Source organism: Benincasa hispida, chromosome 2, assembly GCF_009727055.1.
Source record: "Benincasa hispida cultivar B227 chromosome 2, ASM972705v1, whole genome shotgun sequence".
In the NCBI taxonomy this organism is placed as follows: domain Eukaryota; kingdom Viridiplantae; phylum Streptophyta; class Magnoliopsida; order Cucurbitales; family Cucurbitaceae; genus Benincasa; species Benincasa hispida.
In genome coordinates, this window is record NC_052350.1 from 10,307,654 (window position 1) to 10,451,832 (window position 144,179).

At 35.5% G+C, this 144,179-nt stretch overlaps 4 protein-coding genes across 22 annotated transcripts; 1 reads left to right on the forward strand and 3 right to left on the reverse strand.

The window, feature by feature from the left end:
* Window positions 1-4,281: 4,281 nt before the first annotated feature.
* Window positions 4,282-11,269, forward strand: LOC120071921 (transcription factor GTE10). Of its 5 annotated transcripts, none has more exons than XM_039024347.1 (11): window positions 4,282-5,005; window positions 5,207-6,538; window positions 6,638-6,686; window positions 6,768-6,926; window positions 7,082-7,155; window positions 9,597-9,666; window positions 9,783-9,869; window positions 9,952-10,067; window positions 10,209-10,275; window positions 10,390-10,520; window positions 10,589-10,867. In XM_039024347.1, exons 2-11 carry the CDS (start codon window positions 5,225-5,227, stop codon window positions 10,865-10,867), a joined length of 2,346 nt encoding a protein of 781 aa, XP_038880275.1. In that variant the 5' UTR covers window positions 4,282-5,005; window positions 5,207-5,224. The 5 variants fall into 5 exon arrangements, with proteins under 5 accessions (XP_038880275.1, XP_038880278.1, XP_038880276.1 ...); XM_039024348.1 differs by having other exon boundaries at window positions 4,287-4,432; XM_039024350.1 differs by having other exon boundaries at window positions 4,282-6,538; window positions 6,768-6,911; window positions 10,589-11,269.
* Window positions 11,270-12,156: 887 nt separating this feature from the next.
* On the reverse strand, window positions 12,157-18,206 carry LOC120071315 (protein PLASTID TRANSCRIPTIONALLY ACTIVE 10). Its single transcript, XM_039023510.1, has 12 exons — window positions 17,401-18,206; window positions 17,196-17,255; window positions 17,069-17,098; window positions 16,404-16,477; window positions 15,710-15,791; window positions 15,313-15,386; window positions 15,053-15,119; window positions 14,483-14,575; window positions 13,927-14,103; window positions 13,789-13,839; window positions 13,512-13,663; window positions 12,157-12,843 (listed from the first exon to the last, which is right to left on the reverse strand). The coding sequence occupies exons 1-12, from the start codon at window positions 18,139-18,141 to the stop codon at window positions 12,414-12,416; spliced, it is 2,031 nt and encodes a 676-aa protein (XP_038879438.1). The 5' UTR covers window positions 18,142-18,206; the 3' UTR covers window positions 12,157-12,413.
* An 831-nt stretch (window positions 18,207-19,037) lies between these two features.
* LOC120070965 (FBD-associated F-box protein At5g60610-like) lies at window positions 19,038-22,625 on the reverse strand. Of its 14 annotated transcripts, none has more exons than XM_039022928.1 (7): window positions 22,460-22,622; window positions 22,342-22,378; window positions 22,153-22,225; window positions 21,979-22,044; window positions 20,859-21,731; window positions 20,621-20,764; window positions 19,038-19,473 (listed from the first exon to the last, which is right to left on the reverse strand). In XM_039022928.1, the coding sequence occupies exons 3-7, from the start codon at window positions 22,195-22,197 to the stop codon at window positions 19,174-19,176; spliced, it is 1,428 nt and encodes a 475-aa protein (XP_038878856.1). In that variant the 5' UTR covers window positions 22,198-22,225; window positions 22,342-22,378; window positions 22,460-22,622; the 3' UTR covers window positions 19,038-19,173. The 14 variants fall into 14 exon arrangements, with proteins under 14 accessions (XP_038878856.1, XP_038878852.1, XP_038878860.1 ...); XM_039022924.1 differs by having other exon boundaries at window positions 21,979-22,047; window positions 22,460-22,621; XM_039022932.1 differs by lacking the exon at window positions 22,342-22,378 and having other exon boundaries at window positions 20,859-21,728; window positions 22,460-22,625.
* Window positions 22,626-23,631: 1,006 nt separating this feature from the next.
* On the reverse strand, window positions 23,632-98,871 carry LOC120070964 (callose synthase 10). 2 transcript variants are annotated; one of them, XM_039022921.1, is made up of 51 exons: window positions 98,501-98,871; window positions 97,610-97,707; window positions 97,255-97,418; window positions 92,018-92,141; window positions 91,812-91,922; window positions 87,169-87,294; window positions 78,380-78,469; window positions 74,161-74,258; window positions 73,948-74,065; window positions 72,858-72,986; window positions 71,883-71,959; window positions 71,712-71,790; window positions 68,228-68,320; window positions 68,038-68,140; window positions 67,827-67,950; window positions 67,471-67,660; window positions 67,325-67,377; window positions 66,941-67,001; window positions 66,755-66,836; window positions 65,647-65,696; window positions 65,423-65,509; window positions 65,093-65,178; window positions 64,496-64,523; window positions 62,147-62,235; window positions 61,906-61,987; window positions 61,654-61,814; window positions 61,398-61,518; window positions 61,145-61,242; window positions 60,977-61,067; window positions 60,663-60,823; window positions 60,472-60,581; window positions 54,316-54,450; window positions 54,113-54,181; window positions 53,860-54,028; window positions 43,978-44,095; window positions 32,916-33,035; window positions 32,461-32,576; window positions 32,287-32,370; window positions 31,584-31,696; window positions 31,402-31,454; window positions 31,146-31,322; window positions 30,986-31,033; window positions 30,363-30,521; window positions 29,073-29,186; window positions 28,883-28,971; window positions 28,335-28,493; window positions 28,083-28,185; window positions 25,025-25,144; window positions 24,549-24,599; window positions 24,269-24,451; window positions 23,632-24,182 (listed from the first exon to the last, which is right to left on the reverse strand). In XM_039022921.1, the coding sequence occupies exons 1-51, from the start codon at window positions 98,706-98,708 to the stop codon at window positions 23,943-23,945; spliced, it is 5,712 nt and encodes a 1,903-aa protein (XP_038878849.1). In that variant the 5' UTR covers window positions 98,709-98,871; the 3' UTR covers window positions 23,632-23,942. The 2 variants fall into 2 exon arrangements, with proteins under 2 accessions (XP_038878849.1, XP_038878847.1); XM_039022919.1 differs by having other exon boundaries at window positions 62,147-62,244; window positions 98,501-98,870.
* Window positions 98,872-144,179: the final 45,308 nt, after the last annotated feature.

The window sequence follows — 144,179 nt, forward strand, 5'->3', positions numbered from 1 at the left end:
ATTGTTTTTTTTTTTTTTTTGAATTTCCTATTTGATTACAAACATGTCTAGGGAACGGTTAAAACCATAATCATGAGCCATGTAACTAAGCAAATTTTACAATGTATGATTGATTGCATTTTCTGCCTTGCTCAGGACGATCAAGAATTAAGTTGGGGGTGGTTTGATTGGTCTCTAAAAGAGTTATCTTTCTCGGCTTAATTCATGCTCATTCCTTGATTTTATTGGGTTAATTATTAGTTTTTGTCAGCCTTGAGCATCTAGAAGGTAGACCAGACTGTTGGAGTTGAATTGAGGCTAAAATACATTAAAGCAAAGCTTCGAAAGCATAAACCAAATGAAGAGACAAGGATTCACAAAGTGCCCTGAGAGCACAGTTGCCCTGTACTCGACACCCTTGGTGCTCAAAGGTTGTAGTTGGTATTCAGTAGAGCATCTTCGTGCTCTGCCCTACACCTTGCTTGGCGCTCAAAGGTAGAATGTGCCATTTCATGGAGCGCCGCTGCGCTGCAGGAGAGAGTCATGCTCTAAAATTTGATGGAAGGACAACCTTGTGCGCGCGCACGTTTGCAATGAGGAGAGCGCATCGATGGGGACCACGACGCTCGAGGTTAGAACTACGATAAGAGCACTGTTGCATTCAGCTAATCCTTATAAATGTGGCACAATTTTTTAGGGCAGAAGTCCATTTCAAAATCAAAACTCTTTCAGCCTCCACAGAGTTCTTCTGCCACCTTTCACCTTCTAATCTCTCTTCCACTCATCCCCTTTATTTCTTTGCATCTTTTCACATTGTATTGAAGGATTGTTCATGAATATGAGTGGCTAAGGTAACTAGTAAACTAATTCATGCCTATCCCTGGGTAGATTTTGTCAAAACGGATTTTTTTTCCCGAAAGATATTGTAATTAAAGTGTGGGGTGGAGGAATCGAACCTCAAACCACGAGGTTTTAAGTATGAATATTATGCCAGTTGAGTTACACTCTTGTTGGCCAAAAAACGGAATTTTCACAAGCAATCTTGTTCTATTTAAATGCCTTGCAATTTAATTTGTTTAAATTTACAATTCAACTTTATCATCAACCCTTGTTACTTGAATTTACAAATTGGTCTAAGTTTGTCTTTGATTTCCTATAGAGACGACCTATTCCTACTTGCTACAAGCTTGTGAGAGTGGTTTAATATTATTTGTTCCGGGCCCCTGTAGGCTTTCAAACAGATATACGTATGCAAAAGAATAACATCATATTTGGGAATACTAACATATTTTACCGGTGCCAAATATCCATGGTGCGATGTTGATGGTTTTCATTGATTCTTAACTTTAAAATCACAGTGAGTATGTGTATGTCCATCATATATTCCTTGGAGTATCATACAACATTTATTCCTTTTAGTTAATTTTGAGCAACAAAATGGATAATTAGGAGGTACTACGAATCTATGGACGATATCAAAGCTTTCAGCTCTAACCAATGAGATGCTCTATTTGAATAACACTAAACAACATTACACTAAAAGCACAAATCGTAATGTTTGAATGTCTACATCAAGATTAATGTATTACTTTTACAAAAATAAGCTATGTATTACAAAAAAAAAAAAAAGAAAAAAGAAAAAAAAGACACAAACAAACAAAAACTTAGATTCCATTATATAGTATAAGTCAACATGAATATAATTTAATTGACATAAAATTTGTACTAATACTTTCAAGGGTATAACTTCATTCCTCAATAATAACAAGTAGAATGATCTGAATATCAACTAATTGATTATCCATTTCTTTATGGTTAAATTGTACCCAGTTGTTCTAAACTTTTGAGATGATTTTAAATTGACCTCATACCTTGAAAAGTTTTATTTAATAGAATGTTTTGAAATATTGTTGGGAGTTTTTCTTTCTAATAAAATGGTGATGAAAATTGATGGGTAACTAATATATAAAATTATATAGTATGATTCATTTCATATCACTATTCATGTGAATTAAGGGCTATTTAGATTGACTTTATAAATGTTTATAAGCACCTTTTTTTTTTGTACTTATAAATACTCATTTTAACACTTAGGCAAAGAGTTGGTTATTATAGTTGAGTTTTAATAGTTTGTGTTTTGGGTGTAGATTATTTTAGTTTGGATTATAATAATATGTATTTGAAGTGTAAATTATTTTAATTTGAGAAGAAAATAGTAAACATTGTAGGAAAGAGTAAAAAATGATTAATGTAAAATAGTAAAAACTGTAGCAAATAGTAAATACGGTAGCAAATGAGGGTTTTGAAATAGTGTTTGCGGTTTTGAAATAGTGTTTTACTGTAGCAAGATGTGGTTATTAGAATCTTATGATATTCTTTGCCCCTAATATCCCCTTAAAAATTTAATCCAAACACACCTTAACACTATAAATGTAAAAGATATCAAAAATGTTGTCAATTATGAAATTTGAGTTAAAATGAATTATTAGAGATTATTTTGGGTGAGGATATAAATTGATATGCATTACTCAATCAATGTTTGGGGAGCCAATTTTGTATGTCACCAACATTTTATACCCATATCCACCAATAGGGGCATTATCACTGATGCTCCTACTGCCACTTTGGCCATCACTTCCGACAACTAACTCTGACCACAACTGTCCACCACCGTCGACACCCATCTCTAGCGACCTCCATGAACTCCAACGACCATTAATTCTAATTATCGTTACTGCAAATTTGAGTTTTGTTGATGCACAAGTTTTTATTTATTATTATTTTTTTGTGGTGTTGTTGATGCTCAAGACACGATTATTTTCATTTCAAACAGTTTTTATCAAAAGTGTTTAAATGAAAATGACTTTTTTTTTAAAAAAAAAAAACTTTTTTTCGAAGTTAGTTCAAAAAGAAGCTTGTATCATGACAAAAAGATAAGTGTGAACTAAAGCTTAGAGGGCAAAAAGAAGTTGTCGAATATGTAGAGGATTTGGATGGATGTTTATGGTATCATTAATAAGATCATTATAGTATACTTACATGTTCAAATATTTCACTTACAATATAAATCCAAATTTGTTTTGTTACAATGAATCCACTATAATTTTGACAAACCTGACTAGAAACGTTGAATGTACCCATATGTAAAATGATTGCTTAAATAGAAAAAAAGTGAAATGCATGATCCAAAAATAAACTCTAAACTCTATTTTCCAAAACTACTAACAATACATGTGTATTTAAATAAAACAATAAAACAAAATGCAATCCATAGGTTATTAAAAAAATATAATCCCTTAGTGTCTTGAATACGCATTTGAGTTTTATGGGCTCTGATTCCATATCTGACAATGTGAGGCTCTATCTCGAAACCAATTGACAATAAAGAGGAGTACCTCATATATCTTCTAAGAAGTGAGATCCCTTGGTTTTTCTAATGTAGAATTCTCAACACAACACTGATTATTATAAACTACAAATTATAATAATCAATTCAATACCTCGAACAGTCGAAAAGTTTAGGTCTCGTTTAGTAATCATTTTGTTTATGGTTTTGTTTTTAAAAATTAAGTCTATATCATTCACATTTCTTACTATGATTTTGCATATTTATTGAGTAAAATGGTTGAATTCTTAGCCAAATTCTAAAAATAAAAACAAATTTTTGAAAGTTATATTTTTAATTCTCAAAATTTGGTTTGATTTTTTAAATCATTGGTGATAATAAGATGACAAATGAAGAAATTTAAAGGTAAAAGTAATGTTTATTAACTTAATTTTAAAAAACGAATACAAAAAATAAAATAGTTACTAAACGAGACTTTAACCGTTAAACTTTATCATGGTGTCATAATCAAAGAGAATGTAGATACTAGAAACTTAAAAAGAAGAAGGAGAAAAAAGAAAATAATAATAAAAGGAGAGTGATGCCAAGTTCTGTTAAGCACATAGCTTTTTGCTGCGGTAAGAAGTCAAATAGACACGTGGTCCACGTCCCCATCAAACTATCCTCACTCGCGGGTAAAACAAAACATGGAGCCAATGTCACACGTTGCCGCATTCCAGCGCGAGTTGCAACAGTTTCGTACTCGCGAGAGTTTTTTCCAGGATTTAGATTAGGTTTAATTTATTGAAAATAATTTGTTAAAGATACAAACCATCAGATCTGAATCGGACGTGTCTGAGTGGGTTTGGATAGTATGCCTAAGATGTTTGGAAGGGGTGAGAATGGACGGTTGAGATTCGTTTGCTAGCGGCGGGTATCAAGGCCTGCGGGCCTTTAAATAAGACAGCGAACTAGCCCAACAATCTGAGTCTCAGGTCTCAACTGTCTATTTTCCTTTGTGGTTTCTCATTCCTCTCTCTCTCTCTCTGTAAAGGACGTTATCGAAGGGTTTTCGTCTTTACGGGGGTTGGTTCGCATTGCGAGCGACGGGCTCTGCTCGAGATCCAGGTTTCTAATGGGATTTCTACCAGCGCCTTCATAGGGTTTTTGCCTCTATTGTGTTTCATTTTCTGAATTTTGGTGTGATTTCGTTTACTCCTGCTCGATCTAGGGTTTCGTTTCGAGGGGTTTATCTTGTTCTTGGATTAGATTCTGCCTTTGCTATATTTCGATCTTTCTTTCTTTTTCTTTTTCTTTTTGCTTCTTCCAAAGGTGGAAGCGGAAGTATTTCATTTGAGGAGTGAGGTTGTTGTTTGCGACAGCAGGAAGATTGATGGGCTGAAGAAGCAATTTCATTTTTTAGGAAATATATGGTCATGTGGTCGAAGCTTTTAAGTTTGCGAGGGTTTCAATTGCTTGAACTGGGCCAGTGGAATTTTTTGAGGATTGGGTTGTTTAGTCATTGTCTATTGTTTTAGTGACTTCTGGGAAGTTATCTGAACCTGTTCTTTGTCGACCTGTTGATGTTGGAATTCACCCAGGGATGAAATAGTGAATTCGTTCCATGAGCTTGAGATTCCCACAAATGGCAACCCTTGTGTACACTGGTAGACGACAGAAGGACTCCGTTGTCCGGATAAAGTATTAATTTCTGTAGATTTTTTTGCCAATATAAAAAGGGCAAACTTAAAATTAATTCATTGGTTGCTAAAAACTAATAACTGGGATATATTTCTTCATACCGGGACCTTTGTAGTATTGGGCTGGGCTTTTATTTTGAAATTCTGGATTCTGAGATTACAGTTTGGGGACAAAATTTATGGTTGCGTTTGACATGTGCAGTTGCTGGGAATTAATCCTATGGCTCCGACTGTTCCTATAGAGTTTGCTGGACAGAAGGAATCTCGAAAGTATTCACTTTCACAGGCAATGGGGAAATCGAGGAAATATTCCAAAGGGCTTTCTTTTGGTTTTGTTCCAGATTACCGACATGCTGTGGAAACAGTTGGCGAATCAGAAGGGTTTGGGAGCTCTGGACGATTGGATACTGGAATCTCTGCTCTTGATGATTCACGGGCCATTAAGAAGAAACGTATTAGTATGAATGCAGATGGTTACGATTGCTTTGGTGCTCCTCTTCAAGTTTTTTCTCTATCAACATTGTCTCGATCTGAAAGGAAGGATTTAGAGTTAAGGTTAAAGTTAGAACTTGAGCAGGTCCGACTGCTGCAAAAAAGAGCTTCTAATGTTAGTTCAATTTTTGCTGTCTCATCATCTAGTAATATCCAGAGTTCTAGTGATCAGCACAGGGGAGCTCCTCCAGAGACTTTTAATAGGTTGACTGAGGTATCAGTTCCTCCTGCTAAAAAGCCACTGCCCTCTGGGCGCAATGGGCCTTCTGCTAAAAGAAGCTCCTCTGGGCGGTTTGAATCTGCTAAACCAGCTGCTGTATCTGCTTCCTCGACAGCATCATTGAAACAATGTGAACAGCTGCTGCAACGCTTGATGTCACATACATTTGGTTGGGTTTTTAACACTCCAGTGGATGTGGTCAAGTTGAATATTCCAGATTACTTTACTGTTATAAAGCATCCAATGGATTTGGGCACGGTGAAGTCTAAGATTACTGCAGGAGAATACACACATCCGTTGGATTTTGCTGCGGATGTTAGACTTACTTTTTCGAATGCGATGACTTACAACCCTCCTGGGAATGACGTCCATACCATGGCTAAGACACTAAGTAAATTTTTTGAAGTTCGATGGAAGACTATAGAGAAGAAGCTCCCTGTGACAACTGAAGAACAACGACAAGTACCTTCAGCCACAATTGTTCCTAAAGAAACTGAAAGTACTCTGCCAGTGCCACCTTCAAAAAAGACAAAAATGCCTACGAATGACCCTGATATTCAGCCAAACAGTGTGGTAAAAATCATGACCGACCAGGAGAAGCATAAACTAAGTGTAGAGTTGGAGAGTTTGCTGGGAGAGTTGCCTGAAAGCATCATTGATTTCCTAAAGGAGCACAGTTCTAATTCTCAAGCTGGCGAGGATGAGATTGAAATTGACATTGATGCTCTTAGTGATGATACATTGTTTGCATTGAGGAAGCTATTAGATGATTATATGATGGAAAAGCAGAAACACACAAAGGCTGAACCATGTGTAGTGGAGGTATATTTCCATTCTCATTTTTCACACATTTACCATTCAAATTGCACTGATTATAATGTGTTATTCAATGGTTTCTGATTGCTGCCATGTTTTTCTCAGCTTCGTAACGAATCAGGATTTAGCAATTCATCAATGCCACCCAGTAAAGGTAGTGCACGGGTTGATTTATGCTCGAAATGAAGGCTGTTTCCCTGTATCTGTTTTAATTGTCATTTTTTTTTCTTGTTAGGAAATGATCCCATTGATGAGGATGTTGACATTGTTGGTGGAAATGACCCCCCTGTTTCAATTTATCCTCCAATAGAGATAGAAAAAGATGCAGTCCGTAGAGATAGTAAATGCAGTAATTCCAGTAGCTCGAGTAGTGAATCAGGTTCTTCATCTAGTGGTTGGTGGTGTTACTTGCTCATAATTCCTATTTACAAATTTCTGGCATTATTATTTAGCTCTGGCTTAAAACTATGAACCTTGTCACATTCTTCTCATTCATTCTTAATCAATTTTTTACGAAGATTATTAACTTGCTGGTGCATGATCATGCAGATTCTGGCTCAGAAAGCTTATCGGGAAGTGAATCTAATGCTGTTAAAGCTCTAGATTTTAATGTGGCTACAAAGGTATTGAAAAACCAAAAAACATTCATTGCTTAGGACTAAATTATATGGACAGTGTTTTCCCCTCTCGCTTTTCACACGACCCTTTTTCTTTACCAAATATTTACCCATCTCAAGGGGAAAATCAGTGGTGAGGCAGGGGTACTGGATGTGTGGTTCTTTGGTTCTTTGGTGTTATTAGAAATGACCTATAGATGTCAACTTAAAAGATTTAATGTAATGCATGACGAAAAGTAATACTCACAGAATTATTTTGTCACGTAATATTTAGATTCTTCTAATATGATTTTTTTAATAAGTATCTTTTTATTAAAGTAAAGAGTTAGCTTTAAGGTTGCTTTTGTCTGTTTGATATACTCTTCACAAAAAATGCAACTTTATTTACTAGACCAACTTTTATTTGGTAAATAATTTTAATTTATTATAGCGAATTCTGTGTTAAAGTAATCTTTATTACATATAATACGGTTGTTTACACAGGACTTGAAGAATGTTATATTTCCTTATTTTTATGTGCATGGTAGATCACTCATTGGTGCACGGTGATTTTTCTGTGCTATCAAGTGTTCTCTTAGTTATGTGATCATAGTCAGATCTTGGGAGGAGATGCAAGTGGGTTGGGGGCTTGCTTTTCTTCCAAGTTCTCATTTTTTTCCTCCTTATTTTCATAATCTCATTTGGGTTGTCTGATTCTAGTGGGAGGTTAATAAAAATCCATTTGAGTTTAGTGCATAGTTTGAAGATTAATCAGTTGATCATCCTTGTTTTGACAAAATAATTCGTTGCTTAGTGAAAATCTACAGAGAGAAGTTAATCTACCAAGTAGTGCTCAGTAAGTAAACAAATGGAGCTCACGATAACTCCCTGTAACCCGGGATGTATGAATACTAAACTCTATATCTATCGAAACTCAAAACATGACATGAGATTTTTGTTGTTTCAATTATTTCTGCACAATCCTTCGAATTTTTATTTTAAAATTCTATTCTTTCTCATCGTACTCTTCGGAGTACAATTTAATAGCTTTATATTAAAGCGCCGTAGCCTTCCTTTTGAAGGGTTGTCACTTAGCAGTTAAAACAAATTTCTTCCTACGGAGTTATGCCGGAACCCACTACTGTCTAAAAATATGTAATTAGAGAGCACAAAACACAAAATTTTCCTATTATAAAAGAATGAAGGAAAAAGAGATGGTCTATTCTATCAATGAAATGGCCAAAATGAGCTTTCTACAGATGTGCAATAAACCATGGTTTGAATCCCTACCCTCCATTGTACTCAGAAAAGATTTTGTCAATGAAATTGTTTTGTTACCTATGTTAGAAAAAGAGATGCTTTACTTTATTTGCTTGCAGACAAAGAGAACACTGAGAACATGAAAGCTAACTGTTGAAGGAGGGAATCCAACTGAAAAGACTTGTTGCCTTCAAGTCCAAAGCTAATATTCTTGTTTATTTTATGATAGAGAAGTTAGCTAGCATTTTTGATAATGATTCTCACTCTTCAATTTCATCATCCAGTTTTTGGAAGTTAAAACCCCAATTTTGGGTCATTGGACAAAGTGTATTGAAGTTGTTATCAACCAGAATCGTGCAATAGAAAAGTGACAATTTCCTACTTCTAGAAAGACTGAAAATTTTCCATTTTTCTAGTTTGTACAGAATTTTCCTCCATCGGCTCCCATAACTCTGTCAGCCGATAACTCATGGCTGGAACATAGACATTATAAGTATGAGTGTTTGCAATTTATCCACGGGCCTGAGGGTCTAAGATTTTGATGACGTTAAATGGGTTGCTCTAAATTTTGAGTACCTTGGATGAGTTCTAACGAACCGTTTGGCATAATGGGAGGAAACGGGTTTTAGCCAAGTTGGTCTCTTACCTTGTATTTAATAGGTTGGTCTCTTACCTTGTATTTAATAGGTTGGTCTCTTACCTCGTATTTAATAGGTGATAGAATCCTAATCCTAATTAATCTCAATCTTATAAATTGAGGAAACTAACCCTAATCTTAATTAATTATCTTAATTAATTAAGAATTAGATCAAGATACCTTAATTTATCCTAATCCCACCGTAGAGCTAGGTTTACCTTGATCTTACCACATCAATAGGGCTAGGTGTTTCTCGTTCAACCTTTCTCAACTTTAGTTTCTGGGATGATAGCAGTGGTGTTCTTTCTTTAAAAATTAACAGTCACTGTGAAAACTTGAATATTCAGAGTTGCAACTTAATTTTCTAGTTGGCACTAGTGTTTTATTTTTTTATTGCTCATTGTTGTGATGCTTTGTGAAATATCCACGTGCAGGATTTTCTATCCTTGGAGATCTCCTCGTGCATTTAGTTCATTGTGCATGCCGTTGTACTTTTTACCTTTCTTTCTAATAAAAGAGCTGCGTAGAATGAGTTGCACAAAATTTACTCGGGCTTCTTTTATCTTGGCAGGAAATTTTGTGTTCTGAAACAAATATGGATCAGAAGCAATGTGAACTTGGTGATTTAGAAATTGGAAATTGTGAGTATGATGTGCTAAATCTTGTATCTTCAGTCCGCTGATGGGTTTTGCCTCCAGCGATTTGCTTACCATCAGTTCTTTTAAGGAAGTAAGCTGTTTTATCCGTAACTGTACAGATGAAGAAAATGAGATTGGTCTAGTAGTTGAGCAAACCGGCCAGGCCAATACAAACACTAATGAGTCAGATAGCTACCAAGAGGAGGGTAAGAATGAAAACATCGTGATAAAAGTTATCTGCCTTAGGGTTTCAGGGCTTCATCTTATCTTCGATGCTTAACATTATAGGGGAGAGTGCTCCATCTAAGAGGCAAGTCTCCCCCGACAGGCTTTACCGTGCAGCTTTATTAAGGAACCGTTTTGCTGACACTATACTGAAAGCTCGAGAAAAGGCACTTGAAAAGGTTTGTTAAACCTGAGATTCTACTTATGATTGGTCCAGTATTAGGCCGACCAGTGATATATATACTATAATTATATAATAGCTATTATATATATATATCATATATTTCTGCTTGGAAAGTCACTGACTGACATGGCTACAGGGTGACAAACGGGATCCTGAAAAAGTGCGAATGGAAAGGGAAGAACTCGAAAGACAGCAAAGAGAAGGTTGGAGTTTGTACTTTTGTGTTTGACGACAGGACTGGACATAATCACACTAGAGAAAGTAGAGTGATCAAAACTTCTTCAGAAGGTCGATAATAATTTTTTTTCTCAATACAGAAAAAGCCCGGTTGCAAGCAGAGGCAAAAGCTGCAGAGGATGCTCGCAGGAAGGCTGAAGCTGAAGCTGCAGCCGAAGCTAGGAAGAAAAGGGAGTTGGATAGAGAAGCTGCACGTCAGGCCTTACTTAAGGTATATAGTGGATATAAATATAATCATAAACTTGTGCTAGCCATCACATCTTTATTACCATTACGCAGATGGAGAAGACTGTTGATATTAATGAAAACAGTCAATTCATGGAGGACCTAGAAATGCTTAGGGCTTCCAACGATGAACATCTACCAAACTTCATAGAGGAGTCGAGCCCAGAACATTCTCAGAATGGATTCGGCAGTTTCAAACTTCAAGGCAGTAACCCCCTAGAACAACTTGGTTTGTACATGAAGGTGGATGAGGAAGACGAAGAAGAAGAGAGTGAACCACCCCAAAGTGTTAGTAAGCCAGCAAATGATGTTGAAGAAGGGGAAATTGATTAGATGCGAAGTTTTGTTCTTCGTTTTCTCTATAGATGTCTGAGCATGGTAAATGGATATCCAGACGATCTCTTTAAAGATCCGTTAATGGCCTTCTGTGCTCCATGATTTTTCCTTGGCTTCAAAACGTTCAAATCGAAGCAGGTTTGGCAGGAAAAGGAAGAGCGCAGCTGAAGTTGCCGTTGGGGATAATTGCTCGGACGTGTATTTGGTATTTGCTGAATTGATTTGATTTTTTGGGTTAGGACGAGAGTTGGAAGCGATGGATTGGCAATGTATGAACACATAAGGGGATCTTAATGAAAAGAAAGAAAAAGAATAGATACTGTGGCTAGAATATTCAGTTTTGTCTGTATAAAAAATTCATTTATATATTGGCAAAGGTGCCCCTTACTCGTACAAAAATCATCAAACAGAACTAGTCCTTACCAAACTAGATATAGCTAACAAGGATCAAGGCACCTGACTTGGGGACTAGATATAGTTAAGAGTCTAACTCCACCCGACTTCAATTACCATATCGATTTTAGTGTATTGCTATTTTGTGTCCTTTTACGCAGATTTAGTTCTTGTATTTACTTTAATCTTATAGCTTTTCCTATCGGTAATGATCCATCCATGACCCAGAGTATGCAAAGGGTCAAATCAACTTCCCTTTTTTTCTTTGAAGGGGCTTTTTGGTAGAATTAAATATGTTTGTGAACAAAAGTCTGGAAATAAGATTACTAAGATCACTTATCAAAATCTTAGGATACTAAATTAGTTTTGTATTGTATTTTATTTATAAGATTAATGGATACGTCTATAAAATTTAATACAATTGATAAACAGTTTAAAATTAATTATTTAATTATTAAATAATAATTATTTTAATTAAAATTAATCGACAATTTGGATAAATTTATATAAATATGAGTATAAATCAATAAAACATCAAGATCATGTTTAAAAAATAAATATAATATTTTATAATTAAAAAAAAATAATAAATTATAATTAATCAATGATAAATTAATTTAATCATAATGATAATTAATCAATTACTTATATAATTTATTAATGAATTAATAGCAGCTATTCTTTTATGATTTATTATACAATTAGTTAATTAATTTGAGTATGGAGTAGTTAAATTCAAATATTACAATTTTTTAAATTATAAATTTAATGTTTATATATTAATTACTTTTAAGAATATAAATAAAAGAATAAATTTATGTATTAAAATGAGAGAGAGAGAGTGGACTTTAAGAAAACGCCCCTAAAAGAATCAAAGAAAAGAAGAAAAGAAAGAAGACAAACATTGGTTTTCATCACAAGCTTCTGTATGGAAGCTTTGGTTCAGTTTTCATAGGTCCGACGGGTGCGTTATATCTCTAGTACACAATGAGTAGAAGTAACAAAATTTGTGAGTGGAAGAACAGGAATATTTTCTATTTTCTATCTTTTTTAATCCTAAACTAAGGAATTCAGAGAACATTTTACCATTCTCCAAATCTCTTATCAGAGATTCTTCTGTTCAATCATATGTCCCCGATTACTTAAAACACTAATCCTCGAACATACCCTCATCTGAAATTCTAGATGATTCAGTCCCATTCACGTGAGGCTGCGATGAAAATTCATCTACTGAGTCATGTAAAATACTGAAATCAAAGTCGTCGTCATCATCGTCATCCTCCTCGTCTTCATCTTGGTCTATATCATCTTCTTTTGCAACGTTCGAACGAGCTTCTCTTTCCATCCTCTCCTTAATTGCATCCTCGTATGAGATTTCATACCAAACAACGCCTTTGCCTACTATAGATTTGTTGTGGGCATCTGTCATCCGTTCTTGTTTGCTCTTCTCTGAATTCTTGGGTTCACCCCAGTAGTCATACCGATAGAGAGGGTTTGATGGGTCATACTGATCCTTCCCGAAGTAACTAGCATCTACATATCTTCCAGGTTCTTCCAGTGGGAGACCAAGAGCTTGTCGGCTACAGAAAAGCAAAATCTCTTTAGAAAGATGAGAAGTGGACAGGTGGCTCGAAGTTGACACATCATAGAACTAGTAAATAAGTTCAAACATGTTGAGAAAGCGATGATCAAAATAAACAGAAACACACACAATAGGAATCGACACAAACAACCATTTATTTGGTTTATTAACAGTGTGTTGCGTCCACAAATAGAGAGAACATTTTATTACGGATTCAGAAACGCTAATAGAGCTAGATAGTTTATATAGCAGTATAAAACAATGAGTGTTACTCCGGGCTATAAGTTTAATATGACGTGTCTCAGATAAACGGAGCCATTGAGAAATTTAGGAACTACGGATCTTTCAGTTAACAAAATAAAGGAATCTCGTGGCAAGGTGGGAACCTAATGCAAGAACAGGGGGGAAAGGTAGTACTCTCTAATATAGTGAACTGTATAGTTTATCTTGACTGGCATCATTATCCAAGAAAATGTCCAATATTTTTGCTGTTAAGTTGGAGTTAGACAGGCGTGCCGTGTGCCTGCCAATCTATGGTTGAAAATTGGACATAATAGAATCCAAACAATGTAAATACATTCAGCCTTCGTTGACAATAACAACTCAAAAGATAGCCTGAATGAAAAAATTGCCATGAGGAAACAAAATGCGACGTAAATAACTTACCAACTAATATCTCTGATTAATGCTTCTCTTTCCTCGAAAGATCTACGCCAATGCATGAGGTCATATTCATCCATTTCAATATTCCGTCTCAATTTAGCAATTTTGTACTCTTCTCCTCTACCCTGTGCTTCTTGTCTTAGTTTATTGTGAACCTAAACCCGAGGAGAAATTAAAATTAAAGTGAGATAAGAATCATAATATTTTATATATAGCAAATAGGATCAAGTTATAGTCGAAATATGAGAGGCTTAATAACTTAAATTCACCAAACACTTACTTGACGCTCAGAAAAGGCTGCCTCCAAATCAAGTTCTTTGACACTTGTTTTCTAATAATCAAAGATGACTACAAGGTTAGTAAACGTTTCAATTGCCAGTGATACTTAATGTCAATGCATTTAAAAGAGACTGCTCACCAGAATCTTCTTTGGTAATAAGCTGTTCTTATAACGTACTTTGGTATATTCAATATCGTTTTCTTCATCAAAATCTTCTTCATCAGATAACTCTGAAAGTTTTTTGTTCCTATACTTATCAGGATTCATCTCCATATCATCCAAAATCATTTGTTCCGCAACATGTATCTGCCACAGCTGCATTGTGCAACGAGGATTGAAACAATTAGTGATTTAGAGAATTAAAGAAATACGAAAGACCTAAGTATCCTAAAAGGAGACGCATTATGTTGATTCTACCATGCAGTAGTTTGGATATGGAAGGAACACAATCGATTAACATAAGAACTTTAGAAGCAAGTGAACTGGAAAACAGGGATACTAATTAAATGATCTAAGATAAAGAATTATTCACACCACTAGATTTAGTCCATCAAGAAATTCTTTTATTCTTTTTCACTTTTCTAAGTGGAATATACAGTTGGACTACAAATAGTCAAAACACTCTTGTTTCAAAATTCAGCTAGAAAATGGCATGACTTCATACACTAAGAGTTAGTTAACCACTAAGAATTACCTTATCAACGTATGGATGATTTGACAATAAGGCTTCATCTTCTGGTTTAATTCCCGGATCTTTTCTAGGAATAGGAGGTCTTCCACAATCACGCTAAAGAGAGATCATTGGATTAGCACAGTGGGATAACAAACAAAAAGATCAATCTTCTTCTAGGACTATTATTAGAACTGCTTGTGAGACTCCTGTATACGAGCACACTTCTTCATGCTTGAATAATATTATACAGCATAAAAGATTCATATAAATTGCTCTCTCTCTCGGAGAGACTATAATATCACAAAAATCAGATTTGAACACAATGGATGAGTTAAAATAAAGAAAAATATCATTCTACTTCAATTCATAATATATCTTCTTCGGGGACTCCTGTAAACAATGGAACTTCTCCATGCTCGAATAACTACAGCATACAATACTCTGCCTTTGACAATATTATATAACATCAAACATTTCCGCGGGTTTCTCTCTCTGACAGAGCCCAAAATAAAAATAGTACAGGAAAGCTCTGAACATAAATGCAGGGTAAATGGAAAGAGTGAAACATTTTCAGGATTGAAAGGCACACACCCGCACTTCATCTGGATTACTGTCCTCATCGCGGTGGAATATTGGTGGGTAGTCAAATCTATTAAAGCTAGAGAAGAGGACACAAAGAAACAGTACATTATCAACGTAATCAAATGTTTGCATAAGAAATTTACATTAAAGGATTAACATATTGAGGGAAAATTATCAACATTTCAATTGTAACAGAATGAATAAGAAATAGCATATAAAGATGTCCTACTGATCATTATTAAGAATAGTCTGGTGTCAAAATTACATACATTAGGTGATCTATATTAGGATGAACAAAACGCATTTCAATAGGAAATCGAAACCGGTAGGGATCTCGCTTTGCCTGAAAAGAAAACAACAATGATCAGAAGAAAATTATGCTGACACAGATATGTATTGTTAAATCAACGAGCAAGGTCTTTTTTTTTTCTCCCAAATAAACGGTCAACCTACTATCTGACTTTGGGGAATGTCAAGTTACAAAAATTGCGGAGGTTCTTATCCTATAAATAAGGTACAATATTGAATGAGTTTATTATGAGCTTCTTTACCCTTGCGGATTCATATTATGATATTAATCTGTTCTCCCACATGGTGCAATTTTTAAATAATGAATGTACTAAAATGTAAATAAAATTTATAAAATGCTATTGACAAAACACTCACCAGAATCTCTACGATCACAGGCATACCGACTTTTATGTGATGGCGAATCCAATACCAATCATTACCTTTTATGGGAACCCACCTGCAATTATTGTAGGCATGAGTCTGAAGGAAAGCATTTACACATTCACGCAAAATACAAGTTGAACTCCTAGAGATCTCCTTTTATTCAAGCTGGATGAATCCAAGAGAATGATAGAGGATCAAGGAAATGACACACTTTTTTTCATTAACAGAAATAATTCCATCAATAATGATACATTAAGATCATATGAAGGAAGGGATGAAAGAAGAAAGAAGAAAGAAGAAAGAAAATGTAGTGAGTGGGAAAAAGAGTAAATATAGATAAAAATATCTAAACAAAGTGGGTAAGAATTGGAAAACTATCAATAAATGTTCCTGTGATGAGTGAAAATCTTTCAATGAGACAACGAAGTTGAGATTGCTCGACTTTTGTGCTCTTAACTATTAGGAACTAGAACTTCATTAGACATCAAAGGATATACTTTTTTTTTTTTTTTTTTTTTAAAAAAAAGAAACCAAGCTTTCATTGAGAAAAATGGAATAAAGTATTAGGACAAGCAAAAAACCAACTCGCAAAAAGGAGTCCTAACACTAACTACAAGAACGGACTCCAATTCAAAAGAATGAGACCATCGACGTTAAAGAAGATCAACATAAAAGCCATACTTACCCATCATACACGCCTCCTATATCAATAAAAGCTCCTTGATAAAGGTGTAAAGTAGTTACTTTCCCTTCACAAATCTGCATGGTGAGTGTCATTACATCTTCTCGTTTCATGTACATTTAACAACATATATTCCTTATGTCAGGGGATTGTTAGAGTCAATTGAGGAGTTCTTCCATCAGCCTTTTGGTGAAAAAGCTTGGTTTTTATGGAGTGATGGGGTGTATGATTTGTTACGAGATCTTTAGGGTGAGAAAAATAACAAAGTGTTTAGAGGTGTGGAGAGGAATCCTTGTGAGGTTTGGTCTTTTGTGAGGTTCCATGTCTCTTTGGGCTTCGACTTCGAAGAGCTTTTGTAATTATTCTTCAGGTAACATCTTACTTAGTTGGTACCCCTTTCTTTACTGGGTTTTTTGTGGGTTTGATTTTTTGTATGCCCAAGTATTCTTTCATTTTTTTTTATCAATGAAAAAAATTCTTACTATAAAAAGAAAATCAACAGATAGGTCATTTTATTTTTCTTTTTAAAATTGACTAGCAAAATAAAAGAGTTCTTCGACTTAAAGTTAAATGTGTTGCTAACAATAGTATAGAGAGCATCTTTGCGCTAACATAAAAAGGACAGACACAGTCATACTGTTGTCGAAGGAATCGGGCACGGAACTTACTTGTCCTGGATAATAAAACGGAAGTTCATACTGCAAAATACAATATATAAAAGAACGATCAAGATCCTAAAGGTTTAAATAAATTTCATCAAACTATAGAACTATATAGGCAATTCAAAAGTCTCACCATGCCTTCTTTATAGTCCTTCCCTCTTTTCCTCCTACCAGGATGATAATCTTGGTCGTACTGTAAAAAAGTATCAGTTGGGTATGATAAGATGGATGGAACAGTCAACACAAAATGCTCAAAAATTTGAACTATCTATTAACATCTTTATTTTTCAACACCACTCTACAATTCACCTCCTAAAAACAGGGGGGAGGTGACAAACCTTGTAGGACTCTTCCTCCAATCTATCTTTATTCGCAGCAACCCACTCCTTGTACTGTTTCAAAAACACTTTGTATCTGTCCAAACACAAATCTTTAGTATCCGTCCTCACATCTTTCTCAAGCCGATCCAAATCCACCCTCACAGATTGCAATTTGTGCGCTCCCCTGATAAATTCCATCTCTTCTCTATCAACATCCCATCCCCTCGGAGGCCAGTCCCGTGGAGGAACGACTTGAAGGACCAGCGGCCTAGTCCACGTCGTCTCAAGAGGCTCCGGTATCTCGCCTTTAATTTCGCATTGGCTGCGGTAATAGTCATCCTCCGTCAATCCCATTTCCTCCATCTTCTGCTTCCGATACTTTGGGCTCAACATTTTGAAAGCTTCAATCGCCTCAGGCGTCTGGAGCGGCACTTCCTCACCTTCATTCAAACTCTTCCGCGCAAAATCAGCTTCTGGAGTGAAGACTTCTTCCCAGGGGGCCCAACCACGCTCAACCCAGTTACGCTTGCGAGCTTCGTCCTCTGTTTCCTTGTCTTTCGGACCAAAATTCTCGAGGAAGGACTCGTCCACAGGGAACTCGTCTGAGCTGAAGCACTTTAAACTGAACTTGCCGGAGAAGGTAAGCGGTGGACAAAGGAGAGGACGCCATTGAAAGCAAGAATGAAGAGAATTGGAGTTTCGAGAGGCTGGGAGGTTGGGGAATGTGAAGAAATGAGAAGGGTTTAAGAGGGTTTGCATTTGGTTTGTAACAGAAGAGATTGTAGTGAGCTTCCAGCGGGAACGAGATAATTTTCCATGATAGGAAATGGATGAAGTTTTGTATTAAAAAATTGGGAGTTATTCGATGTTACAATAATATTACATGAGCTCGGTTGTGGACCTGGATCCTCACCGTCCATTTTATTTGTAAACTTCTTTCCCTTGCATCATATTTTATTACTTTCTTTTTAATATTTTTTTTTTTATCGTTTTTCTTCTTTTTGTTCTTTTTTTTTTAAAACAAGACAAAAAAATCTCTATTTGTACCAAAAATTGTAAGCTAGTTACACATTAAGTTGATTGAGATATGTATACTCAAGTAAGTGTTTGAATCTTTCAATTTTAATTCCCATGTTCAACTGCTAAAAAGAAATATTTTCTAAGAGATGAGTTGTGTTCCTTTACAAATAAATTATTCATCTATTAGAGGATTTTACAAGATTACATGTATATAATTTAGTTTACTTTTATTTGAAATAAATTAAAATTTATGTTCGAATTACGAGAGCTATATAGTCAACATGAACCTAACTTAATAAAAGCATAATATAATCGATTTGAATATGAATCAAATAAACACTTTGACACTCCAAGCATAACTGAAAATAGGAAAATATTTATTTACATTTGAGGAAGTACTTCTTTATACATCTACTAAATTATCCAACCATAATTTATAGAATTCGTACTCATGGGTACATCCATATATTATCCAAGTATATTTCAACCAGCTTATCGGCAGAATGCGAAAAAAACAACAAACATAGCCTTTTAAGCTGTCTTTGATGGTTTGATTTAAAGGAGACCATTTCATAAACCACAGAAGCAAGACGATAGCTAAAGAGTCTTTCTATCCATTGCCAACTTCTTGGATGTACACAACAAAAATGGACTGCAGGCTGAACTTTCCATACGGTTTAATATACTAAATTCCTCCAAAAAAACCTCAGCTATACAAAAAGGATAGTTCTATATGTACACAGATACTAGCCAAGAATTTTGATCCCATATCTAAATGATTGTTACCTTCACTCCCGAAAAAAGATCCGATCGAAGACTGTTTGCGCACTCTCTACCTGCTAGAGTCTCCGCATTTTGCTTCTTTTCAAATATAGTTCCCATATATTTTGGCTTGCGCGTATCAAAGACGATCTCCTCAAGTGCAACAGCATTCTTGTAGAAATACTGGACAAGCTCCAAATCAATTGGTTTCCCAACAAAGCCAACCAATTCTACCACTTTGATGTGTTGATGAGGGAATTTTCTCACCTTGCGTAGTGCTCGCTGTTCAAACATATCAAGATAGTCTAACTGCAACATAATTTAGAAGCAATTCAGGTTGAAGAAAAAAAGAAAACTATAACCTAACAAGTACATATACTTCTAATTGTGCAGAGAATCGGTATCAGATACAGATACGATACGTATACGTGACAGATACGTGGATTTTTTTATTTTTATTTTTAATTTTCAGATACGCATATTTGCTTCAGATAATACGTGGGTCAATTTTTTTGTTTCAAATTTAAGCCCAACCTACAGCCCATTTTATTTTAATGTATGTTTAGGAGTGATTTTAAAATCATCAAAAATCACTTTTTCATTTTTTAAATCACTCAAAAACACAATTTTAATTACTCAAAATTAATTTAATTTTCAATTTTACACTTTTAAATGCAATTTTTATATCATCAAAATTAGTTTTGAAGAATTAAACATGTCTCACGGTGATTTTGAAAATGACAAAAATGATTTCAACCATTTTAAAATTACTTCTAAACATAAAAGTCGAGCGATCCAAAACAAAATAAATTAAAAATGATAAAGCATAAATTTTTTTTTAAAAAACCTAAAACATAATTAAATTTTCATTCTTCTCTTCTCTCTCACTATTTAAATCATGATTCACACCTCTTTCATCCTCAACTTCATTATTCGATTTTCATCTTCTACTTCTTTTCTATCGTCTACTCTAGTCACTCAACAATCACTCGACGTTACTGAATTTTTTTTTTCAAGTTTTCACTCTCTTCTTGAACTTATTATAATCTAACTTAAAATATGTATTATAACAATTAATTAAACATTATATATATATATATATATATATATAATACGTATCTTCAACGTATCCGNATCTAACTTAAAATATGTATTATAACAATTAATTAAACATTATATATATATATATATATATATATAATACGTATCTTCAACGTATCCGTATCATAGTTTTTTAGAAATTAATGAATCGCCATATCATATCGTATTATATCATGTATCCGTATCCATGTCTGTACTTCTTAGACTATAACACCAGCAATAGCAAGTGTTTCACATAAAAACTATCTTCCCCTTTCAAAGTTTGGCCAAAAGAAAAGGGAAAAAAAAAAAAAAAAAAATCAACGTTCAGACATCAACAATTTAGATAGGCCAAAATGCAAAAAAAATCATTCACCTTCAGTGTGAACTTCAGCAAGCTAGGAGATGCTTTTATAAGGGATGTGAAGCCAATAAGGGAAGAATGACCTTCAGCTATCACAATTAACTTCAGTTCCTTTAGATTTGCTAGAATAGGCCATTTGCGAAATCCTTGGTTTTCCTATTGACCAAACAAAAGAATGTGTACATAAAAAAATGTATTCTTCCTTGCACTTCAAGAATCAAGATGGAATGAACAAACATACAATACGAACCACGAAGTCAAACTCAAGGTCCAGAACAAGTTTCTGCAGTTGTGAAGGGTACCTCGAGAGCAGGAAAAAGTTGTCGATTATCTCTACACCAAACTCGCTTCCAAAATATGTCTCCAGGAGCTTGGGTGTGTTCTTGAGTGGCATGCTTAACCAGGGTCCAACATATTTAAAAGATTCAAGATTTGGTGCAGAAATTTCTAAACTCTCCAGGTAGTTGCACATGCATACTTCCAACTGCCTTAATTTAAGTGATGCACCAACAACTCTGAGACTCACAAGACAATGAGAATACTCGACACACAATACTTCGAGGAGAGGGCAGTTCGTCAGAAAGCATTCCAGAACTTCTCCACCCACATTAACAGCTATCAACTTCAGGGTTGTAAGAGCACTTGAATTAGAAAACATAGCTCTTGGTAAATGCTCCTTTGGTCCACCAGATAATTGTGGAAAAGAACAAGGACTATACTTTCCAGAATCGTAACTATCAGATAAGTTCAACTCAAACATTTTGAGGTTCCACTGGATTGCAAATTGGACCCATCTATCAACATCACATTGAAACTTTGAATCCAAACTAAACCGAATTCTTAATGTTTCTAAACTAGAACCCTTGTACGAGTCAATGACTCGATTCACCCATTTTACATACTGTCGTCCCTCACTCTCCAAGTTCTCGTCTGTAAGTTGTAGATCAATTAACTTCTTCCGAGCATCAAAATTCAGACAAGGGATATAGGACCACAAGCATCTCCACCTATGTGACAAAGTACTGGTCCTCGTTGCTTCTTTCAGTGGTAGAAGAGAAAGGATGAAAACTAGAATATCATGCGGCAGCTGGCTTATAGAGTCCACTGAACGATCAAACCTCTTCTATCATTATAAACAATGAAATAGAAAACCATGAATTTAGAAGCGGGATAATCAAGAAGTAAATGAAACATGTGAAAGAAGAAATGTAGAAATGTCATTTCGATATAGAAAAAAATTGAACTAAACAATCTAACAGCCAAATGACAAATCATTCTCGCAAGTTATCAAGTCTCAAAACACATCTCTAATCCTGCGTGCAAACATTGGCACTCAAATAAAATACAAAATCACAGAGAATATGCTTAACCTTGTTTTCTGGTTCTTCAGATGGTAAACATAACTCTCTCGTAGAAATTGAGGAAACTTCCTTTGCCTTCTAGACGAACAAAATAAAAATCGTTCAACTGAATATTGAGTCCCACTGGTGTTTGTTCCCCCACTCCAATCAATTAGAAAACAATAAAACAAGGGAAAACCTAACCTTCGCTTCTGAGCTTCCAGCGGTAGCGCCATCGTTTCGCTTCATCCTATCTTAATCTGGTCGACCTCTCTGACTGCAAATAAGAGAGAACATGAAATCATTTGAAAGAAACTACTAATGTTACGATAATACAAAATCCAATACATCAAAATCATGGAGGAAAATGACGGGCTGTGAGAAGCAACATACGTCAGGTGCAGAGGAAGTGAGGTGACAAGTTTATATGCTGCAATTATGGAGCAAAAGCCAAATATCAAATGGAAGGAGGAGGAATCGTTCTCAAGAATCCATACCCGATTTTACTTACCAAATTCTTCTCCGTCAAAATCTTTCCCGCCAAAACATCAATGGCTAGCTTTACGAACCAGACAACGGAGACACCTCCGTTGTCTTCACATTTTGTTGAGGTTTTTGTCCGACCTTTTCACAAATCTATAAAATCTAACCATGACCCATCATCCCTTACACAACTATAAAATCTAAATTTTTGCTTATTTTTTTTTATCACTTAGTCTAGTTTATTAGAATATCCCAACGTGATAAGTTGTGGATAAGCAAGGATTTAACATAATCAAAAGATTAGATTTAATACTTTTACAAAGGGTCATCCATGCAAATTTTTCCATTTTGTTAGGATGTTTTCATACGGATCACCCCAACTCTAAACTTTGAATGATATTAATTAAAAGTCTAAACCAATAATTGTATTGATTTAAACTCTAACTCAATTTAGAGTATTCGATTATAAGAAAAAGAAAAAAATATAGGTAATTTTTGTAAAATAAAGTAAAAAAATTGAATGTAAATGAGATGAGATTTGCTATTATTTCTTAGTTTTTTTCCTCTATAACTACTATTTTTTCTTCTTTTTTTTTAGATTTTAACCTCTCTTTATAATAAATGTTAATCATTTCCGTAGGAAGAAGTCTTATACCTATGTAAAATTTATGTATTAATGGTTTGAAAATAGAATTATAATGAAAGGTCTAAATTGATTCAATCATTTAGGTTTATGATTTTATTTTATACAATTGTTAATTTTTTGGAATTTTAAATGAAACAACTTCAAAACTTAAAAATATTTATTCCACTTAAATAAAATTGATTCAGTTATAAAACTCTAGAAATACCGATATGGAGTTGAGTGACACAAACATCATTGAAAAATTGATATTTTTCTAGTCAGTGATATTTAATATCAAACCACCATCTTGTTCATAACTCAATAAATTATACCTACTCCTATTTTGGAGTTGAAAGTTTAAATTTCATGTTAAATGTCAAATTGATTTATGGTCAGTGTTTCATCCACTCAATCATTTTCTTTTCATAAGTGCTTAAAAATAGAAGTTTAAATTCAAATATCCATTTGATTCGGTTATTTTGGGCCTCTATGTTTAATTTTAATTTATGTATTTTCAATAGTAAAGCTTGTTAAATCTTGTTGTATTGTTGGTTTTCCAAAAAAAAAAAAATCAATTTGAGAGACTAAATTAAATATATAGACAAAATTGATGTATGAAAGTAACAAACTAAAATAGGACTAAAACTTAATTTTAACCCCAAGCCCCCGTAATTTAATAAATACCCTTACACATCAAACAAATTACTGAGTCTTGACTTCACACTCCAACCTATTGAAACAAACACCAATACATGATCACCCTCTAAAAATCTAAGTGCTTTTCTAAGAATCAAAACCCCGAAATGAATATATGATGCAGAAAATTTGAGTAAAGTGTACAACACTATATCTATCTACATTACTGGCAATGAGCCCTCTAGTTAAATCAGTACGTCTCGACGTTAGCTTTGTTTCCAGCAAGGATGAGGGAGATCTCGAGCCCACGGCTGAAAGCTTGGTTGAAGAGCAGACGAGACTGGAACGTGGAAATGAATGGAAACCAAGACAAGAATGCGATCGGCACGAATATTATTAAACCCATCCCAGCATCATACATCCTGGCAAATTCACGCACCGAGTCCCACAAGCCTAGACTTCTCACCACTTTCTTCCAAGTAACTGCTAACTGTTCCAAACAACCAGGAGACAAACAATCAGAAACAAAGTTGCCAGCAGTTCGCTATCTACTCGATTTATTGGTATTTAACTTACACATAATATGGCCCATCCAGTAGGAATAAATGCCAGAACACTTGCAAATAAATCGGTTATTGACAGGTTAGTAAAGCCAACAATTAGACCAAGAGCTGTAACCAGAACAATGGCTGTGACACCCTGAATAAATCTCATCAATAGCTGGAAGTTCGTTGATTTTTTAGGACTGAAGGTGAAGATCTACAGAGAAAGATGGATTAGAATGAGCTGTATAAAAAACTTTGAGCAAAGTAAATCATTGGGTGAGGTAAAGAGTTAGCGAGGAACTTGTACAAACCTTGAATATCAAAACAATCCCAACGAGCACAACCCACGAGAAACCATATAACTAAACATGAAGACAATTGTTAGAACAGAGAGGTAATTGATCTCAATTTGAGCTAAGATTGCACGCTATAAAGAGTCGAAGCAATTCCCATAATCTACAGTTATATTTTCAAGGTACAAGCTAAAGATATTTCAAGCCGAAATGTTATGATCCACAACACAAGTAACCTACTTCAATTAATTTAATACAACCAAGTACTTATGGTAATTCTCCACAATTAGAAACCAACAAACTTGTAAGTCTGCGAATACGAAATCTAAATTAAATTGGATCATGCTCATTATACCAGCAGCCAAAACCAACGAAGAATACAATTACGTCAACCGTGTTCAGCAAACAGGTCTAAATTCAATATTTGACTAAACACAGATTTTTTCATTTTCTTATCAATAAAAAGAAAAGGCCAGCCATGGATGCGAAGTTACCGCAAGTGATGTGTCCTTTCCTGTGAGATGGAGCTTGTACACGATTCCAAATTGGAATATGAAAAACCTCACCGTCAAAATTGTCTCCAGTATTTGACCTCGGAATGTTTGAATATGCGCCTAAGAGGAAAAATCAGAAGATAGAAAATAGTTAAGGAAAACAGAGGCACGTTACACTATGATGAAGTTTTGATTTAGATATAGCATCACCGGTATAATATTCAAAATTTATAATTAGGAAAACACCATCCACATTGGTCAAAGAACTGATATTTTTCCTTAAAAGAAAATGATTAATTGTAAGATACAAACATATCTGGAAAAAATTAAAAATTGACTTATCCTGAACAGATGCATTTTATTTTGTAAATCGACTAAAAAGGAGTATACTTTATGTTGGTAAATATATTTAATTATTGTTAGTTGAACTAAATTCAAATAAAAATCATCAATAAATATTAATGAAATTTGAATTTTCAAAATAGCAATGATTCACATGGTTGATTAAAGTAACATAAAATTTTCTAAGTGACTATATGAAACCAATTTTTAACATTTGAAAATTAATGTATGAAATTCTGAACATTTAACACTGTTGTTCCAACTAACGAGAGGAAAATGAGAAAAATGGGAAGTGTGTGAATTTCATTCTAGAAAACTCCATATAAATACATATCTTGAATCTAAAAAAAGATTCCACAATGTTAGCAACTAATCTCACTAACTCCACAAGAATAGGAACTTAAACTTGACTACAACTAAAAATAACTTCAACTATTTCCTAGAAACTAGGAATTGACTGGACCAACTCAAAAACTAATTTGCAGTTTTGAGTTACTAACATTCTCCTCCTAACTCAAATACTGCAAACACCTAACTTGCTCCTAAGAGCTTGAAAACAACTCACACAAAACCCAAGTTCAGCAAGTGATCATCCATCTTGCTGTACCATGCCCTAGGAGCTTGCTTCAACCCATAGAGAGCCTTCTTCAACAAATAAACCTTCTACTCTTGTCCTAGTATGATGAATCCGTCTGGTTGCTCAACATAGATCTCTTCTTCTAACACTCTATTTAGGAATGTTGACTTCACATCTAGCTGATACACCTTCCATCCATGTTGGGCTGACACAGCCAGTAGCAACCTAATTGTGTCCATTCTTGCAACTGGTGCAAAAGTTTCAGAAAAATCAATTCTCCAAACTTGTGAATACCCTATTTGATGAAAATGCCCCAACCCCTTGTGCCATAACTCAATGTCATTTACTTGACATTTGAAAGTTATCTGCTCCTTCTCGAGTGGATCCAACGAGAAGCTCTTGTGTTGCATCTTTATTTTGAACAACTCATTCCCATTGGGATCAGAATTTAGGCACTTTCCTTCTTCAAACAACACTTTGAATCCCTTCTCTACTAATTGACCAACGCTTAATAAGTTTTGATCAATTTCAGGGACAAACAACACTTCAGTAATCAACTTGATTCCAGCACAGCTCTCTATTGACACTATGCCCTTCCCCTTTACTTTTAGATACTCACCGTTTCCTATCTTCACCCTTGACTTGAATGACTTGTCAAGGTCCTTGAACAACTCTTTGTCACTTGTCATGTGATTGGTACACCCACTATCAACCAACCAACCATCACATTGAATGACCGATGAGAAACAAGTAGCCACAAAGAGTTCATCTTCTTTTTGCTGTACTACAACATGTGCTCCTCCTTGCTGTTGAGTTTTTGCTTCCTTACAGAATCGTCCAATGTGCCCCAATAAATGACATCTTTTACACTTCACATCTGGCCTTCTCCAGCATTTGAAATGTGGACGATTCTGCTTCTCACAGTGCTTGCATGTACTACTAGCATCCTTTGCAGCAGACCCTGAGCTACTGCTACCACTTCCCTTCTTCTTTCTTCCACCTTCTCCTTGCTGCACTCTAGCTTTCAATGCCCCCTCAATGTTTCCTTCTTGTCTTATCAACCTCCTCTGCTCTTGTGCTTGCAAAGCACTAACCACTTCTATCACCTTGAGTTTTGAGAGGTCTTTAGTATTTTCTAAGGAAGCAATGGTTGCTTCATATCTCTCAGGTACTGAAACTAGAATCTTCTGAACCAATCTATTGTCAGATAAATTGGTTCCTAATGCTCTTGCCGTGTTAGCAATCTCAATCAACTTATCTGAGTACTCTTTAATGGACTCAGAATCCTTCATTTACATTCTCTCGAATTCTTACACCAAGTTCAACACTTTCATGCCTTTAATCCTCTCATCACCTTCATACTCACCTGTGAGGAACTCTCAGATCTCCTTTGCCGATTTCAAGGCCATAATTCTGTTAAATATGGTGAGAGACGCTACATATAGGCAAGCTCGAGCTTTTGTCTTCTTGGTGACCCTCTCCTTGTGAGTCTTGATCTGATGTATTGTTGGGTTATCAGGAAGTGGAGCAATCTCATAGTCTTGCTCAATTGCTTCCCAATAATCACAACCTTCCATGTAGGCTTGCATTCTGATAGCCCATGCCTAGTAGTTTTCACCATCAAACACAGATGGAGCCAATGAAGAAAGACTGTTTGATCCTAATTCCATTTCTAACAACTCTCACCGGTGTATCACTCAGTTTCTCTCGGAGATATTTCACTGATTCTCACTCACAGTCCCTTAAGAATTGAGAGCTCTGATACCACTGTTGTTCTAACTAATGAGAGGAAAATGAGAAAAATGGGAAGTGAGTGAATTTCATTCTAGAAAACTCCATATAAATACATATCTTGAATCTAAAAATAGATTCCACAATGTTAGCAACTAATCACACTAACTCCACAAGAATAGGAACTTAGACTTGACTACAACTAAAAATAACTTAACTATTTCTTAGAAACTAGGAATTGACTAGACCAACTCAAAAACTAATTTGCAATTTTGAGTTACTAACAAACACAAATGAAAACTTAACTAATATATTGATAAATTTTACTTTAGATAAAAAAATGATGCTTCGAAAGTACACGAAATACAATATGAGCTCTTTAATAATATTCTATCAAAGCTCATTCACCTGTTCTTCATCCCACCATGACTCCCAGCTGTTTTCTCCCTTAACCCCTACTCCCCCTTTGTAGAATAGCCAGCTCGTCCAATCGTCAAAATCCTCTACAGTCCTGATAATTAAGTAAAATCAGAGTATCGATTTGTAAGAACCAGAACATTCTGATTAAATATAACTTGAAAAGGAACTTTCTTTTCTTTTCTTTTCTTTTTTTTTTTTTTTAAAAAAAAGAAAAATTAGAACAACTATAGTCAGACGTACTTTTGCCACTCAAAACCAGATGGATTGAAGATATAAGGAGCAAAGAGCCACGAAATTACGAGGAACCAACTGCTGAGAGTAAGTAAAACAAAAGAACTTGCACCTCCTTCTGAATACCCATACGCAATGTAGACAATAAGAAGCAATGCCACCTCAAGCCTGAGAAAAGCTCTTATCATAATTTACACATTCACAGTGACAAGCAATAACAAATCCAAAACAAAAAGTTAGGGGCTAATAATGACTTTTTTGTTTGATATTTTTGAAATTTATGCTTATTTCTACCCAATTTCATTCTTAGTCAATCAAAAACAAAAACAAGATATTTTTTTTTATAAATTTTTTAATTTTTAGTTTTAAAAAATTAGCTCGGATTTTGAAAACATGGGTAAAAAGTGGATAACAAATCCATGAAACTTGATGGAAGAAATAGTGTTTATAAGCTTCATTTTCAAAAACCACAAACCAAAAACCAAAACTAAGTGGTTATCAAACAAGCCAACACAATAAAATCCTAAGAACTAAAAAAAAAACTCTGAATCACTCACGCCTTGATGAAATGACTTCTTGAGTAGAGCCGATAATTTTCAGCAAATTTGATGTGCTGGACCACAAAACCTCTACCAGTTGCTCGATACTGGAGAATTGTACAAACACAAATGTTTGAAGTTTGTAATGAGAAAAATGTCAATAACTTGTTGTTTTTTGTTTAGATTAGACAAATGGAACAAGACATGCCTTGGCACCACCATGGAGAATAGTTCTTCCAAAATAATGTGTTCTGGTCCCCAATGAGAATGTGAAGAAGACAGAACATAACTGAAGCTGCATAGTTATGAAGCTAAAAACAGCCTGCAAATATAAAATAATACAAACAAAAATATTGTATGAATATTACCAGAAAGCTCTTAATGAATCTGGAGTAATAATTTAGCAGTGCGTCAAAAGAGTCCGATTTGATATGGTCCGACCCATTGGTTACCCTATGTCCCAAAGATCACCTTAGAACCTATATAATGTGCACATTGTCCTACACGCCTAAAAAATTTGACCTAATTTTACCGAGTGATGGAAGTCCATGACATTAGAAAATTTGAGTCTAATTCTACTGAGTTAAAACTCCTGATGAAATTTGGCGGGACAATGAGATTTTGGGAAGAATTATATATATTTTTTCTCCCCATATAATTGAGACCACTAAATCATCAGATAACATGTTGCCTAAAGGTATGGTGGATTCAATAAGGAGACCTCTGGCTCATAAAACAGTTCCTCAGGACTAGGTTGGTGGATTCAGATAACATGTTGGCTAAAGGTATGGTGGATTCAATAAGGAGATCTATGGCTCATAAAACAGTTCCTCAAGACTAGGTTGTTATTACCCAGTGAAGAATTGATTTCCAGAATTAATAGCAAACACATCCTCAAATAAATCTGAATCCCCCATTTACGGTTTATTGTGAAGATTGGAATATTTTCACCAGTTGCTCCTGGGATTATCTTCTCTCTCTAGAATGTGGTGCAAGTAGCTGAGAACCTAAGATCTTGCTTAAATCTTTCCTAGAAAAAGGATAAGGCTAATCCAAATTATATGGAGGCATAAATATTAAAGGCCTAGTCAGAGTTATCCACATTATATCAACAATGTAATTGAAGAAAAATGGTGAAGGATAGTAGCTGAAGAAATTTTAGGATAAACAAGATAAAATGAAATATAATTGAGAGAATGACTTTTGTAACTAAAAGGCTAGAAGTCCAGCTTTGTAAGTCTCCAGTAGTAATAGCAATAAAAAAAATATCTCCAGTAGTAATAGAATCTTGTTCCTTTTTCATGTCTGGAAGAGAGTATTTTTGCCTCTACAGAAATTTTTACTTTTTAAGCAACCTTTCATCCATTTTTTGCAGTCTCCTTAGTCTTGCGTATAGTTTTGATTTTTCTTGTGAGCAAGAATAAAAACTGTTCCTTATTTTTATCAAAATAAATCATTTTTAACGAAAACAACCTGTTAAAACAAATTGATAGATTACCTTCAGCAGTCCAAGTTCAAGTATAAAACCCATTATCATAGGGACTGCTGTAAAAACTCCAATCTGGAACAAAAACTGAGCATTCAGTGCAGTATCCAATGCTGTGTTTCCCAGCATTTTTGCTCTTGTTGAGATTGCTTCGTCAAGTCCAGCAAAGGCCTGAAATTTTTTAAGACAAATTGATATGTCTCTCTTTCACAACTAATCAATCTTTGAATATACCATTGTAGGAGGAAACTAAATAGGCAGTATTGAGCACGAAGAAACTTAACTAATCAAACTTTGAACATAATTAACAGTATTTGATCAATAATATATAGTGATAAACAGATTGTTAACACATAGATATAGACGCATTAATCAATGGTATGGACATCTTCACTAAATAACTAAGAAAATCACAAGCACAAATAACTTTTCTTAATACTTAATGGCATTAAGTAAAATCATACTACGTACATTACAATTGAAATATTACATAAAAACAGAGCACCCAAAATATAATCATAGAAGGAAGCATTTGCAAAAACACGAAACAAAACTTTTCCTGTCCAAATGGTCATGAATATTACTAGTTTTGTAACAAAATTATGACATGCATGGATGTGAAAAATGTCAATTACCAAGTAAACCCGTCCATACAAGAAAATGTAAACCACAAGAACTGTCATCTGCGTTAAACAAAAAGAACTTAGTAAGGAGAAAACTTCGGACACTAGCAAAATCATTTGCACTGACTAACAATAATATAATGGAAGGGAAAAGAAATGGTAGTGAACCAACCATTGTACATGCGTAGTAACCAACAGTTGTGAAATAAAACGAAAGCATTCTGAAGAAATCAAAAAGTTGCCCAAGCCTGTAAACATCCCTGCTGAGAACTTGCTCTCCATTCCCACCAGCTACTTTCCCTTCAAACAGGGCTATTTGATTTAACCCAACATCCCTTCCTTTTCCAACCTTAACGGAGTAGTTGATCATTAAAAATCCGAAGTCAAAGGAGGTTCAACTGAAATAGACGAACATAATGACATCAAACCTGAATGTACTCGTGGTGTGTAATGTTACCCTGTCTCAAAGTGGAGTTGAAACCTGTTACCACCGAGTACACAAATAAATGCAGATTATTAAAAAAAAAAAAAAAAAAAAGACTTGAGATGGTTTGCAAATTAATAAATAAATGCTGTAAAAACTTAAACAAAATTCCACAATATAAATAACCTGCATATATATCCTCACTAATGTTGATCACACGTGATGCCTTGCTAATGCCACCTCGAGTTATATGAAATATACGGTCAAACACATCAGGATGCCCATAATGCATTCGAACTCTGAAAAATTTTCACGAAAATTGTGGATTTAACATGAGTGCAAAAATTGAGGATGGCTAGTTGAGGAAGACATTTCACCTCTCAGCAATTAAAGCAGCACCTCCGTGTTATACACTAAATAATAACAATATAGACATCAAGCATCAAATCAATGATTTAAAATACCTTCCATACAGATCACAAAACCTTTGTTGAAGTATTGATATACTTAAATTTATCATAACCCATCCGCTTAAGCTTTTAGATTTGGTGATTTAACATCTGAAAAAACTTTGGAATGAATTTTGGAATGCAATTAATATTGGAAGAAACCCTGTCAAATAGAGATTTTTTTGTCAAACAGAGATTTTTTTTTTCTTTCGACAATCTTTCCTTTGGTAATACTATATCAACTCTATCATATCGTATAACATTTTATAAATCAATCACGAATAGATTTTTTTCTTTTTTTTTTTTGAAAAGGAAATATCTGTTCCTTAATGAAGAAAAGAAAATAAATACATCAATATTAACAGACTACAAAATGTAGACCTATAAGACAGAAGACACAAAAAACAAGACACAATCAAGAACAGATTGAGACAACTCACTTGAGTGGACTTGCCAAAACACGTTGTCCCAAGGTTACAAAGCTAGTTTCCTGATTGGACATGAACCATGCTAACGAAGAGACACTGCATGAACACATCCAACAGAATATGCTTAAAGAACATTAATACAGAGCAAAGCCCCTATCACCAAAGCCACAAAATAATTAAACAAACCTTCCAGTGAATACATGCTCTCTCACGCCTAAGATGGTAGGAGGGCGAAGCCCATGCTTTCCATGAAATTCCTCCAGAAGATTTCTCATTTTCATTGCCTCTTCAAGATAGTTGTCCTACTTAAGCCAAGAGTATTTTACAGAATTATGATTGTATATTCATACAAACAACTCGAACAATGCATTACAGTGAAGTAGTTATGTACTAAGTTAACAATGCAAATAACAAGAATAAAGCATCCCAGAAAGTCAAAGGAAGGACAACTTCTCCTATAAGAATGTGCCACAATGCACTAGCATCTTATTGACCTTTCTGCATCGTCGATGAATGCACATTGAATATTGAATTGTTAACTTATCCTTTGAACCCAGTTGCTGATAAACACTCCCAATTAGGGACTACTATTATAATAGAAGTAGCTGCTTGTGAGTGCACCAGAGAGGAACTGTACGCACCTGGTTCATGTCAATAGTTTGAACAGCATCTCCACGAGTGAAAACTATAGCATGGTTTTGGTTTTCAGGTTTTCCTTCTCCTAGCTTTGGTTCTCCAGGAAGTTTGATCGAATATACCTCCTATGCATTTAGAAAAGACGTAATAAGAAATTAAAATCCCATGCTAACTGAATAAAAAAATTCTGACGACCAAAACCCACGCACTTTAACTTCTGTGCGTGAGACAAAATCAAATGTTCCTTCAGTAATATATAGAAAATGTGAAGACCACAAAGAACAAAGTTGAAAAAATTATGGGAAAAAGGTGTGAAAGAGAAGAACACAAGCATATTAGATAGAGATCAATGCAATATACAATTACTTCAACCTCATTTTTAGTATAATTATACAAATTAGCCATTAATCTAGCCATTCACTACTCAAAGCGAATGCCAATACTTTTTGACAAGTAGATGACAGATGTCAAGACATTTACAATTTATTACAGTAGTATAGAAGGAAAGAAAGAATGACAATCATTACAGAGATGTGTCCCTTTCTGCTTGCTTCTAAAAATATTGATGTGAAAAGAGACAAACATTCAAGAAGTTCAGGACCAAACTTGTAATTCAACTACTGATGTAGTAGGAAGCTTATCTTCGTCTAATCCTTAATTGATTAAAATTAGGATTAGTTTCCTTGGTTTATTAGGATTAAGATTAGTTTCTTTGATTAATTAGTGCTTAAAATATTACTTTTCACTTATTATTATTTGAGAATGAAAGGGTTTCTTAAATAAAAGAAACCCTCGATAAAATAAAGAAAAAATATAAAAACATCAAAACTGATTACAATAAATACAAAAAATATATTTAACAAACAAATGAAATAATCAACATTCCCCCTCAAACTGGTGTAAAAATATCATTCATTGCTAGCTTGTCAATTAAATTATTGAATTGCCACTTTAGGAGATCTTTAGTTAACACATCAACAATTTGTTCTGCTATGGGAAGGTATGACATGCAAATTACTCTAGCATCAATCTTCTCTTTTATGAAGTGTCGATCAACTTAAATATGTTTTGTCCTATAATGGAGGACTAGATTGTGGGGCAATGGAAATTGTTGCCTTGTTCTCACAATAAGTACGTATGGGCATCATACGAGAGAATTTCAGTTCTTCCAACTTCTTATCCATATACGTTCACAAATACCATGGGCTAACGCCCTAAATTCTGCTTCTCTGCTACTTTTAGCCACCACACTTTATTTTTTGCTTCTCCATGTAACTAGATTCCCTCCAACAAAGGAGCAGTAACCATAAGTAGATCTTCTATCCAAGGTGCCACCTGCCCAATCAGCATCAGTGTAAACTTCAACATGTAGGTGACCATATTTCTTAAACAATATGCCATTTCCTGTAGTACCTTTCCAATATCTGATGATTCTATAAACTGCTTCAAAGTGAGTTGATCCAGGAATTTGCATGAACTGACTTACCATACTAACTGTAAAAGCAATTTCTGGGCGTATGTGAGAGAGAGATATAAGTCTTCCTACAAGCCTTCGATATTGTACTTTGTTTTTTATCTCCTTCTCTGTTACAATTTGCAATTTTAAATTATGCTCAATGGAATGCTGTTCTGCACCCAAGTAATCTGGTCACTTCTAGTAGATCCATAATATAATTCCTTATTCCTTTGGTTGACCAGGATGCCATTTTTGGACCTAGAAAATTCCAACCCTAGAAAATACTTTAAACTTCTCAATTTGGAAATCATTAGCTAGGTTTTTTTTTCTCTGTAGTCAATCCTATGTCATCATTTTCTATAAGAATAATATCATCAACATACACTATCATAACAACCACTTTGACATTTCCAGACTTCTAGTATGTCTATAAAACATAGTGTGATCAGCCTAACTTCGAATGAATCCATGGCTCATAACTACTATTCCAAATCGTTCAAACCAGGAATTAGGTGACTGAGGCCATATAATGATTTCTTTAACTTGCAAACTTGATTAATTCCAAGATCCACCTCAAAGCCAAGTGGCAAGTCCATATACTTCTTCAAGATCTCCATTGAGAAAGACATTCTTAACATCGAGTTGATAGAGTGGCCAATCAAAATTAATTGCAATAGATAAAAGGATTCTAATGGTGTTTGTTATAGTTCTATTGTTAAGGTTTTCCTTTATTGTAAATATCTTTGTTATATTTTTCTTTTCTATGCTTTCCTTCTTTGGGAGTACACTTGTATATATTCATATTTTTAGTGAATGGAATTATGTATTCTGATTCTCTCAAACCTAAGAGTTTTACATGGTACCAGAGCTCTAGAAAATTAGGGTTTGAGAATTTAGAACCTGTTTGTGTTACATCTAGGGTTTTGTGGAGGGGTGAGTTTATATTTTTGCTCATCGCCGCCGTTAGCTGCCACCCCTGTTCGTCTTCAGCCGTCAGCCACCTCCATTGGAAAAAAAAGGAAGGGTCGTTTTTCTTCGCTATTTTTCGACACCGCCCAATCCACCGAGGAGCTCAACCGCCAATCTACATAACCCCAAAGTCCAACATCCATATAATCAGCACATGAAGCTCAAGCGTTACTTCTTCCTTCTATCGTGGATCCACGCACCGGCACGTGCACCACCTATTTTTGCTCGTCTTCTGGAGGTGCCATCGGAGTTGCTTCCTTTCCTTGATGGTGTATTTGTTTGGACTATATACTCACTGTTTGTTGTTCATTTCAAAAAAAGAAAAACATCTCTTTGATAAATTAGGGTTAGCTTCTCTTCTATCCAATGTTTCTTTTTTAAGTTAATGGCTGACAAGAAACTAGTAATCATGTCTGAGATGGTTCCTACGGTATCAAAAGTAATTGAACATAAGTTGAATGAATCTAATTACTATTCATGGAGATCAAATGTTCGCCATTTATTAGGAGTGATATAGTTCTATTGTTAAGGTTTTCCATTATTGTAAATATTTTGTTATATTTCTTTCCTTTTCTATGCTTTGTACACTTGTATTCATATCTTTGGTGAATGAATAGAGTATTCTGATTCTCTCTCAAACCTAAGAGTTTTACATGGTATTAGAGCCCTCTAAACAAATTTAGGGTTTTGTGAACCTTAGGGTTTGAAAATTTACGTCTAGGATTTTGTGGAGGGGTGAGTTTAAACTTTTGCTCACAGTCATCGTCTTCGGTTTGTTCACCACCATTAGCCATCAGCCGCTGCCGCCGCCACTAGAAAAAAAAAAAAAAGTATTTTTTTTGACACCGCCCAGTTTGTCAAGGAGCCCAACCATCGATGTACAGAACCCCAAAATCCGGACTCCATCTGACCAGCACGTGAGGTTCACACGCCACCTTTTCCGTTCTGTCGTTGATCTAGATGCCGTGCGTGTAGGCACGTGCGCCACCTGTTTTGGGTCGTCTTCTGTGGGTTTCCTCGGTTTTGTTAACTCTTCTCGGTGGTGTATTCGTTTGGGCTATATACTCATTGCTTTTAAAGACATCTCTTTGGTAAATTACGGTTTGATTCTCTTCTGTTCAGTGTCTATTGTTTGAGGTAATGGCTGATAAGAAACTAGTAGTCATGTCTGAGATGGTTCCTATGGTGTCAGAAGTAACTGAACATAAGTTGAATGGATCCAACTACTATTCATGGAGATCAAATGTTCGCCACTTTATTAGGAGCATAGAGATGGATGATCACACCACGGAAGAGCCACCGATTGATGCTAATAAAATAATTTGGTGGCAGGACGATTCAAGAATGCTTCTACAAATCAAGAATTCTATTGACCGTGAAATTGTTGAACTAGTAAATTACTGAGAATCAATCAAGGAACTATTGGAAATATTTGGATTTCCTTTATTCTGGAAAAAAGAATATTAATAATGTTTGATGTTTGTAAGACTCTATATCAACTTGATCAAGGAGAAAAATCTCTTACAAGCTACTTCATAGAGGTTAAAAATACATGTGCGGAATTCAATGCCTTGATGCCAATTAGCACAGATCCAAAGTTCTAATGGCTCAACGTGAAAAGTTGTTTAACATGAGTTTTTTAGTAGGTCTTGCACATAAATATGAGATGGCCAAAGATCAAGGGTTGTCGAGCTCAAATATATCATCGTTAGAAGAAGCTTACACTCAAATACTTCGTACAAAGAAGACACAAGCAGTTATGTCATCCGATTCTAGTAGTGCTTTGATTGGTCGCACAAATGATTATAGAGGTAATAAGGGGATTGAATCAAATAGCTCCAAAGGTCATCCCAATAATCAAAGATCAAATCCAGGAGGTGTTGTTTGCTATTACTGTCATAAACCTGACCATACAAAACGTGAATGCAGAAGAGTGATGAATAATGGTCAGAGGGTGTCATCACCCTCTGCACATATCGCTTCTACTCCTGATAATCTTGACAAGTCAATTACGATTTCTGCAGAGGAGTTTGCTAAATTTCAATAGTATCAAGAGTCATTGAAGGCATCATCTTATACTCCCATTATGGCCATCGTAGAGACAGGTAACATTTCTAAATGCCTTCTTTCCTCCACGTCAAAATAGGTCATTGACTCTGGCACTACAGACCATATGACAGGTAACCCTAGTTTATTCTCTAACCTTTGTACATCTATCTCTTCACCTAATGTCACTATAGCTGATGGAAGCTCCACTCCCGTTTTAGGATTAGGAACCGTCCATCTTACTGAATCAATTTCTTTGTCATTAGTTTTAAATTTACCACATTTCTTGTTTAATTTGATTTCGGTCAGTAAACTCACTCGTGATCTTCATTGTTGTCTCCTTTTTTTCCTGGTTATTGCTTATTTCAGGATCTTACGATGAAGCAGACTATTGGTAAAGGGCGTGAAATTGGAGGTCTTTACATCTTTGAACCACAAACACCTACGGCCATCACATGCTTAAGCGTGTCGTCTGCCTTTGAAGAGCATTGTCGTTTGGGTCATCCGTCTATCTCTGTGTTGAAGAGTCTTCATCCACAACTTCAACATTTGTCTTCTTTAGATTGTGAGTCGTGTCAATTTGCTAAATTTCATCGTTTGAGTTTGTATCCTCGAGTCAATAAACGAGCGAGTGCTCCTTTTGAATTAGTCCATTCTGATGTTTGGGGTCCATGTTCTATTGAGTCCAAAGGAGGGTTTAGGTATTTTGTTACATTTGTCGATGACTATTCTGGTGTTACGTGGTTATATTTAGTGAAAAGTCGTTATGAGTTACCTTCTCATTTTCGTAACTTCCATGCTAAAATTCGAACTCATATTAGTGGTGCTCTTAAAATCCTACGGACCGATAATGCTAAGGAATATTTCTCTCATGCACTCAAGTCTTATTTAGATGCCCATGGCATTCTTCATAAATCTTCTTGTGTCGATACTCCATCTCAAAATGGGATTGCAGAACGAAAGAATCGTCATCTCCTTGAGATAGCCAGACCTTGATGTTTCAGATGCATGTTTCCACAGCTTGTTTCATAATAAATCGCATGCCCTCTTCCATTCCTAAGGGTGAGATACCTTTTCGTACTTTATGCCCCAAGCAACATTTGTTTCCCATTCCACCCAAAATATTTGGTTGTACCTGCTTCGTTCGAGATGTTCAACCTCAGCATACCACCAATCTGGATTCAAAGTCCTTAAAATGTATTTTCCTTGGTTATTCTCGTGTTCAAAAGGGGTATCAGTGTTATTGTCCTAGTCTAAATAAATATTTCGTCTCTCCTGATGTCACGTTTTTTGAACATACCTCATTCATCACCGTCTTTCTCTTCGAATAAGAGTCAAGGGGAGCATAAGGAATTAGAGGATGATTTCCTTGTCTACACAGTTATTTGTCCTTCCGATCCTCTTCCTGATTCATCTCTACCTGTGGCTACCTCTACTCTTTCACCCATCGTTAAGGTCTATACTCGACGACAACCTCCTTCAGTTCCATGCCCTGTACCAGAGACTTCTTCGTCTCCTTCGGTTCCATGCCCTATACCAGAGTCTTCTTCGTCATTGGATCCAGAAACAAGTGATGATCTTCCTATTGCTCTTTGTAAAGGTAAACGTACATGTGCTCATGCTATTTCCTCTTTTGTTTCATATAACCATTTGTCGCCTTCCACATGTTCATTCATTGCATCCTTAAGAGTCTGTATCCATCCCTAAAACTGTTCATGACAATTGTACTTGGGATTTAGTTTCTCTCCCTGCATGAAAGAAGGCTATCGGTTGCAAATGGGTGTTTGCAATTAAAGTCAATCCCGATGGTTCTGTTGCTCGGTTAAAAGCGAGCCTTGTAGCGAAAGGCTACGCACAAACTTATGGTGTTGACTATGCTGATACTTTTTCTCATGTAGCAAAAATGGCATATGTGAGGTTGTTTATTTCATTAGTTCCAATCAATCATTGGCCTTTACATCGGCTTAATATTAAAAATGCATTTCTTCATGATGATCTTCAAGAAGAGGTGTATATGGAGCAACCACTAGGGTTTGTTGCTCAAGGGGAGAATGGAACGATGTGTCGCCTTCGTAAATCTTTGTATGGATTAAAGCAGAGTCTATGGGCTTGGTTTGGTAAATTTAGTCAGGTGATTGAAAGCTTTGGAATACGGAAGAGGACGTCAGATCATTCGGTCTTTTTTAAGAGATCTGAGGGTAGTGTCATCTTGTTAGTCATTTATGTGGATGATATTGTGATTACTGGTGATGATGTTTTAGGTATCCAGTCCCTAAAGACCTTTCTTCATAGTCGATTCTATACAAAAGATTTGGGCATGTTGAAATAATTCTTAGGAATTGAGGTAATAAGAAGCAAGAAAGGAATACTATTATCACAGAGAAAATATGTACTTGACTTGTTGACTGAAATAGGGAAGCTAAAGGCTAAGCCATGTAGTACCCCAATGATGCCCAACTTACAACTCACAAAAGATGGAGAATTGCTAAAAGATCCTGAAAGATATAGGAGGTTAGTGGGAAAACTTAATTACCTTGCAGTGACTCAACCCGACACAGTCTATTCAGTAAGTATTGTGAGTCAGTACATGTCATGCCCTATAGTTGATCCTTGGGTTGCATTGGAACAGATTCTATGTTATCTGAAGGGTGCTCTCAGGCGTAGTTTATTATATAAGGATTATGGTCATACTAATATTGAATGTTTCTCAGGCGCCGATTGGGCAAGATCTAAAGAAAACAGAAGATCAACCTTAGGGTATTGTGTTTCTGTTGGTGGTAATTTAATTTCTTGGAAGAGTAAGAAGCAAAATGTGGTGTCACGTTCAACTGTGGAATCAGAGTATACATCAATGGCACAGTCTGTGTGTGAATTGATTTAGACATATCAACTTCTTGTTGAGCTGGGATTTGAAATCACCACTGACAAAGTTGTGGTGTGATAGTCAAGCAGCACTTCATATTGCGTCTAATCCAGTATTTCATGAAAGGACTAAACATATTGAAGTTCATTGCCAATTTGTACATGAGAAAATTCAACAAGGGTTGGTATCTACAGGATATGTGAAGACTGGAGAACAATTAGGAAATATCTTCACGAAAGCATTGGATGGAACACATATAGATTATCTATGTAATAAGTTGGGTATGATTAATATATATGCTCCAACTTGAGGGGTAGTGTTATAGTTCTATTGTTAGAATTTTCCATTATGGTAAATATCTTTGTTATATTATTTTCCTTTTCTATGCTTTCCTTCTTTGGTCACTCTTGTACACTTGTACATATTCATAACTTTAGTGAATGGAATTATGTATTCTAATTCTTTCAAACCTAAGAGTTTTACAATGTTAATTTTATTAACAAAAGCAAAAGTTTCTCGATAATCAATTCCATAGGTTTGAATGAACCCCTTGACAACAAGTCTGGCTTTATACCATTCAATGCTACCGTGAAGATATCTCCTAATTGGCCCAACTCAAAGTGCATTCATTGAGGGGAGACAAATTCTTGACCCCATCCTCATCGCCAATGAAGCCATGGAAAACTATAGATCCAAAAAGAAAAAAGGGTGAAACCTACCGCTTTGACTTAAAAAAGCATTTGATAGAGTGGATTGAGAATTCCTTGAGAAGATGCTTCACGGAAAAAATTTCAATCACAAATGAATCTCTTGGATAATGGGATGCAACTCCAATCCAAAGTTCTCCATTTTCATAAATGGAAGACCAAGAGAAAGAATTTTAGCAACTAGAAGAATTAGGCAAGGGGATCCTCTTTCTCCTTTCTTATTCCATTTTAGTAAGTGAAGTGCTTAGTGTTTAATTACAAGACTGCATGAAAAGACGAAATATGAAGGCTTTATGGTGGGAAAAGAAAAAATCCATGTCTCAATCTTACAATTTGCAAATGACACTTTAATTTTTTGCAAATATGAAGACGAAATGATAGATGATCTTCGGAAAACTCCGGATCTTTTTGAATGGTGCTCCGGCCAAAAAATCAATTAGGAGAAATAAGCCCTATGTGGCATAAATATTGAAAATGACAAGCTGTTTTCAGTGGCTGCTAGATTAAATTGTATACTTGAAGATCTTCCTTTTATGTACCTTGGCCTACCCTTGGGAGGGTACCCAAAGAAGACGGATTTTTGGCAGCCGAATATTGATAAAATACAAGGCAAGCTGGACAAAAGGAGAAGATACAACCTTTCTTGTGGAGGAAGAGCAACCCTTTTGTAAGTTAATACTTTCAAATCTTCCTGCTTGCTATATGGCTTCCCTTTTTATGCCAGGAAAGGTGCTATCTAAGTTGGAGAAAATGATGATGAACTTCTGGAAAGGTCATAAAGGAGGAAAGATTAATCACTTAGCTATGGAAGCTGGTTTCTAAGGTCCAAGAGGATGGAGGGCTTGGTTTGGGAGGCTTAAAAGAAAGGAATCTGTCCTTTCTAGCCAAATGGGGCTGGCGCTTTATGAATGAGGATTCCTCTCTTTGGTGTAAAGTTGTCAAGAGTATCCATGATAAGAGTATGGTTGGCGCACTTCAGGCAAGGTAAGTTGTAGTCTTCGAAGCCTATGGATCAATATCTCAAGGTCATGGCTGAAAGCAGAGGCTTTGGTAGTGTTCAAACTCGGTAATGGCAGCCGAATAGCTTTTTGGTTGGATTCTTGGGCTAACAACATCCCTCTAAAAACCAGATTCCCAAACTTATTTCAAATAGCAGATCCCCAATGGTTCAGTCTTGGACCATTGGGATAATACAACTTCCTCTTAGTCCATTTCCTTTAGAAGACTCTTGAAAGATGAGGAGATTTTAGAATTTCAAGGCTTGTTAAGCATCATAGCCACAAAACAAGTGAAGGACTGCATTGACAAATGATCATGGTCCTTGGAAGAAAATGGCACTTTCACCGTCAAATCACAAGCCACCCATTTTTCCACAGCTTTTCCAATCGATTAACCTTTAAGAAAGGCATTATGGGAATCTAAAAGCCCCCATGAGTCAACATTGTCATATGGATAATGTTATTTGGATCTCTCAACTGTTCAAATGTTTTAAAAAAAAGGCTGCCCTCCCATTATTTATCTCCAAATAGATGTGCACTATATAAAGGAAATTGGGAAGACCTTTAGCACCTTCTTTTTTACTGCTGCTATGCTCAAAATTGCTGGTTTTCGTTACTCAAATTGTTCAATATCAGCTGGGTCTTTGGGAAAATTTTCAGAGACAACGTCTTGCAGATTTTGGTGGGACCAAAACTCAAGAAAGAACAGAAAATCCTGTGGAATAATGCAATAAAGGCAATGCTGACAGATTTATGTTTTGAAAGAAACCAAAGAGTTTTCCATGGCAAGGAAACTCCTTGGTTTTCCAGATTTGAGGCAGCCCGTTTAAATGCATCCATGTGGAGCTCACTCTCCAAGGCTTTTGCAGACTATTCCAGCCAAGAAATTAGCTTGAACTGGCGCACCTTCCTCTCCCTGGAGTTCTAAAGTTGTTGTCTCAGTTGGTTGCTCTTGGAATAAAAGCTGGCTGCTCCTTTCTCAGAGGACAGTAGCTTCTTCCTTTAGTACTGTATTTTGGAATACCCTGTGTAAGTTTCTTGTATTAGTTTTGTGACTTGTTTAAGATCTTACTTGTCTGGGTTGTATTGTACTGAATTAAACTGATCAAGTCTACAGTCTTTTGTTCTTGGAGATGAAGACGGTGCTAAGGGGGTGTCAATCTAGTTGAAATGCCTGGGTGCACCTACTGATCCTAAGTTTTAGTTTTAGTCCTTTTTGTCGTATCCCTTGTACATTGAGCATTAGTCTCTTTCATTATCTTAATGAATAAAGAGGCTCATTTCCTTTTCCAAAAAATATATATATAATATATATACTATCAATGCTACCGTCGGCTTTACACTTTCTAGTGAACACTCATTTGCATCCCACTATTTTCTTATCCTTCGGCAATTCAACTACGTCCCACGTACAATTTTGTTTCAAAGCATTTATCTCTTCTTTCACTACTAATTCCCAATTCCCATCATTTAGGGCCTCCGATAGGAAAGGTAATTTGCAATAGGATATTTGATGCACTTATGGGTACCTTTCCTATGGGCAATTGGGATATCAAACTCTTTGGAGCTTCCACTCCTTGCCCCGAACACCTCCAAATTGATTAGGATTATGATTAGTTTCCTTGGACTATTAATATTAGGATTAGTTTCCTTGATTAATTAGGATTAGGATTAGGATTAGTTTGCTTTCTAATTCCCTATAAACAGAGGAATTGTCTTCTTGTGTCGATAACTTTTGATTCATAATAGATTTTATTACTAGAGATTTCTCTCATTTTTATCTCTTAGGCTACATCAACTATTAGTTGTTGAATCTTTCTGTAATGCTGGTATTACATATATGGATTTCCTTCCATAATTAGTTCCAAGATTGTAGTCAGAATATTTCTCCTTTTTGTATAGCTGCATATATATTCAGCATATTATACCATATCAGTTGCAACAAGAAATTGTAAATCAAAAGCTTTTTCTATGGAAACAAAATATTCCAAGTACAATGAAACAATTCAAAATTGAGGCAACAATCACCTGATCTTTTCCATGTATATCAGCTTTCACAAGCTTCGAATAAAATTCCTTTACAGCCCTACCGTCAGATGCAACACTATCTTCCACGTGAATGAAAGCAACACGAAGTCCCTCATTCCTTGCAACAAGAAAGAGAAGAATATTCATAAACTAGTTCAGGCAATCAAGAATCTTCTATTTGTCTAGGGCTACAAGATAAATGCCATCGAGCTAATACTTCCTCCATGTATAAAAGAAAAACAAAGGGTAACACTGTTAAAATCCAAGAAAAATGAAACGTAATTCATAAGCATTGTGCATACTTCTAAATCTAAGGCCTATTTGGAAACTATTTTCAAAACAATTTTATGTTATTTAGGACAAAATATTTTGGGCAAATTACACTCAAGGTTCTTGAGGTTAAGGTTAGATTTCTATTTGTTTTCCAAAGTTTTAAAAGAAAAACTTTAGTCTCTAAAATCCAAAAAATAGTTCTAAATGGTCCTAGAGAAGAATTGACCATCGGTTTAGTGCTAACTAGATTCTTGTTGATGTGTACAATTTTAAATGGCATTCAAAAGTTAAATAATTTTATACTTAAAATTACTCATTACTTTTTCCCTCTCCTGTGCACCTTACCCTCTGTTTTTTTCTCCAGTCTTCCACTCTCCGTTCCTTCAACCCATGAACATGGATTGACCCATACAACAAAAATATCAGAACTCAAACCCATATATAGTGCAAGTTCGTAATTTTTATAAGCAAACCAAAGGTTTCAAGCCTTGGGAAATTTTATAAAATGGGAATGGGCAGGTGGGTTCCGGTGCCTATCTCTCTTCATTTCCATCACGACCCAAATGTGGGTTTTTTGTCACCGATTAAAATCATTTCCCTGAGGAGCACCCATTTTTCTATTCCCATTTTATTTATTTGGAACCATTCATATAAAGTTAGACAGTGCTATTCGAGAATACCTCAAGTCTGAGAAACGAGTCAGACGAAGTGTGGTAGATTACAATGGAGAGAAGGAAGATGGTGACCTGTCTATCATTTTGGTGACCAAATCGGTTTGAACTTCGAAGAAACAAATGGATTTTAAGGAAGAATAAAAAGTAGAACGATATGGGAGGGAAAGATGATTAGGAAAGTAAAAATTATTACAATTTTCCATGTCACTTTGATGTAGGAAGCTCTATATACTCCTTTTAATTGTAATATTGAAGCTTAGTTTTATATCTTCTTAGTTAATTCATTTTAGACTTCTTGTAACCGGTTGCTCAGGTTGTTCAAACCAGCTGTATCAGCATTTAACCAATTGTAACCGGCTGGTACATGTGTATCTAACTTGCTAAAAGAATTTCCCTCCTTTTTAGAACCTAAACAATTACCTCCCTTATGAAATATCCAATATCATATAGATTTGATACCGGGTAGTACCTTACCAAACTTGCCCCATTATCGTATGAGCCCCAAGGAATATGAAGCATTACACACTCAAATACAGTCTCTTAGAGAAAGGGCACATACAACCTAGACTAAGCCCATGTGCGTGCCAGCTTTACTTGCACCCAAAACAGATGGCTCTTGGCGACTTTGTGTAGACAGGAGGGCAATTAACAAAATCACTATTAAATATAGGTTCCATATCCCACAATTATCGGATTTATTAGACCAATTAGGAGGAGCATCAATCTTTTCTAAAATAGATTTAAGAAGTGAATATCACCAAATAAGGCTAAGACCTGAAGACGAATGGAAAACGACATTTAAAACAAATGAGGGACTTTTCGAATGGTTAGTCATGCCTTTTGGCCTCTCAAATGCTCCAAGCACCTATATGCGCCTAATGAACCAAATCTTGCTCCCTTACTTGAATAAGTTTTCAGTAGTATACTTCGATGATATTTTAATTTACAATAGTAATCACGAAGCACACATTAAACATTTATCTACTATTTTTCGAGTGCTAAAGGAAAATGCTTTGTATATTAACTTAAGAAAATGGTCCTTTTTTTTTTCCAAAATCAGCTATATTTTCTAGGAATCCTAATTTGTTCTAGCAGAGTTGGAGTAGACCCTAGGAAAGTTGAAGCTATTCTAGATTAGCCACAACTTCAATCCGTGAAAGAAATTCAAAGCTTCTTAGGTTTAGCATCATTCTATAGGAGATTTATTAAAAATTTTAGTACCATTGCTAGCCCATTAACTGTGTGTTTAAAAGCCAAAATACCTTTCACTTGGGGTGATGTTCAAACTAATAGCTTCCAAGAACTCAAAAAAGCATCAACTACAACCCCATTCCTAGGATTTCCAGATTTCCTAGAACCATTTAAAGTCTCTGTAGATGCATCTGGCATAGGGATAAGAGCTGTCCTTAGTCAAGATAAACACCCCATCGAGTTTTTTAGTGAAAAACTAAGCGTCTTTAGGAAAAAATGGTCAACCTATGAGCAAGAACTTTGTTCCTTAGTTTGAGCACTAAAACAGTGGGAACATTACCTCCTTGGAAAAGAATTTATTTTATTAACTGACCATTTTTCTTTAAAATTTTTGCAATCTCAAAAATCTATTAGTCGCATGCATGCTAGATGGATACAATTTCTTCAAAGGTTTGACTTTGTCATCAAACACACTCCAAGTAACACTAACAAAGTGGTTGATGCTTTAAGTCGTAAAGGTACACTTCTAACTCTACTTAAAAGAGAAATTATAGCTTTTAATCATATCATTGACTTACACCCTACTGACCCCGATTTCAAGGATATTTGGTATGCTTGTTCTAGTCACCTTCTAGCTAATTATTTTCACATTTGATGGATTTCTTTTCAAAAATGACACTTTATGCATCCCACACACTTCATTAAGAGAATCACTTTTAAAAGTGATGAAAAAAGAAAGAGAAAAGAGGAAAAAGGGCACACACAGATTTAGGTGGAAAACTCTAGTACAGGGAGAAAAAACCACGATATAGGATTTTCTTATTAGAATTGATACACAGGATACAAGGAGACTGCACATATAAATAGAAAATTAAGAAACCCTAGAGTGTTGTAAAAAGACAAAAATACCCCTAGGGTACAAACCCTACTTTCAACACTCCCCCTCAAGTTGGGGCATAGACATCAAAAAGGCCCAACTTGCTAACACAAGAGTCAAAGTTCGGTCTGAGAAGCCCTTTTGTGAGAACATCTGCTATTTGTTGACTAAAAGGAATATAGAGGATACAAACGTTGCCACTGTCAAGTCTCTCATTGATGAAATGTCTATCAATTTCCACATGCTTTAGTCTATCATGCTGCACTGGATTATTTGTGATGCTTATTGCGGCTTTATTAACACAATAGAGCTTCATCGAAAGATCACTATCTTGATCGAGATCAGTTAGGACCTTTTTCAGCCAAATTTCTTCACATATCCCAAGACTCATGACCCTGTATTCTCCCTCGGCACTGCTTCTGGCAACAACTCCTTGTTTCTTACTCCAAGTAACGAGGTTACCCCACAAGAAGGTACAATACCCAGATGTCGACTTTCTGTCTACCACAGAACCTGCTCAATCAACATCCATGTACACCTCGATGCACCGTTTGTCAGATTCTTGAACATCAACCCTTAATCAGGAGGGGTTTTCAAATATCTCAAGATGCGTTCCACTGCTTTCATGTGTTCTTTGTAAGGAGCTTGTATAAACTGAATGACTGACTGCACTGACTGCATACGATATGTCTAGTCTGGTATGAGAAAGGTAGATCAATTTCCAAACAAGCTGCTGATATCTTTCCTTGTTGACCGGAACACTGTTATTTAAGTTACTGAGTTTAGCATTAACTTCCACAGGGGTATCAATTGGTTTACAACCTGTCATACCTGTCTCCTTAAGTAAGTTGAGAGTGTATTTCCGTTGAGAAACTGAAATTTCTTCTTTCGACCGAGCCACTTCCATTGTGAGAAAGTGCCTCAATTTTTCGAGGTCCTTAATCTCAAATTCCTCGGTCATTTTTCTCTTCAGCCTGTCAATTTCTAAAGCATCATCACTTGTTATTACAATGTCATCCACATACACAATAAGAACTGCAGTTTTCCCTGATATTGACCTTTTCGTAAATAGGGTGTGATTAGAATATCCCTGACTGAACCCTTGTGATTTTACAAAGGTAGTGAATCTGCCAAACCAGGCCCTTGGAGACTGTTTCAAACCATACAAGGACTTCCTCAGTTTACAAACTCGATGACTAAACTATTTCTCGAACCTCGGGGGAGGACTCATGTAAACTTCTTCTGATTCTCCATTAAGAAAGACATTCTTCACATCAAACTGGTGGAAAGACCAGTCTTTGTTAAGTGCAACTGAAAGAAGGGCACGAACAATATTTAACTTTGCCACGAGGGAGAAAATCTCAGAATAATCTATTCCGAAGGTCTGAGTAAAGCCTCTGGCAACTAATCTTGCCTTGTACCTGCCAATTGTTCCATCAGGCTTGAATTTAATGGTAAACACTCATTTGCACCTAACTGCCTTGTGTCCCCTTGGAAGAGTAACCCAATCCCAAGTGTTATTTTTCTCAAGAGCCCCCATTTCCTCCATAACTGCAGTTTTCCATTCAGGAATCTCCATCGCTGCATATATATTGCTTGGTATCGTATCTGTGTCCAGGCTTGTAGTAAAGGCCTTTAGTGGGGTAGGCCTCCTTGAAACATTCCAAGGGAGTTTGAAACTTTAAGACACGGGAAGGCATTCGATTTATCAAATGAGCTACTGTTAAAACAGCATCTCCCTATAAGTAGGAAGGAAGGGAAGTCGACAACATAAGGGAGCAAGTGACCTCGACAAGGTGACGGTTTCTTCGTTCTGCTACCCCATTTTGTTGAGGAGTATACACACACGAACTCTGGTGGGCAATCCCCTTCGAGGCTAAGAATTCCCAAAAAGACTTATTGAAAAACTCCCGACTGTTATCACTTTGAAGGATAGCAATTTTTGTGTCAAACTGGGTTTCTACAATAGTATAAAACTATTGAAAAACCGACGAGACCTCAAACTTATCGGTGAGAAGGAAGACCCAAGTTAGCCAGTAGAGGTAGTAACTAGTGAAAGACTCCAAACATCACTATGGAAGAGTGTGAATGGCTTGGAAGATTTATAAGGCTGAGAGCTTAACGAGACAAGAGGTTGTTTAGCCCGAATACACACATCACAAATCAAAGTAGAAATATTAACATTGTGAAATAGATGGGGAAATAAATATTTCATATAATGAAAACTAGGATGTCCGAGACGATAATGCCATAACATATAATCTTTTTCAGAAGTAGAAAAACATGATGAAAGTAAACTAGTCCTATCAGATATCCTAGACGAAGTATCTTCAATAAGGAAATAGAGCCCCTGTCATGTCGGGCAGTGTCAATCGTCGTCCCCGAGTTCAGATCCTGAAAAACAACAGCATCAGGTGAGAAAGTGACCCGACATTTCAAATCTCTGGTAATCTTACTAATAGATAATAGATTATAGGAGATTTTGGGAGCATACAGCACATCTTGTAGAGTTAATCCCTCGAAAAAGGAAAGATGGCCTTTCCCAGCCACAGGAGCGAAAGATCCATCAACAATTCTAATTCTATCATTTCCAGCACTTGGATAGTAAGAAATAAACTAGTCAGAGGAGCCAGTTAAGTGGTCTGTAGCCCCCGAATCTAGGATCCACGACTTGTTACCATTTGTACTAACAAGGTCAAAGGATTAAATTGTACTTGATTGGGCAATCGTGCTCACACCTACAGCACTGGAGTTATTTTGGCTAGTCTCCTGATTTTGAGGCTGAGGACCTCCATTTGCTGATTCACTTGCCAGAGCTCGTCCAGAACCTGACTGATGCCATTTACCATTGGGTGGGCGACCATGCAACTTCCAACACTAGTCTTTGGTGTGCCAGGGCTTCTTGCAGTGTTCACACACCGAGGGAGGCTTGTTGTTCTGTTTGTCATTGACAGGACCTGACGTCTTAAAAGTAGCCGAATCAGTTGACGAAATCAGCATATTATTCATAGCACTAGACCTGTCTTCCTAGAGGTGAATTTTAGTGCAAACTTCCATCAGGGATGGTATTGGACGATGTCCCAGTATTCGGCTACGTATAGCATCGAACTTAGAGTTCAACCCAGCAAGGAAATCATATACACGATCAGCTTCCTTAGACTTGAAGTGTTGGACTCCCATAAGAACAGTCCCAGACCATCTCGCGACATAGGTTCATTTCTTGCCAGAGAAGAGACAACTTGTTAAAGTAAGCTGTAACATCCATTGTTCCCTGCTTGCATTCGTGAACTTGCTTGCGTAAAGTATAGAGTCGGGAAGCATTTTGTTGTTTGGAATACAGCTTCTGAACAACATCTTAAATATCTCGCGTAATGGCAACATATAGTAGAGGTTTATCGATCTGAGGCTCCATATTACCTACTAAAACAGACCGGAGTAAGGAAACCTCCCCCTTCCAAATACATTCTTGGGGGTCACCTAGTCTCGATTTCGGTATTTCACTCATCAAGTATCTGAATTTATGACGACCTTTGAAGGCCATTTTAATAGACTGAGATCATGATAAATAATTGTGACCATTTAATTTTTCCCCAACAATAAAGCCTACAGAATTTCCCATAGCCCCAGAAAATAAATTTGTTGTGGGTAAAGCAGGTATTTCCTGAGTAAATCGATAGATTGGAAGGGAGGTCTGACTGGACATTCGAGGTCGTTCCAAGAGCTTCTCCGAGGGCAGCTAGTTGTTGCTGAACAGATTCATTTTGTTGTTTAATCTGAAGTTGAAGTTGAGTAAATTGATCTTGGATTGTACAGCTTTGACCTCGAGGGTAGTGAGATGATGACTCCCCAACTTCAAACCCTCCAACCATAGGAGACGACTGACCCAGGCTACTGCTCAAATCCGACTGGAACAGAAGGCTACTACTGGTTGGCACTGGGTGGCAGTCGCGGCTTGGATCGACTCCAACAAACCTCGGCTGGTGGTGGGAGTCGTGACTAGGGTCGACTCTAGTAGGGTGGAAGTCTCAGCTTGGATCGGTTGGAACCGGCTGGAAGTGGGCTGCTGTTGCAGCTGAATCCAACTCGCCGGAAGGGTTGCGCTTGTAGCTGCGATTGCCAAAGATCGTTGATCGAAGGGCTGCGCGGTCGAGATCGCGCCAATCTGCTAAGGTGGGGTCGCGCCAATCTGCTGTTGTTGCGCAATGTGGATCGCGTTGATCAGTGCTGCTGGACTCCAACCGTCTGAGGCGTGCTGTGAATACCTGCTTCGGTCGGCTGGTCAAATCTGTGGAGATGCAGAAGAACCGTCTGAAAATACCGTGTTATGGTGTTCTGCATGATAATGGCTATATCGGTACCATTGTTGTCAACTAATGGCAATTGTGACTCTCCTGTTGGGTTTTCCTCAATGGTGGCCAAGGTTTCGTCTCCATGCTCCGATACCATGATGAAAAAAGAAAGAGAAAAGAGGAAAAAGGGCACACACAGATTTATGTGGAAAACCCTAGTACAGGGAGAAAAAAACCACGATATAGAATTTTCTTATTAGAATTGATACAAGGAGACTACACATATAAATAGAAAAGTAGGAAACCCTAGAGTATTGTAAAAAGACAAAAATACCCCTAGGATACAAACCCTATTTTCAACAAAAAGAAGCTCATTCATGTGCGTTAGGTGGACATTTTGGTAGGGATAAGACTCTAAACCTCCTTTCATCTAAATTTTATTGGCCCCAATTGAAAGAAGTTGTCAATTTTGTTAAAAGATGTTTCATATGCCAAATTTCAAAGGGTTCTAGTTCCAACCAAGGACTTTATTCACCATTACCTATCCCAAAAAATATTTGGGAAGATTTATCCATGGATTTTATTCTTGGTCTACCTAGAGCCCAACGTGGTTATGATTCCATTTTAGTAGTTGTTGATAGATTTAGCAAAATGACACATTTTTTAGCTTGTAAAAATATTAATGATTGTTTGAATGTTGCAAATTTATTTTGTAGGGAAATTGTTCGACTGCATGGAATTCCCAAAAGCATAGTTTCAAATAGAGACGTAAAGTTTATGAGCTATTTTTGGAGATCCTTGTGGAAAAAATTCAGCACTATCCTTCTTTTTAGCTCCACAAGTCATCCACAAACAGAGGTCACCAATCGAACACTTGGAAATCTTCTAAGATGCCTAAGTGGAGACAAACCTCACCAAAGGGACCTTCCTCTTGCACAAGCCGAGTTTACCTTCAACAATATGGTGAATCGTTCCACATATTCATTAAGATAATGAAATGAGACAAATGCTCATTGTACAAGAGATACAATAGAAGGAAAGACTTAGGAGAAGAAGGTGCACCCGGGTATCTCAACTAGGTTGACACCCCCTTAGCACTATCATCATCTCCAAGAAGAACGATAAAAATTGTGGACTTAATCAATACAATACAGCCCAGACGTATAAGATCATAAAGCAATACAAATTCAAGAAACTTGAGACTTAAGATAACTTCAATTCAAATAAACAGGGTATTTTAAAATAAAATACTAAAAGAAGAAGCTTCTGTCATCTGAGAAAATTGCAACCAGCCCTAATTCCTAGAAACAACCATCTGAGGCAGCAACATTAGTGCTCCGGGGAGAGGAAAGCGTGCCAATTCCAGCTAATATCTTGGCTGGAGTAGTCCACAAAAGCCTTGGAGAGTGAGCTCCACATGGATGCATTCAAACGAGCTGTCTCAAATCTGGAAAATCAAGGAGTTTCCTTGTCATAGAAAACTCTTTGGTTTCTTTCCAACCATAAATCTGCCAGAACTTCCTCTACTGTATTATTCCACAGATTTGCTGGTTTTTCTTTGAGTTTTGGTCCCACCAAAATCTGGGAAACATTGTCTCTGAATATTCTTCCAAAAACCCAACTAATATTGAACAATTTGTATAGCAAAGGCCAGCAATTTTGAGCATAGCAGCAGTCAGACAGAAGGTGCTGAAGGTCTTCCTAATCTCCTTTATACAGTGCATATCTATTTGGAAATAAATAATGAGAGGGCAGCTTCTTTTGCAAGACATTGGAGCAGTTGAGAGTTCCCCAAATAACATTATCCATATGTTATCCATATGACAATATTGATACGTCGGGGGCTTTTGGACTTCCATAACGCCTTCCCTTAAAGGTTGTTCAATTGGTGAAGCAGTGGAAAGATGGGTGATTAGTGATTTGACGATGAAGGTGTCGTTTGCTTCCAAGGACCATAAACGCTTATCATTGCAATCCTTCACTTTTTCCGTGGCTACGATGCTTAAGCTTTGAAATTCTATAATATCATTAATTTTAAGAGTCTTCTAAAGGAGATGGACCAAGAGAATGTTGCACGATCCCAATGGTCCAAGACCAAACCATCAGGGCTATGTGCTATTTGAAATAAGCTTGGGATGATGTAATCATTCCTAAACATTGCTCTTTTGGCTGTATTTTAATAGGTGGATGATGAGGGGACTAAGGTTGTATCAACCTAGTTGAGTTAGCAGTGTGCCCCCACTGACCAGGTTATTGACTATAGTTGTTATTTCATTTTGAACTATATGAGTTCTATATCTCATTGTATCTTGAGCAATAGTCTCTTTTCATTATATCAATGAAAAGCTTTGTTTCTATTTTTTTAAAAAAAAGATATAATTTAAATGGAGGGTAAACAACATGAAAATAAACCACTCCTAAATATTCTGTTGGTGCAAACCCTGGAACATCAATTCCTCTCCATTAATATTGATTTTTATTTATTGGGCCTTCCTCAAATTTATAATCCCACAAAATGAAAGGACAGAATGTTATGTATTTTTGTTAATAGAAGAAAAGCAAATAATTAATTGTATACCTCTGCAGCAAAAGAGCAATATCAGTAGCCTCTGGAGCTTTTCTCTGCTTTTGTTGCCCATATATTTGACAGGAAACGACATAAGTAAACTTCAAGTCTGCTTGTGCCCTTGATTCTCGAGATAACTCAAAGCCCTGACTTGTGGGAAAGTTCGTTTGAGAATAATCATCTGTTAATTTTAAACAACAACGTGTAAAAAACCATATTCCTCAATTTGGGTACACTAACAAAATACTTTAAAAAGCTAAAATACCCCCAAACGATCTCTTCTCCAAATAACTCTGAAGCATTAAAGCTCTTCTGTAGTACATCATACCACGAACTGTACATGTTCACGAGAATTAAAACAACCAGAAAATATCAAAGCAATTAATTTCAAATGTCTAAGCAAGCATGCAACTGAATTAGATCCAAAAAAAAGATCACAACAAAACATTCCTTACACAGAAAACTAACCTGTCCGAGCCAGAGTCTGGCCTCTATAAGAAACCCAAAATCGAAGCTCCAACGCATCACTTGGACTTTTTTGGAGCTCTGCTTCACCAGTGGCATGATCACGTCCAATCCGTTCCAAAAAGTTCTCCCATTCATCTAAAATACAAAGTATGTCTCACTAAGTCGTGAATATGGGGGAGAAAGAGAGGAAGGGTGGAGGGGGACCACAACATGGAGAAACTCAAGTGTCCTGATATTAAGCTTTCAATACCTGTGCATAGACTAAATGATGAAACAGAGAATCCTAAAGTATTAGATCGACTTTCACAAAATGGATTTGTAGCTGAAAAATGCTTGACCCAGGGATCCTATATATTGGGTTAAGTTCAAAATAGATGATTCACTGTCTCCAAATTTTCCTTCCAGAGTATACACCAATCAAAATTCAGCTTGATGTTACAATATCTAATCTTACTTTTTTTATTGGTGAGGAGACCACCCAAGCTAAGAGACCAGAGAATAACTTGAATTTCTTAGGACACGAAGAAGCAAACAGATGTTTGTACAATAGGCCAGGCAGGACGTCTTGTCTAGGTCAAATTGTTAAAAGAAGACCTTACCAAGGTGTCAAACTTACCCATAGCCACAAGGTGTCAAAATTATCTTGAATATTCCGTAAAAAATGTATTTTCCTCCCATACAGGTTAAAGATCATCGCCTCTCTCATAAAATTTGTTATTAAGCACCAATACACCTAAAAAATGCATTTGTCTCCCATACAGAGCCCCTCAGAAATTTATGAACTTATGTTTAAATTGGAATGCTTTTTTTTTTTCTTGCTTAGATTTATGTATTATGGTTGAAGCATTGATTTTGATTGCTTTCATTTTTTTTTTTTTAATTGTATTTTGAGCCATAGACTTTTTCCATTAATTCAATGAAATGATTTGTTTCCAGAATCTTCTATCAATAAAAATAATTAATAGTAACCAGAATAGTCACAGCAATAGCTGATTCTTTGTAATTTTTTCTTTATTTCCATTCCCTGAGTTTGTATCCCTTAACATATATCAAGTTTTTTTGTTTTTTTCTTTTTGTTAAAGAAACAGAATAATTATAACGGCAATAGCTGCCTGTGCCTGACAACCCGAGTAAGACACTAAAACAATAAAAACTACACTTTGTATTAAAATTTTGGTCAAATTGCAAGTTTAGTTTTTCAACTTTAAATTTGTATTTTTTTTTTTTTTTTTTGTGGAAAAGAAAACGAGTCTCTTTATTTATAAATTAGTAAGACTAAAGCTCAATGTACAAGAGGATTATACAATGAGCACTTAGACTAAGAATCAACGGACGCACTCGAACATCTCAACCAGGTTGACACCCCATAATTCCCTCATCATATCCAACAAACAAACATAAAAAGGACAAATTTGCGGCTAATACTCAACTTTAAGTTTGTATTTAAAAGATCTCTACCCTTCAAGCTTGTGTCTAATAGACCATGAAGCTATGTATGAGAGAATGGTATTTCTTATCATCGAGGGGTGCCTCGCATTTAAACAAAAGATTTTTTAATCAAAGACCTAAAATTAAGCAATCAATCTAAATATAAATGGAAATAGAATATACAAGGAAACAATCTTAACAATTCCAAATTTACAGGTATTTGAACCTTGACACAACAATTCTCGAGCAAATCTGAGTTGGCTAATGTTGTCCACGAGTTGGAGAAGGATGTCTTTTTTCTAATAAAATGTTTAGGGAAAGGCTTCCACAGGTAAGAACACTTCTTGGATTTCTTTGGAAACTCACGGTAGTCCACTTTTTCTCTCCAAAGAGAATCTAACTCCACCTTATCCTTTACCAAGTTCATCTCAATCTTGTTTGAAAACTCTTTCCTGTGTGGAGAGGAACCGGAGTCATCGACCAGGGAAAGTTTCTAATAAGAAGCCAAGGTATTTGACAACGAGTACCCATTCCTTAATTTGCAAACTGAAGGACATCTTGAAAAATTTGGAAGTATTCAAGCAGGTAAAAGAAAATCCAATTCAGAGTTAAGAGAATTGAAACCCACTTTTTCATCTTTTATAACTTGAGACAAGCGAACAATATTAATTGGATTAGTAAAATCTTTAACAAATAAAGCACCTTTGATCTTACTTGGCGGATCGATTGATACAATACCACCGAAATTCAAAAAATTCTTTCCCCACATTTCATCTGTAACCCCTACAATCAAAGGGATAAAACCACAAAGATTTTTCTTAACTTGAATTCTAGCTTCCGAGACGCTAAAAAAATTCGAAGTTTCTAAAGCAATACTTTCAAATCCACCAAAATAAGCTTCAATGGCTTCGATCGTTTGTTTACTCCAATAATCTAAAGGAAGGTTTCTTATCGTAATCCAACCTCCACAACCTCTTGTATACAACGGCCGACTGTGCGTGAGCTTATTCCATTTTTCAAATTTTAGGTGGAATGAGCCAATTTCTTGCCATTTGCCTGGGCTCTCAATTAATTCCTCCAGGTCTCCTTGATCTAATTTGATCAAAGCATTTTCCGCAAACAGTGGATTAACAATGACATCTGGTTGAAAGTACAATCTTAAGTTTCAGAAATCTCAGCCCAATCGTTGAACTCAAATAGTCTCGTAACTATCCATAACTTAGTAAAATCTTCCTTAAAAACATCACGACTCTTTTGAACCCAATATTGGTTCTTGCTCTGTTTTCTGGGTGACAAACCAAGGGGTTGTGAGCACCTAACAAGAACCATACTCTATTTCTTCGTTATAGTGGCAAGGCTTTGAAAAACAATTCTTGTCAACACATCTGTCCCATGACTATTACTCATGATCGGTATTTCAACAAGATTCAACTCCAAACTTTGAAAAGACGGCTTTAAAGATGAATCGTATGTTGGGTTTTATGTCTTAAAACTCGTGGTATGTAAACAATGGAACTTATTCTGAAAGTTCAATAAGGTGTTATTGAATAGAAATCCAATAGACCTGAAAGTCCCTCGACTATTGGATGAGTATTTGAACTTTATGTGGAGACATAAAGGTGGTTCAGGTTCGAGTAAATAGTCAAAATGATCTATAGTATATGACTAAGGTTGGGTACCTTATTCTGGTAACACTATTGGATGTGGTCTGCTCTGTAGTTGTTACAAGGAGTTATATAGTGCTACAAACGAAGTGATCCTAATTCGTTCATGTTAGGACATGAGGAATGGGGGTGTCCTTGTGCAAAAGGGTTTGTACAAGATCGGATAGATAGCTCAATAAACCTCTCATTTCAGGGGTAAGACCGGATAGATAGTTGGGGACATAGGGTGCAAGACGAAATTCACTCCTAGTCGCTTAAGTGTTGATTCTAGGTCTTGAACAAGAGGCCCCGCCCTCTCATTGGCCCGAGAGGGACTCGGTTTTGTTGATTGGATCACAAAACAATTGTTCGTTAGGGGATCAGTGGAGACTTAAGGAACAAGAGATAATTTCAGGAGTAAAACAAAGATTCGACCCAACCGTTATTACGAACAACCTTTGAAGGGTTAACTTACTAATCATGGTTATATCGAGTGAACATAATATATCTACAGTGAGAGGAGTTCAACTATAGGCTTTAGTGGAGTGACTCATTAGTTAACGAATGAGGGTTAGATCGGTCTAATGAGTTTAACCGATTAATCTCGGATCGTTGAAGCCTATGATCTGTAGGTCCACAAGGTTCCCCTACTAGCTCGGAAATGGATTAGCTCTAGAGTAGCGAGATAAGTTAATTTGAAACATTCAAATTAGAATTTAATGAAATTGGAGAATATATATATTTAAATATGATTTAAATATATGAAGATGAATTTATGTAAAAATTAATTTAATATTGGATATTAAATTAATTAGAATAATTTAAATTGTTTAAATAATTATTTATTAATTTTATTAGAAAATTAATTTGTAAAATTAATAAATTTGATTTTAGAAATAAAATATGATTTTAAAATCAATTTTAGATTTTGGAAAATAGGAAATTACACAAAAAGGAAAAATGGTTTTTTCAACATCATCTTCAAGTTTCTCACAAAGAACCCATTATCTTCAACCTTCAATTATCTCCAAGCATGAGTTGCATCCCAGTGCAGAAAAATCTCTTTGCATGACAGTACAATATATTGAAGAGATTGGAGTGATTTTGTTGTGTTTGCAACCGAAGGAATTTTAGCTGAAAATTCTTGAGGAAGGCGTTCTTCAATTTGGGTTGTTGTAGTGAGCATTCTCAAAGTTCCCTTTGATTCCAGCTTATTTTGAGTCCCGCAACTCAATCTAGAGCACCTAGAGAATAGTAGGGAAGATCTTGTGGTGGTTGCACAAAGATTTGGAGGATTTAGCAACTGGAAATCAAGATTTCAACAGTTCTTCAAAGATATGATCCTTTGAAACCCATTAAATTCTGTTTAAGCATGTTTTCGTTTCTGCCAAAATTAATGAATTAGAGTGCTTATCGATCCTCGTCGCTTCCGCTGCGTGCTGGTACCTGTCCAACATCATATAGGCGCTTGAAAATCAAATAGCATATCCACAAAAGAATGCCAACCACTCTGCAAAAAGCCCGAAGGAACATGAATGAAAAACCGACCCCCACTTGATGGCCAAACAACACATCGCATAATCCAACCCAAGGAACCATAGAACTTAGACAAACTTATTGCTCCATAATCATCACGTCCGTTTTTCTCAAAGAAATGAGAAACAGAGCCCTGAAGTAGTTCAACAATATTATCCACAAACCAACTTAGCTGAGACTTAGAAAGAATTAGGAACTCACTTGCCGCCACATCTTCTACCAGAAACAAACCAATGTCATTCCATATGCAATAAGGGATCCCATTCACATTGCAACTTTTCACTTCTATGCATGAAGGGAAATCGAAGCTATTGGCTGGAACTAGCGACCGGGGCTAGGATGAAGAGATGAAGGTAATAGGGTGGTTGGAACTAGAGATTTGGGGAAGGACGGAGAAAGGGAAAGGAGAGCGGAAAGCGGAGAGAGGAGAAAGAAAAGGCAAAAGAACGGAGGAAAGACAGGGAAGGGGATCGACGGACGGAACCAACGACGAAGACTGGTGGAAAGAATGCAGAAGGCAACGACTGGTTGGGCAAGCTCGGGGCAAGAAAGAAATGGGAGAAGAAGGAGACGATGAAGAAGATTGGTAAATGCAAAGTGGTCGGAGTCAAACAGATAGGGTTTTGAGAAAGAGAAGCCGAAAGGTCCGTCGGCCAGGAGGACCGACAGACGGAGGTCAGTGGCCAAACGCTAGGTCAGCGGAGGACAACTGGAAAAGTGGACGGAGGCGTACGGAGGTGGATGAGCGGCGATGTGGTCATTTTACAAAGGTGGACGAGCTTGGTTTTTCTTCCCCTCTTTATTATAGGATTTACTATTTCCTACCCAAACTAAAATAGTCTGCACCTCAAACACACACTATTATAACCCAGAATAAAATAGTTTGCACTCCAAACACAGACTATTATAACCCACGGACTATAATAACCAACTCAGCTCCCTAAACACCCCTTAAAAGTTTAATTACCTATTAGACATATCTTAAAGTTCAATAACCTATTCACAACTAAAAGTTCAAGAACTAAACTTGTAATTTATTATTATTTTTTTTAAAAAAGAAACCATTTCATTGATTGGATTAAATATCCAAAGATATCAAGAAGATATACAAAAGGGGCTATTCAAAGGGAATAAAAAAGAAGTTTCCCATTAGCTATAAGGAAAGAAAAACTATGGTGTAAGTCAGCTATATGCACGGGATCGTTCCCCACTTGCAAGAAATAAAATGACTCAACAATACAAATTCAACAATAGAAAATCCACAATCGAACAACGTAACAAGAAATCTAGTGAAAAAGTCCCAATCAAAGACCACCCAAGCTATAGTAGTATAGCAGGTATTTGGAATTTCGGTGGTGGTAGTAGTCTTTATAGATGATTAGACATTTCCCAACGAGAACCACCTCCTCACGTTTTCACTTTCAATCAAGGACAAAGCAGTGGAGAACAAACAGTAAAATGACAACTAGTTCGACATTTCATTTTCTGTTTAAGGTTGTCTTACAAAATAATTTTTCTAACAAGGTTATTAAACATGCAAATAAGCTACCTGGAAAAATCTTCTGGAGATAGAAAAGAATGGATATGCCATCCTCGTTTTCCATTCGTATTTCAGAGGAACTATAAAGCACAGTTTCACTGTAGTATGGAGTAAAGACGCTGTTGCACAAAACAGAAAATAGCATATAAATTACTTAACATAGGAACCCCAACTTGTCTGAGCAATCAACTTTCTCAAACCTGAACGGCACCATTTCACTGACAGGTTTTGCCGAAGGCATGTCCATAAATAATGAATTTGTGAAAAACTGTAGTCTTCTTCTTGCTTCAAGATTTTTTGGGATGTTAGCTGCAGAGTCCTTCACTGTAAGAAGTAAATGCAGACGCTTCACAAGCTCTTTCTGTGACAAGAAAGGTGACAGAATGTTATTACAAAATAATAACTGAGGAAAAAGTTGGCATTCACGTCTAAAAGTCATAAGGTGCGTGGAGAAGTTGGAAGATTGTCAAGAATGAAAATTTATTAGAACAAATTGTGTTTTACTCATTCGTACAATTTCTGAATCTTTGGGCCATTCAATCCGAGAAAAAAGGCGACCTTCATTTCTTGCCCTCAACAAGATATTCCATGTATCAAGCTGCTCCCTAGACCATTGAAAGTGTAAAGGACTTTAGCACATTAACAATTGCCTAACGAAGTAAACCTGCTCTAGGAATCATACCTCAAATCTGATGAAAGCAGGTCATGGGTAACAACCTCATAAAGCTCAAATACAGCTTTTGCAGCACCTCTAGCAAGCTCAGGAGTTTCATTTCGAGTCTGACACAGAGCTTTACAATTTAATTGAAATACAAAATTTAACAGACAAACATATTTACAACAGAACTTCCCAGAGAATCTGAAGTATGAAATAACAAACTGACGTCTCAATTAACAATAAGATACTGAGGGAAACCAGGTAACAGAATGCATACCAAAAGCCCTGTAAGCGCTGTAAACTTTTGTAACACAATTGGAATCTTTTTAAGGTTCAATGTTATAACCAGCGAACCCTCTGAAATACTATTGGTAATCTCCCGAAATATCCTTTCAACCCTAACATAAATAAGTTTACATGTGAGTTAGTTAAATTACAGAGAGAGCAGAAGGAAGACATGAGAAAACTTGTATACATCATACATACAGAAGTATTTAGATCCAAAAAGATAAAAAGTAACAGTAAAATAATACCAAAGTCTCCCTTCACCATCGACAAGGGCATATAAGATTTTTTCAACGCTGTAGTAGCATTCTTGAACTGCATATGCCATATACTCATCCCGGCATATTCTGTTCCATAGGTCTGTCTGAGTATCTTTGCAATCCAAAGCCAGATCAACAGCCAAGAATATCTACAAAAATTGAAATTTGATGAGGCCTTCAAGTGCACCGTCCTAATCAGAAAGTTGAACGTGCTTGACTGAGTATGAAAGTCAATTGCACCTTACTACTTAAAAGAAACAAAGGCCATTGGACCAATCTGAGGCTCCCTGTGTTGCTGGGAATAGAAAGCAAGTCCATCTCCCTGGAAATAATATCAATGGTAAACTAAATGCAAAAACTGGACAACAAATATCTGTAAATGTAGTATATAAACAAAATAAAACAAGCCTAAAAATGTTTAAACAAAATACAAACGAAACTTTTCTTTTTTTGTTTTTAGTAAATAATGTTTCCAACATACCTATTGCTAATGAAGTCTTCCTCACGTAAACTTTTAATGATCTCATTCCAAAATGGAGAAAAGATTGCTGCATATGTCTTGCTCATATCCTGAGTCCCCTATGGAAGCCCAATAAGTAATAAAAAAACAGAAGAGGAAATATTCACATAGACGTGACATAGACAGGTTGAAAATTGTGCACGTGATCAATTTTTTTTCTCTTTTTGAAGTGTGTGCCTTTGAACACTTTTTGTATATTTTCATTGTACCAATGAATAGTTTTTGGGTTATAAAAAATATATCAATATACGTATGTATAGGAGAGAGAGCATCCTTTTATAATCAATTGAGTATCCATCAACTTAGGCATAAGAAAAAAAAAAGGAAACAAAGCTTTTAATTAATGAAATGAAAAGAAACTAATGTTCAAAGTATAAACTAAAATACCAAGAATACCAAACAAATACATAGAAAAGGAAAGGACTAAGTAGGAGAAATAAAGGGTATGTATGGGAATGATTTTGACATGGCTAAAATCATTTTTGCCATTGCCAAAATCACTTTCCTTTCAAATATTGATGTTCCGCAAATGTTGAAATTGATTTTAGAAAAATCTTAAATGATCTAAATTTGATTTTCCAATAATTAGTTGAGAGGTGATTTTTGGTGGGGTGACTGACTGGGAATCAACCCAAAAATTTGTCCTCATTTCATTCATTTATTGAAATACCAAAGTTGCCCTTACATTTATGAATATTTTTTTTGCCCTTCTCAGTTAAATAATTTCACAAATAGAAAATGTCCTTTGATGAAAACAGGGCTGAGAGCCAGAGCCTACTTATACACAACACTGTACAGCCGGTTAGAACAATTATAAATAAACTTATAACTTGAACAACCAGTAGTCTGTACAAAATAGAAGGCTTTAAGGCTTTTAAAAGATGACAACCTACTGGACAAGGATAAATACCGAACATAATATACTGAATAAGACTTCTACATCATTTAATCATTCTAACATCATGTTTTAAATCAAACACAATAATTCAAAATCACTTTTAAATATATAAAAATCACTTCTAAAAATTTGGAGTCAAACATCAATATTATATTAAAATTAATTTACCTAAATCTCTTTTTCTAAAATCATTACTCCAACCACCACTCCCAAACATCCACAAAATCAATCCAGATCAAATGTGAAAAGGGTTGTACCCGAGCTGAAAAAAGCGAACAATCGAAGGAAGAGACTTATCTAGTATAAACCGTTGAACTCTTTCAAATCAAAGATTTAATAAAAGAACTTAAAATAAACACCAACTAAGCTTAAGAACATGCACGCAAAAACAGAGACGTTGCAAGACTATATAATTACCAAAGGAAAAGGGTAGGAAGCTGGAGAATGAAGAACCCAAATGATACAACAACAGCCTTCGACTATCTTCGAAAAGTGAAAGTGTAGCTTAAACCTAAAGGACTACGTCCGGAACAATGTGCAAAAGAGCATTTTGAAAGACCTTAACCCACTCTACACAATTGAAAACCACAAGCTTCAACAATTGAAAAAATTTTGGATGGTATCTGAGGAGGAGACAAAGGAGAAGCACTCTACTTCGTATCTTGAACACACTGCTTTTCCTCAACCCCTTGAAACAAAATATCAAAAGCTTTCCCGATATGATGTACTGAGAATAGTTCCTTAGGAACTGAATCCAGATGATGAAAATCAGATTCTTCACTGCTCAGTCCTTATCAGAATCATAGGGGCGAGAGAGATCACCGGAGGAAGAATAATAAGCTTCTCCAAAAGATCAATCACTTCAACTCCAACAACCAAAATAGGGTTATCGTCATGCAACAAGGGATCATTAGAGTTTGCTCCTTGATTGTTCATTTCTCCTTTTCGAGTTTGTCTCTATGAAAGCTGTGCACGTGATCAATAAGGGAGCTTCTAAATTTGAAAAGTTTGATTAAAGTTTTCTTAATCCTAAAAATAATTAATTCTGGAGTTTTGATGAGGGAGATCCCAAGAAGAACCAAAGGCCAACTTCGCACACCAAGCAAGACCAATCCAACCAAATTTGTAAGTTGTTCCTGGGTACAATCAATCCCACACTAAATTTAGTCAAGCTACTTTCAAGCATTGCCTTCCTAAATACATTTTTTTTGTACCCAGACACTTTGAATCAAATATTTTCGTTCTTATAAAAAATGTTGGGTATGCTAGCACTCAGATACCATTATATTAACAGATCCACACAAACATGATTGATTGCCATGTGAAATTCAAGCTTTTCTTATAAATCCATGCTCGGTGCCTAAACGCTGTATCATAAAAAATAAACAACTACTAGCAGACTAATTACATACCTGAGGTGCTTGTCCATTGGGTGGCAAACTGTCCATGTGAACAAAAAATTATTACCCAACGGAAAAAAATACGAGGAATCCATAGATAGTCATCTTAGTAATAAACAGATATATAAACAAGAGAACAGTCATTAAAGAAACAATGGCAACCATCTTAAGACATCCTCCAGAATTTTATAAACATTTATATAGGGCCTAAAAAAAACTCTCTCCACCCCATTCAGAAAAGGGATTTTTTGAGCCAAAAATGACTTCTACAACTAAATTACAAACCCATTATTTAAAACTAGACCCTAAACTATCTAGTCAAACGGGGTTTGGGCCTTGGGTTACTAGCCTACAGTATGTCAAACCTTAAACCATGGTTATGAGTTTCTCATTTTCAAAGAAGTCCATAGGATAAGTCAAGCCAAGAAAACTGCTAGTTCTATGAGCATATGAGTGCATCGTGAAGGCTTGAACTTGATGCGAAGAAAACCTTCCATATACATACACATACATATACACACACACACATACATACCATTTGACCATCTCATGGCATATATGCCCAACAGAAGAAGTTCTAATTAAGGAGTTGTCATCTTAACGATGTACCTTTTTGTCTGCGTAGAGACAAGGTTCTTCACAAATGCTTCTGGAAAGCTCTCAAAACGTTTGTGCATCATTTCAAGTGATCGTATCTGCCACAAATTGATGAGAAAACAATCATTGAAGTGAAAATATGCACCAAAAATTTAAATAGAAAAAGAATGAGAAGTATAAAAGATGTGATCTACTCTACATCCCCAACTTATTTGTAACAGAAAAGGACATATTATACTTACAATAAGAGATTTGAACAAATCAATGACCAAACTCCGGCAGAATCTGATATGAACAACTACAATGCTAAAATACAGAAAATAAACATATAAATAATTATACCTCTCCCAACCGACCCCGAGCACCCTTTACACCACCAATGATGGCTGACAAGAGTGTGTACCATATGTAAATGTCCAAGAGATAGAGCTGTAACATCCATAATTGAGAAGTGAATGTTAGGAAAGAATTGTTTCACCCCAAAATCATAGCTTTAGTAAAAAAATCAGCACCATTCCTTAAAGATGACATGGGTTAGGATGAAAACAAGGTGTTAAAATACTCACAGCCACAACAGGAGCCCATAAGCTAACTACAGTCGACACATTATTATTATCTGTGAAAACAAAATAAGGCATCATTACAATACGGTTTAAGACAAATTATTTCTGACAGAAACACCAGATAATAGGTGGTTATGAGCTTCTAAAAAAAATCTAGGACATGGAATTTATAAGAAGCATGAGGCAAATAGGAATCACGCTTCATCATTCTAAAAACCTGGACATGGACATGACAAGAACATGTTGATAAAAGGTAACTAAATGTATCAGTACATTTAACATGCCCACAGCTTCCTGGGGACTGAATTTTTCCATCCTTTAATTGGTCCACTACCCTTTTTAATAAAATCAACCGCTTTCATTGAGAAAAAATGAACAAAAAAAAAAAAGACTGATAGACCAAAAAAAACCAGCAAAAGCATCCCTATGGAAAGGGGATCCAACTATGCAAAGTAACACTTATAAAATAGTTACAAAAGGTCTTCGAAACCGAGCCCACAAATGAACATGGAAGTGGACAAAGGACCAGACTTCACTAGGGTCCTTATCCACCCGCAGTTGGTCGACTACACTATCAGGTGACCCTTTCGAGCTGCTGGCCTTTTTTTTGGTTGGACAGCCATTCAGAAGGGGAAAAGGAAATTTTCTGGCTGAAATTCACTAGGGCCTTCCTTTTGGTCAACGTAGAATGGAAGGAATAGCTTGCAATAAAGACCAACCCATGAAGATAAACCAAAGGAATGGTGTACAAATGAAACCTTCTGGATAACCTCTAACAGAGTTTTCCAAGACATTTCTAAACTCCACTAAAGAATGGTGTAATTTTTTTCGGTAAGGAACTGTGCTGGAGAGAAATGTAAAAATGCACCAGAGCATCCAAAAAAGGACTACACCATCCAAGTCCGACCCTAACTACAGAAAAGGAATCCAATTCAAAAGAACAAGACCAGGAAAATGATTACAAAAAGATTTAGTAGCTAAAGATCACGAAGAGGTGTTAAATATAGCCACTTCCCATACTTCGTCACCCACTCACTCCACCTCCCTAAAAATCTTATTATTCCTCTCAATCCAAATACCTTATAAAACTACAAAAAATAGTTGAACTTACTCTTGGAAATGAAAGAATGCCACGAATAATCAAGAGATGGAAGGTTGACAATAATAGTGGTTGGTTGGACAAGCGGTTTAATCTGCATTAAAAACATAACTGACGAATATCAACTCAATCATAGTCATCAGAAAGGCAGATCTATACATGAATCTGAAGGAAACTTAGTGTCTGAGAAAGAAATACCTGGAGAAAGTAAGCAAAAACGAATTTACAAATCAAAAGCACTAACCAAAAGGCTACATATCTGCAGTAGAAAAGAACATAAGTTCACAATTACATAAAATCCCGAGAACCTTGAAAGAAAATAGAAGCACTCATCCACTTCTAGTTCCAGCGGGAAAGGAAGAAAAGGAAAACAAAACGAAACAGAAGTCTACCTTACCTTTATCCATTAAAAAAGTAAATGTAACTAATCAGGGATGCAACCCTACTCTATCGGATCAGATCAGAGGTAAAACTTCAAAATGTACAATGGGAGTACTAAAGGGGAAAATAAATAAGAATAGTATCGATATCACAGTTCTAATTAAGAAAATGAAAATCCCAGTTCCAGAGTCGGAGATAAACCTGCAATAGTCACTTGGTTTTTCATATAGACCACGACCAACAAAATAACGTTCCTGAGGTAGGTAGAAAAAGAGACGATGAATATCATCTTTTAGAAATTGGGCAGAAAAGAGTGAATTTAAGTCATTCCTTGTTTACACCCTTACCTGATAGATCCATTTGAAAAATTGAAAAAAAGACTGATCGGACATCTCAGAAAGAGTATGGCATGCTGGTAACTTCATCAACATTGCAGCCACAAGGTGTAAAGCAGCATAAACACCCAACACTATAATATATATTCGAAAATAGAATGAATTGTCTGAGCTTCGAGTATTTCTTTCTTCAAGAACCTTCCTGCGTCATTTTGGCACATCATCAAAATCCCAATAGTGAATACATAATTCAATATAAAATTATAAATCAAAAGATTAAACACGTTATAATTTGTGCACAAGTAAATACTTGATAGTAGAATAATCACTTCCAAGAAAAGGTGAAAAAGGATGGATAAAATGCTTACACATAAACATAAGTCACAAAAACTGAACTCAATCCCCACCAGAAGAATCTAATAACAATCCTTGATATAGCCATTCCTCTTGCAGTGGTGTATGCCCCAAAAGTAAGCAATACATCTAAGGAGCCTATGATAACAACAAACAAGGTGAAAAAGGAAAAGTAAAATTCAAACAAGGGTAAGATTCCATCAGTTGAGAATTTAAAATCCATACTCTCAATAAAGTTCATGATCGCAAATGTTGGCCCAATGCTAAGAATAGCTTTGAAAGTGTCCAAATTAATACGCTCTTTGTGGAAGGCAAAAATTGTCAGAGCCTACAATTTGTGTATAACAAGTCAGCAGACTCAAATTAGAGAGCTGCAGAAGTACGCTACTCACAGAAAAAGGGAATCATAAGTAACCTGGAATATAATTGCCAAAAAGATCCAGAGACGGTGGAAACTGCGATACAAATGAAGAAATGTGCGATGCTCAACAAAAGAAGTCTTGCCAGTCTGCACAATGTTTGAAAAATAGTGACACCAACAAAAATATTGTACCAATTAGGGATAATAAACCCAAAGAAATGTTTAAATTGAAGAAGTAATTACAACCAAATAATGGGAAGTCATTCCATAAAGTCCTACGATAAATTGTTATATTTTATTTGTGTACAAAAATATAGTTTTTTTTTTTTTCTTCCATAGTTGTATTATATTTCAATTGAAACCTAAAGTGGAAAAAATGAAACAGACATATCTCACCAAAATGGAATATCTGACATATCACAAAGAAAACATTCAAACGATCTTCTACATCCCATGAAGCACTTAGATAAAAAAAACCTAGAACTCCTCAATAAACACCAGACGTCAGTTAAACAACTCAAAGCACTCCTACAGACAAAAGATGACTCCACCATGACGTGGCCATTATGTCGAAACAGAGTAAGGTTAATCAGATAAGTGACAGGTTGTTGATTAATTCAAAGTTAGTAGGATGGAGGTCTCCATTGGCTCCTTTTTTTTTTTTTTTTTTTTTTGAGGTCATCAAATTTGTAAAGTGTCCAAAGGTGAAAGGAAATTAATTAAGTTGGAAAGGGATTTAGAATGCGGTTTGCCTTATTCAATTCTGGAGCAATGGACGTTCTCAAGTTTTCGTAAGTTCAGTTGGTTGATCTTTAGTTCAAGTCAAAAGGGTTTAGAATCTTGTATTTGTTTTGTTTAGTAGATTTCTATTGCTTTGTAGGATGTTAATTTCTTTTTTAAACGAGACTATTCATTGATATAATGAAAGAGTCTACAGCTTCCCGTCCTTGTTTGGAATAGCCATAAACCCAAATGGTTCAGTTTCGAATCATTGGGATCATCACACTTCTTCTTGGTCCATCACCTTCAGAAGACTCTTAAAAGAAGAAGAGATTATAGATTTCCAAAATTTGCTAATCATTGCTTCCAAGAAAGAGTTAAAGAACTGCCAAGATTCACGTTCGTGGTCCCTTGAAGTTAGTGGCTCCTTCTCAGTAAAATCATTGGTCAAGCATCTTTCCTTGGCTTCACCACTCGATAATTGCCTTCAGAAAGCATTATGGAAGCTCAATTGTCCTCAGAGAGTGAATATTACAGTTTGGATCATGCTATTTGGGGCACTTAACTGCTCTTTAGTTTTACAGCAGAAGCTGCCTTCTCACTGTTTGTCTCCCAATCGGTGTGCTTTATGCAAATCAGAAGGGGAAGACCTCCAACACATATTTCAGAAGAAATGACTCACTGAGCCGAGATCACTAACTAATACTAATCTAATACTAATAGAATAGAAAAGAACTGTCTTTTCTGTATACTTTCCCCGGTTTCGTTGCTACCGCGGGCTTTACGCAATCAATCAGATCATATAGATATCCCTTCAACACAACATAGGTCATCGAAAGGATCTCGGAGACCCACCAAAGCACGAAAGCCAGAATCTTTCAGAAAATGGATTCCTATTCGAAGAGTGCATAACCGCATGGATAAGCTCACACTAACCCATCAATTTGGGATCCAATTTGGAATTTTCCTTGGGAGGTATCGGGAAGGAATTGGAATGTAATAATATCAATTCATATAGATACAGAAGAAAAGGTTCTCTATTGATTCACACACTGTACCCGTGGGATAGGGATAGAGAAAGAGGAAAAAAAACAAAGATTTCACATAGTACTTTTGATCGAAAAATCAATCTGATTTATTTCGTAACACATATTCTTTGAATGTGCCTATGCCATTAATTGTTGGAGATCTCTTTTTGAAGGCTTCAATATTCGTTGGGTCTTTGATAATGTTTTCAAGAACAATGTGCAGCAGATTCTTATAGGGCCAATCTTCCAGAAATCTCTAAATCTGTTGTGAACTAATGTAGTAAAAGCCTTGCTAGTTGAACTTTGGTTGGAAAGAAATCAAAGAGTGTTCCAAGATAAATAAACTCCTTGGTTTGCTCGTTTTGAGGCTGCTAGACTCAATACTTCATTATGGTGCTCTCTTTCTAAAACCTTTGCAGGTTACTCTTTACAAGATATAAGCTTAAATTGGCAGGCATTCACACTCGATGACTGACTGAAGGTGGAAGCTGTTGGATTCTGTTTTACAGCATAGTGTGGTCTTGTCTTAGGATATTGTTGTCGTTCGTCTTTGTCTTTGGTTTTTCGTTAAAGAAGTTTTGGTTGAACATTGTCTTTTGTATCTCTTTTATCTCTTTGTAAGGTTTCCTTTTTAGGATTGATCATTGAGTTTGTTTGTTGGATATGATGGGGACGCTAAGAGGGTGTCAACCTAGTTGAAATGTCTGGGTGCGCCTCCTGATCCTTAGATTTTAAAATCTTTGTTTCAAGTACATAACTCATGTACTTTGAGCATTAGACTCTTTTATTTATATGAATAAAAAAGATTGTTTTCCTTTTAAAAAAAATGAAAGAGTCTAGTGTTCAAAGTACAAAAGAGAAAACGACGAAAAAACTTCATCCATGCCAATACAAGGCTAGAACCAAATTACATCATAAAGACTAAAATTCTGGAGAAAAAAAAATAAAACAATCCAATTAAACACATCTTAGAAACCCATATTCCATAAGACTTAAACTCGAAAAAGCCCGAAACAAATAGAAAAAGCTATAATTTAAGCTTTCCATATAACTTTTTGGATGGAGGTTAACTCATTATACACAACCCCACCAGTTCCAATCAAGTATTAACTATAAATCCTGACGTGTTTTGTTTTGGAGTATCTTTTACAAACTCAATAAATTCTCAAACTACATAACCTGCACCCTACCATTAAAGGCATTTACCAAACAAGTTGCAGATAGCAGCGACTCTAGAAGATATACAAGGCACCATAAAAATGTTGTTCAAATGATCGATGTCAACTTGGAAATAACACACAGCTAGTTAACGAAACATGGGGGTTGACAATTGCTGTCAGCCCCTATTCTTCAATCAAGATCATAACCTAGATACAAAGGCCTAGAGTGAACATTCAAATTCAAAAAACTGACTCTGACTAAAACCAATCAAACCAACATCAGTTGCTTGGTCTGAACTGAACCCACGTGTCAGTTGGCTAGTGTCCTCGAAGAGTGGTCATCTGCTAACCAACTAGTAATTAGCTAAGTAACAAAACGGCAAACTACTTAATAATCAAACAGACCAACAAAAAAAAAATAACTAACTAATGGAACAAACAACAAACTTCTATAGAACATTTCGCCCATCTTACTGCATCAAAATGCTTGCTGAGAATTGAACATATTATCTTATATGTAGAAAACAGTATGTTCCATGTCAGTCTTCTCAACTTACAAATTCACAGCCGAAAAGCTTAGCAATGCAAGTTCAGAACATTAGAAGAAGTTACGAAGTCAAACTTTCTAACCCGTTTCGAGCCTTTCGGCTCCTGTAAAAAACTTGATTCCTTCCTCATTGGCCAGCCCAATTCGAAGCAAGTAGGGGACCTACATAAGTATCACACTCATTAGCAAGGAAACCGTGAGTCAACTTGTCAGAAAAGGAAGTAATAAACTTAACAAAGCTAAACGAAACCAACCAAAAGTATTCATTGAAATCATCGTAGTTCCTCCATGCTGAGTGTGCAGCTTTCCCATTTTTGTTTCTTTCAGTTTCCTGCACTTCGAGAAGATGGAAATGAGCCTCATAGGAGATAATTATTTAAATTATAAAAAGTTTATGTTTCTATATAGGCTTCAGCGGCAAAGCCTTTTTGTAGTTACCCTTTAGGTCTTGTTTTACTCAATTACAAATCCTTTTTAGATTGTTTCCTCCTTTTGTAAGCTTTATTTTTGTAACCCTTGTATTCTTTTTTTTTTCCCCCTCAATGATGGTCTTGTTATTCATTTAAGAAATAAATAAATCAATTAAAAATAGAAAATTAAAGCCGCAATATCAACAAGAAGCAATACCTATTGGTTTTTTGGCAACAACTTTATTAAAAAACAAAATACAATTAACTAATTCTATATATGCTATATAAATACACTATGATTTGAAAGAAATCATAGAGTTTTTCATGATTGATTAGCATCTTCAATGGTCCAATCGATCTGAAGTGGCTAGACTCAATGCTTCCGCTTGGTGTTCTCTATCCAAATCTTTTGTGAATTTTTCCATTCAAGATATTTGTCTAAACTAGGGAGCTTTTATCTCCTCTCTTTGAACTTTGTCTTCGCATTGACCTATTAGATGCTTGAATGCTATAGTTAATTTTCTTTTCAATTATTATTTGCTTTGTTTCCTTGTATTTTTAAGCATTAGCCACTTTTCATTATATCAATAAAAAGTTTCTTTTTCTTTCCAAAAAAAAAAAATACAAGTATTGAATAAAAGACAAACTTCAGGACTAATCCGCCACCTCCAACTGCAAACAGTAAATACCTACTTTAAAATCTTTTTTATTAAGAAATTCTTTTTCTTACAAATGTTCCATTTCACATCTAAATATTACAGCCTTATCTAAAAAAAACATCTAAACATTACAGCACTAGTGGAAGAATGATCTACTTACAGCTACAAGTGTCTTGTAGATAGGACAAATGATTCGTTGGAGGAAAGACATGGAACCATCTTCCAGCATACAGTTCTTTGAAGGAATTGCTTCTCCATGATCAAGTATGGCATCCAATTCTTTTGCCATCTATGACCAAATTTATCATGTGATTATTCATAAACCAAGAAAAAGAACTAACATTTCATCTCTGACTTGTGGCCAAGAACATTCCAAGCTTGTATATGGAAATTGCAACTATGAAACATAAAGAAAGGGCACAGTGTGCAAGAAGACATCTCATAAAAATTAATCAATATTTGCAGAAATATTTAAAAATTCATTTTGTATGGAAGTCGAAACCCATAGGGGTGCTAAAATGAGCTACATGCCAACGCCAAGATGTAATTTTAGTATCCCCTCTATCGAGAGAAATTCATTAATTCCTCTGGTACTTCCTTTTGTATCATTTAAAAATTCCATCCTCTTACTTCATCTTCAACACCCAAACTCAGTAAATAATCGTAAGGTTTCATCCAAGTTAAATCAAACATATCAAGCACCTTATTCCACAAAAGATATATAGGACAATGCAAGGATGAATTATATATACATTCTCTCCTCATGCCACATTAGCCATACATTTGTGAAAGCAAATAAGTTCGAGAAAGCCTCCTCTATAGTATAGAAAGCTCGGTTTCTCACCCATATATATATACATATATATAGATAGATATATATACATACATATACATACATATATATAGATAGATATATATACATACATATACATACATATATATATATATATATATACATACATATACATACATATATATATACATATACATACATATATATATACATATATACATATATATATGATTAAAAAGAAAAGGGCGAAAGATAAGGAATATCTGGTCCTCCCCTCCTCCAATCAAGGCCACAACAAACCTCCCTAATTAGTATAACCCAAAAAAAAAGGATAGTCACATAAATACTTGGACTGTACTCCATTTAGAATCTAATTAGATGGCAATGGTTCCGAGTATAATAGTGAGACTTGCATTCAAGCGAAATCATGAGTAGAAAGAGGTATTTAAAGTCTTACATGGTGGAACAAATAGCAAATGCATTCAGGAAGGAAGCGGACATTTGCAGCTTCACCCCATATCAGCAAGTACAGTGAAACAAGGAAGAGCTTCCTGTCCCTATTTATTGCCTCTAAGCTGTTTGAATAGAATGACAAAAAAGAAATTCAGTATAATAAACAAACAAAATGTTTTAAGAAGAAAATATAAATAAAAGGAATAGCACAAATAACCTATTCCACGCAAGGCGAATACGTAAGTATTTACACCATTTGATGTAGTTATCAAGCACCTTCAAAAAAACCTCGTTGACTGCTTTCTCATCTATTTTCTGCATAAGCTCCAAATAAAATATTTATAAATCTATATGCAAATGAAGTCAATATGATGCCCCAGGAAAAAGAAACTAGAGAGTACAACCTTCTTCCCACCCCCCAACAAGAAAAAGAAAAAACAAAAATATTTATAAGGTTCACCCTCATGATCTTGTAAGTCTCATTTCTTTTCCTTTCCCACTACAGCGGCTGCTTGGTTGCTGCAGCCACTTCAACTGCTTTATGGCTCAATTAGGTAAAGTTCGTTTCACTACCAAGGCCTAAGGAGATTCACAACTCAAGTCACCGCAAGTAGCTCTTGGATGCATAAGCTCATGGTTCGACGATATTAGCAGTAAACAAAGAGTTCCATTTTATGCAGATGGTATAATTCTACAATTGCTTCTTTTTTTAATGGAAACAAGCCTCTTCATTAATAAAAACGAAATAAGACTAATGTTCAAAGTACAAGAGAATTGTACTAAGAGCAAAAAGCAAATAGGCCTGAGGATCAAAAGGCACACCCGGACATCTCAACTAAGTTGACACCCCCTTAGCGCCCTCATCATTTCCGATCAAAACTAACCTCAATATAAAAAATCTAAGGCTAAAACTCAGCCCATACAAAGGAGTAACAATATTAGACGGTTACAACATAAGCCAAGAAAAGGGCAAAACAAAACAGAGCAAAAACCTCCACAAAACCAAGTACAATTTGACAAACCAATTACAAAAGAGACAATTTAAAACTAGAATAGAAGTGATCAGAGAGGCAATCCTCCGTCATTTTGGGAAAATGAAAGCCCGCCAATTTAAACATAAGTCATGAATGGAGTAATATTTGAAATCCTTGCTTAATGTGCACCAAGAGGAAGCATTTCAACGTGTTGTTTCAAAGCGATCCAACCAACCAGATTCTTTATCATGGAAAACCCTCTGGTTTCTTTCAAACCACAGTTCAGCAAGTAAGGCCTTAGCAATATTGACCCAAATTAGTCGAGGGCTCTTCTTTAAGAGAGAACCCATTAAAATCCGTTGCACATTAGGAAGCACAGATACTTTTAATTGTGCAGAGAATCGGTATCAGATACGGATACGTCCAGATATGTGGTAGATACGTGTCTTATACGTGATTTAAAGTATCTGATTTTTTATTTTTATTTTTAATTTTTAGATACGTGTATCTGCTTCCAGATACATGAAAGGGATACGTGGGTCAATTTTTTTTTTCAAATTTAAGCCCAACCCACAACCCATTTTATTTTAGCACATGATTAGGAGTGATTTTAAAATCATCAAAAATCACTTTTTCATTTTTAAAATCACTCGAAAACACACTTTTAATTACTCAAAATTAATTTAGTTTTCAATTTTACATTTTTAAATGCAATTTTCATATCGTCAAAATTAGTTTTGAAGGATTAAACACGTTTCATGGTGATTTTAAAAATGACAAAAGTGATTTCACCTATTTTAAAATCACTTCCAAACATAAAAGACCACTTCAATTAAGCAATCCAAAACAAAATAAATTAAAAATGATAAAAACATAAAAAATTGAAAAAAAAAACCCGTAACGTAATTAAATCTTCATTCTTCCCTTCTCTCTCACTATTTAAATCATGATTCACACCCCCTTCATCCTCAACTTCATTCTTCAATCTTCATCTTCTACTACTTTTCTACCATCTACTCTAGTCGCTCAACAATCACTCAACGTTATTGGATTTTTTTTTCAAGTTCACTCTCTTCTTGAATCTACTTTAATCTAACCTAAAATAAGTTTTATAGCAATTAATTATAACGTATCTTCAACATACCCGTATCTTAGTTTTTTAGAAATTAACGTATTGTCGTATCGCATCGTATCCGTATCTGTGTCTGTACTTCTTAGATTGTACATTAGTTCTGAAAGTGTCTCCAATTACCCAAGCAACGTTAAAGAAGGAGAAGAATCTCCACCAACAGTTAACTAAATAAGTGCAATCAAAGAATAAGTGTTGTAAATCTTCACCTTCCATTTTACATAGAGGACAAATAGATGGTTACAGGCAGCTAGAAGGAAATTTTCTTTGCATAACTGCGGAGCAATTTAGGAGCCCGAATATCATAATCCATACGAGGATATTTACGCGCCTCGGACTTTTAGACTTCCATAAAGCTTTATAAAGACATTTATCCAATGGAAATGAAGGTGACAAGTGAGTTGTAAGGGATTTTACAGAAAATTTACCGAATATTTCTAAGGACCATGTTCTTCTATCGAAATTCTTCGAAACCCTCCGAGCTGAAATTTGTCCAAGCAAGTCTTGAAACTCAATAATCTCATCGTCTTTGAGCAAACGGCGAAAGAAAATAGACCATGAGGATGACGTGTGATCCCAATGTGCTGCTTGGAGCCCTTTGGTAAGAAAACAATCTTAAACAATCTTGGGTAACAGATGCTTAAGGGTTGAACATCAACCCATGGGTCAGTCCAAAATGCAATTCTAGTACCATTTCCCAGTTTAAAAAGAGCCAAGGCTTCCACTTTCCTCCAAGTTCTAGAGATGTTAATCCAGGGGCATCTCAAGCTATTACCGGTCCTTCCCACCGTGTGCCATTTAAAAGAGTCTTTTCCATGGATACTTCTTATGACTTGTCTCCACAACGAATCTTCTTCCTCCATCTACCGTGAACCCCATTTAGTCAATAGGGCCATGTTCTTAGCTTTGAGACCACCAAAACTGAGGCCTCCATCCAACTGTGAATGAGTAACCAGATCCCATTTCACCAAATGGTTTATTTTTCTTCCTGTGTGCCCTTCCCAAAAGAAGTTCCTCGTGATTCTTTCTAAGGAAGATATGTCTTCGTCAGGCATTGCAAACAGAGACATATAGGTTAAACGTGTTCCTCTACCAATAGCTGATGAGATGCACAACTCAAGTCCCTCTTAATCTTGGATGCATAAGTTCATGGTTTGACCATGTAAGTAGTTAAAAAAAAAAAGTCCACCATAGGCAGATAGTACTATTCTCCTCTGTCAGGCAGGGCTTAACCTATTAGTCTTGGATGCATAATTTCATGGTTTGACCATGTAAGTAGTTAAAAAAAAAAAAGTCCACCATAGGCAGATAATACTATTCTCCTCTCCCTCCATGGCGTGGAATTATAATCACCAATACCTAAGTTACTTTGTTTAAATATGGTCAAAGCACCGAGCCTCTCTCCGAGACAGTGCCCAGATCGTTACGCCTTTCGTGCGGGTCGGAACTTACCCGACAAGGAATTTCGCTACCTTAGGACCGTTATAGTTACGGCCGCCGTTCACCGGGGCTTCGGTCGCCGGCTCCCCTGTCATCAGGTCACCAACTTCCTTGACCTTCCGGCACTGGGCAGGCGTCAGCCCCCATGGATGAAATGAATTGGAGAATTTTTTAAGACAAAATATCTCCCTTGGTAACATTTGAATGTTTCCTCATGGTGTTCTCTTTCTAAGCTTTTTGCTGTCTTTTTCTTTATATGACATGTTTAAATCGGGATGTCATTATTTTTCCTATGCAATTTCTTTTATTTATTACTTTTCTTATTCACTCGTTTTTTGGAGTTTGTATTTTTCCACCAATAGTCTCCTTTCAATTTTTATTTTAAGGAAAAAGATAAAAGAAAGAAAAATTTCCAAGTATTGCATATGCCATCTGGAATGAAATCTTCAGTGCCCTCAGTTGGAACATGGTCACCCTTCTTGCATCAATCAGTTGGATCAGAATGACATTAATGGATCATCCCTTCAAAGATCACAAGGCGGTCATATGGACCAACATCATTTGCATGGTTTTGTCAAAGGTTTTGTCAAAGATTTGAGAGAAAAGAAACGATCGAATCTTCAAGAGCGGCTCAAAGCCCTCAAAATACATCCTAGAATCTTCTAATTTTTGTGCACCTTTTTGCTGTAAACATTTACAGCCCCTTAAAGATCATAGCCTAAACTATCTTCTGGGTCTTTTATATACACGTAGGATTATTTCATGTATCAATGAAATTGTTTCTTATAATAATATTTTTAAGAAAAACAAAGAAGAAAAAAAAAAACTAAACTTCATACTATGAATGATGTAGAAAATTTGATAGTAGAGTTCAAATAATTGAAACTACTCACCGGATCAGCATTGTTAGGTATGCCAAGACGAGATTGAGCATTTGCTACCATGAGAACCACATGCTCTCGTTGATTTCTTATGTTGTCCCCCTGAAAATAAGCAATTAAGAGTTAACAAACGGTTGAAACACTAGTTTCAGCGAGAAGTACCAAAAAGATAGCATTGTCCCAGTCCTACCCATTCTTTTTTCTTTAAATTAGAAGTATCGTATGATTTTATTCAAATGGGTGAAAATTGCAGAGGGAATGAAGTCGCCGAACACCTCTCAAATGGCAGTAACAGAAAAGAAATTGGTTGGGGTTCAGAGGATAGCTGATTCCAAAGTCATTGGATTGGGTGTTGAATGCTTGTTGTAACTTTTCATTATTTTAATGGAAAGTTGCATACAGAGAAGGAGAAGACTTGAAAAAAAAAAAACAAAAACAAAAACAAATACTAGGGAAAAAAAAAAAAGTATCATTGTAATTTCTTTAGGAAAAGTTACCTTTTTGGTCCCTAAAATTTTTAAATAGACCTTTTTGGTCCCTGAATTTTGTAAAATAGTTTTAAAAAATCCATCTACTGACAATGCTGTTAAATCAAACAAACAAATGGCTGGACTGCTGACATAGAAAAAGTAATATTTCTAATTTGGTTTCCTCTCTCTCCCTCCTCTATTTTTCTCCCTGGACACCGGGAAGGGTTATCCCCAGTCCCCTCCCCTCACCCTATCCAGGCGATTTCATTACCCGTGTCTGCCCTCACCTCTCTCTTTCACTTCCATCACCAACCCTTCTGTCCCTTCATTTTTCTTTCTTCTTTCCCTTCATTTTTCTTTCTTCTTTCCCTCTCATTTTCTAGCTCTCTGCGCCATATATATATTTTTCTTATTCCCAAAGTATTTTAACGTTGCCATCATAACATCAATTGCTTAATTATAGCTTCCACCGGAGGGCTTGAAGCAATCTCAAAACCTTAATCATTGTAAATTTATTTCACTCAGCTAGAGAGAAGATTTAGAAATACATGACAAAGGAAAACAGTGGTTCTTGATGGAATGTGGGCTAACCCTTTTGTTAAGAATGTCAAACTTACACTCAAAATCAAAGACATCCCCTTCGAATATGTGGGAGAAGATCTCAAGAACAAAAATCTCATACCTCATCAAATTCAATAATGTTTAAAAGAAAGTTATTGTATTCATCCACAATGGAAAATCCATTCCACGATGGGAAATTCATTTGGGAATCATATTTTTTAAAGTTTAGAAGAACGATGGTCCAAATCAGTTAGCCATGAAGAAGTTGGGCAAAATCCCAATCTCCACCTACCCAAAATATGATAGTTTGCTGCTCAATTGGGCTTTGTATAACCTAATTGCAAACAGAGCTGACCAACTTTGATGAGGATTTTGAGCCATTTATATGGGTGATGATTTTGATTCCAAGGTGGCCCCTGAGGCTCGTGTGCAAATGGCTGAAAAATGAGAGAGAAAAAGACAGAAGGGAGAGAGAGGTTAGGGTAGTGACGTAGAACTACGAAGAAGGGTGAGGGTCCGGCAAGGTGATGAAATCACCAAAAAGGGAAGGGGAAGGGAAGGGAATGGGGGCATCCATTCCTTGCGTTAAAAGAGAAAAAGAGAGGAGGTAGAGAGAGGAAAGAAGAGAAAAAGATTAAAAATACATCATTTTCTATGTCATTTTGCCATGTCAACAATCTATTCATTTTTCTGTTAGTATGTAACAGAATTGTTAATAGAGGGACCTTCTAAACCTATTTTACAAAACTCTGGACTAAAAAGGTTTATTTCAAAAACTCAGGGATAAAAATGGCTTATAATTAAAAACTCAAAGACCAAAAAGATAATTTTTCCCTTTCAATTTGTGGTTGGTTGGTTTGGGTTGTTTTAGCATTGACTGTTCTTTGTAATCGACTAGGAATTGCTCTTATTAATGCATCCACCTAGTGTGCTCTTTCAAAGCAATATGTCAGCTTCTCCAAGATTTGAGTTTAAATAGGAATATCTTTGCTTTTCCAACATAGTTAAATGTATTTGACTTGCATTTGTTATGTTCTCCTTTTGTATCGTTTTCCTTGTTTCACTGTATATTGAGCATTAGTCTCTTTTCATTATTTCAATGAAAAGTCCCGTTTCCTTTTCAAAACGAGGCGAATATCCTTCCAAGAATAGTAGGCAAACAATCTAGAAACAACACACTGTTGAAGTCCATAACCAACACTTTCTTATCTTTCCTAACCCAACAAAAAGAATCAAAGTTAGATGGCTGAGAAACGTCCTGTAAGTTTCTGGACACCTTCAAATCATCTGGGAAAGCGAAAGCTAAAGAACCAAATCCAGACTCACCAACACCGAACCAAGAGGAGGATAGCAAACATGAATCCGCTTTGCCCAAAAAATCTCTAATCGTCTCCCATGAAACCATCCATCTACTCAGCTGGAACATGCAAATTTTTCCTACCACCCGTAGGGGCCAAATAGCACATTCAACATATCTTTTACTGAACAATTTAAACATAGCCAAATGAATGAATCTAGAGTCCTCCCAATCTTTTTTGGGGAAGAACACGTGAACCAAATCTAGTAACATCTCAACCAAGGATAATTTCAAACCAACGCAAATGAGAGAATGAAAGGTAAATCTTCTTATTATTACTTGAATTCTCTATAGAAAACATTAAAAAAAAAAAAAAAAAAAAAAAGGAGAGAGAGAGAAAAAGAAAAAGAAACACCACTTTTCATCGATGAAATGAAAAGAGGTTAATGCTCGAATTACAAAAAACTACTACAAATAAGAAGAAATAGAGATCAACTGGTGCACCAGGCTATCTCAACTAGGTTGACACACCCATAGCATCCTCCTCTTACCCCAAAACGAACATTTCAAATACAATAGAAAACTATGTGTCTAATAATACAGATGAAAAAGGAAGGGTAGAGAGAGAAAAAGGGCACACACAGAGTTACGTGGAAAACCCTAGTACAGGGAGAAAAAACCACGATATGAAGTTTTCTTATTAGAATTGATACACTGGATACACAGAGGCTGTACGTTTAAATAGAAAAGTAGGAAACCCTAGAGTACAATAAAAAGACATAAATGCCCTTAGGGCTTAAACCTTACTTTCAACACTCCCCCTCAAGTTGGGGCGTAGATATCAGTGAGGCCCAACTTGCTGATACACGAGTCAAAAGTCTGTCTGGGAAGCCCTTTTGTACGAACATCTGCTATCTATTGACTGGAAGGAATATAGGAAATACAGATGTTGCCACTGTCAAGTCTCTCCTTGATGAAATGCCTATCAATTTCTACATGCTTCGTTCTGTCATGCTGCACTGGGTTGTTGGCGATACTTATTGCGGCTTTATTATCACAATAGAGTTTCATCGGACAGTCACTATCTTGATCAAGATCAGTTAAGACCTATTTCAGCCAAATTTCCTCACATATCCCCAGACTCATGGCCTATATTTTGCCTCGGCACTACTTCTGGTAACAACCCCTTGTTTCTTACTCCTCCAAGTGACAAGGTTACCCCACACGAAGGTACAGTACCCAGATGTCGACTTTCTGTCTACCACAGAACCTGCCCAAACAGCGTCCATGTATGCCTCGATGCACCGTTTGTCAGACTTCCTGAACATCAATCCTTTGCCATAAGAGGTTTTTAAATATCTCAGGATGCACTCCACTGCTCTCATATGTTCTTCGTAAGGGGACTGCATAAACTGACTGACTACACTGACAGCATAGGTTATGTCTGGTCTAGTATGAGAAAGATAAATTAATTTCCCAACAAGCCACTGATATCTCTCCTTGCTGACCGAAACACTGTTATTCAAGTTACTGAGTTTAGCATTAGCTTCCACAGGAGTATCCACTGGTTTACAGCGTCATACCTATCTCCTTAAGTAAATCCAGAGTATATTTCCGTTGAGAAACTGAAACCCTTCTTTCGACCAAGTCACTTCCATTCCGAGAAAGTACCCAATTTTCCGAGGTCCTTAATTTCAAATTCCTCAGCCATTTTCCTCTTCAATCTGTTAATTTCTGAAGCATCATTACCTGAAATGACAATGTCATCTACATACGCAATCAGATCCCTAATACTGATTTCTTCATAAAGAGGGTGTGATCTGAATGTCCCTGACTGTACCCTTGTGATTTTACAAAGGTAGTAAATCTGCCAAACCAGGCTCTTGGAGACTGTTTCAATCCATACAAGGACTTCCTCAATTTACATACTCGGTGATTAAACTGTTTCTCGAACCCTGAGGGAGGACTCATGTAAACTTCTTTTAATTCTCTATTAAAAAAGGCATTCTTCACATCAAACTGGTGGAGAGGCTAGTCTTTGTTAACTGCAACTGAAAGAACACGTACAGTGTTTAACTTTGCCATCGGGAAGAAGTCTCAGAGTAATCTATTCCGAAGGTCTGAGTAAAGCCTCTGGCAACCAACCTTGCCTTGTACCTGCCAATCGTTCCATCATGCTTGTATTTAATAGTGAACTCCCATTTGCACCCAACCGCCTTGTGCCCCTTTGGAAGAGTAACCCGGTCCCAAATGTTGTTTTTCTCAAGCACCCCCATTTCCTTCACAACTCGGTCCCAAGTGAACACCCATTTGCACCCAATCGCCTTGTATCAACAACATCCTCAATACAATCGTCGGTACTGTCACCATTTTTTTCTGCCTTTACTTACATCATCTTCAATACAAGTATCATTTTCAACACAAACGTTACTATTATCAGGGGTAAGATTACTAGTACCTGAAACTGACGCCAGTTCTAACTCATAGACCGGAGCTGGAGAAGTAATAGGTGACACTATTTCCTTTTTGAGATTCCTCCTATAAGTATCTGATCCATGGGACTTGTTCAGTAGGAAGAATAGATTCCTTGATACTCATGTCGTTGATACTTATGACAGGAACAGGTTCAGGTAAACTTGGACCCCAATTAGTCTCTTAACTAGTACTCTCCCCCAGAAGATGACTAATGAGAAAGGGTTGATCTTCGAGAAAGGTCACATCCATTGAGACAAATATTTCCATAAGGAAGGATGGTAACATTTGTACCCACGTTGATGAAGAGGATACCCCACAAAGACACATTTCTGAGTACAGGGGGTAAACTTAGTACGATTAGGACCATAGGTATGGACAAACACTACACACCCAAACACCCGACGCGGAACATCAGGGATAAGCCGATTATCGGGATAGGACTCCTTGAAACAGTCTAAGGGAGTTTGAAATTTTAAGACCCGCGAAGGCATTCGGTTTATCAAATGAGTTGTTGTTAAAACAGCATCTCCCCATAAATAGGACGAAAGTGAAGTTGACAACATAAAGGAGCGAGCAACTTCGATAAAGTGACGGTTTTTCCATTCAGCTACCCCATAGTGGTTTTTGTGTTAAACTGGGTTTCTACAGAATTATAGAACTATTGGAAAACCAACGTGACTTTAGACTTATTGGTGAGAAGAAAAACCCAAGTTAGTCTAGTGTGGTCATCAATGAAGGTTACAAACCAGCGTTTGCTAGTGGCGGTAGTAACAAGTGAAGGACCCCAAACGTCGCTATGAAAGAGGGTAAATGGTTTGGAAGGCTTAGCGAGGCACGAAGTTGTTTAGGCCGAATACACATCACAAGTCAAGTTAGAGAGATTAACATTGTGAAACGAATGGGGAAATAAATACTTCATATAATGAAAAATAGGATGTCCGAGATAATCAGTTTCAGAAGTAGAAAAACATGATGAAAGTAAACTAGTCCTATCACATATCCTAGAAGAAGCATCTTCAGTAAGGAAATAGAGCCCCCTATCATGTCGGGCAGTGTCAATCGTCGTCCTCGAGTTGAAGTCCTAAAAAACAACAGCATCAGGTGAGAAAGTAACTCGACATTTCAAATCTCTTGTAATCCTGCTAACAGATAATAGATTATAAGAGATTTTAGGAACATGCAGCACATCTTGTAGAATCAAACCCTCAATGGGAGAAAGACGGCCTTTCCCAGCCACAGGAGCAAAAGACCCATCAGCAATTCTGATTCTCTCATTTCCAGCATTTGGATAGTACGAAATAAATTGGTTGGAGGAGCCAATTAAGTGGTCTGTAGCCCCTGAATCTAGAATCCACGGCTTGCTACCAGTTATACTAACAAGGCCAAAAGATTGAAGAGTACCTGATTGGGCGATCGCACTCGCACCCACTGTACTAGAGCTACTCTGGCTGGTTTCCTGACTCTTAGGTTAAGGACCTCTGGTTGTTAACTTGCCAGTGCTCGTCCAGAACCTGACTGACGTCGTTTTCCATTAGGTGGACGACCATGCAGCTTCCAGCACTGGTCTATGGTGTGTCAGGGCTTCTGGCAGTGTTCACATATTGGAGTTGGCTTGCCGTTCTGTTTGTCATTGACAGCACCTGACGTTTTCAACGCAGCAGAGTCAGTTGGTGAAATCAAGGTATTATTCATAGCAATGGACCTGTCTTCCTCGAGGCGGATTTCAGAACAAACTTCTATCAGGGATGGTATTGGATGATGTCCCAGTATCTGACTCCGTACCGCATCAAACTTAGATTCAACCCCGCAAGGAAATCATAGACTCGGTCGGTTTCCTCAGACTCGTAATGTAAGACTCCCCTACAAGAACAATTCCAGACCATCTCGCGACATAGGTTCATCTCTTGCCAGAGAAGAGACAACTTGTTGAAGTAAGTCGTAATGTCCATCGTTCCCTGCTTGCATTCATGGACTTGTTTGCGTAAATTATAGAGCCGGGAAGCATTCTGTCATTTGGAGTACAGCTTCTAGACAGCCTCCCAAATGTATCGCGCAGTGGCAGCAGACGGTAGGGGTTCTCCGATTTGAGGCTCCATACTACCTATTAGAATAGACCGAAGTAAAGAATCCTCTCCCTTCCATATACATTCTTGAGGATCACCTGGTCTCGGTTTTGGTATTTCACCCGTTAGGTATCCAAATTTATGACGACCCTCGAGGGCCATTTTAATGGATTGAGACCATGAAACGTAGTTCTGACCATTTAATTTCTCCCCTACAAAAAAACCTGTAGAATTTCTCATTGCCCCAGAAAATAAATTTGCTGTAGATAAGGCAAGGAAAGAGGTTACCGAATTTCCAGAGTAAATAGATGGATTTGAAGAGAGGTCTGACTAGACATTTGAGGTCATTCCCAATGCTTCTCCGAGAGCAGCTATCTGTTGCTGAAAATACTCGTTCTACTGTTTAATCTGAAGTTGGAGTTGAGTAAATTGGTCTTGGATTGTACTGCCTTGACCTTGATGGTGAGATGATGACGACTCCCCAATTTCGAATCCACCAATCATAGGAGATGACTGACCCGAGCTACTGTTCAAATCCGACTGGAACGGGGGGCTGCCGTTGGTCGGCGTGAGGTGGCAGTCGCTGATTGGATCGGCTCCAGACTGGTTCAGCTGGTGGTGGCAGTCGTGGCTCGAATCAGGTCCAGCAGACCCGAAGGCTGCGTCGGCTGGAATTGGGAACCTTGGCTGAGTCCAACTTGCTGGAACGGGTGCGCCGACTAACTGGGATGGCTGAGTCCATCTCTCTCCTAGAATTTCATGTGACGACAGACCTCTTTAATCAGTAGTCCCTTCTCCATTGTTCCACTGCAAAAGTAATTTTGAATCTCCGCGACTCCCAACCGTTGAAACCAAAGAAGCGTTCAAACTTGCTCAAGCCATTCCCCAAGCATTTTGCCAGGAAAAAGACTTTGTTCCTAAACCCTTGGTCTACAAATGTGAACTCAAATCTGCTTGAGGAATGTTGTGTCAAAGTTCAACTCCCAGGGCTTATACCTAAAAGGTCTGACAACTCTTCTTTGACTCATCCTTCTTTTCCTCTTCGGATTTTAAAATCCCTGGCTCAAACGTAAATTTTGTGATACAACTCCCGACTAGTATTCCAAGCAACTATCGTCACAAAAAACAAGACTTGGATGGGGTTTCATTAGCAAGTGCTAGCAGTGAGGAGCTTGAAAAATCTAAAACAGAGGAATTACGAGATGAAGAAGAGACAATTGATGGGTTTGATAACGACATTTGTCAACTATTTCAATCAGAAGAAGCTCATTCAATTGGTAAGGCTGAAGCTCCTTTATTTACCCCTCTTGATAAGAGCATAATTCCACAGCATCTGCATTCAATAATTGATGATTGTGGTATCGTTCTTGGTTGAGTTTTGTTTTTAGATGATTGTGCTTTCAACTATTTCAATCAGAGGAAGCTCATTCGACTGGCAAGGCTGAAGTTCCTTTACTTACTCCTTTTGATAAGAGTGTAATTCCACAGCATCTGCATTTAATAATTGATGATTGTGGTATCGTTCTTGGTTGAGTTTTGTTTTCAGATCATTGTGCTTTTTTGGGGTCGTTATTTAGTTTAGTCTTCATTAAATTGAGTTCCCTTACAAAGAATTCAATCATAAATTGGTATTGATGTTCACGAGAAAAAGTTCCTTTTTTTATTTTTTTTAAGAAATGGATCAGGATAAATTCAATAAACATTGGAAAGAAAAATGAGTGTTGGGAGAAAATGCAAGGAGTAACCGGCCTTATTACAATAGACTAAAAGTTTCTCCACCAGTTTGATGGTGTAGCTACAATACAATAAGAATAGGAGAACTGTATAGGGAAAGAAACTAATAACCACATAATTCAAGCTATAGCATATTAAATTAAATCATAATTATACTCAAAATATTCAGGGAAAAAAATCAAAAAAGATACATATACAAACCTGGAATCCAAATACATATTCGAGAAGGTCAAACATATCTGCACTCCTTTGTCCAGATATCTGAAATTCCGAAGGCAGTCTAGGGAAATGCTCTGTATATCTGATTGCAGATATTGTAGCCCTTACCTAAACAGATGCGCCAAAAAAGATATATTTAGCAAGCCACATACAACACTAGGTTTTTTTCTTTTTTTCTTTTTTCTTTTTATAATATAGAAAAAAACAACTTTTGTTGAGAATAAATGAAAGAATAAAAGAACATACAAGAAAAAAAGCACCACACAAAACCCCACTTAAAGAAAGGAGTTCCAATTAGGCAAAATGTCGTCTATAGAATAATTACAAACAATCTTTGAAATTGAAGCCCGCAAATAAACATGAAACCTCACGAAGAACCAAACATCACTAGGGTCTTCTCTACCCCTCTAGGGGGTGTTTGGGGTAAGGAGTGGAATAGTGAGGAGTAAGGAGTTACGAAGTTTAGAGAGTTGTGAACTCTTAGGACCCACAGTATAAGGAGTTGATAAGGTATAAATTTGATGCTTTAAGTGGTGAAGTTCACAACTCCCTACTTCTCTACTCCTACTTCCAAACTCTTTGGCCAAACATACTCCTAAGAACTTTGTTATTTCTATTACCCAAAGATCCCATAACAAAAACACACCCCAACAAGCCACAAAGTTGGCCCTTCTCACTAAATGGTGAAAGGAGGAGAAACACCCTAATCGAAACACTAGCAACCTAAGAGAACTCAATAGTAAATAGATATAAGCAGGCCAAAATGAGAAATTCACCACCAAACCCTTAGATTATTATTTGGTAGACTAGTAGTTAGGATATATTTAGGTTGTTTTGTGTTTGGTGGGTAGGCTTGTATTTTGTTCGTGCTTTGTGATTAGCATATCACAACAAGGGAGATTTCCACCGGTAACTATGTACTATTATTTTGTGATTAATTGATTTCATCACGAAGTAGGACTACACAAACCTCTGCCAAGCATGCACGAAGCCAAACTCTTGGAAGAAGTGGTTCCACAAGGAACTCGAAAGATCACAACTCTAGAGCATACGATCTAGGCCTTCTTCCGCCTTCTGACAAGGAATACAGCAGAAATGACCCATTAACTCTGACGTCTTTCTTGAAAGTCAATCCAAAGTTGTCTACATGATTGAGTAAAAACTCACTAAGTAAAGAACTTAACTTCCTTAGGGATCTTAATTCTCCAACCGACTCACTAACAAGAGAAGGATCCAATGAACGTCGAAAGGAAAATTTACACGAGAATCCCTCCAAAGGATCGAACCTTTTTTTTAAATGAAATAAGGCTTTTCATCGATAAAATGAAAAGAGACTAATGCTCAAATTACAAAGAAACAAAGAATAAACTAATAGTAAAAACAACCAGAACAGCCAATAATAGCACTTGAAAAGAAATAGAAATCCTTTGATATCAACTAAACAGAATGCTCCAAGAACAAAAGACACCATTCGCCAATTGGTTTTGAGATGGAACCTCATACTAACAAAAGATACCATTCCAACAAACAATGGATTGCTGACCTAACCTAATGAGGCAGATGAAACATAAAGGCCTCTCAAAACAAAAGGTCTTGCAATCAAAACTGAAAAGAATCTTTCACAACAATCTTCAAACGACCAACTAAAACAACTGCAACAAATCTTGAAGAAGCACAATCCGCACGAAAAGTAGGAAGAAGTCATTAGCCAAGCAAAGAGTCCAACTCTCCTTCAGCCAAATGGATGAATTTATGCCTATAAGACCAATGAAGACTAAGGAGTAACCTCCTATGAGAAATTGCAACATTGTCAACAAATATTCGACCCACGAAAGTCGGACTTTCCACAATACTCCACAAAGGACCATGAAACATTAGAAAAACAATCAACTAACCAAAGGAGAATGATTAATGAACTTTACCAAAGGATCAAACTTGAAGCACATCTCTTCTCTCAAGTCCAAAATTATACTCTTCTATCAAAGACAGAAGAGAGGTTACCTCCGTCGTTTCCCTATCGGACAACACACGACAGAAGCCAAACAAGAAAGAAACTGAAATTAAGAGCAATAAGACCAAGAAAATAGTTACAAGAAAAATCTAGAAATATAGATTTCTCTTTCCAAAACCCAGGATTCTTTATTCAAAAAAAAAAAACACAAAAATAAAGTAATATATGTGACTTTCATTAAGAAAAAAAATGAAAGAATGCACAACATACAAAAAGAAAAGCCCACAAAAAGAATCTCAAATTAAGAGCAATAAAACCAAGAAAATAGTTACAAGAAAAATCTAGCTACTCAAACGACTACCTGCAGCTCCAATGGCTAACAAAACTGAAACCGAACACTTGAAACTTTCCGTTGATAAAATAAGAAGAGATCAATGTTCGAGCTAAACAAAATTAAAAATAATAAAATAATAAAGAAAGAAAGAAAAAAAAAAAAAAAACTCTACAAAGGTCAAAGGAGTGGAAAAGAGTAAAAAGAAAAGGAAAAAGAAGAATCGAGAAAAGGGAAGTTTTTTTTTTTAAACGGAAACAAGACTATTCATCGAAATAATGAAAGAGTCAAAAGCTCAAAGTACATGAGAGGAAATAAAAACAACAAACTTGCCAATACAAGGCTAGAATAAAATTACATCATAAAGATTAAATTTTAAAGAAAAATTAAAAAAATTCCAAATGAACACATATCTCAAGATGAACACAATTCTAAATGCCTTTAACTCAAACAAGCCCAAAACAGATTGAAGAAAAGCTTCCACCGCAACGGCTCTCAAAAATTGAACTTGAAAGTTCTACCAAAGAAGATACGAAGAAGAAAGCTCTGAAGAACAACTCCCAAAACGATTAAAACAGAAGCAATCACTGCCCAAAGGGATTAAACGAGGCTGAAAACCACCTCACGCTGTCAGCAAAGCAAACTGAAAAATAAAACCTCTAAGCCAAGACCTCCATGCTGAAGAAAAGCGAGGCTGACAAGGCTTCCTTCTTGAGACATTAAAGCTGCCAAATATTCCAAATGGACAACAAAAGACCAGAGAAACCAAAGCTTAACTTCAAACAAAGAGGGAACTATTTCCCTAGTTGAATATCACAAATTTCTACAATTGATCTGAGGTTAGATGGAATTTGTGAAGGAGACAAAGGGATGAAACTTGCTGACTTTGAAATCAGCCCCTTCTTTCCAGCTGAATCTTGAAAAAGGCCATTCACTGCTTCCTCAAAATGATCTTCGAAGAATTGAATCTCTGGCATGGGCAAATGAGATTCAAAATCCTCTTCTTCACGACTAACACTTGCTGTGGAATCAATGTCGGAATCAATTGGAGGACTTTTTGGAGGAGAAATGCAAGGGATGTACCTTCTAAATTGAACTGAAGAATTTTCAAACTTTAATGTTGACTGACAGAACACCAATGAACGTTTCATCGAAATTGGAGGCCCCAATTTTTTTTTAGAAGAAATACCTGGAACTTGAGCCCTCACACAACCAATTTCTAAAGCATCATAGCTCAATCTCGAATGTTGGAGAAATTTGGGGAGGACTTTTTCCTTGAATAATGGTAAGGAAATGTTGGAGTTGAACAACCTGAATTCTTTTCTTTTATCTTTCTCTTTCCAATATGCTTTTCCATCTTCCAAAGCAGCCAAAACCCAACTTGTACAACAATCACGTAATCATAAAATAGACGAAACTTAAAGAGAGAATTCAATACTACCACTCCAATAATTGATACCAATATTTTATACTACAAACTAACTTTTTAGTTCAACAATTGCAAGGGGAGTGGCACGAACTATCGATCTGGAGTTTTATCCACCAAGATATGTTGGGATTGGTTACTACATACTAAATTTTGAGAATCACAAACTAACAAATCAAATACAGGTAACACAAACTGCAACTTTAACAGCTTATTCCTTTCTATAACTCAAAACATGTTGCAAATAAACTAGGCTTTCCAGTCTCATGTTTAAAAAAGTGCAGCCTTACTAAAAGCTGGAATCAATCACTTCCTTAGGATTGAATAGTGTTCTTGAATCTCCAACCATGATCATTTTTCTAGCTCAATGACCCCGCTATATATGATTCCTTCCCTCCTAAACTTTATTCTCCAATCCTTCTCTTCCCTAATCAATGCAATACAAACTACCCATTAATTTTTTTCTCTATGACAGAATAGGCAAAAGGAGCAGTCCATAGGAAAATCTGGTGTCGCGCACTAAACTCTGTGAAGTCAATGGAAGATTACAACAAAAATAAAATGAAATAAAATAAAAAGATTCCCCCAATTGACACAAAGTTGGTCAGGCTATTACAAAAAAGATGATATGATTTGCACCAAGCACTAAGTAAGCATATTAAATATAATATAATTCCAAAATCTAAGAAAAGGCGCCTTAGTAATAACTAATCAGCTTAATGATTCATTAAGTATCACCATTATACTTTTTCAGTCAATCAAAATACTCGATTTTAAAATAAAATAGAAGTAACTAATACACTTCTCACCTAATAAAACTATGAAAGATTAGCATGATTCAAAGAACCGGAATGAGATAAAGTTGCCAAGTTTAACAAATGACACATAGGCGAGTAAGACACTAAAGGTTCACCTACTTCAGGGAAAATGCCAATGGCATTTGTTAGTGATTGTGCATCCAAGGGGACAATATTGTAGGGTACGAATTCCCCAGATAATGTAGTATCAGAACTTCTAACTCTTCGTAGCTGAAAGATCATAAAGAGAATTAAGGTCAAAACTTAGATATCAATCAAGAAATGATAAGGCTGAGAGGAAATGGGCTACAGCTACAATTTACTACCTCCTCCATAATCAATCTTCCGACTCCTTGAGGATCTGCATCTCCGCTTAGGGCCTCCATCACCTCAACTAAAGCCCTAAGGTTAGCAATTACTTTCTTTGCTTCAGAATATCTAAGCTCCAACCTGAACACAAAAAAATATGAACTTTAATGAAATACTGCAAAAAGAGACGTAAAAATCATAACTTACGAGGAAACTTGAAGAATATAGAAAAGGCATATGCACAGACATTAGGTTTACACCTATATTCTATTCCAAGCCATTTCATCACTAGCCTCCCTCATATCAAATATTTAGTTCATGTAAATTAGATGTACATTTCAAGGTGATAAGATGTCAAACTAATCAAATGCAAGAAACAAGGAAATTCAACAAGCAAGAAAACTTGATCTTCCAACTGCCTAATAATAAACAGAATAAGAAACCTTGTCCATATGTCAAACTTGCATATTTACATAATATACTTTAAAGTGGACAGGAAAAAAATAAAGAAGAAGAAGAAGAAGAAGAGGACCAAAATACAGAAGGAAATGTATTTCAAAAACTACTTTCACATAATAATCATCTAGGCAACATCATGTTAGGTACTTAAGCACCTTAGAGAACCACCCCCCCAACAAAAAGTAGCTTTTAGGGTGTGATTCACCAAGGTGCTTAAGTACCTAACAATGGTACCAGAGCCGGTTGTTGATGTTCTGAAGTGGAACTGGTGGAGGGTTCTGACTGGGTGCAGCCGAGTGAAGCACCGCCAGAGTAGCCACCGGGATGTCGGTTTTCTGAGGATGGGGTATTGTTAGGAACCAAGGTAGTATGGAATGCCTTTGTCCCACATTGGTTAGAATGGGATGGTCAATATGGTGCTTAAGTGGTTTGGCTCTCCCACCCCAATAGCTAGCTTTTGGGGTGTGGTTCTCCAAGGTGCTTAAGTACCTAACACATCATTTTCCAAACAGTTGCAAAAATATTTTTCTGAGGTTTGGTAGAAAAATATGTATTGATGAAACTAGTAGTTTTCTTTTTTCTTTTAAAATGGAAACAAGATTTTCCATTGAAATAATGAATGAGCCTAATGCTCAAAGTACATAAGAGGAAACAATAATAAAAATCTTCTAACTTGTCAATACAGTGAAAGGATCATAATACAAAATATAGACTAAAGCTCTGAAGAAGAAGTAAAAACAGTTTAGTTGAACAAAAATCTCAAGGTGAATAATCATCAAAATGCTTAGCAATAAAATCACTTGATAAGACTTTGACTTGAGCAATCCTAGTGCGATATGAATAAAGAAGTGTTCTGTCTCGAGAGAGACGCTCAATACTCTCTTTCCAATCTGAAGTCTAAAAAACCGCAAGTGGCACAAATTAACTCCAAAACTTAGAGATACTCATCCACTAGCTTTGCGAATTCAAACCAAATTGTCCATAAGAGAGCCAAAGAAGGGGAACAAGAGCAAGAATGCTCGTCATTACGCTACACCACGTAGAAAAATGTTCTTTCTAAAAAAAATTTTTTAAAAAAAAAAAACTAAACCAATTGAATAACAGTGTTACATTCTATTCTCCGATTGCTTACCCCACAACTTCCAACCTATTATCTAGTAATGATGTAGTCTCCCCCAATGCACCATGGTTCCAAGCATTAAGGAGAAAAAGATGTGATTTTTCGGCCAATGTTTTCCTCTGTAAACAATAACCTCATAAACGAATATCACCCAACAAATGTGAGAATACCTCCTGATTTACCAAATGCTTCCAAGGAGATCCTACCAATTCCATTGGAGCTCCAATTGAATTAATGAATTGTAGATCAATACTAATTATTAAATAGGTTCCAAGCATCTTTAGCTGGACCCCTTTCCTTTAGTGGGGGGTGTTTCTGGTGGGCAGTGTTTTTTGCCCCTGTATTCTATTTTTTCTCAATGAAAGCAGTTGTTCGAATCAAAAAAAAAACAAAAACAAAAACAAAAAAAAGGTTCCAAGCATCTAGATCGTTTCTATAAGAAACCAAGTTTTCATCGAGAAAAATGAAAGAATATGAAAGGACATAAAAAAATAAATGAATAAAATAAAATAAAAGGTCTACAAAAAGAGACCCAACGTTAACTTCAAGAACAAGAATAGACTCCAATCCAAAAGAATGGGACCAAACTAATAATTAAAAAAAGCTTGATTATCGGACTACCATAAAGATACATTAAACCAAGCAACCACTTGAAACTCCTCCCAAAATTGCTTAGCCACTTAAAAAATTCTACCATTCCTCTACCGGAACTGTTCATTTTGATGACTTGGAAGATTTTTTATATTCTGGGTACAGATTTGGCGTCTCCTAAAGACTCTTATTTCTGGAATCATTGAATTCAGTTCACTTATAAAGTCTCAATAAGTGAAAAGTTCCTCCCTTTGAATACTGTCTGTTTGGTTAACCTGCTTTCAAGCTTGCCAATAGATAGAGAAAAGGAAGCAGAACTGAGACGGAATGTAACTGAAGGAAAGGGGATATAGTTACAATAAGAGGACATGGCTGAGCAGTTTGATCTCTGGTTGCTGCTTCCAGTCGTCAAATTCCTCACAAAATAGCAACAAAATAAAAATCCCAATAGAACTCTGCCCTTATCCCAAAAGGGAGAGTTTAGGAGCTGTCTCTTATACACATCTAGATGTGTATAAGAGACAGGGATGTAACTGAAGGAAAGGGGATATAGTTACAATAAGAGGACATGGCTGAGCAGTTTGATCTCTGGTTGCTGCTTCCAGTCGTCAAATTCCTCACAAAATAGCAACAAAATAAAAATCCCAATAGAACTCTGCCCTTATCCCAAAAGGGAGAGTTTAGGAGTATCTCAATCATAGAACAACAATCTTTGCCACGAGCTAAAGCAATCCTAAACAACATAAGGCCCCGAGTCCAAAGGAAATAAGAGAACTGGCAAACACACAGTAAATGGTCAAGATCCACATCATGTTGCCTACAAAGAATACACAATTTCAGGCACAACACAGAACACAAAGGAAGAATGTTGTTGGAAACGATCTAGGTGTTCACTCTTACAAGTCTCAACAGAACATTTTATTGATTAAATGAAATTACAAAAATAGCGATTCTACATGTGCTCACGTGCAAAACTTGTCAAGCAAAGAAATTAACTTTCTTAAGGGTTTTAAACTTCCAAAGAGAGAATAAAGTAGAGGAACTCTAGAAGGGAGAATGGGAGCAAAGGATATGGAAAAGCAACCTACAAGAGAACCCCTCAAACAGGAAAGGAACCCAAACCTAGAAATTTCTTCTCCCTAGACAAACCAAACCAATTGATTGGAAATGATGGGAAGAAGGGCAACCACCTCTGATGTCTCTTGGCTAGTGACAGAATGACAAAAGCCCACAGAAAGCGAGAAGGAAATATCAATAGAGGGTAATATAAAGGCCACTTAATGCAATCTTTTATCCAACAAATGATAAAGCAAGGAAAACAAAGTACATAGGGGCTTGTCTTCCACCCAACGATATTCCCAAGAATAGGTTTTTGAGACATCCACAAGCGAGCATTTAACAAATGGAAACTCGAAGCAATAGTAGTTCAAAAGTTTCTTCTTGAACCCTTAACTCAAGGGTGCAGATCATACCTATGGTACTATGCCAGAAAGGTGACTCCATGTAAAAATGCTCCAGCTATTTTGACAACAAAGCCTCATTACATAATCTCTGAAGTTACAATGCCTAAATATCAAAGCTCCACTAACTTCGTAACTAGCTCCCACTTGACCAAGTGTGATCCATCACCAGCCTAATCACAAGAAATTCCTCATTGATCTCTTGATATTTTTACACACCAAAACAGGGATTCTAAACAAGGAAATAAAGTATACAGGAACGTCACTGAACACCAACTAGACCAGTAAGCCTCTCTCCCTTAGAAAAGAAGGCGACTTTCCAAGAAGATAGTTGTTTTGAACTTCTTCCACTACAGGGTTTTAGAAGGGCACACTCCACAGGTCACCACCTAAAAGAAGCCCTAGATAAGAATCGAGTAACCAGCTTAGTTCACAAAACAACAAAGAAGTTCGGGTCAACTTGAGGAATCACAATTTAAGCCAATAATGGAACGTTTCCCCTATTTATATTTAGACTACAAATAGCTCCGAAAAAGGATCAAAAGCAATTTAGATTGGTAAAGGAGCTTTCCTTCCCATAGAAATAATTAATTAATTAATAAATTAATAGGGTGTCCTCAGCAAATTAAAGGTGCGAAAGATGCAAACTCTAATCCCAACTTAAAACCTTAACCACACCCTTATTCGTGCCCACCAACATTAACAGGCTCAAAATATCAACAACAAGAAGAGAAGAGGTCCTCAACATCTAATATAATATCATCACCAAAAGCATATCATGCACTCATCCTTCCATCACAATATACTCAATTCCCATCCAAACATCTCTCTAACTAACTACTACCAATATCTGGGGTAGGCCACTCTACCAACAGTGTTCACTCCTTATCGACCCCACCCTTACTCTTCCCTACGTGAGTACACCATGAGGTTCAAGAATTTATCACATCCATCTAATTAACTTTTTTTTATCTTCGTGAGTGTCTAAGCCAACTTGTACATACCTCGACTATTCTTGCAGTAAAACTACCTACCCCAACTAAATTTGGTTTCTAAGGACACTCGTGGATATTAAATTCTAAATACATAACCACCATAACTTGAAATCATTCTCTATAAACCTTTTACTAATATACTGATCCTAGTGGTCACGAGGTAAACCCAGGGTGATCGCAACCATCCAAATAATTTAACATTAGGGAGAAAGAAAATAGTACAATACTCCTCATGGGATCAAATCTGATGGCATTTTCTAAGTGCAAAATAAAATAAATTATGGATAGAAAAATAGTATATTGTGCAAAATAATAGTATCCTTAAAAAATAATAAATCATACAATATAACATTATGGAAGTGAAGGCTTTTCTAGCAAATCTCTTAAGAAAGTAGCATAGTTGCATAGAGAAGACAAATTTCATCCAAAACCGCTGCCAAAGGGTTGAAATAAGAACCAGGCACTAAATTTATGCTTAAACAATAACTACTCCTCATTTATTCACAGATAACATATTGTTCCCCCCTTCATGTCTATAGTGTTCATTTAGAAGACAACAAAGATCACGTGCAAGTGAATGTGTAATTGATGGACACGAGAAAATTCCAATTAAAGGATAAGGGCAGTACTCTCCCAAGTTAGCACTGATTACTCCTGACTCCCGCCATTTCTGTTCTTCTCTCTGTATATCATCTATTCTATGTCGTCTTTTATATTGCTTGTAGAACTCCCACAGATGTTCAATATCACGATGACGATCTATAGATGCCCCATCCTTCTTTACAAGTTTTTGCTGCAATAGATGTCATGTCACCAAAGCTTTACTTACCAGTTTAAACCAATGAAAGAAAGAAAGAAAAATCAATATAATCCCACTAACAAATAGTCCAGAAACATAGGCCAAAAATGTAACCATATTATAACATTTACATTATAATCAACAGTGCTTACGATAATGGACATCTGAAACAGATTACATCATACCTTAATAACAGACATCAATCCAGTCTTGAACTGAAGAACACCTCTACCATCGCTGTTGGGATCCAGGTTTTGTGCCATTCTGTACGCTTGCTCACACACTAAAATGGGAAAATACGGCTTTAATTGCATGCACGTACAGAAGAATCTATCCCATGGCCATGTCTTTTCCATGAGATGAGCAAAAATAAATTTGAGAAACTTTTTTTTTTTTTGATATAGCATAAAATGTACTGAAAATTAATTGATAGATATCATTCACCATAAAAGATTAATGGGAGAACAGATGGTTGTTTCATTGCAAAAGTCTCATGGATCAAACAAAAAAAAACTACTACCTCGAGTTGGCTAGTTACATCGTCAAAATTAAAAAACAGAGGTCCTAAATTTTCACATCATCACTTGTTCCATGTCCCTGGATACTTAAGACTTGATCAAAAAAAAACTTAATACAAATTGTGAAATTCTAAATTCTAATAGGTTAAGACAATGTTCAAAAATGAAATTTACATTAGGAAAAACTAATATACTCCGTTTTATATCTGGACAACTGAGAGCCTAACAATACACGACCACACTCCCAAGTCCCACCCACTCCACCATCTACTAAAACACAAGCTATTAAATGCGAATATATGCAAGTCTTTAAAATATCTCATATACTCGGTTTCAAAACTATCAAAAAGAAAAAAGGCAAATGATAACAATATTTCAATGCATATATGTGAGAAATGAAGATAGAGCATTTACAGAATATTCAGCAATAGATAGAAAAAATCTAACTTCTAAGTTACCCAACTAAATGTCCATGATGCAGTTCAGGAAAACAAAAAAAAAACAAAAACAAAAACAAAAAAAAACAACATAAGAGGGGATGAGAGATGAAATGCTTACAGATCCTAGCAACAGTGGAGTCCTCCGCTTGGATTTCATCGGCAGCCTGCAAAATAGCGTCAATGTTGGTGGTTTTTCCAAGAGACGGTGGTACAGCTCCAACAATCCCACTGGGAGTCCTCCCATGGCCTTGCCCTGCATTTCTAAGCTGCTCTCTCTTCAAAGTCGCACGCACTAGCCTCTCCCAATTATCGTTAACTCTCGCCATGATGCTCCGGCGCTAAATCAACGACCGAAAGCCGCCCCAATAAGCGACTTCACCTTCAAAGTTACGGATCGATTTCAGCTCAAACCCAAAAACCGAAAGACGAAATTCCAAATTACAGACATTCAAGCATAGCAGAAGGGCAACTCACGAAGAAATATAATAAAACGCGGAGACAGTGAAACAAAAGGGAACGTTTTCGCTTTTGGGTGGCGCTTTGTGAAATTACTCATTTGCCCTCGCTCCTCTTAGGGTGCCCTCTCGATTAATCGATTTCGACGCTTGAGTCCGCCCGTCGTGGGAAAACAACGGTTGTCATCGCCCGTTATCGCATCTTTGGTTTTCTTACGCGCTGTCTGATTTTTCTTTTTGATTTTTGAAATATCTTTCATTCTTTTTCTTGGACTTTTTTTCCATTTTTTAAATTAATAATTAATATCTTCATTGACTTCGTACTTAAGCATTGGAAAACTTTTATGACCTTGTGGCGTGTTCCATAGAAATAATAGTAATAACCACAACATTTTACCTATGTAGTTTGTATCTTAGACTTATTTGAAAAAGTGAAAAAGTAATAAATGAATGGTATGAGAGTGTGATCGCGACACAGAGCAGTTGACGTCTTCTTTTAAGATTCTCTTAAAATAAAGAGTTTTAGAGTAACCATCAACCATATTAAAGGAGTGATTGATCACCTAATAAAAGAAATATTTGTCTACGAAAATCCAAATTTGAGTTCGGAGTCATTTATGTGTCTCGTACTTACTAGCTCCCTACAACATCCGTAAAAAAACAGTTACCAATTTTCATCTTTTGTTATTCAATAAAAAAAAAAAATCAATAAGGTCCACAAAATATTATTTTGCTTTGTTTTTAAATGTCCCGTACTTACTAGCTCATATTATGAAATAAGACATGACTAATAATTATGAGTACCATAAGAGCCATTAAGAAAAATTAGAAATTTATTTCGGATTTCCAAAATAATTTCCTACACCTCAAGAATATTACAATATCAAACATTGTTTCTAATCTCCATCGTCGTTATTTGGTGAGAAAATTTATGTATTTAAGGAATTAAAAATTCCAAAAAGAGAACATTGCTTAGTCTCGTTTTAAATTAAAAAAAATATTATTGATGGTTGAAATTCAAATTGCTAATTTTGTCCAAATGATTTCAATTTTATAATTTTAAATTAGCAAGAAATTTCATGTATTTATGAAATTTTAACAATAAAACCCATAAAGGAATACTACTATTCTCAAATTTGTTCTTTAAGAAAAATGTTTTATTGCCAAGAATTTTCATGTATTTATGAATTTGAAAAAAAAATATCACAAAGATAACGCGACTAATTCTTAATTTCAAATTTTGTTTCGACATTTCATGTATTTATGGAAATTTAATAAAAACCCATAAAATAACAATACTTCGTCTTCAACCAAATATTAATTTGGTACAATTTTTTTTAAAAAAAATGAATAATTTAATTTAGTCTTTGATATTCTAAACTCTGGACTTGAGATTCAATTTCTATGAAATATGTATATACAAAATTTAAATAGAATAAAATGACGATTTGAAATTTCGCATGGAATGAGATTTAGTATCAATATAATAACAGTGTTACAAACAATATGAACTATATTGTTCATGTAAAGACGTATGAGTGAGGATATCCTGTATAAAGAAGTTCATACATAGATCGAACCACGAAATAATTAGTTTCTCTTTATAGCACCGTTATTTGAACAAACTAATATTTCACTAGGATGACCAAAGGAGACTTGACCTTAATCCTAAGTGAGTTGTGAACTATTGTTTATGACGACAATCCTTTGATTTGTATGGGTGAGAGTGGCCATGATAGTCGATTCAATAGGCCTACCATTTTGTGGATTTGTCTGATCAAGGAGTTGGGAACACAGCTACGCAAAATGGAATTCACTCCTTCCCATTCCTTGTGAAAGTAGATAAATTGCTCCCTTAATAGTTGTTTCCAGGTCTTGAACAACGAGGCTTCAACCTCTCACTGGCCCGAGATGTGTTAGTTTATAGTTGGACTATAAATTGTAGTTCATTATAGGAATCAGTGGTACTTAAAGAGTTAGATGTAACTGCAGGGGTAAAACGATATTTTGACCCAGCTGTAGTTACGAGCATTTGTGAAGGGTCATCGTTCTATTGATTTGTTATATTCATTAATATATAACTATCGATATTTAGTGGAGTGATCAGTAGTTAATAAATTTTGATTTATTGGATTAAAGAAATCTAATCAATTAATCTCATATCATTAGAGCTTCTAATTAGGTCCATAAGGTCCTCTTGTAGTTCACTAAAGGATATTAATGAGAAATGATTTAAATTGTTCAAATCAAATGAGAAAATTTTATATTAATGAGATTAATATATAATGGTTAATTATAGATATGATCTATAATCCAAATTATATAAGAGAGATATATTTGAATAAGATTTAAATATTAGATTTATACGAATTGGATTTATAAAGAGATGTATACGAATAAATATGTGATATTTTTATGTTAATTAATTCTATATTAAATATGATTTAATTGATTAGTCTGTGGTTAATTAATTGATTAATAAATAATGGAGATTGGATGTGAGTATAAATATATGATATTTATGATAATTAATTAAATATATATTAAATATGATTTAATATACGGTCATTTAACCAATGTGTCAACTAATTAAATAAGGGTTATTTAATTAACTAGTACTAAGAATATAAAGGAAAATAATTGGAGAAGAGGTTAACCCTTTTCCATATAAATATATCTTTATAGTCCATTTAGGGCTAGGTTTTTTATTACAAAAAAAAAAAAAAAAAAAAAAAAAAAAAAAATCTAAACCTCCACCTCCTCTCTCACTTATCTCTAAAGAATTTTCACTCTTTTATCCTCAAAAGTTCTTGGAGACCACTATTCCAAGTTCTTTGGAATCCTAAAAAATAGCAAGATAACTTTGTTGGTGGCATCCTTCTTCATTGGAGAAGTTCAAGTTGATAACGGTGGAAGAGGAAAGCTAGAATGAACAAATGTGAGTTTTGATTTATTATCTTTTTCATATTTTCTAATATGCTTATAGTTTTATTTTAGTGTTTATCCTACAAATGCATGCTTTATTTTACTATTTTTGTTTCCATAAAAATTGAATGTCTAAATGCAAGGAGTTCACACGCTTCCGTGGGAATTCAATTCCTTCAATTGGCGTCAGATCCTTTTTTTTTTTTCATTTTTCATTTTTGTTTTTTTGAAACAAAAAACAGTTCACAAGGTGGGTTATTTTTTGCATTTTGCTTTAAAATATATGAAGTTTGCTTGATAGATAATTTCATTTATTGGCACCATAGATTGTAAAATTTTATATTGATTTATCCATCTAAGAGCCTATTGTTTGGATATTTTATTTTTGAAATCGAATCTATACTTTTAGGTCGTTCGAGGTCATAAACAAGCTATCTGAAGCCCAGTTTTTTCAGAGAAAAACAGAGGGTTTTATTTTGTCTTCTCGGCACCTAATATCTTGGCATGCGATGATGGCTTGAGGCAAGATGGCATACGATGATGACTTGCAACAAGATGGAATTTGATGATGGCTTGCTGTGGGATGCATTCCATGCAATGGGGTGATGGCCTTGCAAAGCAGAGGAGCTCGAAAGTAAGCGCGCCAATGCATACCATGCGTCAACACTTACAAGACTGAACGCAAACCCATGAGGCAGGTAGTATACTTATGCGACGAGTCGATGTCCATGCGGTGAAGAAACTTATGCGTGGTGGATGCAATGCTCACAGCTGCATGCGGAGGGACGATGCCCATGCATTGAGTTTCATTGTCCAACACATGCGGTACTCAAAACCCATGCGAGCAAGGCACCATGCATCAAACACTTCGTCTGCTATGCGTAAAGTTCAGCAGAAATCCCTTGTTCGACTCAGTTTGTGCATCATGGAAGGTACCTGGCAAATAGTTGATCGCAAAAGTCTCTTCCAATGCAAGGATGGTAGCTTTCCTTTGTAATTTTAATTTTGTTAAAATTAGGGTGCCAATATTTGGTCTATCATGGCTTTTATATAGTTTCATATGCATGAGATATGTTATTTAATTGTATGTTTTATATGTTGCATAATGTATGTCATATAGTTCTAAAATCCCACCTCAGGATAAACATGATCGTGCATCATATAAATGTTGTATGATTACATGATCAACATAAGCATGCTCGTGCACTATAATATAATTGTTATATTATTTGAATGCATGTTTTGAGTAAACATATTCGTGCATCATAAATGTTATAATGTATGATGTAGAGAAATGAATATGTTGTTTATTTTTCATGTATGATAATTGTAAGTGTTATAATTAGATGAAAAATAAACTTTGCATTGAGCATGACATTACTTAGATTAATATAAACATTATATTTAGTCAAAGTCATCATGATGCAAACGAAAAAAGGATTTTGACAAATTCATTGTTTTATAAAGGTTATAAGTTCAATGAAATAGATTAAAATCAATAATCAAGAGTTGTATGTAAACATAAGTTCAAATTTTTTTTAAATGGTTTGAAATTGATTCACTTAGACTTATGATAAACGCATTTATAATGAGATTAGAAATAGGTTAATCTTTTATTCGTTTTAATATGATTAAAATGAACTTAATTAAAAGATTAAATTTATAAATAATTGTCCACAAAGGACCTTTGTCTAAAGAGTGTCCTGTCTAGGCTGAGGTATTTAAGTTGATAGAAACGGAGCACTTCTACTTGGGAATGGACCTGGAAGGTGAATTAGGCAAATATTTTATAAGCATGCAATAGGTGATTATTTTCATTAAAAGAGTTTAATGAAAAACTCATATTGTTAAACTATTCAATATATAAGTGTTATATTGAGCAAATTTAACAATGACTTAGTTAAAATAATTTAGCCTTTTTTTTTTCTAAGTTAATAAACCCAAAAGGTAGAAGACTTAGTAGGAGGAAAAAGATATATATGATATGTCATTTTTCCACCCATGTTCTCCTAAAGAGTTCACAGGTTGAGATTCATACTCGCCCTTGTGGTTCCCTAGACGCACCCTCCTTAGGAAGGTATTTACATGGGTCAATATTAAGGTGAATGGAGAAAGTGTTTATAGTAAGTGGGAGAATAAGTGTGATAACATATCCTGTTGTCTCCTTCATTGGTTTGTAACAAGTCCTTCATGCTCGATCTCGTGGTGCCCTAGGCGCACCCTCCTTTAGGAAGATATTTGCATGGAGGAAGGGCATTACAAACTTCAGAAATGGAAAAAACTGCTATAACCAGTTGCACCAACTATGTTCTTCCCTGAGGCAGACTGGTTGGAGCGGGATTATAGGATTGAAAATGAAGGGTTGCAATTACGATAATACATTAAGGCAGTTATGATTTATTAACCAAATGAATGGTAATTAAATATTATATGAATAAGGAGTTATTATGGGATAATATTTGATTGAGAGTGTCTCACTTCAATGATAGGAATAATTATACACCCTGAAGTGACATTTATTCCCAATCATTGAATGTATCATTGTAAAGTTCAATGATATCAGGCTTCATTAATTTTTGCTAAACTGATTGGATTAAAATAAAAAATGAATTTTTGCACAAGTTTCTAATATAAGTAATTTGTTTTCGTATCAGCATGTTTAGCTCAATCGTTACTTTGCTTAGCGTCGAAAAATTAACTGGAGAAAATTATACAATTTGGAAAAATACGATGAATACGGTTTTGGCAGTGGATGACCCCAAATTCGTTCTTAGGATGAATGTCTTCCAGCCCCTGGGCACAATACATCATGAAGTGTTCGTGGTGCTTATGAGAAATGGACCAAGGCCAATGATAAGTCAAAGGTCTATATTTTGGCATGCTTATCTAATGTTCTGGCAAAAAAACATGAGCCCATGATCACTACACGCTAGATCATGGAATATTGCATGACATGTTTGGAAAACCTTCCTCACAAGTCATGTATGATGCTCTTAAGCTCATCTTCAGTGCGCGGATGGCTAAAGGATTGCCTGTTAGAGAACATGTCTTTAACACGATGAACCATTTCAATAATGCTGAAATGAATGGAAGTCTAAAAAATAAGCTCAGTCAGGTGAACTTTTTCTTGCAATCGCTGCCAAACAACTTTCTGCAATTCAGTAGCAGTCGTGTTATGAACAAATTGAAGGAATTAGAGAGGATCTATGAGCGGAAGCGGATCATCCAAACTCTATTGTGAAAGAACATAAACATTTACAATCATACTAAACAGATTGTGCATTAAATCATAAATTGCAGCATGCTTTGAATTAAATACAAAGGATAAAGAGACAATACCTTTGAATAACCATTTTTCAATCCCTCAATCAAGCACGAACACAACGAGCAAGAACTCGATCTCCCTCAGGCAGCAATGAGCAGCAACTCGATCCTCGAACAATCGGACACAACCACAAGATTACCTTGGTATTCTCGGTGTGAGAACCCAGAAGTTGTGGGCTTTGGCTTATTTGGGTTTGAGGGAAGATTTAGAGTGGAAGGGGAGACAGTTGAGTAATGGGCAGCACTATCATGTAGAAAATGAAATCTATCACATAGACTAGATACTCGATCGTTTAGTCTCTCAAGCTATCTAGTAAACTCGATGCTATCATATAGTCACTCGATAGTTAATAATCTGAGTCGTGTTTCGTAGAATAATTAGAAAAACAAATTTTCATCTTTATTCCACTTTGCCATAAAAATCGTGCAACTACCCACTAAGGGTGGTTATTGTGAAAAAAAATTTTAAATTATCAAATAATTAAATAAATATAAATAAATATGATAACTAACTTATCATGCGATATTTATAACCTATAGTTTTAATATTGCATCATATACAATATATAAACCATAGTTTTCTTTCTTTATTTTATGGCATTTAATATAAATCATATTTATATTAAATTTAATAAATATGAATCTAATTCATAAAAATCATATTTGAATCATATTCAAATATTAGTTCCTCCAATCAAACAATAATATATCAAATACATTATATCAATTATATCATATATAATTTAATTAATTTAATTATATCATATATAATAAAATTCTCTCTTATTAATTTGAACATTTCAAATTAACCCAAAAACTGATTCTCAACTTGAATTCATTGAGCTACCAAAAGGACCTTATGGACATGTAACTTGAAGCTTCAACGGTACGTGAATAACTGACTAAACTCTTTAATCACATTATCCACCATCCGTTAACTGTCGAGCACTCCACTAAAGACCGACAATTGCACTCTTCGCACTATAGATATATTTCTGTGTCCATTGGATATAACCAGTCAACAATACGATGACCCTTCACAAATCACTCGTAAGTATAGTTTGGCCAAATTATCGTTTTGCCTCTATAGTTACATATAACTCCTTAAGTACCACTAATTCCTTTAATGAACAATAGATCACAGTCCCAATATGACTAAATCCCTAGCGGGCCAAGAGAGGGTGTGGCGCCACATTGTTTAAGACCCGGAATCAGCCCTTAAGGGAGAAATTTATCTACTTACCACTGCTTCGGAGAATGAGTGAATTTCATCTTGTATAGTTGAGTTCTGAGCTCCCCAATCAGACGAATCCCCAAAATAGTAGGCTTGTTGAGTCGACGATCTGGCCACTCTCACCCATGCAAATCAAATGACCGTCCTCATAGGCAGGAGTTCATAAATAACTCAAGATTAAGGTAATGTTACCTATAGTCATCCTAGTGAAATGAAAGTCTCAATTATGAACGACGTTATATAACGAGACTAAACATTTCGTGGTCCGGTCTTATACAAACTCCTTTGTATAGAATATCCCCGTTCGCATGTCTAATACATGAATGATCAGGATCAGATCATTTGTAGCACTTTACAACATTTGTAACACCTACAAAACGGGTCATACTCGTAGTGTCATTAGGATAAGGTATCCCTCTTTATCCATATACTACAAACCATTTAGGTTATCATTTAAAACAAGATCTACTTGTATGTCTCCACATACATGTTTAAGTTACAATGATAACCATGGATCTTAAGTTATTGGTTTGTGGTTAATGCAACTAAAATATCAAATATTTCATAGACTGAAATGAATAAAATATTATATATTATAGATCACAAATGTTTGTTCATACAAGTATTTACAAACTATAAGACCTACGAGATTTAGGGCATCAACCTCAACATAAAATTGACTACAACCTCACCACCCTCCTTAACGAGCTACAGATTTTTAAGTCTTTAATGAAAGCCAAAAGAAATAATGGGGAGACAAATGTTGCCTTCTCCAACAAAAAAAAAAGTCATTAGAGGTTTGAAGTTTGGAACTAAATTTGTGCCTACCTCTTCATCTAGTGTGAAAAAAGTGGAAAAAGAAGAAAGGTGGAAAGGGGAATAAAGCCACCACTGTTGATGCTGCCCGAAAGGGCAAGAAGGTCAAAGTTGCAAAAGGAACCTGTTATCATTGCAACCAAGATGGGCATTGGAAAAGGAATTGCCAAAAATATTTGACTGATAAAAGAAGAAAAAAAAAAGGTAAATATGATTTACTGGTTCTGGAAGCGTGTTTGGTGGAAAATGATAATCGTACTTGGATGTTTGATTCACAAGCCATTAACCATGTTTACACTTCTTTACAGGGAACTAGTTCCTGGATACAGTTGGCAGCGGGAGAGATGACTATACGGATTGAAACAGGAGAGGTTATCTCGATGGTTGTAGTTGGGAGTTTGAAATTGTTTTTTTAATCAAAGTTTATGTTGTTAGACAATGTTTACTCTGTTCCTAGATTTCAATTTCATGTTTGTTAGAACACTCTTTTAATGTATCTTTGATTTGGGATAAAGCATTTATTTCAAAAAATGGTATTGATATTTGTTCTACAACAAACAAAAGCAACCTATATGTACTAAGGTCGTTAGTATCTAAAATGTTCCACAATATTGAAATGTTCAACACTACAACCACTAAAACTAAGAAAGAAAAAAAAGTTCTCCTAGAGATAATTCTCATCTTTAGCATTTAAACCTAGGTCACATTAATCTCAATAAGATTGAGAGGTTGGTTAAGAACGGATTTTTAAACGAGTTAGAAGAAAATTCTTTACCTGTATATGAATTTTATCTAGAAGGAAAAATGACAACACGACCTTTTACTGAAAAAGGTTATAAAGCCAAAGAACCCTTGGAGCTTATACACTCAGACCTTTTTGGTCCGATAAGTGTAAAAGCCAGAGAAAGATTTGAATATTTTGTCACTTTTACGGACGATTATTCAAGATATGAGCATGTTTACCTAATGCAACATAAGTCTGACACACTTGAAAATTTCAAAGAGTATAAGGCTAAAAATTTGTTAGGTAAAAAAATTAAAACACTTCGATCACATCGAGGTGGAGAGTACATGGCTATTGAATTCGAGAACTATTTGATAAAACATGAAATCACATATCAACTCTCAGCACCTGGTACACCTCAACAAAACGGTGTATCAGAGGAGAAATGAAACCATGTTGGACATGATTTGCTCTATGATGAGCTATGCTTCTCTACCTATCTCGCTCTGGAGTTATGCAGTGGAGACTACAGCTTACCTTTTAAACCAGGTTCCATCAAAAAGTGTTACTAGAACACCATTTGAATTATGAAGAGGTCGTAAAAGTAGTTTACGACATCTCAGAATTTGGGGATGCCCAACACATGTGCTTGTGGAAAATCCAAAGAAATCAGAACCACGTTCGAGATTATGCCTATTTGTAAGTTACTCTAAAGAAATGAGAGGTGGTATGTTCTTTGATCCAAAAGAAAACGAAGTATTCATATCAATAAATGCTATTTTCCTAAAAGAAAACCACATTAGATAACATAAATCAAGGAGCCAAATCGTATTAAATGAAATTTCCAGAGAAACTATTGAAACTTCAACAAAAGTTGTTGAAGAGGCCAACACTTCAACAAGGGCTGTTGATGTTGCTTCATCTAGTCAAACACATATTTCTCAAATGTTGAAAGAGCCTTGACGTAGTGGAAAGATTATAACCCAACCTACTCGCTATTTGGGTTTAACATAAACTCAAACTGTTATATTAGATGTTAGGGTTAAGGATCCACCATCTTACAATAAGACAATGGTCGATGTTAACAAAAATGAATGGATCAAAGCCATGGATCAAGAAATGAAGTCTATGCACTCCAATTCTGTCTGATAACTTGTAGATCAACCCGATGGAGTTAAACCCATAGGTTGCAAATGGATATACAAGAGGAAACAAGATGTAGATGGAAAGATGCAAACCTTTAAGGCGAGACTAGTAGCAAAGGGTTATACCTAGGTTTAAGGAGCGGACTATGAAGAAACTTTCTCATTTGTTGCTATGATTAAGTCTATATGGATTCTCTTATATATTTCCATATATTATAACTATGAGATATGACAAATGGATGTCAAGACTGCCTTTTTGAATGATAATCTTGACGAAACTGTCTACATGACCCAACCAGAGTGATTCATTGAACAAGATCAATAGCAAAAGGTTGCAAGTTTAATCAGTCTATTTATGGATTGAAACAAGCATCTCGATCTTGGAACATAAAGTTTAATATTGCATCAAATCTTATGCTTTAATCAAAATATTGATGAGCCTTATGTTTACAAGAAGATCATCAACAGTTAGTAGATTTTCTTGTGTCGTATGTGGATGATATCCTACTCATTGGGAATAATGTGAGTTACCTGACTACCACTAAAAAATGGCTAGCTATTCAATCTCAAATGAAAGATTTAGGTGAAGTACAAATTGTTCTAGGGATCCAAATTATAAGGGATCGAAAGAACAAGTCACCAGCCTTGTCTCAGGCATCCTATATTGACAAAGTGCTTGTCAGATATTCTATGCAAAATTTCAAGAAGGGTTTGTCATCTTTCAGACACAAAATTATCTTGTCTAAGGAACAGTGTCCTAAGACACCATAAGAGATTGAATAAATTAGACGAATTCCCTATGCATCTGTAGTCAGTAGCCTTATGTAGGCCATATTATGTACTAGACCTGACATCTGTTATGCAATGGGAGTAGTCAGTTGATATCAATCAAATTCAAGATTTGATCACTGGATAGTAGTTAAAGCGATTCTCAAGTATCTTAGGAGAATGAGAAACTATATACTTGTGTATGGTGCTAATGATTCGATCCTTACAGGATACATTCGCCCTGATTTTTAGACTGACAGAGATTCAAGGAAATCCAAAACAGGATCATTGCTCACTCTGAATGGAGGAGCTGTAGTATGACATAATATTAAGCAAGGTTGTATTATGGATTCCACTATGGAGGCTGAGTATGCAACTGCCTGTGAAGCTGCTAAATAAGTCACTTGACTCAGAAAATTTCTCATGGATTCGGAAGTTATTCCAAATATGTCCTTGCCCATCACACTTTATTGTGATAACAGTGGTGCCGTGGCAAACTCCAAGGAGCCTCTTAGCCACAAACTGGAAATCATATAGAGTGCAAGTATCATCTTATTAGAGAGATTGTGCAGCGGGGAGATGTGATCATCACAAAGATTGCCTCATAGTGCAATATTGTTGATCCATTTACAAAAGCTCTCACGGCTAGAGTTTTTTAGGGTCATTTGGAGGGTTTGGGTCTACGAGATATGAGTCATCTAAGATAGGGCAAGTGGGAGACTTTATTAAGTATATTGTATGCTCTAGTTAATTGTTTTGTATATTAATACTTTACTTTACATTGTATATTGATACTTTACTTTCTCACTTATCTTTTATTGTATTTTGATAAATTCCACTAGCTTTGGACAAGTGGAAGATTGTTAGGATTGATGTCCTAAATCTAGTGTATCTCATGGTTTATAGCTTTGTTAACATAAATCATTTATCTAATAAAATCAAAAGTATTTTATTTGACATTGAGACAATAATAATTCAATCTAATAAATTAAGATCCAAGATTATACGATGTCACTTGAACAATATGTGGTTGACATACAGGTGATTCATGTTCAAGTAATAACCTAAAAGGTCTGCAATAAATAGATGAAGGTTAGGTGCCTTATCCTGGTAACACTGCGGATACGACCCACTTTATAATTGTTACATGAGATGTAAGTGTTACAAACAATATGAACCATATTGTTCATGTAAAGTCAAGTGAGTGAGAGTATCATGTATAAAAAAGTTTATACATAGATTGGACCACAAAATAATTATTTTATCTCTATAACACCATTACTTAAAGAAACTAATATTTTACTAGGTTGATCATAGGAGACTTGACCTTAATCCTGAGTAATTTGTGTTTATGATGACACTCCTTTGATTTGTATGGGTGAGAGTGGCCATGATAGCCAACTCAATAGGCCTACCATTTAGGGGATTTATCTGATTAGGGAGCTGAAACGCACTCCAAAAGTGCATTCTTTGGGCTTAGAATTGTTAGCTTTATGCTTAATATGAGATATTTGATGCTTTTTATGTTTAATTGTAGAAAATCGAGAAATTTGATTGTAACAATCAATTTTTTAGGATTCATGGCCAAAATACACCAAGGAGGTCAAAACTTTGACATAGGGCAATGATCAAGGGTGAAAAAGTGAAGAAAAGGCAAAGACTGAAAACAGGGCAACATCACGCGTAGCGTTGCAACTCTGCCCCGCAACGCTGAAGACTCGAGGGGATTACAAAACAGGCAGCATCGCGACGCTACTGAGAACGTCACGACACTCCGAAAGGAAACACGTGCGCTTCGTGTTTTTTTTTTTAGCGTAAGCATTGCAATGCTGACTCCCAGCGTCGCAACGCTGCAACTACTGCCTATATATGCAATGTTGTGTCGAAATTGAACGGAGAGGCGATTTTAGGGCTAATTTTGAAAGCTTCAATCAATATTGCGACGAGCCCTCCCTGGGAGTGTACTTTTGGACAGAGGCACCATTTCAGTGTTGGAATACAAATACATGCAGCGGAAGAAAACTGGATCATTAGGCATTCCAATTCCTTAATTTTGACATCAAAATAAGCACGTTCACAGAGAATTAAGAGGGTTTTAACACATACCTTTGAAAAACCTCTTGAATCTTAATCTTCAGCTGCAATCTCCTTTTTATTTGTTTGTGAAACACCATAAGGTCTTTTCTACTATTCTCTTGAAGCCTTAGATTGAGTTGTGGGACTCAAAACAAGCTTGAATTATAGAAAAAAGGAGAGGAGGTCACTAGTTTACGACCAGAATTTCTCAGCAAATTAAGTCAATTTGTGTTGGAGTCTTTCAACTGAAGCTTATATGATATATCCTGAAATATCATGCAATCCAATTGCATCAAATTCTACCAGCTCCAACTCCAATTTGGGTAGTGAGAAGTGAATAAGGTGTTTGGTTTTTTAAGTTGAAAAATCCCACTTTATGTGTTTTTCCAAAATTTCAATCTTTTCATTTTCTTTTCACTTTGAAACTATTTTCAAAATTAAATCTCAATTTCACTTTTCAATTTTACAATTAAAACTAAAATTTTATTAATTTTAAAAAAATTAATTCAAAATTATTTTTTCTAATAAAATCAATAACTAATTAATTAAACAATTTAATTAATTCTAATTAATTTAATATCAAATATTAAATTAATTCAACACTAATTCCACGCCATGAATCCCTATTCGTGAATTTAATATTTAAATCATATTTAAATATTAATTGATTCTCCTATTTCGTTTAATTTCAAAATTAAACGTGTAATTATATCATATATGATTACTAATTCATTTAATTCTAATTTGAATGTTTCAAATTAACTTATCATGTTATTCTAAGGCTAATTCATTTGTGAGCTAGTAGGGGGACCTTATGGACCTACAAATCATGGGCTCCAATGATTCGAGATTAATTGGCTAAACTCTTTATACCAAATTAACCCCCATTCGTTAACTGTCGGGTCACTTCATTAAAGCCTAGTAGTTGTACTTCCGTCACTGTAGATATATTGTGTCCACTCGATAACCATAATTAGTAAGTTAAATCTTCACGGGTTGTTTGTAATAACTACTGGGTCAAAAGGTTGTTTTACCCCCGAGATTACCTTTTGTTCCTTAACTCCCACCGATCCTCTAATGAACCATTGGTTTGTGATCCGATCATCAAACCGAGTCTTTCTCGGATCAATGAGAGGGTGGGCCTCTTGTTCAAGACCTAGAGTCGGTATTTAAGGGAACAACATCTTTATTACCCCTGAAAGCGGGTAGGAGCGAATTTCATCTTGAACCCTATGTCATCAGCTATCTATCCGGTCTTACCCATGAAATGGGAGGTTTATTGAGCGACATTGTTGAGCCAACCCTCACTTATGCAAATCCAAGGATATTCTCGAATAAACAGGAGTTCATAGTTAGCTCAGGATTAAGGTCAAATTACCTAGGTCATCGTTTTGAAATAGTCGGTCTTAAACAGTAAACAACATTATAAAGTAAGAGTGACTTATTTCTTAGTTCGATCTTATGCAAACTCATTGCACAGAACGCCCCACTCCTCATGTCACCGCATGATTGAATTATGATCACTTCGTTTGTAGTGCTTTACAACTCCTTGTAACAACTATAGAGTGTGTCGCATCTGATAGTGTTACCATAATAAGGCACCCAACCTTATTCGTATATCATTTGACTATTTACTCGAACTTGATCCACTCTTATGCCTCTACATAAAGTTCGAGTACTCATGTAATAGTCATAGATCTTTTAGTTTATTGGATTTATTTCTAAAACAAAATAAGCAATATATATATTCGATAACAACTTTATCGATTTACATAATGAGTTTATTGTTTACCAACCACGAATTTTTAGGACGTAAAACCAACACTCGGAGCTTTAAATGATCGAAGATTTGAAGAGTTCGTTGTGTTGTGATTTCAGATTCGAGGACGAGAGTCGAGAACACAGCTTGCATATTCTTCCCTCTTTTATTTTTTGTTCCTTTGGTTTGGAAACTTCATGAATGGTCTATGTTTATGGTGTAACCATGAGTGACTGATTTATGTTTCTAGGGTGTTGATCTAGTTTTATGGATTGCTCAAATTAATATGGTTATTTCTTAGATTTGATTTTTGCGTAATTATTTTAGCATGCTTGTTCTCAATGCTTGTGAACAATTAGCCATTGTTTGAATGTTATTTACTTAACGTTTTGCTCGAGAGAGAGAGGGTGCTAGGTTAGATATAACATGTTAAACTGTTAATCAAATATGCACGAGAGTAATAGGAGATTAATAGAGATTGTTGATGGAGAAACTTAATGTTATAACTAATCAAGCAATTGTAAGAGATTGAATTGATGATTAGTTATTAGAAAGGGCTGAACTCGAGAGAGGATACTTAGACGTAAGACTCCTAGGTCTATAATTTGCATGAAATCAATCCAAGGTAATAATAATTAATTTTGGTTTAATCCATTTAACGAAATCATACCCTAAAATATGTCTTTATCTAGTTTCACCCCGGTGTTATCTTTTCTTTCTTTTTAGGATTAGATTAATTAGATTATCACCACAGTACGATCCCCTATATAAAATTAAAAGGATCTCCAAATAGCTAAAAGAGTCAAACCAATTTTTCAGATGATTATACTCGGTCTCTTGGTCGTTTTACTATATTATAACTTAACGCGTGCGCTTGTGTGAACGTACACCCATCATGGGAACACAACTACACAAAATGAAATTCACTCATTCCCCTTCCTTGGGAAAGTAGATAAATTACTCTCTTTTTTATGGGTATTGTGATGCTCTAGTTTATTTTATTTGTATATTTTATTATCTCCATGTAAACTCAACATTGTATATATTTGTATATATTGATCCACTGGAGTTTTAGTCTAAGTGAGATTGTTGGGTTTTATGTTCTAAAAGCTCGCAGTTTGTAAAATAATAAACATGTTTTATAATCAATATACTTATTATTGATTTCATAGATTGTATGAAAGTCTAAATCTAATAAACTAAGACCCATGACTATTGTATGAGTACTTGAACTTTATGTGGAGACATAAGAGTGGACCGGGTTCGAGTCAATAGTCAAAATGATCTATGGTACATGAATGAGGTTGGGTACCTTATTCTGGTAACACCATTGGATGCGGCCTACTCTGTAGTTGTTACAAAGAGTTGTAAAGTGCTACATACGATGTGATCTTAATTTGTACATGTTATGACATGAGGAGTGGGGGTGTCCTATGCAATGAGTTTACATAAGATCATGACCAAGAAATAAGTCACTCTTACTTTATAACGTTGTTTATTGTTTAAAACTGACTATTTCACCTAGATGACCTAGGTAACTTGATCTTAATCCTAAGCTAACTATGAACTCCTATTTATTCGAGATTTCCCTTAAATTTGCATAGTTGAGGGTTGGTTCAATAGCGCCAGCTCAATAAGACTTCCATTTTAGGGGTAAGACCGGATAAATAGCTGGGGACATAAGATGCAAGACGGAGTTCACGTGTACCCGATTTAGGGATAGGATAAAGGTTGTTCTCTCAAGTACTGAATCCAGGTCTTGAACAATGGGCCACACCCTCTCACTGGGTTGAGAGAGTTTGGTCTAATGATTGGATCACAAACCAGTTGTTCATTAGAGGATAAATAGGAACAACCTGTGAAGGGTCGATTTGTTGATTACGGTTAAATCATGTGGACATAATATATCTACAGTAAGAGGAGTGCAACTATGAGCTTTAGTGGAGTGTCCCATTAGTTAACAAATGAGGATTAATTTGGTCTAATGAGTTTAGCCAATTAATCTCGGATCGTTGGAGCCCAAGATCTGTAGGTTCGCGAGGTCCCGTACTAGCTCGTAACGGACTAGCTCTAGAATAGGTTAATTTGAAACGTTCAAATTAGAAGTAAGGGAATTAGTAATTATATGAGATATAATTATATGTTTAATTTTATAATTGAATAGGAGAATTTATATATTTAAATATGGTTTAAATATATAAAGATGGATATGTGTTAAAATTAATTTAATATTTGGTATTAAATTAATTAAGTTTTATTTAATAATTAATTTATGAACTTAATTAATTTTTCATTTTTAAAATAAAATAGATTTTTTTTAAATCAAAATTTTGATTTTATGATAAAGTTGAAAAAATAAAACAAACAAAACACATAAAATGGAAAAAGAGGTTTTTCTATAATCCATCACCAAGTAGCTCACTCAAATGGTATCAACTTTGCCTTGTCTTTTCCAAGCATGAGCTGCAACTCATGCAACTCTTCTCTTTGCATGTTGATCTGCAATATAATGAAGAGATTAGAGTGAAAATTGGGCATGCAATCTATAGAGATTTTGAGAGAAAAATTGGTTTGAAGAAAGAGTACTTTAGTTGATTTTCTGCAGTGGGCATTTCTCCTTTTACCCTTTATTCAAGCTTGTTTTGAGTCCCACAACTCAATCTAGAGCATCAAGAGAATAGTGAGAAGGATCTTGAGGTGGTCTACAGCAAGATTTGGAGAAAATAGTAGCTGGTGAAGGGGCTTCGAAGAAGTTCTACAAAAGGTATGTCTTGAAACTCACTTTTTTCTGTAAAAGCATGCTTTACATTTTGCCAAAATTAGTGAATTTGAGTGCTTAGATGATCCTTATACTCCCGCTACTGTTGATACAATCCTACAATTGGTAAAAGAGCATCAAATAAGCATTTAATTCAATTTATTTTTGGTTTGGTGGGTGTTTTATATGAGAAATATGAAACTGGTGGGTTTTTTGAGTTTTTGCTATTTAATTCTCTTTAATTTCTCATTTAAATTTTTAATTGACTCTTGCTAGATGAGCTTTAATGTGTTCCCAAGAGTCTGTAATTTATTTTGAGTCATTAGAGTTGAAATTAAGCTGTAAATCGAGGAAACAATCGAAAAGGATGAGTTGTTGTTCCAATTTTTCAACTTCTGCTCAGAATCGTTGTTGAGGTTCCAGTTGTTAAACGATCGTCTAGCTCCAGACGCTACACGATATGAAGAAAAGCTAGACGATCGTATAGCAATGGGTGTTGGTCGTTGTAATGTTTAACGCCAAACGATCGTGTACCTGTGGGAGTTAAACGATACGTTCAATTTGCTATAAGATAGCATTAAACGATCGTTTAGTTTTGGTGTGGGAACCAAATGTTATGTTGAATTTACTATACGATGGTACTATGCGATCGTTTAGCAACGATGCGCTCTAAGCAATGCGAAGAAGTGGTACGCAATAGCGCTGAGCGATTGTTTAGAAGCGGAGCTAAGTGATGTGTAGACAAAGTGCTAAGCGATACGTTGAAGTTTCTATGCGATGGAGCTATGCGATCGTTTAGCTACGGTGGATACTAAATGATGACATGAAAGCGCTAGACGATGGTGTTAAGCGATCGTTTGGTTCTATGCGATAGAACAAAGCGATAGTTATGCGATAGCTATGCGATGGAGTTAAGCGATCGTTTGGTTCTATACGATAGAACTAAGTGATAATTATCTGATAGCTATATGATAGCTATGCAATGGAGTTGAGCAATTGTGTAGTTCTATACGATAAAGCTAAGCGATCGTTTAGCTTTGACAGACACTAAGCGATCGTGTAGCTTTATGCGATAAAGCTAAACAATCGTTTAGTTGAGGCTAACACTAAGCGATCGTGTAGTACTTCCACAACACAAGGAGATGGAGTAAGATGATAATCTTCAGCGCTATACGATTGGCCTGTGCAAGATTTTGAGTTGGACTGAGAGTAGTTGGTTTGACCGGTTTTCTCAAGGTCCAATCCGATTCAGCCTTAAAATGTTTTGGCTGGTCTGATGATGGTCTGGTTCAGACTCGTCCAATCCAATTCAAGATATTTGGGTTTAGTTTGGAACGGTTCGAGGGTTCAAAGGTTGTTTTGAAGCTGATTTGTAATAGTTAGGCTTCTGTTTGCTTGTTTTTTCCAAAACTAAAACCATATAAGTCTGTGTTTAATTATTTATGCATTTAATGTATGTTATAATTAAATAAATCTTATATGTGCATATAGTATGCCATCTAGTTTTTAAATCCCATCATAGGAAGCATGTTACATGCATTGAAAGTATGTTATAATTGTTATAATATATAGGATGCATGTTAGGATTTCTTGTATTTAATATAAATGTTATATTAAATTTGAATGCCTCATGTATGTTATGGATGAATAGCATGTCTAAAGTTTTATAAGTTGTTATAAAATTGGGTTAGACAGTTAAAATTCATAATCAACAGCTACATGCTCACGTAGGTTTACCACCTGTTTTAAATGTTAAAACTTATAAAACCTAGGTTACAAACTCAACCGGTATATAATCCTGTCTAAGGCTAGGGGTACTTAAGTTGACGGGTTACGAAACACCTCCTACCTGGGGATTATGGCCAAATAATTGAGTGTTGGTAACCGATTTTATGAGCATACATGAGTGATATGAGGTAATAAAATGGTTTATCACCTAGACATCATAGGTTAAAATCCAATTATAAGATTTATACTTAGATAAACCACATAGACTTGGGTTGTTTTATTAGCCGAAAAGAACCTAAGTATAAATTTACCCAAAATAGAACACTTCAGTGCCAGTTTAATAACTTATGATAGAGTTATTAGAAAACTTTAGTGGGAGATTAATAACATATATGATACATTATTTTTAGCTCTCACGTCTCTAAGAGTTCACAATCCAGATTTAAGTGGTATTTTGTGTCACCCTGTGTAACATCCCGAATTTTAGGAAAATTTAAGTTAATTATCTAAAATTATTGAGTTTAAATTTCCCTTTCATTTGTAAAATTGGGGTTAAATTGAAATAATTAAAAACTTTTATTGGTTAAATTGAATTTAATTGATTAGATATTTGAACTGATTATCTTGAAAATATTGAATTTTGCTTCTCTTTGATTTTGGATTTTAGGGTCAACTTAAAAAAAAATAATAAAAAAAATAAATAAAAGAGATAATTAATTTCATTTGATTTTGAATTGATTTAAATATTTGGAAGGATTTAATATATATCAAATTGATGGATCTTATGCCCTTTAATTTTTGTTTTTGAAGCCTAAATTAAGATAATTTGAAAAGTCAATTGATTTCTAAATTTAATAGAATCTTTGGAGATTTTGGGGATATTTTGATAAAATATTTTATTTATATTTTGATAATTTGGGAAAAAAATAAAATAATTGAGATTTTTTTTCGAAATTAAATGAGAGTGAAAAGAGGTAAAAAAATTGGGGAGAAAGCAATTCGATTTTTCAGCGACAACTTCCACAAAATTATCGATTGCCAGAGTTTGAACCGTTGGATCGTGCTGAAATTTGGTCAGCCTGTCTAAGACATATAGAGTTTCATTTTGAATGGTTGGATCGTTGTTTGAAGCTCTGTTTTGTTCATAATCGCTGCTGAATAAAATCTGTCAACTAGAAATTCTCCTTCTCTCCCACTCTTGCAAACCCTCCTCATGCAAGACCCTCACTACCAGCCGCTAGCCTAAACAATTTATGTCGTCCGACAACAACACACACTGCCTATCTTTGGCAGCCACAAGTCAACGCGCCGTCGGCCGCCATTGCCCCGATCTTTGCCGAAATTTTGAGGAAAACCTTGGGTAAGACTTATTTTTCCTTATAATTTGGGAGATGAAGTTCAACCCTTTGATTTTGGGTTAAATTAGTAACCTCTCTTTGATTTGAAACTTAGATTCAAGGTTTGGAAGTTTTAAGGCATTGACCATCAAGCTAGATACCATTTTGTTTTGTAGAAAATTGGTGAAGATTGGTAAGTTTTGTAAGTTGTTGTCTGGTTATTCTTTTGGATTGAGAGTGATAGTGGGAAAATTAAGTTATTGTCTTTGGATTTAATTCATGATCAGATTGGCTAATTAAATCGAGTATTGATTTTGTCTTAGACAAAGCCATAACTTTAGGTTGATTCAAGTGTGCTAAAGAAGTTATAAGGAGAATTTGTCTTGCGTTTTTACTAAGTTGAGGTAAGTAATCTTACTACTGGAACCACCTTTGTGCCGATAAATTTATGATTTATGTTGGGGATTGTAAGACTAGTTACAAGGATAATTTTGACTGTTCTGAGATTTAATGGACTGTTTAGAAAAGATATACGAGCATGTGATAATATGTCTGAAGCATGTTAATGTATGAGCATGATTTAGAATTTTGTGAGATTTATTAAAAGGACGATTGAGCATGACCCTAAATTATGAGTTAAGCGACACTACTATGGGAATGTCTTAAAGTTAGGTAAAAGTTGGAGCATTTTGTTGATGTGCTTATTTATGTGATTTATTATGAAAGTGTGTAAGCTATATGATGTATTGTGAAATTTCAAATGTTTGATTGTTTTCATGAGTTAGTACATGAAAGTGATGTACTAGAGTGGATTCATTAATACTAGATTAATTACGTATGTTGACATTAACATGATCAAAACCTTGATTAGGAGATTTTAGAGAATTCATGATTATGTGAATGTTATATGTAATATGAAGTTAGATGCAATATGTTTTCCTTTCCAGACTATGTGACCACATGAAAGTGATGCACGTCCAAGGGCGCTAGTACATGAAAGAGATGTACTAGGGCTGGTATGTATGAAAGTGATACATACCTAGAGGGTACTGGGGTGTACGAAAGAGGTACATACTCGGTAGGTTATGTGTATATAAAATAGGTGTATACATAGCCATGTGTACGAAAGAGGTACGCATCCCTACATTTATAGAGAGGATCTGGGGTGTACGAAAGAGGTACATACTCATTGGGTTATGTGTATACGAAAGAGGTGTATACATAAGAGATTGTGTTTCCTTCGGGATTCATCAGAGGTTGTGGGTCCTATGGGACTTACTAGAGATAGTGGGCATATTAAACTACAGTAGGATAGAAATAAGTTTTTCATGTATGTATGTGTCCTATGAGGACTAGGCAGTTTATATGCTCCACTAGAGGTAGGCATCTAGAGGACATAGATGACTAACCTGACCCCAGTAGTGAAGTTACTTACTGAGTATTTTATACTCACCTTTTCTCATGTTTTTGTTTCAGGTAAGAGTAGGGATGCGCCGACGAATGACAAGCGGAATTCATGAACGAGCCATTGGGACCAGTTTTATGCGTCCGCTCATGAGATTTAAACTTCTTTTCATGTTTTTCTTAGATTTCAGTGTTGATGTTTAAAACTTACTATTTAGAATCGCTTCCAGAGTTATTTATTATCATTTATGATTTATGGGTACCCTACCATTGTTTTTAATATTTGAAATTAAATGCAAAGTCTTTTAAATTTACCTTATTTAATTAGAATTTATTTCACCATAACAGAGTGTCGTTTTAAGTTCCATGCATGCATGTGTTTAGTAATGGCCTAACTTAAGTTTTAGGGGGTCGGGTCGTTACACCCTAGAAGTGACCTCCCTACGGAAAGTATTTTTAGCTTAAAACTAGATTTCAGTGAATAAGAGGAAGTTGTTCAAATATAAGTTTATTATACAATAAATAGATTTCAATTGCCACGTCTCCACATAGTTTACACCGTGAGATTCATATGACACTTCGTGTTACCCTGGAAGTGGCCTCCCTACAGAGAGTGTTTTGTATGAGTCAATATCAAGGTAAATGGAGGAAGTAGTTCATAGTAAGTGGGTGAAGGATATGTGTCAATATATCTTACAGTCTCCTTCATTAGTATGAATCGTGAGATTCCTATGTTGCGTCTACTGATTTGTTTTAGGCGGCCATTTTCTAGTCGTTTAGTGACGGCTAGCCCTTCGAAGGATTGTAACATAGGATTCGGAATAACACAGGCTTCAGTAAAATGAATAGGGTCTTATAGTTCCGTTTTGGATGTTGTCTTCTATTTTGGAGGCAAGTTCATACCGTATTATAGGATCCGAAAATGTCGGGGCACACTTACAAGAATTACTAAGTTGTTAGTAAAGATCTTGACCAAAAACAACAACAAAACGACTATAGGAATAAAAGTTATTCCAAAGATAGTGTTTGGTCAAAATTGTTTGTTTTAGTGAAGGAGTATCTGACTCCCCCTCAGTAGCACATATTCTGACTCACTAAAATATCGTTGCAAATAAATAATGGTTATGGGTACATTATTACTTTTTGTTAAAATTTGATTTTGGATTTAGTTACAATTTGCTAATTAGAATTTGTTTGATTTTAATCACCATATCGAATTCTAGAATACTCACTTCCGATATTATTAACAGTAAAATCAAATCAACAAACAAATTACTAGCAGTTGATTGCACCAACAAAGTTTTAATAGAGGATTGTCCTCTATCTCCCAACTCATCTAAAATTATGAATTATGTAGATGAGAATATTGAATTCGAACAATAAGATAAATATGATTTACTTGTTATCGAAGTATGTTTAGTGGAAAATGATAAAATCTGGATAATTGATTTGGGTGTCGTTAATCATGTATGTACTACCTCACAGAAAACAAGTTCCTGAAGACAGTTGACAAAAGGTGAACCAATATTTAAGATAAGAACCAGGGAGATTGTTTCAGCCAAAGCAGTGGGAGATATGAAGTTATTTATAGGAGATAAGTACATTTATTTGAAAAATGTATATTATATTCCCTAAGTGAAAAGGAATCTAATATCTGTCTCCTGTTTGCTAGAACAAAATTATAAAGTTTATTTCGAAAATGGTGAAGTGTTCATCAAAATGGAAAATAAACAGATTTGCTCTGTAAAATTAGAAAATAACTTATACATGTTAAAACCAACTTAGGTCAAAGCTGTTTTGAACATAGAGATGTTTAAAACTGCTGGGACTCATAAGAAGAGGAAGATTTCTCCAAATGCCTATCTTTGGCAGTTGAGACTGGGTCACATAAACCTCAACAGGATTGAGAGAATTGTTAAGAATGGTCTTTTAAACAAGTTGGAAGACAGTTCATTACCATCATGCGAGTTCTGTCTTGAGGGTAAAATGACAAAAAGATATTTTTTCTGGAAAAGGTCTTAGAGCCAAAAAACCCTAGAGTTGATTCACTCAGACCTTTGTGGGCCTCTAAATGTTAGAGCAAGAGGAGGGTATGAATATTTCATTGGTTTTATAGATGATTATTCTAGGTATGGGCATATTTACCTAATGCGCCAAAATTCTGAAACTTTTGAAAAGTTCAAAGAGTACAAGGCTGAAGTTGAAAATCAAATATGTAAAAAGATTAAAACACTTCGATCGAATCGAGGTCGTGAGTATATGGACATAGAATTCCAGAACTATTTGATAGAACGTGGAATTCAGTCTCAACTCACAGCCCTAGGTACACCTCAGCAGAAAGGTGTGACAGAAAGGAGAAACAAAACCTTGTTGGACATGGTTCGTTCCATGATGAGTTACGCTCAGTTACCAAATTCTTTTTGGGGACACGTAGTTGGGACTACAATGTATATTTTGAACATAGTTTTCTTGAAAAGTGTTTTTGAAACGTCTTACGAGCTCTGGATGGGACGTAAAGGAAATTTACGTCGCTTCATAATTTGGGGTTGTCCAGCACATGTGTTGGTGCAAAATCCTAAAAAATTGGAACGTCGTTCAAAGGTATGCTATTTGTAGGCTACCTTAAATAAACAAAAGGTGGTTTCTTTTATGATTCTCAGGAAGGTAAAGGGTTTGTATTGGCAAATATAACCTTCCTAGAGGAAGATTATATAAAGAACCATCAACCTCGCAGTAAGCTAGTAATAGAAGAAATGTCTAGAAAAACGATAAATGTATCAATAAGAGTTGTTGATCAAGCAGGTCCTTCAACAAGTGTTGTTGATAGAACAGGTCCGTCAACAAGAGTTATTGATGAAACTGATATTTCATATCTTTCTCAAGAGTTGAGAATGCCTCGTCGTAGTGGGAGGGTTGTGCAACAGCCTGACCGGTACATGGGTTTAACTGAAACTCAATTCATCATACCAGATGATGGTTTAGAGGATTTATTATCTTTTAATCAAGCAATGAACAATGTGAACAAAGACCAATGGATTAAAGTCATGGACCTTGAAATGGAATCTATGTATTTCAATTTTGTCTGAGATCTTGTAGATCAATCGGAAGGAGTAAAACTCATTGGTTGCAAATGGATCTACAAGAGAAAATGAGACCAAGCTAGTAAGGTATAGACCTACAAAGCTAGACTTATGGCAAAAGGGTTTACCAAAGAGAAGGGTTAGATTTTGAAGAAATCTTCTCTCTAGTTGCCATGATAAAGTCTACTATAATACTCTTATCTATAGCCACATTTTATGATTATGAAATATGACAAATAGATGTCAAGACAACTTTTCTAAATGGCTATCTTGAAGGGAGTATCTATATGTCTCAACCAGAAGGGTTTATATAGCAGGGTGTAAAACCCAAACCCTAATCACTTTAAGCAAGAGTAAGTAATATGATGTCTTCTAATGAGTTAAATGAAGCCATGTTTAAGGAGGGATAGAGGATGGAAGTAAGAATAAATAAGCTCTTGTGTAGCTAAGTGTAACCTTTGAATTCTAAGTTTCCTAAACAAGCATGTTTAGCCAAAGGAATGATATATTAAATATCTAATAAGTGAAAAACCATGTTATTTACAAGAGTTGTTGAGAAAGGAAAAGAAAAACACAAAATAAGAAAACTCCTTTATTGGTTTGGTACATGGCGGTTAATCCTTGAATTCGGGAGGCGGCAGGAAGATTAAAATGAAGAGAAACTTCGAAAGCTTGGCTTTGACAATCTACCTGAGCAAATTTAGTAAAATCAGTGCCATTTGAAAGCTGGGAGAATCTAGTTTTTGAGGTTGTCTTGTCGGAGAAAGATTCTAGGAGGAGAAAAACAAGAAGTGAAGAAATTGCAGAGGAGGCAGAATCACGGATTAATCAGGGCCTGAGGAGAAGATTGGAAGCTCTAGGCCAAACTATAAGGAATTTTTTGCTGCAATTTTAAGGTAAGAAATTAACTCAATTCTAACCAAGTTTGTAGAAAGAAGTTTCTTCAAAAGAGGTCTAGATTTTGAGCTATGAATTTTTTAAGTTGTAACAGAGAATTTGTGCATAAGCAGACAGTTGCTTGAGAAGAACAAGCAAACAGCTCACCATGGAGAGTTATAGCGAGATATGGAGAATGAGGATCTCGCTTATAAAGGAAATCTCGCTAATTTTATCCTGAGGATCTCGCTCTAGAAGGAAATCTCGCTAGAAATTAGGCTGAATCTCGCTGGTAAGGTTAGTATCACTAGGATGAAAGTCTGCCAGGAAAAGCCTGATCTTGCTCATGACGATCTCGCTGATCTCGCTCATGAGGATGATCTCGCTGATCTCGCTCATGAGAATCTCGCTAGTAAAAATGTCTTTGATAATGATAGTTCCATTAGGAAATGAACTATTTGAGGTATTTTGCTAAGAATTCTAAGTAGTTAACCGGGAATTATGTCCTTTCAGGCAAAGAAGAGCTAGAAGAGGCGTATAATCCGTTAAGAGGCCAACGAGCTGTGAGTGACTATGTGATGTTTTAATGTTTTAATGATTTAGAAACTATGATTTCTTAGAAGATATTTCTCATGCTAAGTGTTCAAATGAAGTGCCAAGCAACATATGTTTGAAGCTATTTCTCATGCTAAGTAAAGCTTGTTTTCCACGGAAATTGACACGATTTAAATATTTTATCTTGTTCAAATACTTTCAGCATGTTTTAGTAACTCCATTTTCATGATGTTTACTAGTGTATGGGTTTTCCAAGTAAGTTTTCCATATCTAATGCATGCTAGTGGTTTTTACAAGTTGGTTCAGTGTGTTTTAAGCCAACTTATTTCACAAAGTATGAAGCATGCGTTAGGGTTAAAGCTAAGGTTGAATGAAGTATGATGTATTATGTTTTAAATACCTAAGATTGTCAAAGTACAGACGTTGGTATTTCTAAACATAATGAAAAGGGATACTGAAGGTAGGGAAGACATCCTAAAGAGTTTCTATGCTATATTTGAAAACTATTCTTTTAATGCTCTTCGAGAACTTGATAGCTTAAGTGAGCCGGATACTGAAGGTAAGGAAGGTATCCGAATAAATGTACCGAAGGTATTGATGGTACATAGAAAACACCACGTGCACATTGGTAATACGACATCGAGGGATTGAGCAAAAGGGTTCTCCCCAACTAAGGTTGAAGTTGAGGGATTGAACAAAAGGGTTCTCCCCGACTAAGATTGATGTTGAGGGTGAGATCTAGTAGTTCACTCTCAACTAAGGATAAATGGTGGTCGAAGTATGGGTCTCCTAGTCTATATACCAGCAAAGGGGAGGCCGAAGTATGGGTCTCTTGGCCAGTAACAGACGTTGGGAGCTAGAGCGATGTATGCTCGTTCTCAACTAAGGAATAATGATGTTTAATGATGGTTTTAGGTTTTGTATACACGGTTGCTTGGTACATTTTAGTTCTAGTATTATGTTTTCGTGCTTTCAATTTAAGCATGAGATTTATGTTTTTATTAAGTCACTCACTGGGCTTTTAGCTCACATTTTCAAATGTTTTTTTTTTTCAGGTAGCAGTCAGATTCCTCAAAGTTGATCCTGCTGCTGCTTACTACTGAAAAGCCCGACTTGTTTAGAAGAACTTAGGTTGATGGCTTATTTATGTACACATGTTTTGAGAGGGACCAGGGCTTTGATAGGAATGTTTTGGGCCATTTGTGAATATTTTTCCATAGATGTTAAGTCATGGCTGTATGCATGTGTTTATGTATCTTTGTAGAACCTTAAGGGAGGCTTGTTGTATGCGTATACTACTAATGTGTTGAACAGGTTGGTATTTAGAATAGAAGACTTTGGTGGTGGGTACTGGTAGTAGGGTTAGTAACTACCATGGTCATATCCTCATCCAGATTAAAAGGGTAATCTAGGAGGGGGTGTGACACAGGGTCAAGAGCAAAAGGTTTGCAAACTTAATCGATCCATTGATGGATTAAAACAAGCTTCTAGATTCTGGAATATGACGCTGCGATCAAATCTTATGGATTTGAACAAAATATTGACGAACCTTGTGTCTACAAGAAAAACGTCAACAAAACTGTCGCTTTTCTGGTGTTGTATGTTGACGATATTCTACTTATTGGGAATAAGGTAGAATATCTAGCTTACGTTAAGAGATGACTGGCTTCACAATTCCAAATGAAAGATTTGGGAGACGCACAGTATGTTCTTGGAATCTAAATAATTCGAAATCACAAGAACAGAACATTAGCTTTATCTCAAGCATATTATATAGACAAGATGTTGTCACGTATAAAATGCAAAATTCCAAGAAAGGATCTTTACCTTTCAGGCATGGAATTCATCTGTCTAAGAAACAGAGTCCTAAGACACCTTAAGAAGTTGAGAAGATGAATCGAATTCCATATGCATCTGCAGTTGGGAGTTTGATGTATGCAATGTTGTGTACTCATCCCGATATATGCTATGCCGTAGGAATTGTCAGCAGATTACAGTCTAATCCTGGTCATGACCATTGGAATGCTGTTAAAACATTCTCAAGTATCTTCGGAGAACGAGAGATTTTATGCTCGTGTATGGTCTTAAGGATATGATCCTTACTGGATACGTTGATTCTGACTTTCAGACCGATATTGATTCAAGGAAATCAACTTCGGGGTCAGTATTCACTCTTAACGGAGGAGCAGTTATGTGGAGAAGCATCAAGCAGAATTGTATTGCATATTCCACAATGAAAGCTGAGTATGTAGCTGCAAGCGAAGCATCAAAAGAAGCAGTATAGCTTAGAAAGTTCTTGACATATCTGGAAGTAGTTCCTAATATGCACCTGCCTGTCACTCTCTATTGTGACAACAGTGGAACAGTTGCAAATTCAAAGGAACCACAAAGCCATAAAAGGGGACAACATATCGAACGGAAGTACCATCTCATCAGGGAGATTGTACATAAAGGAGACGTCATTGTCACTCAGATTGTTTCCCAAGATAACTTAGCTGATCTATTTATGAAGGCCCTCTCGGCTAAAGTATTTGAGGGTTACCTAGTAAGACTAGGTCTACGAGTTTTGTATCACCAGGGCAAGTGGGAGAATGATGGGTATTGTGATGCCTAGTTTATTGTATTTGTACATTTTATTTCTCTCCATGTAAACTCAATATTGTATATATTTGTATATATTGATCCACTGGAGTTTTAGTCCAAATGGGAGTATTGTTAGGTTTTATGTCCTAAAAGCTCACAGTTTGTAAAATAATAAACATGTTATATAATCATATAATTGTTATTGATTTCATAAATTGTATGAAAGTCTAAATCCAACAAACTAAGACCCATGACTATTGTATGAGTGTTTGAACTTTATGTGGAGACATAAGAGTGGATCGGGTTCAAGTAAATAGTCAAAATGATCTATGGTACATGAATAAGGTTGGGTACCTTATTCTGGTAACACCATTATGTGCGGTCTACTCTATAGTTGTTACAAAGAGTTGTAAAGTACTACATACGATGTGATCCTAATTCGTACATGTTATGACATGAGGAGTGGGAGCGTCTTATGCAATGAGTTTGCATAAGATCGGGACCAATAAATAAGTCACTCTTACTTTATAACGTTGTTTATATTTTAAGACTGATTATTTCACCTAGATGACCTAGGTAACTCGATCTTAATTTTGAGTTAACTATGAACTCCTGTTTATTCGGGATTTCCCTTAGATTTTCATAATTGAGGGTTGGCTCAACAGTGCCGACTCAATAAGACTCCCATTCCAGGGGTAAGATCAGATAGATAGTTGGGAACATAGGGTGCGAGACGGAATTCACGCCTACCCGATTAAGGGATAGAAGAAAGGTTGTTTTCTCAAGTACAGAATCCAGGTCTTGAACAAGAGGCTCCACTCTCTCACTGGATTGAGAGAGTTTGGTTTCGTGATTGGATCACAAACCAGTTGTTAATTAGAGGATCAGTAGGGACTTAAAGAATAAGACGTAATCTCGGGGGTAAAACAAATATTTGACCAACCGTTATTACGAACAACCTGTGAAGGGTCGACTTACTGTTTATGGTTAAATCATATGAACATAATATATCTATAGTGAGGGGAATGCAATTATGGGTTTTAGTGGAGTGATCCATTAGTTAACAAATGGGGATTAATTTGGTCTAATGAGTTTAGCCAATTAATCTCAGACCGTTGGAGCCCATGATCTGTAGGTTCGCAAGGTCCCTCTACTAGCTCGTAATGAATTAGGTATAGAATAACGTGATAAGTTAATTTGAAACGTTCAAATTATAATTAAGGGAATTAGTAGTTATATGAGATATAATTATATGTTTAATTTTATAATTAAACGGAATAGGAGAATTTATATATTTAAATATGATTTAAATATATAAAGATGGATAAGTGTTAAAATTAATTTAATATTTGATATTAAATTAATTAAGTTTATTTAATAATTAATTTAGGAAATTAATTAATTTTTCATTTTTTAAAATTAAATAGATTTTTTTAAATAAAAATTTTGATTTTATGATAAAATTGAAAAAATAAAACAAACAAAACACATAAAATGGAAAAAGAGGTTTTTCCATTATCCATCACCAAGTAGCTCACTTAAATGACATCAACTTTACCTTGTCTTTTCCAAGATGAGCTGCAACTCATGTAACTTTTTTCTTTGCATTTTGATATGCAATATAATGAAGATATTGGAGTGAAAATCGAACATGCAATCTATAGAGATTTTGAGAGAAAAATTGGTTTGAAGAAAGAGTTCTTCAACTGATTTTCTGCAGTGAACATTTCTCCTTCTAACCTTGATTCAAGCTTGTTTTGAGTCCCACAACTCAATCTAGAGCACTAAGAGAATAGTGGGGAAGATCTTGATGTGGTCTACAATAAGATTTGGAGAAGATAGCAGCTGGTGAAGGAGCTTTGAAGAAGTTCTACAAGAGGTATGTCTTGAAACTCGCATTTTTCTGCAAAAGCATGCTTTATATTTTGCCAAAATTAGTGAATTTGAGTGCTTAGATGATCCTTATGCTTCCATTACTGTTGATACAATCCTACACCCTTAATAGCTATTTTCGAGTCTTGAACAATGAGGCTTCAACTTCTCACTGGCCCGAGAGTGTTAGTTTATAGTTGAACTATAAACTGTTTGTTCATTAGAGGAATCAATGGTACTTAAGAAGTTAGATGTAACCGTAGGGATAAAACAATATTTTGACCCAACTGTAGTTATGAGAATTTGTGAAGGGTCATTGCTCTATTGATTGGTTATATCCATGGACACAAACATATATCTACAATGCGAAAAATGTAGCTATCGATATTTAGTGGAGTGATCAGTAGTTAATGAATATTGATTAAGTGAATTAAATGAGTTTAATCAATTAATCACATATCCTTGGAGCTTCTATTCTGTATGTCCATAAGGTCCTTGTTAGCTCATTGAAGGAAGTAATGAGCAATGATTTAAATTGTTCAAATCAAATGAGGAAATTTTATATGAGATTAATATGTAATGGTTAATTATAAATACGATCTATAATCCAAATTATGTGAGAGATAAATTTGAATAAGATTCAAATATTAGATTTATATGAATTGGATTCATAAAGAGATGTATACATATAAATATGTGATATTTATATGTTAATTAACTTCATATTAAATATGATTTAATTGATTAATTAATGATTAATTAATTGATTGAGAAATAATGAAGATTGAAGGTAAGTGTAAATATATGATATTTATGATAATTAATTAAATGTATATTAAATAGGATTTAATATATAGTCATTTAATTAATGTGTCAATTAATTAAATAAGAGTTATTTAATTAATTAGCACTAAGAGTATAACGGGAAATGCATGGAGAAAGGGTTAACCCTTCTCCATATAAACATATCCTTATAACCCATTTAAGGCAAGAGTTTTTTATTACACACACACACAAAAAAAAAAACCTATCCTTCAAGATTTCCACCTTCGCTCTAAAAATTATTCACCATTTTCCTCCTTAGAAGTTCTTGGAGACCACTCTTTCAAGTTCTTTGGAACCCTAGAGAATAGCAAGGTAGTTTTGTTGGTAGTGTCCTTCTTCATTGGAGAATTGCGAGATCTTTGAGAACGGTGGAAGATGAAAGCTAGAAGAATCAACAAAGATGAGTTCTGATTTTTCTCTTCTTCCTAATTTCTACGATGCTTATAGTTTTGTTTGAATGTTTATCCTACAAATGCATGTTTTATTTTACTGTTTTTTTTCCCATAAAAATCGAATGTCTAAATGCACGTTCACACGCTTCCGTGGAAATTCTATTCCTTCATGAAGAACCTTTTATATAGGAAATAAGAATTGTTATTTATGTGAGTGGAAAAGAGAGTGAAAGAGATTTGGTTATGGATGTGAGGGAGGAGAACATGAGAATGGGTAGGTACTAGAGGGTGAGTGGAGAGAAAATTGGGAAATCGAGATAGTGGAGAGAAGTTGAGAGAAGTCGAAAGGAGTGAGAGATGTAAATATGGGAGAAAAAAGGAAAATGAGAAAATGATACGTGAAATTGAAAGATTATGGAGAGAGAATTAAAGAAAAATGTTATTTTTCAAAAGATATATTTAATTCGAGTTATTTTATTTATCTTTATATATTTAACAAGGGATGATTATAAAGAAAATTAAAACTAAAAAAATAGTTAGACGAATACAGTATCTACAATTTGCCCCCCTTTGTACATCCTTAGAGAATTAAAAGGGGGACAAATGAGATGACAAAGTATTTGGGCCAAAATATTTCTTTTTATTTTTAATGAAACTGGATTACTCAATTGAGCAAAGACCTCAACCATAACTCTAAGACTAGATTAGAAAGGTCTTGGACACGATAGACATAATTTTCGACCTCAGTTCCAGGGCTAGATTCGATAGATATTAAACTAGAAAGAAAGAGTTCGACCTCAGTTCTAGAACTGGGTTCAATTTCACCAAAATTGTAAAGACATCGACTTTAGCTTTAAAGCTACATTCGATAAATCATGGACCTGATAGACACATGTTTTGATCTCAGCTCCAACACTGGGTTCAATTTAACTAGAGTTTGATAGGGTATCGAACTTAGCTCTAGAGCTAAGTTTGATAAATCAATGGACCTAATAGACACAGGCTTCGACATCAGCTCCAGGACCGAGTTCAATTTAACCAAAATTGTAAAGACATCAACCTTAACTCTAGGGCTTGGTTCGATAAATCATGGACCTGATAGACGCAGGTTTTGACCTCCGCTCCAAGACTAGGTTCGATTTAGTTAAAAATTGAGAGGGTATCGACTTTAGCTCTAGGGCTAGGTTTGATAAATCAATGGACCTGATAGACACATGCTTCAACATCGGCTCCAAGACAAAGTTTGATTTAACCAAATTTTGAAAATACATTGACCTTAGCTCTATGGCTAGGTTTCATAAGCAATGGATTTGATAGACATAGACTTTGACATCAGGTCCAAAATTGAATTCAATTTAACCAAAACTGTAAAGACGTTGACCTTAGCTCTAAGGCTAGGTCTGATGAACAATACACTTGATAGATAGGCTTCAACATCAGCTCCAGGATTAAGTTCGATTTAACCAAATTTGGAAAAGATATCGACTTTATCTCTAGGACTAGGTTTGATAAACAAAGGACTTAATAGACAAAGGCTTCAACATCAACATAGGCTTGATTTAGTTTAAGAAAACTTTGACCTCAACTCTAGGGTTGAGTTTGAAATAGATGGACATGGTTGGACCTGATCTCAATTCTAGGATCGGGTTCGATTTAGTGACAACTCGAGACAAACAAACACTACCTTAAAACAAAAGTGCCAATGACAAAGGGTAAATGAGCACCACATGACATAATTAAGATATGAGTTGGGGAATTGGAGTAAACAATCAATGCTAGAGAAGTGACAAGCTGGAGGCAAAGGATAAACAAATTAAGCATTGTCGTGGCCAAAGGTGTCAAAAGCCAATGATAGACAAACATCATGTGACATAACTAAGATATGCTCTTAGGGCCATAGATAAATAAACACCTTTTCATCAAAAGTAATAACCTAGATGACAGAGGTAAAATCTAACCAAGTTTTGAAACCGCTCATATTTTGCAAGAGTTCAATCTCAATCTCAAAATGTGTTAAATTTGGTGGACCTAGACTTTACATATTTTTCAACTAAAATAAAGTGAACTTGCTTGATGATATTTCTATCTCCATCTTAGATCGGGTTGATTTTATAAACCTAAACTTGAGGTAGATTTCAACCATAGTCGTGGATTAGGTTGCATTTAACCAAAATGGCATTGACCTTGCTTGGCAAGGGTTCAACTTCAATCTTAGATCTTGTTTGATTTGATGGCCCTAGGGCTGGCATAGGCTTCAGAATTTGAAACCAATGTGAAGACATGGTATTGAAAAAATAGACCTGGACTTGGCATATGCTTCAACTAGAAACAACTGACATTGTATTATGAGATTCCTACCTCGATCTTGGATATGGGTTGGTTCATTAAACCAGGCTTGATGCAAGTTTCACTCTCGAGCTGAATACTTCACCAATTTTTGAAACCAATCTGAAGACATGTTAGATTTGATGAACCTATAATTGGGGTAAACTTCAACCATAATCTTGGGTTAGGTTGAATTTAATCAAAATGGAATTGATCCTGCTTGGCAAAAGTTCAACCTCGATTTTGAGTCGAGTTTGTTTCTTTTTTAAGCGCATACAATATTACGTAATTAATTTTTTTTCACAAAGAATATGATGTAATGATCTTTAAAAAGCCTAGGGAAATATTATTTTGAGTGTGAATAGCATGAGAGACGTGCCAGTTATGACTTATTGCAATGATAAAACATGCAATGTCTTTTTTGATGATATGAATGTTTTATTTAATTCACATGTATATAAAACATGCAAGGTCTCTTTTGATGATATGAATGTTTTATTTAATTCACATGTATACCAATTAAAGGATTAATTCCTCATGAGCATAGAATTTGTGAAAATGATATGGTTCAATGATCCATAAAAAAATGGTTGTTTTCTTTCCAAGAAGCACACAATAGCACATGATTCAAGAATTCCATAAAAAAAGCTTGAAACAATACAATTTTATATAGAACATGACATCCATGTACATTATGACTTGATGCAAAGACAAAACATGCACTTTTCTTTTTACACTTTTATCGACAACAAATTTAAGGATTACTTATGAGCATGACACCTGTGAAATGAATGATTTAACGATGCAGTGCAAAATAAATGATTGACTTTGTATTTGATGAGGTGAAGTTTGGAAGTTCCAGACCAAACTATAAGGAATTCTGGGCTGAAATTTTAAGGTAAGGAAGTTAACTCAAATCTAAACAAGTTTGTAGAAGGAAGTTTCTTGAAAAGAGCTCTGGATTTTGAGTTATGAATTTTTGAAGTTATAACAGGTAACTGGTGCATAGACAGACAACTGCTTGTGAGGAACAAGCAAGCAGTTCATCAGTGAGAATTATAGCGAGATTTGGGCATGAGGATTCTGTTTATAAAGGAAATCTCGCTGATTTTGTAAGGAGGATCTCGCTTTAGGGGGAAATCTCCCGTGATTTCAATGATGATTTCAACTGCATTAGGCTTGATGGACTCATGTAAAAGTTATATTGGAGTCTATATAAAGATTATATCATGCCAGATATTAGGTATGTGAGCTCAATTGAAAAGAATTTTGGGATAGATATAAGGATTTAAACCACATTAAGCTTTGTGAGCTCACTCAAAAAATGTTTTGAGATCTATATAAGGACAATCTCAATCGTATCAAATTGGTGAGCTCATTTGAAAAGGAATCTAGGAGCAATATAAGAATAATCAAGTAGGGTTCATTTGTATAGAATTTTATACAAAGATCTTAATCATATTTAATTTGGTGGGCTATTTAGGAGAGTTCTATATATTACTTTAGATAGCTGAAAAAGTAAATCAAAGTATTGTTTTATTAAGTTAAATTGCCCTATAAAATCATTCCTTGCAAAGGACAAGAATGTTCAGGAAAGCCCACAAATTTGACTTTAAGATAACATATGAGAATGGAATTAACAAATAGGGGGCACAAAAGATTTTATTTGATGAAAGTGAGACTTAAGAGGAAATCTCCTGAACAATAAGAGATTGTTTTTGATGGGTGAATGAAATTGGAAGGAAAAATGACTATAATTCTCTCTTGGATAATAATTTCAAAAGCAGACATATTTCTCGAGATCCTATCTCTATATCTCATCATTTCTTTGAGTTGGTTGAAGACATTTAGTACAAAGATTCTGATTCAACCTTCGATAACACGATTTTGTTCAGCTTTTATTGTCTTGAATGTGAAATGCTTATTTGATTACTTCGAGTCTTTACCTTCATTTGTTGACAAAAGGATGGATTCTTGCTTCCTCTGATGTTTGCCCCAGTTTGTGAGATATTTTGTACGAAAAGCGAGATGACAATTTTACCCATTGAGCTTGATGACTCTGTCAATTTGATTATTTTTCTCAACTTGATGAATCTCTCACGGCCATTTTCCCCTAATTTGTGGGATCTTTTTGTACAAAAAATGATGATGGTAATTTTACCCAATGAGTTTGATGACTTTGCCAATTTGATGATTTTTCCAACTTGATGAATCTTTCGCTGCTACTTTGCCCCAATTTGTGGGATTTATTTGATTAGGGAAAGGCTAACTACTTCGTTGGAGTGTCACCAAAAAGCAATGTGAACGAGAGAGATTTTCAGAGAGCTTAATCGGAATTTGAGGGAAAACGAAAGAGGAAGAAGATGAGGGGATGGGGTTTTATAAGGGTTAGTGGACGCGTGGTATTGGGATGATGACATCAACGTCATGATGGTGTATTAATAGCGTCTGATGGAATTTGTGTCAGGCGGCCATGTGACGCTATCACTTCAAATTCTATTAACAAATTAGAAAATCCTTGGGTACCCTCATCGCACCCCACACTCTATGCAACCTTCGTTCGTTTTTCCCAAAAATTCTAAGTGTAAACATACTAATCACAACTCATGACAACAGATTCAAAAGCAGTCAAATTTCACAAAACTCAAGCAAGTCGAATAAATTACATAAAACATGAAACTATGAAAGATTTGAGATATGATTAGTATGTTTACACTTAGTGAGCTAGCAAAAATTCTTATTTTTACCTTTAGTGAGCTAGCAATGGGATTTAATAGACCTACAAATTAGAAGCTCCAATGATTCGAGATTAATTAAATGAACTCTTGAATTAAATTAATCAACATTCATTAACTGTGAGTCATTTCACTAAAGACTCAGAGCTGCACTCTTCGCACATATATATTTTTATGTCCATCGGTATAACTAATCAACAGTAATTCGACCCTTGACGAATTATATATTTAGGTCAAATTATCATTTTACCCCTATAGTTTCATCTAACTCCTTCAGTACCACCGATCTCTTTAATGAACAAACAGTTCATGGTCCAACTATGAACTAACCCCTCTCATGCCAGTGAAAAAGTGAAGCCTCATTGTTCAAGACCCAGGATCAGCCCTTAAGGGAGCAATTCATCTACTTACTCTAAAGACGGGAATGAGAGTTTTCAATCTTATGTAGTTGTGTTCCTAGCTCCCTACTCGGACAAATCTCCAAAATGGTAGGCATATTGAGTCGACGAATCTGGCCATTCTCACCCATACATATCAAATGATCATCTTCATAAACAAAAGTTCATAACTCACTCGGGATTAAGGTTGAGTCACATGTGGCCATCCTAGTAAAATGTAAGTCTTTTCAAGTAATGATGTTATAAAGAGATACTAACCATTTTGTGGTTCGGTCTTTTATATAAACTCTTTGTATATGATACTTCTACTCGCATGACTCTATAGGAACGATCAGGATTAGATCATTTATAACACTTATAACAATTATAACAATTACAAAATGAGTCCTATCCATAATGTCACCAAGATAAGGTACCCAGCCAGTGGTAGAGCCAGAAATTTTGTAAGGGGCACTATGTAGTTAAAAAAGTGTAAAAAAATATTCGTAGCTCAATTAATTAATTAATTTAATATATATTCCAACTGTCCTCTATGAGTTTTCATGTTTTGAAATCGATCCAAATTGCCAAAATGAGCATAGCTCAACTAGCATAGTGCTTGTACCATTAACCTTGAGGTTAAAGGTTCGATTATGATTATGTTTTCTTTTTTGAAAACGATGGCTATGTGGTTTCTATTGTTATTTTTCTTTTAAAATATCTCATCATATTGATCCCTACAAAAGTATTATCAATAAAAGTATTGTGATTTATTATATAGATTTAAGAGTATGAAGATTAAAAAGATTGAGAAAACTTTGATTATGAATGGTATGATACGTATATCCTGACGAAAAATGAGAAAATTATCTTGTAGTTTAACTCTAAAATTAATTAAAATAAATATATACTAAGTAATATAAACTAAAAATATAATAAAAAAGAAGAAGTTAACAATACATTTTCAATAGAATGCTGTCGAGATTTGAGAGGAAAAATTTAGGTTGAAAAAAATATGATTAAAAGATATTGTTGTTGACTTTTTTCCTTTTAAATTTTTGTTGAGGCGAAAACTAGAAAATTTAAGTTAATGATTGTTTTTTAGAAAACATAAATTCCTTTTTTATTATTGTCTTTTTTTTTTAGAAAAAAAAAACAAAGTTGTTCTTATACTAAATTATTTCTTTAGGTACATCAATAAGTAACAACACTACCAAGATTTGATTTTAAAATAAATTATAAATTAAAATTACATAAAGAGGATTCTAACCAAGCCCTTGACAATAAGGGTGTGCTCCATCTGCCACTGTACCACACTCAATTTTTGAAAAGAATATTGGTTTTTAATATATATATATTGTTAAATATTACTTAAATTTTATTTTCAAAATGCAAAATATGATAAGTCGAGGGGGCACGTGCCCTCCCGGTCCCCTACGTGGCTCTGCCAGTGTACCCACAGACCATTTAGGTTATCACTTAAACATAATCCACTTGTATGTCAATCACGCACATGTTCAAACTACATAAAATAACCATGAATCTTTTTTTAATGGATTATTGCATATATAATATCTTTCTTTAATGGATTATTGCATATATAAGATAATCAACTATTATTGTAAATAACATATAATTACGAGACTTTAGGGCATACATCCCACTAATCTTCCACTTGCACTAATGCCGGTGAGACGTGTTTCTTAAGGCATACTTTATATCCAACATGTTCTCCCATTTGCCCTAGTGCACTAAAGACATGTCTCATAGTCCTGACAGTCTAGGTGATCCTCTCACACTTTAGCCTAGAGAATCCTTTTATATAATTGAAACTGTTATGTCAACAAGAACCATCTGATCACCACCAAGATGTTTCACTCATTCTGTTTTATTCTTACAACTTGGCGTTTACATATGTCTTCAGACTTAGTCCTTGCACCATATTATCTCATAAAGTGGATAGATTGAGTCATATCTTAAACAACTTTAAAAAGTTTAAGGATATACTTGACTATGCAAATTATTGTCCAATCTAAACCAACTAGGATAAAACATGAATTTCTCTAAATCCAGTATGAAATATTGTATCTCGTGAAAAATCAAATCTTAAACTTTATACACTAAATGTCTCATTATACGTAAATTTTAATTTTTCAAACTCAATGTTCATACCATTGACTTAACCAATGCAATTAACCAATTGTATATTAAATTTTAATTAAGTCTCATGTAAGATTTACATTCCAACACTTGAGGTGTCTTAGGAAACTTTTCCCTTAGACATATCAACTTCCTTGTAGAATGATACACTATCATTCCATCTAAAGCTCTTGCATCAAACATTAAACAACAACTTTTAAATGAAGATGCATGAGATAAATCTAACATCATGTCCTAAACATCTTTATGTGGCGTTTTAAAATACAAAAGCACTTCAAATCAATTATTTGAAATTGGTTAGGCAGTAAAACTTTCATACTAATGTTTACTTCATATGTAATGAGTAAATATCAATATAAAATAGATAAATACCCATTTTTCATTTTCTTGTTTGTACAAGAATATTGTCATTGTTCAAAGTTATGCGTTATGATATTCTATTAAACCCTTATTCTAAAAGATCCTAATTGTGAAATTTATTTCTCAAATGAACATCACAATTTTGTGAACCATTTGCAATTCAATCTTTAAAAATTTGCTTGAATTTGGGTAGATGCATTGACTTCTTTTTCATAAAACAAATTATTCATTTTTACATATCTCATATGCAATCATGAATCAAATAATGCATAAAGAGTATCAAAACAACCAATGAGAAAGTTGACTCACAATCCATTTTCATTCACTAGTTTTAGCGTTGGTTTTCACTTGTCGCCAAGAGTCTTACTTTGAAGATCTCTATCTCCAAGTTCTACACTTTCAAATCTCTCTTCTGTAAATCCATTCATATCCTTTGGGTTTGATCCCATCAATAAAAAATTTTCAACGATTAAGATTAAGTGCACTGCTTTATCTCAAATTTTATAACTTTGACATAATTTTTTTTTTTTTTGCACCAAGGTATTTGAAAATGGTTGAGACCTTGAATATTTATCATTGTTCGCACATAAATGAAGGCATTTATATGAATTTTTTCAAATTTGTTGGCCTTTTTTATTTGGTCTTTTTCTTTTTCATTGAACTTTTTTTTTTTGCTCACTCATTACATAATGACTCACCCTCTTTGTTTATGACTTTAATAACATCTTATTTAACAAGGATGGTGAAATAAACTAAATAATTTATTTTGCCAAAATTATGGAAAACTTTCTATTTTTCAATAATTTTGTATGTTATGAATCCTTGCTCAAGATATTAGGAAAACATGAATCTCTAAAAGCTTAGTGAACTAGGACCACAAAATGATTGGGAAAAATTAAATCTTGGTAATGCAAAATTATCTCAATGCAAATGCATGGAACTGACTTTATGAACCATATTATGGACGAAACCGCTAATGAATGCAACAGATGCAGCAAGTAAGAAATGTAAAATTCCTAGACTAATGTTGTTTTTTAAGTGATCTGAAAACAAAAATGTATGAATATTTTCCTCATGATGCATGCAATTTGATACCAAAATAATAATAATAATAATAATGAAGGGGTTTAAGAAAATTGTGTTTGGAGTGCTGGTTTTGAAAATCTGGATTTAAGAAGTATGTGTTTGGAGTACATGCTTAAGTAGCCTAGGAATGAAGCGCAGATTTATAAATATTAAGTTTGTGAAATATTTTCTTCTATTTTATCACTTGATAGATTTTCGATTAGTTTGAATTTTTCATCTTAATTATTTTAATATAGTTAAGTTCAAAATAAACAAAAATTTTATAAGAATATTTTTTTAAAAAAGTTTGAAATAGAGATTTTGACTAAAATTATAATTTTAATCTATTGTTTTAATAATTTGATATTTTAATCTTACTAGATTTTCAAATAAAATTTCATAGACTTTTGTCACTTTAACTAATTTGAAAATGATAATTTTTTTTTACCATAAAACACGGACTTAAAATTGAAATAAACTAGTATTTTAGTATTAAATTCAATGATTGAAAAACTATACTTTTTTCTTATCAAATTACATTTATGGAATAAAAAATCATAAATTTTGAGTTTTAGTTTCTATTTGCGTGAAACCCGAATTTCAATTTCCCTACTTAAGCAGGTATTTAAGGGAATTAGCTAAGTGTAAGTTAAATCCTATGTTGAAGAAAAGGAAAATTTCTAAGTGTTGAATAGATTTTTCTTGAGTAGCTTTGAGTTGAGAAAATTTTGAATAGATTTTCCTTGAGTAGCTTTGAGTTGAGAAAATTTGGCTAAGTGTAAAGTCAAAGAAAACCATGCATTTGGTGTTAAGAAACATTAACGCACGAGATGAGACTGAGTTAGTAGAGGTTTAAAGGAGTTAAGCATTGAAGCCAAGGGCAACCATGCGTTGAGCTTGTGAGGTATGGACGCATGTTGGCCGAAGCGTTGGCAAGAGGCATTGCCCAAAGGTTGCTCATCGTTGAGGCTGCATGAGTGAGAGCGAGAGAGCTAGAGCACAAGGTGCTAGGCGGACGATCATATAGTTATGGGCGGCACTGAGCGATGCGCTAGACGATAGAGCTACACGATAGGTAATAGCACTACACGATCAGTGTAAGTGCTAGACGATAGCACTGAATGATAGCGCTAAACGATGAGCTCGGATGCTAGACGATGCATTAGGCGTAGGCACTGAGGGATAGAAGCAAGCGCTACACGATGAGCGTGAGCGCTACACGATGGGCAAAGCGCTAGATGATTGGCGTTATGCGATAGACACAGACGCTAGGCGATGGTGCTACATGATAAACAGACGCGCTAAACAATGGGCGTGATGCGTTAGATGATAGGCGTCAGCACTACACGATGGAGCTAAACGATAGGCGCAAGAGTTATGCGATAGGCTATGCGCTGAACGATGAGCGTCAACGAGATTGTTATTAGTGAGAGATACGCGATAGCGAGATCGTTGAGAGCGATAGATCACTAGACTATGGAACTGAGCGATGTGGCATAAGCGTTATGCGATAGGCTAGGCACTAGACGATTGGCAACAACGAGAGAGTTGGAGGATGCATGACAGCAAGAGGGCTGGATGTTAAGCGACAACAAGAGATTAGTTAAACGATGGAGATATGCGATGGAGTGTAAGAGCTACATGATGAACTAGATGATGGTCCAAGTGCTTAGGCGGTGCTGAGGCTTGCGTTACGCAAGGCTGATGAGTTCACCTAGATAATTGGCTGAACTGAGAAAAGGTTGAGCTTAAGTTAGTAGGAGTTTGACGAATAGAGTTTCATGAAAGGAGGATTTATGCATGAGGAAGAAAACTCAAACTCCATGCAAGCAGGTGAGTGGCATGGAAGTAGGTGAATGGCAAGGAAGAAGGTAGTGGCAAAGCATGGTGCAAACACACCAAAGTAGGAGGTGTCTTGCGTTAAAGGTTTTGTAAGATGAGAAGGATCGGTTCCTTTGGCCTATAAATACCACCACAAAGTGCTTCTTCAGTTTATAAACCTAAATTCTCTTGAAATATAGTAGGAAGAGTGTTAGAGAGCAGTTTTGGAGATAACCATGCGTTGATCAAGAAGTTCTAAGAGGAGGAGATGTTGTCAGATAGTGAGGTCTAGAAGTAGTATCAACTTGGGACGAGGAGTTCTCTCAGAATACTCGTGTGTTTTAAGTGATTCTAAAGCCATCTGAAAGCTGAGAGAGTCTAGTTTCAAGATAGGGCTGTCAAAGATTCAAGGAATCAGGATGGAGGATGAAGAAAAGACAGAATGGTCGAGCTGTAAAGTAAGCTTGGGCCAGTCTTGATGTTTTGAGGATTTCAGCCAAACCACGAGAAGTGCTAAGCTAATATTTCAAGGTAAGCTTCCTCAGACATTTTAGAATATTTTTATAGAAGGAAGTATCCCAAAATAAGGCTTGAAACTATGAGTAATCTGAGCTTTAAAGTTGAATTTGGAATTTAGGGTTCAAAAGGGAGCCGAGGTAACCAAGGAACTTCTAAAGAGGAAGGTTCCTACCTTACCAAGGTGAGTGGTTAATTTTTCTTTAAGTCTTAAGCATATCTTTATGAGTATATGTATATGGTTATGTTGTGAGTGAGTAAATATTCATGAGAATGAGGATATGTGAATGGGATAGTCAGGGAGTCAATAGACTTAGTTCCTGAGCCCAAAAGTAGAACCTCACGGGATGGTTAGGGGACCGAGAGGTCTAGTTTCTGAGCCTGTGGGAGGAACCTCGTATGGGATGGTCAAAAGGGCGGTATGCCTAGCTTCTGAGCCCATAGAAGGGAGAATTATGTGCACATAAGGTTATGAATGTTATAAATATTACAATGTTAACTATCTACCGTCTATGTAGGTAGAGCTTGAGAACAAACTCATTATGAGTAGTATCAGTATAACTATCTACCGTGCGTGTAGATAAAGTTGAGGACAGACTCATTCAAGGCTACGGTTTGAGTATTAATCTCGTATTTTTGATATGTTTGTATTATTTATGAGTTGAAATAGACTCTAGAAGTTGCTTACCACTCACTGAGCTTTGTGAAAGCTCATTCTTTTTTTTCATGTTTTTCTTCTCAGGTAGCGAAAGGTGAGGAGTTACAGGGTGCTGTTAAGGTCAAAGTCTACCACAGCCACATTCACACTTTCGGGATTTTAGAGTGGTTGATGTAAACTTTGTAGTTAAGCCTGAGAGTTGTATAATCGTTATATTGGTTGTAATAAAATGAGCGTAACCAATCAATTGTTGTTTACATCTTTGACTTAAGTTTTATGAGAGTAAAGAGGTTCAGATGAGCTAGTAGGTATCACAAAATGGTGGTATCTACGATCCTTCATGCCTCTCCTTGGGCTCAGGAGGCGGGCTTGGGATGGGGTGTGACAATTTGGTCGCTAAGTTGTTTTGAACATTTTAAATTTTTACGTTTAGAAAATGATGCTAAGGTCGAGCTAGTTAAATTGACCAACAAAAAGAATTAAAATGTTATTAATTTAGATTAGAGCTTTCAAACATATATAATTCTACACATTAACCTAAATAAATATAACTATATAATTGCAGTCTATTAATGTGTTTGGAATGACTTAGAAAAAAATATCTTTCAACAATTCATTTTTAATTAAACCCTTTTGATAAAAACTCATTAATTTTTTTTTTTTTAAGAAAAAACATACATGTATTACATTTCTTTCTTAACAGTGATTTTATAAACAAATTTGTCTAGTTTGTTATATACTAAGAGTATTTTTATTAATTTTTTTCAAGGTTGGTTAGTGGAGGTCGTCGGAGGTGGCGATCGGAGGGTGGCCGACGAAGTTGGTGGCCGGGATTTTGCCAATGTGGGGGGAAGGGGGGTTGCTAGAGACTGGTCGATGGTGGTTGGAGTTGGCCAGTGGTGACTAAAGGTTGGCCGACGACGGTCACCAAGGTGGCGGCCAAAGTTGGCCAGTGGCGGCCAGAGTTAGCCAATGACATCACAGGAGGTGGCGATCGAAGTTGGCCGGTGACGGTCGTCGGAGGTAGTGGCTAGAGCTGGTCGGCGGCAGTCATCGAGGTGGTGTTGAAGTTGGTCGATGGCGTTCACTGGAGGTAGCTACCGGAGTCGGCGCGGTGATCAGTGAAGGTGGTGTCTAGAGGTTG

Excerpts from the sequence above, each read along its gene's own strand:
- LOC120071315 (XM_039023510.1), bottom strand. The coding sequence starts at position 18,141 with ATGCAAACCCTCTTAAACCCTTCTCATTTCTTCACATTCCCCAACCTC. Across the intron at positions 17,256-17,400 it reads TGGAGGAAGAGTCCTACAAG|TACGACCAAGATTATCATCC; the intron begins GTTTGTCACCTC and ends ACTTTTTTACAG. Across the intron at positions 15,387-15,709 it reads CTGTGATCGTAGAGATTCTG|GCAAAGCGAGATCCCTACCG; the intron begins GTGAGTGTTTTG and ends TTTTCTTTTCAG.
- LOC120071921 (XM_039024347.1), top strand. The coding sequence starts at position 5,225 with ATGGCTCCGACTGTTCCTATAGAGTTTGCTGGACAGAAGGAATCTCGA. Across the intron at positions 9,870-9,951 it reads AGATAGCTACCAAGAGGAGG|GGGAGAGTGCTCCATCTAAG; the intron begins GTAAGAATGAAA and ends TTAACATTATAG. Across the intron at positions 10,068-10,208 it reads GAGAAAAGGCACTTGAAAAG|GGTGACAAACGGGATCCTGA; the intron begins GTTTGTTAAACC and ends ACATGGCTACAG.
- LOC120070964 (XM_039022919.1), bottom strand. The coding sequence starts at position 98,708 with ATGGCGAGAGTTAACGATAATTGGGAGAGGCTAGTGCGTGCGACTTTG. Across the intron at positions 31,034-31,145 it reads GTTACTACGCATGTACAATG|ATGACAGTTCTTGTGGTTTA; the intron begins GTTGGTTCACTA and ends TGTTTAACGCAG. Across the intron at positions 28,972-29,072 it reads TTCTCCATGGTGGTGCCAAG|TATCGAGCAACTGGTAGAGG; the intron begins GCATGTCTTGTT and ends ACAATTCTCCAG.
- LOC120070965 (XM_039022922.1), bottom strand. The coding sequence starts at position 22,197 with ATGAAGCGAAACGATGGCGCTACCGCTGGAAGCTCAGAAGCGAAG. Across the intron at positions 20,765-20,858 it reads ACCTTGAGTTTGACTTCGTG|GAAAACCAAGGATTTCGCAA; the intron begins GTTCGTATTGTA and ends TTTGGTCAATAG. Across the intron at positions 19,474-20,620 it reads TGCTGAAGTTCACACTGAAG|TTAGACTATCTTGATATGTT; the intron begins GTGAATGATTTT and ends ATTATGTTGCAG.